The sequence below is a fragment of the Vanessa atalanta genome, chromosome 7 (genome assembly GCF_905147765.1).
Source record: "Vanessa atalanta chromosome 7, ilVanAtal1.2, whole genome shotgun sequence".
Taxonomy (NCBI): domain Eukaryota; kingdom Metazoa; phylum Arthropoda; class Insecta; order Lepidoptera; family Nymphalidae; genus Vanessa; species Vanessa atalanta.
Genome location: NC_061877.1, coordinates 6,936,160 through 7,060,369, shown reverse-complemented (window position 1 = coordinate 7,060,369; position 124,210 = coordinate 6,936,160). Strand labels below are relative to the sequence as shown.

The window sequence follows — 124,210 nt, the reverse complement described above, 5'->3', positions numbered from 1 at the left end:
ATAGATAATGCCTGGTAATGCCCAGCATCAAAATATAATATTTTCGAGATTTTTTTATTTTTTTGTGTGACACAAACAAATTTCTCGATGTTTAAAAAAGTGAAGGAATCAGAAGGAGAAATTCAATACAAAAAAAGTTACGGGCAATTTCTCGCTAATCCGAATTAGTATCTGTAGGCATTCCAGTTTCTTTTGAGGAATTTATTTCTCAATTTCCCAAAGTGAATTTAAATTATAAATGTAAACTTTTATTAAGAAAGGAAAGATCTGTCGGTGAATAACTTCTCGTTTTTAGTATTATTTTTGGAAGACTGCGAGCAAATGGACCACCTGATGATAAGTTATCACCTTCACTGAGGACAGTAGAACTTTAAGAAGTACGAATATAAACGTGTTTTACAACTTCAATGTGTGACCAACCACATGATCAAAGGTAAAATTTCTTCGTTATATTACACTAAATATTAAAATATTGGACAACATCACATACATTACTCTGATCCCAATGTAAGTAGCTAAAGCACTTGTGTTATGGAAAATCAGAAGTAACGACGGTACCCCACATACACCCAGACCCAAGACAACATAGAAAATTAATGAACTTTTTCTACATTGACTCGGCCGGGAATTGAACCCGGGACCTCAGAGTAGCGTTACCCATGAAAACCGGTGTACACACTACCCGACCATGGAGGTCGTCAAACACCACACTGACCCACTAACCCTTCAAATCAATTAGAAATATTATTAGTGGAAATATCTTTGGGTGAATTTGAGTAGCACATTTTTATTTTTTGATTTACACTGGCTCACTTATCCTTCACAAATAATCGTTGATGTTATTCAACCTATATAGCAACAATGTTGTTAATGTTGCTAGCATACTTGCTACCATTCCGCACGGTCATGTTTTTATAGTGAATATTTTTAATTTTAATTTTAATATCGTTGATATAATATGTTCTTATGTAGATATATGTATAAATAAACTCATATTAATTAAGTATATCACATGAATTATATGAAAAAGACTTATATGGCTTTATCAGAAAATATTCAGATTTCAATTTGTTCAATATAAATTTTTTTGACGATTGAAAATCTTGTTCAAAAATATTACTGGCAGTGTTACTATTGCTCGTTAAAAACTGCAGAAGTTATGAGTTTGAAAAGACTTCATTTGGCTAAGATACTTCAGAAAAATTAATATAAAAATTTGATCCCCCGTGATTATTTTAATGACATCAAGTTTTTTAGCTTAAAATGGACGACAAATTTTATTTGACGTTATAATCTTGAAAACGTTTTTGAAAATATGTTAATATATACCTATCATTATTAAATACACATTGTTATTTTTAGTATACTTAGAACGATATTGATCTAAATTATAAATCAAAACTGATTTCGTGGATCCATTCAATAAAATAAAAAAAATAAGAAAAAATATTAAGAAACTTGGCCTTTGTATCCGTTGCGTTATTTTTTTTTAAATAATTATTCTATTTAGTTTCCTAGATTTCGCAATTAATCAGTGAGTATTTCACTTTTATATATATAGATAGAAAGATTAGGAGCCGTCGTTCTTTATTAAAATTATAAGGATTAATATTTTATGAATTTTGTATGAAATGCTATACATATATGTAATCCGAATGAAAGTAATACGTACGATGAAATTTCTGATTGAGTGGCATCTGTCTGGCAAGCAGCCATTGCTGATGACACCACAAATGTTGTCCTCTTTTCCCTAATGTGCCTACTTAACGAACGAAACTTTCTTATCGAACGAAACAACACTGTCGAGTTTCGAAGTAATACCCACAATGAAATTACCGTTTTGGAAATGTTCTTCAAAATCATTGTTAAATTTATTCCTTAGTGCATCCTTCCATTTCCACAATATTTTGATATTTAACACGCAATTTAAAAAAGAAAGCTTATCGTAACTAAAATGTTGTATTATTTTAAAACAATATCGCAAATAACAAAATAAAAAATGGTAAATAATAACGTTGCTTTGAAGTTGGGCCATCGTTAAAATATTACGACCGTCTTATATCGAAGGATGAAATCTTTAATCGGAGATAATATAAGTTTTATGTTGAATTTGCGGTAATCGTGCGGCTCAGGCTAGACAGATAAGTTAAACGGTTTGTATATTATATTCTTAAAATGTTACGAGTCTGCAAAACAATGTTTATTTATCAATAATTTTTCAGATACTTTACGCATGGGGTATATGATAATGTACTAAAATTTTATTGTATTGATCGAAAATATCTGCAATACTAAAAATATTAGTCACTAATATCAGTATTGTTGTATGCCGGTTTTAACGGTGAGCCGGTGGTAACATTCATAAATCATTAACATCTTAGATTCCATTTTTGTAAAAAAATGGTTAATATTTGCTATCGTCTATAAACGATGGTGGCCACTTACCATCAGGTGGTCCATTTGCCGGTCCACCTACTTATTTTAATTTGTAAAAACGACTTAAAAAATGTTGTCCGAATACACTCATAAACAATGTTAAAATATTTACAATACGTAGTCAGTTTTGGAGATGGGAACCAATCAAGGCAAGGCAACTGTGTTTAGATATGTTTGTAATCTGAACAACGACTCCAACTCACCCCCCTTTCAAAATGTAAAATTTAATCAAATTAAAATGGAACCACTGTGTAACATCAAAATCGGCAAAGCTATTGAGGAAAATAAAATCTTTTTTCAAATAATCTAACAAGATTACTTTATTACATATGATCATGGAAAATAATATATCATTTGATTTTACAATTTATCAATTGAGTTCATTATTTTGATTATTATTAATCAAACGTATTCATTTCTTCAAAGGATACAAATAATACAAAGAATTAAACATTTTAAGGATCCTTTCATAATGTCATAAGTTTTATTGATCGACTACAAACAAGTACATTATTTAAAGTACATATATTTTACCGCCAAATTCTATTACTCCTTGGTGTTGACAGTAAATCATCAGTCAGCCAGTAAGTATATTTTTCGGTTGCGTTACAAGCTTTATCCGCTACATGTATATTATAGATGTCTTTTTTTCAAACATACGTAGATGTTTAAATTTAACAATGATTTTTAATAATTATATCTACAACAGGCTATGTAGGAATTATTTTAGTTAACTAGCTCTCGTAATAAGTCGCAAACAGAAGCGCGTCGTTTGGGTAGACACCCCGCCCATCAATAATTATTCTATGTCTTTTGTTAAGAATGAAGAGTTAGTGTAATTACTAAAAAAAGACGAAATATATGTTAATGTAGTTATAAATATCCATATAATTACTCAAACTCAAACTCAAATTCCTTTATTCAATATAGAAGTATTACACTTTCTTATTGATTGTCAAGTTAAACACTACCACCGGTTCGGAAAAGAAAACACCCTGACCTGAGAAGAACCGGCGAAAGAAACTCAGCGGGACTTTTTTTTTTTTTTACGTCAAATTAATTATATACATAATTATATATGAGTAGAAACAGCCAGGAGGCGATCGTTTCATTCCCAAGGTGTGCTATCAAACATAAACTCACTAATTGTATAGTAACCTTTCGCACACAAGCGTTCCTTAACAATTTTTTTAAATTTCGCAACAGAAGCATTTTGAACGCTTTCTGGGATCCTGTTGTAGAAGCGTATACATTGCCCCACAAAAGAGTTACTGACTCTATGCAGTCGAGTAACAGGAGTAACAAGATTGTGTTTGTTCCTTGTACCAACGTTATGAGAATCACATTTTCTCATAAAAACATTAATATTTTTCCGTACATACAAAACATTACAGAATATATATTGAGAAGCAACAGTCAATATCTTAATTTCTTTAAATTTATACCTCAAAGATTCCTTGGCTCCCAGGTTATAGATTGCGCGAATAGCCCTCTTCTGCAGCACAAATATAGTATGGATAGCGGCTGCGTTACCCCAAAGCATAATACCGTACGACATTATACTGTGAAAGTAACTGAAATAAACTAGGCGAGCCGTATCAACAATGTACCGTACTACCAATGTCTAGGCTAAGGCATCCTCTCCCTTTGAGGTGAAGGTTTGGAGCATATTCCACCACGCTACTCCAATGCGGGTTGGTGGAATACACATGTGGCAGAATTTCATTGAAATTAGGCACATGCAGGTTTCCTTACGATGTTTTCCTTCACCGCCGAGCACGAGATCAATTATAAACACAAATTAAGCACATAAGAATTCAGTGGTGCTTGCCTGGGTTTGAACCCGAAATTATTTAATAATTGCAAATGGTGACAATTTACCATGAAGTAGCCTATTAACCTGCCTACCTAAACCTAAACATCGTCTGTTTTGTGTCCGTTGTCACTGTATTTTAATCAACAGGTTTCTATTTTTATAGGACCATACAGCTTGTTAGTTAATTTTATATACCTTTAAAATAAAAGTTGCTTCGTGTACTGTAATGTAAATTCAATTTCGAAGAGATTTTGTAATTGAAGAAAAAGAAATTGTAATGCATATTTTTATATTGTTTGTTCTTAAAATTATCTTTTAATAAACCTTAAAAAATAATAATTGCAGCGAGCTTATAGCTGCAAATTATAGTCGATTTTACTAAGGAAACACGGAAAGAAATTAAGTTTTTACTCTTTAAAGAAGGCGTTTGCGCTGTTCAGCAACTTCTCGGAATATTTTCATTAAAAACTTTAGTGCGCCTTTCATAGTTCATTTGTAAAAATTGGAATTCCTTTATAATCGCACTAAATAAGTATACTTTCCTATATCAACTTGGTGTTGACTAGACATTCCTGTTACTATAATTAGGGAATTATAAATATTTCGTATTATTTGAAAAAAAAACTTTGTATGTGTATATTTTCGCGAGTTTATGTTGTTTAATTAAAATATAATACTATTTATAAGGTTAACAGACTAATAAAATGAAAAAAAAAATATGTGTCCGGATTCTATACGTGTAACGGTTTAGGCCACGGTAACCATTTACACGGAAGTGTATACACTGGCAACTTCAATACTCCGGGCTACTATTGAGTATTACTTGACAGAAAAACCCAATGACTTTTTACGACGCACCCTTTGAAATTCAAGACCTTGAGATATGCGCCCTTATTTTGCTAGCGAATAAACCAACGATGGAGACAGTGAAATCATACTATTTTTGTTTGTTTGCTATTTCCAGATTTACCCAAAATCTACTAATTCGTTTAATAAGAAACTTTCATAATAAATAGGATAGTTTCTAGTTTCAAGAAGGAAATCAGCTACATAGTATGATTTTACGTTTTGAGATTTGGCTTATGTCGAAGTAGCCGTAGAAAATGTGCGTGTTTTCCAAGCGACCGTTATCAAAACTATATACGGTATAAGAAAACATTGTGCACGTTTTATTTGTATCCAAGATATCTATCGTATTCTGCTTATCTTCATTTAACTTAACTCGTGCAAAATCACCATATAGGTAGGCTATTATAAAACTATTTAGTATACACTATAAGATCTAGTACAAAGCTTAAGTATATATGTTCAGAAAAGTCTCAAAGAACACCATTCGTTAAGTTCGCTTCAAAATCGCTCACGACATCATATTTAATTTGTCAGTTAATTTAGAACTTTACTTCTCGAATGTAATTTCATGTATATGTTATGAAACACTACAGACATCCAAATATTTTGTAAGGATTTAAAAGATTAAGATTTAAGCATAAGGGTGCTTCATTAGTTCGCTAGGTTAATACTATCTTTCAACTCTATCAAATCAGTACAGCTGATAGGGTTTTAAACTTGGTAATAATTTAATTAGAAGCGTATTTCCACAATCAAATTTTTATGTATATTTTAAATGATAAATATAATTTCTCTTATTGAAACCACTAAATCAACACGTACTGTTATTATTAAATGTTTATATCAAGGATATTTCGTTTCTTTTTTTGTTGACATTTAATATTTAAATATCCATAACTAGCTGTTGCCCACGGCTCTGTTCGCGTAGAATATGAATATATTTACAAATGAACTTAAATATTACGTTTATGTAAGACCTTTTGTATACCACATTGGTGTGTATTTCAGCCCTTAGAGTAGAATATCCAGAAACGCTTAAATGCGAATCAACACATTTTTTATCGGTAGCCTAAAAATAAATTTCGAGCTTCTCACTTCAAAATGACGGACTTCCAGACTTACCTATATAAAAAATGTCAACCCTTATTTAACCCCTTATAGTTTTAATATGCAGAAACGCTTAAATACGTATTTAATCATATTTAATCAGTATCCCAAAAATAAAGATTTATGTTTCTATCTTAAAAACTGCCGGACTTCCATACAAACGTTCAACCCTTATTTCACTCCTTTAGGGGTAGAATTACTTAAATTCGCTCCTTAGTGGGTGTCAGGATATGTTAGTTTATAAGTGTACAGCCTAAATATAAGTTTTATGCTTCTATTTCTAAAAATGACAATACTATCATACAACCTTTCATCCCCCTTTTCAACCCATTACAACACTTTTTTCCTTCTCAGGCTCTAGACTATTTGTGTACCAAATTTCATTTAAATCGGTCCAGTTGCCTTGGCGTGAAAGCGAGACAGACAGACAGAGTTACTTTCGCATTTATAATATTAATATGGATGGAAGATTTTATATCGTGTAAACTATTACATAACAAAAGTCATGGTCTGCTAAACATCAAAGACTCATTCGTGAGGACGCACATAAACTTTGAAAGAGGTATGTTTCACATTTTGTGTTTACAGACTTAAGATGGTTTGAAATTACTTCAAGCGTTATCGCCTGAGGCACTTTAATACCCCTTCATACTATGTCAAGTAAGGTCATTAAACTACCTGCATCTCCTTTGAAGACCGATTAATGTTAAATAAATTTCTTCATTTAAAATGCTTGATAATTTCAGTAGCCATTAAAATATTATAAAGAGATTTAAAGCTATTTTACATGTATAGAGACTTATCATTTAATTATATAAACGAAGTTTTTGGAAATTGTGTAATTCTGTCCCAAGCGATCCAATTAGTACCCAAATCCCTCTCCTGTATTCAACAAACATTTCATTCAATTACTATTTGTTTTAAAACAGATTTTTTCTATAAAATACTATACTAAGATTATATCCATAAGTGTAATGATATTCAAATTAAAATTTATGCCATAATCTATCCACTCTACGGAACCACTCAAATATATTAAAGAACCTTAGAGTGAAAAACAGCTATGCTTTATATTCTTTAGCTCCTTAAGAAACGTTCGATTTTAGAGAATATTGGATAGAAATATTTTTTCATATATCGGATCCATACATAACAAACGAGGTAAGATTGACATGTTCGGGCACGGGTAATGACAGGTAACTCATCCATGATTGAGTGCTTCATCAAACTAGAGTGAAATACGAGCTTATATTCTTTTGATTTACTACGCTTTTGCAAGCTAAACAGCCATTTTTATGTATTAATAACTACATAGTATACTTATTTTACACATTTTACAAGTATTTTCTTATATACTTACAGCTAAAAAGAAGAAGAATTACCTCAATCTGTATAAAAAAAGTTGTGTGACTGTGTTTTGAATTATTTTTGGCTTGTCAATTATTGATTATTATAATAATAATCTAGTCTTAAATGATCTCAAATCGAAAAAGGAATTAAGATAAACATACCCCAAATATATATATTCCATACAATTTACTAATAGCTGTAGCCTATAGTATGCCTTTTTTTATTCTCGACTAATATATATTTACTTATAATACAATACTTTTCCCATTCAACACTATATATCATATTAATTTTACTTCCAAAGTTCCGACAACTTTGCCGACACTCAAAAACATCTTTTTACGCGAATCCATATTGAATATCATACATTATTCAAGATCACGTCCAATAATATCGCGTCAATTAAATGTGAAATTGTTTATTTGTTTTTACTGTACTTGTGGTTGGAAAAGGCTATACGTATGAAGGTGAACCCAATGTCAATTTATAACTTACAATAGCACTTCTCTGTAAACTATTTAACTGTTAAACTAGTAGAACTTTAATTTGGATTATGTGCGTATAAATTATTCTAATCACTGACACTGATAAAAGAATTAGCAACGTACAATTGAACCTGCGAAAAGTCAAGCCACTGTTCGAGCCTATTATGGGCTCAAAAGAGTCTCTCTTTCTGTTAAGGTTTCCGATGCGCATGACAATGTAAGGACCAAAAGCATGATACTAAGTATGTCACGCATCATCATGGCGTATTGTGACATCGTGCCTCGATTCAATACCGTGTCATGGTAATCTATATGTTTTAGCCCTATTACATGCAAGTTCTGAGGCCAGACACGCGTCGTGTTCCTAATTACTCTCATCAGACCTAGAATTTACAATGCAAGCACGGTTTATATTTAGCCGAGACTTATCCCGGAACATACAGTGCTACATTAAAAATATATTTGTAATTTTTTTTTTAATAATTTTCTAAAATTACATAAAAGTTCATTAATTCGCTGTAATCCGTGCCATAAACTCGTTTCCTACTTCCTATATTTGGTGTTGCTAACTCAATTCTTAGTCTTGGCATTTTCTTATAACTTAAATAATAAATTGAATTGCATTTAATTTAACAGCTCAGTAAAATTAATATTATTTTCTATATTGGCTTCCAAGTAATTTTTTTTTTTTTTATTTTGATTAATTTATTACCTGTCATCTACTACAAAGGTTAGTCTTTCTATGAAAAATGTTTAAGTATTTACATATTTGACTTGACTTATATTTAACTAATTATTAATACCATTTAATCTTTCATTTAAAAATGGATATAATGTCGATTTAATTTAGGGTATTTTTAGTAGTGATACTGGCCACACTCCTTAAAATTTTCAAGGTTTTCAACGTTTCAAGAACTTTCATATTTGTTCTTTTTGCATTTATCTATTATTATCGGCTTAGCACCGAATACAAACTTCAAATTCGATATACTGAATATATCGGTCAGTTATCTTAATAGTAGACTTTCTTCATTTGTAATTGATTAGTATTACAGTGATATAATAGCATATGTCTTTATAGAATATAATATTAATGAGGTATTGAAGTTTGATAAAACTTTTTACAACATGTAAACTACCGATCTTTAAAAATTGTAAGACATTAATTTTAGTTTTTGCTTAAATTTCTTATGTAATTAGTTTCCAATTCAGAAGGTCGTAGTAATGTTATTGGTTTACAGATTTTTGACCAGTAGGACTTTAAATCCAGAAAGTTATATTATGTTTACATCCCTCGATAAAACTTTTAAGAATTTTAATTTTTTGGTTAATAATATAATTTTCGAACCTGTATATTTTTTGTATTAGGTCTTTTTTTATGCGTACATGAATTAGAAATTCGAAACTATAATATTTGAGTGTGCACGGCTACAATCGTTGAATTGTTAACAATATGAATATATAATATAATATTTTAATAATAACACGAGTATAATATTTTCAGTAATTTTTGTTTGTTTAAAAACAGAAGTATTTTAAAATAAAATGAAATATTTCCATTTTACTTTAGCAAGATTGATATCATCGTCAACATATTTGAATCAATTTCAACATATTTGAAATCCGTAAATTTTAAATACTTGGACAAAGTTTTTTTTAAATTAAAATTATAATCATTTTTCAACTATGTTATTTTAAAAACTATACAATTTAATGATGATGTTCGTCTGATTGACTTGAACTTGGACGAATCGACTGGCCATTCTTATGGTCAACATTGGTCTGCGCAGAACAAATTTATATAAATGTTGTGCGCAATAACAAGTGCACTCTCTACCCCCTCTGTCTCAATCCAAAAACACATAAAAATCAATAAGACCGAAAGAGTTCATTCGCAATGAATGATGGCAAAAATAACAATTCCTAATACTAAGACTAGGGTAATAATGAATTTTTCTTTACAGAAAAATCTATTAATATTTTTACTGGCCTGACCCTGGGTTTGTTTCAAAACGTCAGGGTCTGTTACCTTATGAATAAAGCAAAGTGGTAGTCCTTTGTAATTCATGAAGTATAATAAACAGTTAAGTAAGGATAGATATTAAATAAATGACGAATGATGAAACCTTACATCAAGGCCTCGCTTTTTACATTTAATCACGAAACTCAAACAGTACTTTTATACAATATGTATGTTACTTATAATAGTAGTTTTGTTTTTATAATTTAAATTCGTAAAAGATACCTACAGTACAAAAATTACGCAAATTGTATGCGGTTGTATGTAATTGGAGTGCAGTACGACACGAATACGTGTTATGTAATGAACAAACAAGAACAATTGCTTTTCACGAGTAGCTATATTCAGTTATGTCACTGTCATTGAGTAGTTAGTATTATATTATTTTAAAGTGGCAATGTGAGAAGTGTAAACGATTTAAATCGTCAATGCGCTCCCAACTGAGGGATATAAGATGCTATGCTCGTTGTGTCTGTAATTTACTTTGTGGTGCGACTTTGTGCAAGCCCGGGTAGATACCCATCAATTACATATTCTACTGCCAAACAACAATACTTACCTAGGATCGTTTTGTTCCGCGTTGAAATCTGTATACATTGTAATTACAGACACGGTGACCATAATATCTTAAATTCGAATAAATATGAGCGACGCTAATGTTTATGAATATGAGCCAATGTACTATTTCTATTTGGCGGCAGAATAATCGTTGAGACTTCCTCGACAATTATTCTGCCTACCTGCCTGCCTGGTACCTGAAAAAATATTATTATACACATTTGTAAAAGTATAGGTTACCTCATAACTTTTACAAGAAAAGTAAATATTATAAAATTATATCTATTAATTTTTAATTATTTTTATTTATTTTTAATTATCAAGGTGTAAAAGTTAAGGTCTTATCAAATACTGGTGTAATTTTTAAACTTCACAATATAGAAATTTCTATCAAGCTGAAATTTTTGCACAACAATATATTTTTTGTAAAAAAATATCCATTCATTAATCCCAAAAATACGAATAAAATGAATTGCAGGAATATTTTACCCTTATTTTATTGTGCTCTCTTTTAAAATTTTAACAAAGCACAAAAGCTCCTTTTCCCGTCATTTTGTTAGGATATCCTATTAAACATGCAAAAAATATGAGTACAAAGGAAGTAAGCAAAGGTACACGGACTTCCATTTTATAAATTCAAGAATGTTATAAATGCAAATGATATTGTCCTTAACTAATAAGTAATATTTGAAATTATATGTTTTTAATAACTATTGTATTAAATTTCAATATTTACAAGATACCTAAAGTTTTATAATAACACTCAAATTTGAATTAAGATTTATAAACCATCACTCACTCAGCATAATTGTATAAAAATTCGAAAGCTGACAACACAAAGCGAATACCCAGGAAATTGAATTTGGGATGTATACGCCATCAACCAAGTTATAAGCTGTTTAAACAGTAATTTTCCTCCTGAACTCCTCTCAAAAGATGGTATTTGTAATGAGTTTCTAATTACACTAACGTTTAAAGTAATCTACTAATGTATACAATATTTGTATATTAAAATAAACAAAATGTATTCAGGCAATTTTACACTAGAACCTTACAATATAAATAATCAACCCAACTCTAAATATTTACAGTATTAAATAGATGACTCATAATTATATTATATATTGTATTCGGATGTACAGCTTGCTATAATATGACTAAATCGAAAAGTATCATTCAACTTTCTAAATAGGGAAATGAAGTACATAACTGTAGTGGGTATACTGACCCCACCCTCAACGCTACGAGCGATTGAATTTGTAAGCAAATATAATAGCTACGAGTACAAGTTAGATAAACCTGCAAGAGATGGAAAATATTTAATATGATTCTTCTAATATATTTATCTTAGATAAACACGCGTTTTCATAATATGATACCAATGTGGATTTAGATGCTTGGAAAATATTATTAGAAAGAAAGAAACACATTCGTAAACATATTATTTTTGAGATTTATAACAGCGGTAAAATCTAATAATACTTTGCTCTTTTTGCCAGTAAAAATCGAAATTGATGGTAACATAACCTACAGCTACTGTGAAAGTTGATAGACATGTACCTAGCTGTTTACACTAAACTAACAGTGTTTGCCTTTATGACGTCACACCATAGCGGCTCGTCTTTTAAGTCACGTGATATACATACAAATTGAAAATTACGACTTTTAATTTTAATGTAATAAATCAATAATGTGCTTTTATGAATCAAAATCAGTATTTTTCTACAAAATTATTATTACTAAATTTAATTTTTTATCAAATATCATAATTTAATTTTCACTACAGAAAGTACCCTGTTATCCGTATTAAATTAAATAAAAACTTTACAGCCAAGTCAATTGATGTTAATATGAATAGTATATTCCAAGCACAAGAGGACAAATAAACATTAACTGACATCGAATTAACGCGATTTCATTGATCGAAAGCTTGAATCTATGATATTCATAATGAGAAATGCTGCTCTAATGCGGGTTGGTGGAATACACATGTGGCAGAATTTCGTTGAAATTAGACACATGCAGGTTTCCTCGCGATGTTTTCCTCCACCGCCGAGCACGAGATGAATTATAAACACAAATTAAGCACATGAAAATACAGTGGTGCCTGCCTGGGTTTAAACCCAAAATCATCGGTTAAGATGCACGCGTTCCAACCACTGGGCCATCTCGGCTCTTCCATTCCTGTAAACCGGTAGTATAACTGAAGCATGCGCCAACTCCTAGCGGCAAAATAATCTGCAATTAGAAAGTATTTAAAATTTTAAGAAAATAACGACAACAATAAATAATAAAGCAAGACCAGAGTTGTATTCATTCTTGAATCGGTGAAAAATTATCTGTTACTTCTAAATAAACTTGAATACAGTAGTTGTATTTTGTATCCACAATAAACGAAGCGTAACGTCAACGATACTAACTTCGGACTGCATGCGAGCATAAATTTAGAAAGTAACACAAGCGAGCCGCAAACAGCCTCCTGGATTTACGGACCAATAAAAAGGACAGTTTGTCAACTAAATAGTACTTCACGATTGTAGGGAAATATTATAAAACGTTATTTACTAAATCGTTATTTTATGCAAACATCAGTTATGCTTTTAGCAAAACATTATGTTAGATGCCTCGTTTTTATTTTTAGGTAAATTAATTTACCACACTGACTAACCACGCTGACATAATCCGAACGTTGTTAATTGATAAAAAATATTCTTGACAACTTTGTAAATAAAGAAGTTATAAAAAATTGATTACAAAAAAGGCATCCTTCCTTTGTATAATAATGCGCTCTTTTTAACCCATTGTATTAATTATTTTAAAAAATCAATTAACCCTAAAAAGCATCCGGAACCTGGAAGGGAACGTGCGATTTTTATCTCTGCGATGGCACTGGCACCGATTGGTGCTGTGGGTTTTTTTACATAAGCGTCCTCTGCCTTTACCTCTCCGCGCGACACTTCAGGAGAACTCCATTTAAGGAGAAAGAGAGTAATCTTGCCCTCACTCCACACTAGTGCGTACAGCAGCGTGAAGCCATCCACCATTTCTTTCTCTGGGCCGTCTGAAATAGCAATCACCTCACACTATATTTGAGTGGAAAGATAAAAGATAAAAGAGTATGAATAAAAGATGTATCTTTTATTCATAATCTTTCATCTTCGTTTTTTTCGTCAATTTTTTCAAGTGTGCTTAGTTGACAAGATCAGTAGCTACAATGTATATGAAAAAATTCGAAGAAGTCTCTTAGCCGAGCTTATTTTTGAGCGCATTATTTCCAATAGAAGTTGCAGACAATTTATTTTCAATATTAAATTCAAATTTCACCGACTTATGTAACTGGGTACAAAAATGGCACAATCACTGAAATATTTGATTTAGAACAATTTTTATAATTACTGGTTACCCTTGTTAACTAAGATGTTGTACATTTATATATCGTTTTGTTAAAAATTATGAATATAATTCAATTTTCTTGGCTCCTTGGCTGGGCTTAATGCTTGACCTGCTTCGAGATATCTTTATTAGAGAGTGGCTTTGTTGATTGTTACTTAAAATTGTATTCTTTTATGTGACGACAAGTATAAAATAGTTTTTCTGTCGTCCACACCTTAACAAAAGTTCTATTCTATTGTTAACTTTAGAACGACTAGATAGAAAAACTTAAATGTTAACATATAAACAACTAAGAAGATTAATATTTTGCACCGATTGAATATTCAGTTCCCCAAGTACAAGTTGCAGCTTTGATAATCAATCACACCTTAACGGAACATCTCGAATACAAATAAAACTCCCAAGTGAAACTACTTATACAGAGTTTTAAACATATTATCGAGAAAGTTAAAAGAAATAGTCGCAAATAAAGTGAAAAATATAATGCAACGTGTATTTTTATGTTATCGTTAATCGCGAATAATAACACTTATATTAGCAAGAATTTCAAAGAAGCAATTTAAGGGTATATTCGTAGGTAGGCGTTATAATATTAGTGGTTAATGATTATTTGTTTTTTAATAAACTACATCCGAACATTTTTCAATCATTGGTAAAGATGAAACACGAAATTTAGAGTGTTGAATTATTGTTAACAGTGATTCAAAAATAAAAGCTATACAATTTCTATAGTTTACAATCTCGCGGGATAAATATAATAATAGACGCAGTCGAAATCGAGAATATCCTACGTGGTCCAATTATTATTATCAGTATTTGTATGATACAATAGAAGTTATATGAACTTGTCAGCATAACAACTTATATTGTGGTGTTATAGGTGGCTTGTTGAGTTGAATATTTTTTACTGTAACTATAACTTTCCATGGCAATAAATTATAAAACATTTGAAAAACTTTCCGCTAAATAATATTATATAAAAGCGATTTTTTTTTTCTAAATATAATAATTATTTATTATAAGAATTGATAACATTAAGTGCTTAAATATATATACAAATATGAATTAAAAACTAAACTATTAATTAAAGCGAAATTAAACTATTTGAAAATAAAATTAGTTGGAATCATCTATTACTTTTGTTCTATGATTTACGTACAAAATTGTACCGCCTATCTTCCTCTGAGCGGAAATAAAATTTCTCCAAAATCCACGTAAAAGTCATATCTCCGATTAAAGATTTCATCCTTCGATATTGGCCGATCGTAACATTTTAACGATGGCCCTAAGAACGACTTCTTTGTTTTAATACCATTATTTTATTATTTATTGCAACATTTCGTTTTAGGGCTCAATTAACAACATTTTATATTTCCTTGGAAGCTAAAATCTTTTGGTGCTCTTTAATTTTCAAAACATTTCTATACATACTTTTTTCGCAGAATACTTTGCTACTGCATAAATTAATTCATACCGGAATTAATATTTCTTTTGAATATAATACTTGTTTTATATGTAAATATACTTTTATTCATTCGACTATTCAGAATAATATTTTTATTTGCTTGAAATAAAAAGTCTTACCCGCATGTCACCGAGGAAAAGGAAATAATTATTTATCACATAAATAACTTAGTCAACGATTCCTCACATTATAAATTCTTTCTTCACAAAATTTATTTTTGATCGTTCTCTAATTTTAAATTGTATGCCAAAAGCTGCAGTTTATTCTGAGTTGAAGTAGGTAACTTAATTACTTGGTAGCAAGGCTCTGTGCAATACAATCTGAGTAGATACACCCACTCATTACATATTCCACCCCCAAACAACAATATTTGTATTGTTTTGTTCAAGTTTGCAGGGTGAGTGAGCCAGTATAACTACAGATACAAGTGTTATAAAATCTTAGTTACCAAGGTTGGTGACGCATTGTCGACGTAAGTTATGGCTATTATTATATTTCGTACAGTGCCTATATTTATCAGCAGTGATGACCACCAACCCGCATTTCGGACATTTACTCGTCATCATTTATTAGGCATCATTTTACATAAACACATTATTATTATGAGTGTTTATTTTTGAATTTATAAATATTACCGTAAGACTTTTATAACAGCAATGTGATTATATTCTTATAATCCCTATAGACTAGCAACACGAAGCGAATAGACAGCCGTGCGTAGCGGACAGTTGCCACGCTCGACCGGATTTAAGTCGTCCTTCCTTGAGACGATTTTACACGCTCATTCTGCAACAGTTCAGTCCATGATTTTGACAGAATCATACAGATGTATTGTGTATGGTGTTGAGTGTAGGCCCGCACTCACGTTTTTTTTTAATATCATGTATTATATTTTTTTATATTACACTAGCTTAATGCCATAATGAACGTCTTATAAAAATGTTGGCATAAACTACAAATAGCCAGTCAGTCAGTCTGCCGGTGCATTATCTGCATCGTCTTATTTTCTTACTATTTTAAACTAACTAATTTTAATTATAATTATAGCAATGATGACTGTGATGTTCAAATTCTTACTCGTTTTTATCTATATCAAAATAAAATGGCAGATTATCTTTAAGACTCGACTTTCTCATTCATTCTAGTATATATTATTTAGGTATTACCGTGAGTATATGGAATAAGCGTACTTCGTCTGACATGCCTTGTTGAATACAGCCGCCACACTTACACATTTTTTAGCGGTATGATTTTAATGGAATATAATTGATATAATAACTATATAATATTAATATATTTTTAATTTATATATTAATATATAAATGCCATTCAAATAATATAAACATTCAATACTATATTTTCTTGATAAGTTAATAATAATAATAACATTATTATAGTTTATATTGGGAAGCTTTATCGCTTCACAGTCTTAATATTTAAGATGCAAACTCGTAACTAGTTCAAGTAATTACCAAGTTCAGATTTTCCTGCACAATAATTTTCAGTTTATAGTTGATATTGTTTGAAGGGGTGTATTATAATTAAAATAGTTTTTAAATATGTTATTTTTTTTTAATAATCTTGGAAATACCTATTTAATAATGAATGACAATAATTCTAATTTAAACTGTTGTATTTTAATTAAATAAGCACTCGATATATGTTATAATTTTATTATATTTATTTAGTGAATTTTTATAATAAAGCTGTATAAAGATGGTGATTATAATTAAAAAAATAAAATTAAGTTTTTTTTTAATAATTAATTTTGGTATAATTTACTTTCCGAATGGCTTTACGTTTAAATTATCACTGTGGTAACAAAAGTGCTACTTGAATAAAGAATATTTTGATTTAAATTATTATTATTAATTATTAAATTATTCATTGTAAATGATTATTAATTATTTTAGTAATAATAACATTGTTTTAGAGCGCATCGTTATCGCTATCATTGCGCATGTAGCTTGCATTGGTGTTGATACCCTTATCCATCTAGTGTATATCATGTACGGTTATAAATCATAAGTTTTTCGGATTTTTTCACGAGAGGACAAAACGATTGTATCATCAAATCGCATTCCGATTAGAATAGATTGAGGTATTTTTCTAATTAATAGAAACCATAAAACAAATGTACGCAATCGACATTCTAATACAGTATAACGAATTATACTAACAATATTAAATAACTTGTACTAAACTGCATTAACTCTCCGCGGCATTTGTAAGCAAAGATCCGCAGACGTACATAACTATATACATATTAACTCCTAATGCAGAGGGACAATACTCGATCACATCAGATAGTGCGTCAAAAGAATGTTGTATCACGTCTTGAGAACTATTAACGGAATTAAATATTATGTCTAACATGATTTGATGTAATAACTACGCGATACTAATATATATTTATGTATTTATTATACATTTTTTTAACGATTAATATATACAAAAAATAGACATTTTATGACAATATATGAAATGACATATTTGTAATGAACTAAAATCCATGGCATCTGATTATTATTTATAATAAGAATAGTAAGTTTACAGAAGAAAATGTTGGGCATAGTTTTTTTGATATTTTTTTAGTATTTTCTCCGCCGAAACCTGAGTTGTATGTGGAAATATTTTGTGAGATAATATATTACGAATATCCAAAGCAAATCTGAGAGAATACTTGGATACTTAAAGTTAATACACAGCACAAATGGAACTCGAAGTTAAAATTCTGACAAAAGTCTGCCTGCTTCCGTGAAAGTTTCTTTTCTTAAAAGAATTCTCTGTTGTATTTTCTTAACATCAGTCATTTCACCAACAGTTGCCAGTAATACGTCTAAAACATTTTCTATATATTGTTTCGCAACTATGCTTTTTTAATAAATATCAAATATATATCAAAAAACATCTTATATAGTATATATATATAACTTGACATATGGTAAATGGTTTTTGTATATTAAAATCCTAGCTTAATATCTTTACATGTCGCAATGGAGTGTACCTCTTTGGTCCGTGTACTTAGCTTAGTCCTGCCAGAAGTAAAAACAAAACTACGAGTAACATCTAGCCTAATATAATAAGATTTAGTAGATATAATAATTGTCTATAAAGAAAATCGCATTTAGTTTTTTTCTACGTTATTGATAGTAACTTACAACAGGTTTAAAAAATTTATAAAATTAAATGTAATTTTAGCCAATTTTTTGTTATATTGTACTATTTATTTTTAAAACTAATGGTGTAATATCAAATTGCTTTCCTATGCGTTCGATGAGATAAATTAGGCGATGATTAAGTTAGAAATAAGTACATCGACGGCAAGCGTTTTCTCTTGCATTGACCTTGGATCAACCATCGCACTGAGTCATCGAGGCCTTATAAACAGTTTTTAATAAATATGAAAAAATATAAACTTCTCCCAAGGCGTTCTAACGACATATTATGTTTAAAATTATAATTATTATAAGCAGTATACATTATTTAAATTATATAAAATAGTCTACCCAACTTTCCAAAACACAGATGTGTGCTTAATTGAATGTAACTAATACCGACGCCGCTAATACTTTAGGTAAATTAATAAAGCGAGAAGTGCGCCATTATGAAAATCCACGGCGATACTAATAAATCGATCGATATCCTCATACTCCCAGACACCCAAACTACACGCTAGGAAACATCTCGCTGATATAAAATACGCGATCACACTTTTATATAAAGATTTTAGGAGAAAATTTAACTCGACTTTAAAACATAGATGAGTCCTAGATTCCCGTCGCTTTTATCTGATATTAAGAGTTTTACAGTTTAATACTTAAGATATGGCAGTCGTTTTAATAACAGACTATAGTAACTCATCTCTTATCTGTTCCAAATTTTTTAACCCTTTACTTACAGGCACTTGTTAACTGTATTAAATAAATTTTGTATTTGTCAAAAAGTTCTCAAATTTCCTTATAAATCTTAAATTCGATTTTTGAAAAGCAAGACACCTGCACGAGTTGGAGAAACGGGTATTATCTCTGAGATTACATTGAGCTTGCAACACTAAAACGTTTCGCGGAACGCCACAACGTACCGTAGCGTACGAAGGTGGATAACGCGTTCTAAGATATATAAGAAAACATTTTCTACATACTTTGTTATTGGATTTATAAAACAAAATTGCTGAATTGTAAGAAGTACGAGCAATGTGTACCGTAGATCTGATATAAAGTACTACGTATATTACTTCGGTAAGAAATTATTTTATAAAGAGATTTCTATAAAGTTTGAGCTATCAGAAATAAAAGTCAATAAAATTAAAAAAAAATGTTAGCAAATTATAACATTATAGTGTTTTTAATAAAAACCCAGCAATATTATTAATAACAACTTACTGCTTAGGTATATAAATATACTTTTAGCGAAAGTTACCATTCTGTACATAAGGGTTGCGGTCAACCAGATATAAAGAAGAGTTTTCGGAGGGCCTTAGGGAGTTGCTTGAAATATTGACATTGCCCGAGGACACAGAGACATTCTAGGCACTGGACAAAATTACTTTCCTCACGAAAACGAATCCTGAAGCAATGTTAAGACGAAAGCGCCAACGGGCGATAAGAAAAAGTTACTTTACATATTTTGATAGTACGAGTATTAATGTAAAAAAAAATATTTAAGCCCTTCGTTATACTCACAATTCGACTGTTAAATGAAAACCAAGTATGAGTGGTTTGGCAGTTCAAATTTTATTTTGTTAAAGTGGATTACTTCAAATCTTTAATATAAATAGGGCGTATTGTTCAGGTAAAAACTTAGTATATGTATATATATATACACTAAGTTTTTACCTATCGATCCCCAAAAAGTATGTGATTATATTTATGCTTATTGGTGTGTTCACAACAAAGAAACTTCCAATGTTTCGTTTGAAAGTAGTTAAAGAATATTATACTACAGACATTTTGTGTTACATATCATACTAAGGAAAAATGACCGAATGGAACTGTAATACCATATGATCACTCTTTTGTTTTTTGTTTAAGCAATATTAGATATAAATATCATAAACAATGAAATTGACGGCACTGCTATAATTTTTTTTTAAATATATATAATAAATTAATGACGATAAAATTAATAACGACTTAAAATATATCGCGTATAAATATTGCTTATAAATTATAATAATATAAGAGATGATTAATTGGTTGTGACTGACGAAATCTTCAGAGAGATTCTTTTTAATAAGACATCAGTGACTAGCGAGATTCGTGAATAATCAATTATCGGGTCCTCGACTTTCCTTGCCGCAAATGACTCGGAAGAAATATAAATAAATAGAAGCAAACCTGTTAAATCGGCAGTTGGATAACGATTCGATAAATTGTATTCCTTTTTAACAATGATTTCTTCAAATATAATTCAATACTTAGCATTCAGTTCAGTTGCAATACATTTATCGCTATTTCCTTTTTTGATTGATTTTATAAGAGTTCATTTAAAATATAGGATACAAATAAACTGTCTAAATAAGTATCTACTACAAAATAGGAGATTGAAGTGTAATTTATATTATTTGTAAAAAAAAAACAATTAAGAATTGAAAATACATTTATAAAAACAATAATATGCACAATCTATTAAAATTTTATTTATATATTATAATATATATTTTGTGTCACGAAAAAGGGAGAGGCCGTCATGATTTCACAAGTTTTAAAAAAACAGTCAACTTTTGAAATATTATACCCTGAACGTTTATACCAACTTCATGTTTATTCAAGGACCTAAAGTAATTAATTCACGAACCGATTTTATTGAACGAAACTCAATTTCAATTGCAAACAAAATTGAGGTATTTTATAGGGCCGCATTCTAACGATTATTTTCTATTTTTGAATTAAGCTTTGTAACATTTTAAACGAATAGTATTTATTACTGTGAGTTTAGAATATTATTATTTATATTTATTTAGTTTGAAATTTATTATATTTATTTAGTACTGTATCTATTATAACCAAAATCTATTTAGTCATCATTTTTGTGCTATCATCGAGTTAATTTATTATATTTTGTAATTTCCGTGTTGATATATATACCCGATAATATAATAGTATTATACGAATTACTAACTAGATATTTGAATATGCAACATTCTTTATAATATTCGTAATATATAATAAAAAAAAAATATATAATACACAAAATAGCTAAATTATTTATATAAAAATAAATACCAATACGAACGATGAAGAAAATTAATGAAACCCAAATGATAAAGGCAAGTTCGGTATGTATTTTGTGATTCCAACTATTTCATTCTAATTTAATCAAATATTCGGATTAACGGAATTGTTTAATTACAAGTCATGCATTAGGCTATATATAGACATAGGTATCTTATCCTAATTTGTTAAAACGCCATTACGACCGTAATTTTACGTTATTAGTTAAGTAAATTAAAAAAAAGGTTTATGCAGTTTTTCGCACTGAATTTACTATAAATTATTTTTCTCTTCTAATTTGACGCTTCGTAGAATAACAAATAACAAACATTTATATAATAAAATTGAAATAATTATTATTATATTCATTATTTTTATATTTTAACCCAGTAACCCCTTCACTAAAAACTTCGTAGGTACTTTAAACCTCATGTCCGTATTCAGGTCACTGCAAATTGCAACTATGCTAAATTTTAATCTTTTTAATTAAAGTTAAAGTGATTTAAAAGTCATCGACATATTAAAAAAGTCAGAGACTAAAATGAGTCAATAAGCGTCATTTTTGTAAATAAAAATAAGATATTGTTAAAATATTAAATTTACAATAGTTATCAAATAAAAGTATACTAGTAGTTAACATTAAATCATATTTTAATATAACTTGTACCTAAAACAAAATAGTGAAAATCTTAAGCAGCAAAATAAACTACGATAAAACAGGAAATTAAGATTAATGATAAATTAAGAGAAAAGTGCAAGCTGATCTATCTCGTACATAAAGTAACATTTTAGTTTGGTTTACTAATTTCAATGGGTCATATAATGAAAGCAGTTTATTGTATGCCATGTACACAATTAAAATTTATTTTACTATGTTTTATAATACATGTCGGTAATACTTGGGGATTGGATCAAAAGTTTAATTTAAAATTAATGGATTGCACAAAGGTGCAAGCTCGTCTGGGTACCAACCACTTATTAGATATTCAACAGCTAAACAGCAATACCATAATGCTGTGTTCCGGTTTGTAGGGCGAGTCACCCAGTGGAAGTACAGGCACAAGGTTGAACATCAAAGTTCCTTAGACTAGTGGCGCATTGGCGATTTATGGAATAGCTAATATTTCCTAAAGCGCCAATATCTATTGGAGTTGGTGACCTCTTACCATCGGGTTACCCCTTTATCTGTCCGCCTAATTATATTATGATAAAAATTTAAAGAATCTCTTTTAAAAGGCCTCTCCTAAAATGTGCCAAAGTTTCGAGTTCTTCGCTTTCTACATCCAGTAGGATCCCGCTAACTTCTTAAAGAGCGATATACGCTTGATTAGCTAGTCAGCGATTTCCATACCAGGAATTGTGTGCTCCAACTACAATCGGTCCTTTAACGATATATATAAAATTTCCCAAAAATAATAATAAAGGAAAATTATAATAATACATCCCCAGTTATAAAAAGATAACAACATAAAGTACTGATTTAAGTCAAAAAACACCTGTTCTTATTTGCTTTTGCAGTGAACACTTCTGAAAATTATTTTTTTACCTAAAATATTTTCTATTTTGATGTTATAATTTTAATTTTTGACACACAATAAATTCAATATTATTATAATTCTATCACATAGAGGTCGTAGAGATCAGCGTTCATTAATTCCATAAATCGAGAGCCAGGTCAATCGAGAGTTGCAGAAAACAAAGTCGCTTCAAGCGCTTTAACTATTTCTCTTACCTTACGAATCCAGCGCTTAAGATATGATTTCGGATATTTCGAGGATCAGACAAAAAGCATAAAATCAATTAAATGTCTATTTAATATGTATTAAATAATTTGAAGTGACCGTCAAAGTTTAGTAATTTGAATAATGACATAAAATAAAATAACAATTATGGTATAAGTTAAACATCTGATGATTATAAACTTCTTAAGCGAATTCGAACAATCTCCTATCGTTCTTCACAAATTTAAACAAAGAAACTTTGATAAATTTATCTCTATTTGTCGATAAAGGATTTTAAATTGTATCGTTAATTGATTAATGTTAGTATGGCTTTTTATTATCTCATAAAATATAATGGATAGCAATAGAGACACAATTAATGTCTGAGATCTGCAAGTCAAGAGCCACATGTCGCTGCTAGGGTGCTCTCTAACTGAATATATATTAGCTCATTTATGTTAATTCTGTTTGTCTTCATGAGAATAACACCTACTTTATTAATCCTGTACACGTCTAGTAAATAATATACTTTAAATTACTTTAAAAAGTTTTCATATTAGGGTAAACAATATTTTAAACTTATGATGATTTCATTTTTATTTAAAACAAACTATCGTTTAACTCTTCATTCTAGTTCTTCTTCTATTAACGTTAAAGTAAAATAGCTACGACAATTATCCCACAGAAGAGGAGCAAAATTAATTTATATAGGTACTTAATGCAATCTAAAAGTTTCGGATTTGCGCGAACTTTGAAATAACAAGCATACCAATTAGTGCAAGATTCCAGTGATAATAAAGTTTATGTAGAATTCCTTTGTAGATTTCAACCATGTTACGTTTGATAATAATTATGAGCCAAAAATTAATTAGGTTACCTGAAATCGATGAAACAGTAGCTTATAACAAAATATTTAATGAATTTATTTATTTCATTTTATATTATGAATACATATTATTTATTTGACTGCATTGTTTATAAAACAACAGATCACGCGGTCCTGGGTTCTAACTCCTAAAAAGGATTATAATAGTGAGTGAATAGCGAGTGCATTTGTCATTGCGCAATGATAGAAAGATATAAGTACTGCTTAGTCACCTGGTTTCTCTTGAATTTGACATTATCGATTGTTTGCTTTAAATCTTCTTCCATTTAAAAATTATGCCCTTGTGTGTCATAATGGTAATCATTATATTTTCAAAACAGTTTAATTTTCTCTCTGCAGATTATCACCACAAAAATCTTTCAAATGATTATATTATCACTGTATAATAATATAATCTATACATTTTTTAACATTCACTTATCAAGCATAGCGAAGAAGATGATTGTCTTATAAAAAAGCAGGGACGCCAACATTAGCATATTTATTGGTATCATTTTAGCTGAGTCCACGATCGTTGAGAATTCAATATTAATAATACGGCGTGATCTTATACCTATCCCTATAAACACTCTCGAATATGGAACTTTGAAATTTTTTCGTGACTTAATGAATTTAGATAATGGCTGAGGTCTTTTATCTGAAATTTTATTTGTTTATTTATCTGTCTTTAATTTTATTTATTTTAATGACCAAAGATAATGTCATTTATGTTTATAATATAATAAAATAACACATGTTGCAGATCCCAGTTGATTTATTCAGTTTTGACTGCGAAGCAAACGAACTGAAAGTTACTTCTAGCGTTAAAATTAAATTCCTACCATATAATATAAAGGTATTATTATCATCGTGCCATTATCTGTAGTGGCTAGAGCGATATGTATTCATCTTTGATCACAATATCTGGATCTCGACGGACAATGTAAAAATATTATTCAAGTCGTACCTGTTTTTTCTCATAAATAAAACTATTTGTTTTGTTGTTATGAATAAGAATTTTATGCTTCGAGAAAAATCAGAAACTTAATTTATTTTTATGTCAATCTACCATTAATGTCTGTATGAGCGTTTAATATGACAATTGTTCAAGGGCAACATAAAACGGAAATTATACAAACGAGTTTTGTTATAAAGCTATTAATCGGACAATGGAAATAATAATTATATAGATGACAATTTATTGTAGTAATAATTTAATAAAAACTTTTTTGTATTTGCAGAGATTTAAAGATTGATATTGTTATATATATATATATATATATATATATATAACAGTTGTTAGTTGTTATGGAGCAAGTTATCATAGACCATAGTCAAGTAGCAGTATTGGTATCTCGTGCAACTTTATTTATCTATTTCTTTCATTTTATTATTTTACTTGAATATATTTCCAGGCAAGTTTCGAGCGACGTTACGATCTTTGATTTTGTAATTTTGATAATAAATATATCCTTTTCAAATTACTTTTTAAATTTTAAAAGCTATCGTTCAAAAGTTTATTGTTTATAAAATGACAACATGTTTTAACACGTGTACATTTACCAACACAAAGATGGATTCTAATAAATTAGTAAAAACGATTTTAATGTTTTCCTGTTTTAAATTTATAATTAATTCAACGATATTCAAGAATAAAATGAAAAATGCTTTCATGCATAACAAATTGCTCATCGAAAATATTAATAAAACCTGTTAAGTCCCAGTTGAAACGGCATGAAGAAAATCGTACCCATCGCTCTTAGCGATTATTGTTTCCAATATTATCTTTATAAATTTCACTTTTTTCGAACAAAAACAACATACCTTAGTTAATATTAAGTACTCATTTTTTTGGTGATCACTAGTAATCAGATGATTTTTTATTAAAAAAAATTTGTTATATTAAAAATAAAAACTATAAATATATATAAACATTGAAAGATTTTAATTATTTTCCTACCATTATCGTTTTTGAATTAAAATCACCATGAATCACTCCTTTTGTGGATGTCCTCGTATAATTTCGTGCACGATTAAGAGGTAGCCGTATGCAAATATAATTGGAAACCAGTGCTACGAATGGGCGCATATTAGACACGCTTTGTTCAGAAATGAGCCGGTCCACTCCACGTCCTTCTTCGAATTAACCACTTCGAGCCTGTGACATATTACGTTGTCCAAACAAATTTTAATTCTGATGTACACTCGGACTTCATAACCACAGTTTTAAAGAACCGCATGTTCATTAAATAGTATTATAAAAAACCGAGAGTACCTTTTCTTCTTAAGATGGATAATATAAACTATACTACAAATAAGCCGGTTTTTCTTGTACACTTCTTCTTGTAAAGACATAGTTTTAAAATTACATTTATAATATAACTTAATATCGGATAAATTTAGTAAAATAATTTCATCTCATGATTAAGCTATGTCTTTGATCAACGTCAGATAGAAGTTTCAGTAACTTCTTGAAATACCTACCGTAAATTACACACCATAAACATTTCAGGAGTTTGTATTAATTTTTAACTAAATAAATTTATATTTCCTGTTCCACTTTCTTATAATTTAGTTACTGATTTAAAATGTATTAAATTTCACAATGATAAGAAAGCATATGACATAATTTATCCTTCCTTAAAATACTTTTTGTATATCGCACTATTCCATAAATAATATTTATAAATAATAAATAATAATAACCTAGCATAACAATTTAAAGTCATTATCTGACATTTGTGCCTTTAATAGAAACCTGAATAGATGCGCGAAAAGTTAGTGCATGGCTTCTATTTCAGACATGCTTGTATGGACAGCTTGTGGTATCTAGTCTCCTACGAATCTAAATTATTAACCAAAATTACAGTCTTTTTTACAAAATTTCAATTTTTTTTTTACGATAAGTCTTGTTTTCGTAATACCTATTGTTAAATTGGTCAGTTGACTTTCTTCGGACAAGTAAGAGAGACTGGAAGGATATAGTCTACTTCTACGAAATCAATCGATCGAAACCAAATGCCGTGTTAAGCCAGAATAACTTTTATTGACTCAACCCGGAGTTTGAACCCAAATCCTTGATATCTTCGGACTAATGGTCATCATATTGTACTAAGCACATTTAAATCAAATATAAATAGACAAAATGTTCGAAATTTTTTCCTCGAATTATCAATTTCTTTGTTATTAACATCGAATTTTGACGACTGAGCGAACACTAGTTCACAAAATAACACTCAATTCAATTTTATATAAAATGAAACATTGTTATAAAAAATACATTATATCAAAAGTTTCCTGCGCACTATAAACCAAAACCGAGAGAATTTGCTGCAAACACAAAGCTCTATCATTATTACATTCGCAGCCACAAATTATTATTCACGGTCCGACCTTATTTTCTAATTACGCAAACAAAAAATTACAAAAAATTATTATTGATGAATCCATACCAAGCTGAAGAATTAAGTCATTAATTTACAAAATGTATATAAATGTCTATCATTTGAAAGTCATAAAATTAAATATGAATGCCTATGGATATTGCAATATCTCATGATCATTTCCTAATTTGTCTAAAGATCTTGTTATAGTGGCGACAAATGACCTTCCATTTGCAGTTATCTCAAGCAACGGACGCTTTTACTGATAGTCGCCCTAAAGTGAAAATTGATTTGAGAAAATCAAAAACAGTTTTGTTCGATGACGTCACATTATCGCAATATCGGTACGTTATAGAATTCCTCTCACATTAAGAATATTAAAGAGATATATCAACGTCTTCCCGGTATAAATCTTAATGTTTTCTCATTGAAATATCCGATGTGCTTATATAGATTCTGATATACGTAGTATTCAAGTTACGTAAAATAATCCCTATTTTGGAAAAAGGTAATTAATTCTTAAAAAGTATTAATTCGTTTTCGTTATAGTATATTTTTGTGTTTTAAAATAAAATCATACCGAGTGAAGTTCGTGAAATCGACATGTCACATACATTTCCTAAATCGGATAACGTGATTTTCGTTGGAAAAGTATATAGAGTCGCCTTTTAAAAATATTTATATGAATAATGGACGATTCGAAACAGAATTTTTTTCTCAATCTATAGTCAACAATTAGCCGAATGTGTAATTTTATTATGCCCGTTGAAGACACACTCATTAGAAACCTATGTTTAGTTAATTACTATACCAAAAAAAAACTTATTCGGACTATCCTTAAAATTATTTAACAATTAAGTATTAACCTAAAACTAACATTAAAAAACCATGACGTGAAATATCTCATAAATTAAGGTTATATGAATCGTAAAACGGGCAATCTGAAACATTAACGCCATACCTCACAAAACCCATTCATTCAATATTATATATTTATTAAATACAATAATTAACCTTTTGTTATTAAGGAATTGTATTTTATCATAAGTCTAAAATTGTTCATTTCTTTTTTGTATTTGTAATTTCAAATATGTCAATTATTTGTTTTACTTATATTTTTAGTAATCTTCATAGACCTTTGCCATAATTATGTTTATTTGTGTTAAAATAGTTTAATGATTATTTTCTGTAACATTTTACATGATTTTAGAAGGACTACTAAAAAAGGATAACATAATTATTGTAGTTATAAAAGTAACCTGAATGTGTGTTGTTATCGTTTTTTATTTAATAATATTTTACTACTCCCTGTGCAAAGCCTTGTTATGCAAATTACCGAAACAAGCGCATAAACTTTGTAAATGCACATACGTCGTTACCAAAAAAAATTTCAAAACAATAGGAATTCAATTATTTTAAAATTATATTAATTAACTTCCTAGTATAATGTCTATAACTTATACATACTAATATCCCACAGGGAAAATTCACCAAAACTAGGCGATTGATATAACACATTTGTAAAATAACTTTTCACTGTAAATAAATCTATACTATGCGAAGCGTGACAACAATAATACTAACTCCACTGAGTGAGGGCTGTCATGAACGCAATAACGAAAACTTTAATATAGTTTATAAAGTTTAATATAGTCCTGAAAAAACTATAATTTCACATATATTTTCTTGTAATTATGTACCAATTTTAGATTATAATAACAATTAAATTAATAACATTACTCAAAATAAAAATGATACTTCAATAGATGTCAATTCCTATATATTATTTTGTTTATGATGGCGTTGGACAATGATGTTCTAGAATATCATTGGCGTTGAAGAATATAATATAAATTAAACAGTAGCATAATTATAGCAATATTACGATTATTATTTTTTATTGTACCAGGATAAAATAATAATTCTCGTCTTGTATTTTACATATTTTCTAAATAAACAACACGATTATAAATTGAACGATTATTTTACATGAACCAGATAATTATATGTTTTGTTCGAAAATATTATCCCAAGGTTGTGATGACTTCTAAATTCTATAACTTTTAAGCGTAAATGTAAATAAAATATGTAGGAACAATACCTCGAAGTTGTTTCCAAAAAATAATAAAGAGAAATTTTAAAAAATATTTTAATTCAATACAGTATATTTGGTAACCCTACTTTAGAAGGGCGGTAAATTGTGTAAGTAAACTAGCATTCGACCGAGCCGCAACTGGCCCCGGATCTGCGTACAAACAAATCAGGAACTTTATTAAGGAGAAAAATGCTTTTCGATGTGGTGGTGGTGATGATGTGATGCCCGATAACATTTTCGCTTAAAGAAAATTGTTTTATATTCAACAATGAAATAACCAGTTATATTTTATTATATATTTTTTAGAGGTTTATATTAATGCATTATGTCTTTATAATATGTTATACGAGTGGGCTTTTCCCAAGCCCGTCACATCATGTATTCGACCAATAGTTAGTTAGTATTGTCTGGTTTGAAGATTGAGTTAACAAGTGTAACTATTGGAACACAGGACATAACAATTTAGTTCCCAAGGCGGTGGCGCATTGGTGTTGTAAGGAATAGTTAATCTTTCTTAGAGTCAAAGGGCTTTACTCATGTTATGTTTCGGAGTCTAATCCACAGTGTTAGGTGTTAAGTATCATACAGTTTATGTTTTCCTTATCTGTTGACCACAAAATATATAACGAGCACAAACCAAACAATTATAACCACCACCACTGACATTTAGTTCCTATTTATTTTTTCTATTCACTCGAATAAATCAAACGTTGCTAAATAGATTAGTAATATATAGGAAGAACCGGTTTTTTTTTTAATATAAGAAGACGGACTATTAGCCACGTGATGGTAAATTGTTAAAATTTCATATTTAGATATTAAACATTACTTACTTGTAACATTAATGCGCCAGCAAGATTGGGAACTATTATGTCCTTTGTGCCTGTAGTTATACTGGATCACTCGGAATACAAACATACTGGGTATTATTGTTTAATGTTAGAATATCTGATTAGTATGTAGGTGGTGCCTACCCACAAGGATTCCAAGGTTTCAAGTAAGTCTTACAGTTTCAACAAAAATTCTAATGACTAAACAATTTATTAATTTAAAAAAATAAATTCAAGTCAATTCTTATTTGATTATACAAATATATATATGACTAAACATACATATATATATGACTAAACAATTTATTAATTTAAAAAAATAAATTCAAGTCAATTCTTATTTGATTCTTGGCATGTACAAAGACATGCCAAATTTAAAATTCTGTTTAAATAGACAAACAAATGAATAGATAAAATAAGCGGTACAGTTGTATAAATATCCAGCTCATTTATTTGCTAGTAGGTTAAAACCATAAACACTACAATAAACTTTAGTAGCCACTTGTGATTGTTATTGCGGGGTATGTTCAACCGTAAATTATCTACCTACTTCCTTCCTCCTTCACTCTTGCCCTTTTTTCATTTAATTTATCTTACATACATGACACATAAATCACCATTATGTTGCGTCGTTACGACATAAAATCATTTGACTGGGACGAGTATGTTTTAGAACGTTGTTTACGACTTATTGCAAAGCGTATATCTATGAAAATAAAATACAAATACTTTCTGCCTTGAAACACTATACATACTCAATGTATATTCACTTATTTGTGTTGTTATAAGTTAAAGAATATCGATATTTTATACTAGGAGCTGCACTGAGCTGATTTACTCGTACGTTTGATTTGTAGAAAACGTTAGCTGATTCAGAAGAATCTTCCGTTTGACGGAGAAGATAGTTATTATGAGTGTAAGCTATTTAAACATTCATTTAATCTTATTTAGTAGATAGTCAACATGTGATGAGTACACAAATGGTTAACTCTAAATAGACTAATGTATTAGAACGCTTGAGTCTTAACCGAACGCGGTTTCATATCTTGGCAAGCTCCACTGAATTTTCGTATTCTGAATTTGTATAATTTATCTCGCATTCGGCGGTGAAATTCTGACGTAGGTACATATATATCCACCAACCCACCTTGAAGCCGCGTGATAGAATAATCTCTAAACCTTCTTAGTAAAGGGACTAAAAGCCAAGACTGCTAGTGATCGCGAATTACAGGCTGTTACAAATATTTTGTCATTCTGGCTATGCTGACAAAGACCAATATTATTTTAAATAAAAACCATGTTAATTTAGATGGAAGGGTACCATAAAGGAAATTTTTATTATAAACATGTATGTAAGATATTAGGAACAACTTTTGCGTTTCATTTTTAATCATTAGTATAGCAAAATAAAATATATTTGATTTACCGAGCTGACAAAACATTGTAACAATATCTGCTTTTCTGAATGTTTCGCGCACTGGGAATATTAAGAAGCGGTATTTTCGGAAACAAAGCTTTCCCGGTATCTCAATTTTCATTTCCCCTCGTTGGGACATCCGGTGTGATTTGTAGAATAAGATAGTATAGAAACGGAAGTTTTGTGGGAATTCGTGATTCTCAGCCTTTATCTGATGCTTACATAAAAACCGAAGACTTAAATACATTTTATTTAAGTAGTACATGTATAACTAAACTTACATATACCCGCGAAAATATTCTTTCTTAGTTATAAAAAATTACATAAATTCGTTTCAAAAATGAATAAGTCAGTTTATAATATTAGTCCTATTGAAGTAACATTTTTTTTTATTTATCACTTTAATTGTTTAATACATAATATAATGTAGCAAAAGTAACCTCGATCCATCTCAACACAACAATCTCTTATTTTGTATGATAAATATTTGGAATAGAGTAACGATTGTACAAATAAACTGTGCACTAATTGTCAATGTCTGTCTTAGTTTAGAGACATCGAAAGCTTAACAAACAATGGAGGCATACAAGTGCACTGGGACAAGTTTTTCAGCTCATACATCATATACTTCCTTCCTTTGCTCATTGCCCTTTTTACTTCATTATTAAAATTCTACAAGACAAAATATTTTAATAACGGTAACAATGTAAGATTAAAAATATTTTTTATTATAATATTTTAATATTAAAGCTGGCTTCCTCGTTAGTATGCAAAGCTTAACAATGTTATTTACATAATCAAAACTGTATACAGACTGAAGTGCAGGATTTAGATTTATGTTAATTGAAATTTATTTACAATATAACTATCGACGATAGTTTATATACGATAGATAACGAATTCATTTGTATGACAAAAATATCGCTACAAAATTTTAACACAATGATTAAATATATATGAACGATAGAACAATTGTTGAGATTATTGTATATGTGTACTTAATCCTAATTGAGATTTTTGTTACGAAGTCAAAATATGCAATAAAATAAAACCTTTTTATAATATGTACAGCGAGTACACACATTTACAAATAAAAAGTCTGAGTTGAAATATCATTAGCGACCATGCGAGCAAAATTCGAATCATTTTCACTCCAGTACCGGCCTACGTGTACAAACAGAATCTCAAATGGCAGATTTTTGCTACGGTGACTTTCATTCAAATAAATATGGTTAAGAAATCAAAATTTCCAAATGTAATTATGAAGCCTTTTAAATGTTCACTTGATGTAAATAAAATAATATGATACCTTGAAAATTCAACAGTAATTTTTGTGTACATATTATAATAAAGTACAAATGTACATAAAAACATATACGTACTCATTTCAAACAACCTAGATTGTTTGTCAATTTAATAACATCAGAATGTCTCAAAGGCAGTATTAATTTTTACTATACGCAGTTTAAAAAAATTATATTTTTTTTTTGTATTTACGTTTAAAACAAAATATTATATTGTGTTGAGTTTCAATAGACAAGACGATATTATTACGTCTTCAGGTCATTTAAACGTGACACGTATTGAAAAACTAAACGTACAATAAATCAAATATATATATAATATATATATATATATATATATATATATATATATATTTATTATCAAATGTCAAAAGTTAACTAAATCTATGTATATATACACAATATAACTTGTTTTTTACAAGTCAGTGTTTTCAGTTTTAATTTTTATTTTTTTTATGTTTCTACCTTATATTACAACAGCGTTCAAACTATTTTGTTTCCATAGACTAACAAGTAATACATAGAATTAATAACTCGAACCCAAAAAAACATAGCAGTTTTGGTACAAGAATTAAAAAATCAACATGAATGATATCGAGTCAAGTAAACGTCGACGACGTAGACGAGTAGGTCGAGGAAATGAAGCTTATAAGCCGCCACCAGCTACCGTCATTACAGTGACTCCATCAAGCTCGGCGTTATGAGCCATCGAATTTGCGTACAAATAAAATAGCTTAGCTACATCTGTTCGGAAACAACTCAACGAGGCGTTGGGAAATGGGGTTAACATAAAGTACGGACTCGACCCAGTCATATCCGACTACGTGCCTTATGTAAGTGTGCTATACTAAGCACCAAGTGGTCAGTTATGTAGAGAAGGCTTTAAACATGATATGTAGTGTAACAGCACAACTTAGCGAAATTCAGCAGCGACTATCCTTGTGGTATTTCTTTCAAATTAACGAGTGGTATCATTCATATTTTCGTAAAGTATTATATGGTTTTTGGATAATAATAATACTACATTAAAAAAATACATTTATTTACGAAATTTAATAAACTCTAATTTATATTCAAAACATGTATCATTAAATGACAAACGTGTACTCACGATACAGGATTATTTAGAGTGGGCGGAACGGATAAATTAAACAAAAAATTTAAGTTTTTCTTTGTTAAATAAATATTTTTAATTTTCATATTTAGTATCATTAAGTATCAACGTTACTAAATGCTATTTCGTTCAGATGAAATCTTTCATTTAAGTATAGTAAATTAAAGAAAGTAAATTTACAAGGTAATATAATTCATACATGGTTTATAAATGATCACTAATTCTAGTTATTTTTTCGTGGTTCCGCTACATAAAGCAAAACTAAGGAAAACATTTTCTGAAGCAAATATTAATGATAATTCTTAAAGGATTAGTCACGTTAATTTGCCGATATATACCTACTATTTTAGAATTGTATTTGCCTTACATATTGTATAAATTACAACTAATATTTAAATAAGCTAAATTATTGTTAGGTGAAATTTGCTGTATAATGATTTATGAACAGAATGTACTAAATATTTTAACCAATAATATTCATAAAATCATAGTATGTATACTATATATACGGGAGCAACAGATAATTAAAACGCTTAGTTAACACTACACGCAATGATATGTAATTACATATATTAACTACTAGTTATTTTTTATGTAATATTAAGTTCATTGGGTCCAGTCAAATAATGTCTTTCGTCATTTGCTCTTTTAAAAACATAAAAAATCTACAAAGCAATTTATTTTTAAACGTCAATATTGCTAATGACAATTTCCTTAATATTTTTGATGTTAGCAGACATATTACTACTTATACACTGATTTAAAGTGTTTTTTTTTATAATAGGATGGATTTATATTATAGAAAAAATGTCAAAAAGGGACAAGGAGGTACATAATTGATCTTTTATTATACAGCTATCGTTATTAACAATATCTGCCATATGAGATACTCAGATAAAAATTTGCACGCCAGTGTCTGAGATATAAAAAGAAACTGAACACTTAGTTCAAAGACAAAATGGAATATTGCAAATCGTGAATTCAATTTCCCCTTGGAACAAATGTCCATGGCGTTTTTTTTTAATTCTTTTTTCTACAAAGTTTAAATTGTTTGCAGAAATATCTTAAAGTTATTGAAATTGTTGTAGCAGTCGTTTACCAAATGTGATTTTAATATCATATTCTAGATTAATTTAAGAAAATTATAACCGGAAGAAAGTGAATAGATTTCAAATCGAAATATATATAATTTTTAACACAGTTATACAAATATAAAACGCTTGACTTCAAACACAAGAATAATGAGAATGATAATAAGTTCCTTTGAGTACAGAACGTTTGTATTGTTAAATTTTCCCGTAGGTATTTCCCTGTTTCAACGCTCTCACAAACAAATTTTTCACAAAATTTCGAACTCTAGAGAAGTTGCAACAAAAACTTTTAAAAAGCATTGAATAAAATATATTTTTTTAAACCTTAAAACTACCCCTTGCGAAACTTTTTAATGGAACATTTTCCATCTCCTAAATAGAGCTAATTTTTATTCCAAGCATAATCCAATAATTTTTATTTTTTTCTCAGTGTAAAATTACATTAAAATAAAAACTTTCTTAAATTTATGTCACGTCGTGAATGTCGTGCCTAAGTATCAAGTTGACTGAAACGAATCGAAATTTTTGGTTAATTTTTACAAGTATAAATAGACATTATTTGTAATTCGATGTTACTGCTATGAACAAGTTGCTGCTTACAATGCAATTCAATGTGCGCCTTTGAAATTGTAGTTCATAGCGTCGTAGTCATTATTGTGTTGAAGCTGGCTTTTACGTATTTTTTAATTTGTACAAGTTTCGCAACAGAAAATATATCATATAACATGAATTTACTCCTTATTTAAATTTAAAAAGAAAACTGAAATAAAGTCCATAAAATAACGTGCTTATGTATATTGTGTATCCTTCAGCTTCCTAACTTTTTTTTTAAGAAATATAACTTAAATTACCAAAAAATACCGTATTTAGTTATTTAAATTACATAAAAAAACTTTTGACTTCGATATTACTACAAATGCATGACAAGAATCTCTTCAGCTTATTAACTTTTCATCCGAGCATCAGTTCTTAAGTTATTAAGAAGAAGGAATAATCTCAGTCCTGGTTCCACTTTCTTAATGTAATCAAATTGAATGCATATTATCTGAAACGTGTTTCATGTCATCCATTTAGAGAGAAAGACGGTGTGTGATGAGATTCTGAGCTCAACAGGCTCGCGTTTTCCTCATTTCCATGTGAAAGTGTGCCAAGTATGGGTACTCTAGTAATGGTACGTGGTAAATGTCTATTATAATAAAAGTATTTTTAAGGCACTTGGAGATTTCAAACCAATTTTTTTACTTTCCTTACTTACCGTGAGAGAAAAATACTTTTAAAAATATATAAAATTTGTATGTAATGTAACGTTATACAAAACTAAAATATATACGTACGATTTATAAACGTGCTATTAATCAAAAGTGTTTGTTGTCGAAAAGCGTTTACCTATATTGATTCATAATGCTAATCACGCACAATATTGAGAATGGTTAATAAACATTTAACAGAATATTCATGTTTATATTTTGTACTCGTAATATCAGAAACATAATTCATTTGGAAATACATTGTATAATTGTCTAATAGAAAACGAACGATTCTTTTGCATATTGCATTCTAAGCATTATTTTTGCAATAAAAATATATTCGTGATTTTTTATGTTAACTTAATTTTTTGTTACATATTAACCAAACCAAATCATACAAAGTAAAATAGTTTGAATGGTATAATTTATATATTACGTGTTAATGCAGTATTTGAGGATATTATTGATACATTAATACGAATAGTTATTAAATTCATAAGTTACCTATACATTTATAAACTTTGACGGCTCAATAGTTGGAACGCGTTGATATCAAAGATCCCCCTAAAAATAACGGTTTCTAAACAGGGCTTTTTTTCAGTTTTCATAGGAGTTATTTGCGTTTTCTAGCGTGTGAACTAGAATAGGGCCCAGCCTTCTTCTGTAGCGAGGAGGAGGTCTTTGCCCAGATGTAGTATATTATTGAGCTATAGATAATTTTTAATGAATTTAAAATATTTAAGAGTCAAATATATTAATAACTGTACTGTCTTATGTCTAAAAATATCTTCTATAACGTAAACAATATTTTTAAAATATATAAAATTGATTAAGAAAACCTTTATTTTGAATTTGCCATTTACCGTTTGCGAAGAATAAACAATTTAATATGATTAATAATCATAATAACGATTTATTTATTAAACTTATTGAACCTTTTTAAGAACTGAAAGCAAATCAATAAGGTATAAAAGCGTTGATGACAAGCATTCATGTTCTGTAATAATATCGAGTGCTCGGTAAACTTAAAGCCCTACTTTACGACCTTGTTAAGTCTTTTAATTGTTGAACTTAGCTCGTTGGGCTCTTATGTATAATAAATGGCTTTGAAATTATTTGCGGCAATGTGTCATCACATTTATAAAACAACAGTACTCATTATTCTAATTTTAAATTCACCGAAGTCAAAAAATAGGCTATAATCATAAGTTATTTAATAGTTTCTTTGATATATAAAAAATAAATTTTGGAATATTTATTGATATTAAATCTACCTACATATACTTTAATATATAATACTTTAGGTAAAATTTATACACACTAAAAAAATTAAATTAGATATACAAGTTATCAGGAGAAAATTCACACTTTAAATTTGCATTGTACAAAAGTTGTATGCAAGAACCATTGAGTGATCGCCGTCAAAGGAGTACTATTCCACGACGCACTTCAATGAAAATTTCATCCTAGCGTTTTGTCCACAAAGAAAGAGTTAAATTTCTGAAGCAGCTGAAATGTTCTGCGTAAAACCTGTTTTATTGCAAAAAAATAATGTTTATACTTACTTGACTTATAATAAAAGTTAATACTAACGGTTAATAACAAAAATAATCGGTAGCAATACTCCTACTACTGAAACCTGACGAATATCCGAATATCAACCAATAGTAAATTACAGGCTTTATATATTATTATAATTTTACTTTTTAATCCTCAACTGACAATGTACAGATTGATTGATACTACCTAGGTATATAAAATTACATAAATTGCGATTCTGAAACTCTTTAATATGTTTCGAATTCGTAATGATTATTTTAGCCTATTCACTATTAACATAAAAATTAAATTAACTAAACAAGTAACACGAAAACAAACTTAAATTGTCTTAATAATTATACATATAACTCTAATACAAAATAAATTAAAAAAGCTGAATCGTGGGAAAGTTTAATTAAGGTAGTCGTTGGACTAAAAATTGTTCAAAGTCATTATGAAGTTAGAAACAAAAATATAATTAGTTTTTTATTTATTTTTAAGCAAATATGTATAATAATTATTATTATTTATTTTAATTTAGAGGTGACTATTCTAAAATGAAGATATATATATAAATATATATTTCAATTTTATATGATATTTCGGTTTTTGATCAGAAGTTATTACAAATTAAGAGCATACAAATAATTTAACATTTTTTACACAGTTACGCGGAATTTCTCGGCATCGGATCTAAGCGCAACACACAGACGTGATAAATATGAATAACACATGTCTATACCTACAGTAATATCAATAAAGAAAGTAAAGGTCATATTTACGATACTAATAAAAACTAAGAAATACCACTTTTTTAAGGGCGACATCGCACTCAGTAGGTATACTTTGCTCTACGTTATCAGTTTCTGCTGAACGAGTACAACGTGCTTCGTTGACAAGTCGTTTTGACGTACCTTTATAATAAGTTTGCTCTACAACAATCTCTGTATTGTACTTTCATTCTAGTGCCAAATGAATATACAATTCTGTACCCACACAAAACAAATCAAGGTACTGAAGTCGATAAATACTACAAAAATATTATCTTTTCTGTCCCTATTTCGCCCACCCGGGAGTGTGAAGAGGTAAGATACCTCTTCTGTACCCTGACAACATTTACACATAATTTTATAAAGTTGAGTTGGGAACCAACGAAAAAAAAATGTTGTTGTCGCATTTATAATATTACTTATGTAATATGAATCATCAATAAGTATTCTGCCAACAAACAGAAATAATTTCTATTGCTGATCCTGTGCTCAGATTTAAAGGGAGTCATATCATCTTAGTTCGCGTTGTCGTCGACACATTTGGAGAGGAATGGCATGATTAATATTTCTAACACTATTAAAGTCCATTTATCCTTCTTCCTACGCTAATTAAAAAGAACTATTATTTTTATGAGATACTAGTCTGAACCCTTAAAGCAAGTAATACAATTAATCAATTATGTATTATATAAATATTATAACAATAGAAAACTTTGTTTTAAGTATATATTCATAAAATTTGACACTTAAAGACAACCCATATTGCATGTAACTTGCATTTTGTTAACGATCACGTTTTAGTGTAAACACATTTCCCACAACGCTTCCTTTAGTTTAGTCGAGTTTGACATTGTGCCTGGTATGCAATGAAGTGCCGTGAATCAGCAACAATGTTTGAAGAACGCTTGCGCGCGTTGTTTTTAGGGTTCTGTAGTATACTTTCGAACTTCGTTGTAACCCTCATCCTCACAATGTATGCAGTTTTATTAAAATATTTAAGATACTGTTATCCAATATTACTTCTTCATCTTCAACTCATAGTAAAGTTTTTACGATTTCTCTCTGCTCATGCTGTCTTAATAGTCTTTAACATTATGAAGCAGAGATGAATAATAAGAAAATACGATAAACATAACTAGTTTATATTTGAACGAACGTAGAAAATATGATATTCTCTTGTATTCAGACTTACACGCACGCCGATCGACCCATTCGTATGTATTATATTATATACCAGCTTCTACATTTAGAACGGTTTAGTACATACATAGGGATAAGAGACTACAGACTACAGACCATTTTCTTTATGTGCCTTTGCCTTTATTTTCTAATACTGTGTTACGATTGTTAAATAAAATAGTTAAATACTTATTAGATTATTTCTGTCCGTCTAATAATTAGTTTAAAAAAAAAAAAAAACAAATGTTCTTAGTTATATAAAAAGTTATTTGTTAATATTGATGTACCTACTAAGTTATTTTACACTGCCTAATCATTCGTATTCACATGCATATTTCTCATAATTACCAATATAAATAATTTTATTTGTACACTGTATTATATATAGCTAAAATTATTTAGAAACATTCAAAGCGCAGTTCAAATTGGACATTAATTAGTTTTATCGATAGCAATATGGGTTCTTCGAGCAAAACGACTTCTGTAATTAAAGTCTTGATAGCAGCCGTCGCGCTACAAAATCGTCCAATCATGATTCACGGCGATTAAACGTTCCAAATTTCATATAAGTTTTAATAATTTATACTTTTCACGTAAGGCGAATATATATTATGATTATAATTCTGTAAGAATAGATATTTTGAAAACTACTCGTCACATTTAATATGTCGGGACCGCATTTAGGTTTGACTATTTATTGTGAAGCGTGATTACTTATATAATAACATTATATACCATAACCTTCGCCTCAACAACATCTTATTCTTATTTATATTATGGTCATAAATGTTTAGTAGTTTTATTCAGTTAAGCCATAAAAAAAATCTCCTCATTTATTAGTATTGATTGGATGAGACGAGGGATTAAATGTATGAACTTTTTCAATATTAAAATAATCTTTAGAGTCAGTTCAACAACGAAGACGCGCCCCATTATTTTCCGGGAGGGGAAAGCGAGGGGAGCGGGAAGCTCAACCCAAGCGGTAGTTTCGAGTCGAACATGGCTAGGTGTACACATTTAGATTGTTTGTGAATTAATAGCCATAGATAATTGCAATTTATATTGAGTAATCGGGAATGTTGCTTTATTTTTTTACCACATGTTAAAGGCAAAGATTATTTAAATCTTTGGTTAAAGGATACAATTCCACACAGTCTTCCGAAATATGCAGTAGTAATTTTGGATAATTCAGCTTAATATAACACTGGTTCGAATATAATATTTTATACGTTCTTATGTAGTTCCCATTTTTAAATCTGGAGACAAGCATAATATTCAGAATTATAGACCCATTTCCAAATTGTGTGCAGTAGCAAAATTATTCGAAAAAATTATTTATGATAAAATTTTCCCTCTACTGAGAACTATCCTAATCGATCAGCAGCATGGCTTTGTAAATAAAAAATCGACAGAAACTAATCTCTGCGAATTCGTTCATCGATTGATTACATCCATGAATAGAGGGCACCAGGTAGATGTCGTGTATACTGATTACTCCAAAGCCTTTGACAAGATTTCACATACGCTATTAATAAAAAAAATTGAAGGGGTCGATATACACGGCGATCTTCTTCGTTGGCTGTCTTCTTATCTCCGCAACCGTAGCCAGGCTATGATGATAAGTGGTTTTTGTTCGTCGTTTGTACCTGTAACTTCTGGTGTTCCCCAAGGTTCTCACCTCGGACCACTGTTGTTTAATGTGTTTATCAATGATATCGACGATATTATAAAACATTCTTCTTTTTTGTTATATGCAGACGATATGAAAATTTTTAGATCGGTCACGTCTTCACTTGACTGCTTATTGTTACAGGAAGATCTTGATCGGCTCTGTATATATTGCAAGGACAACTTTCTTAGTGTAAATGTGTCTAAATGTAGCATTATCACTTTTTCACGAAAATTAAATCCAATCCTACAATTATTACTTTGATTGTAATTCTTTGAATAGAGTGACTAAGTTGAGGGATCTGGGAATTTATTTAGACAATAAGCTTACTTATAGGTTACATTTAACCCAAATAACAGCTAAAGCCTCTCGTATGCTAGGTTTTGTTCTGAGAGTCAGCAAAGATTTTAAGTGCAACTCAACGTTTGTTCTTTTATATAATACGTTGGTTCGATCTGTTTTGGAATATGGATCTATTATTTGGAATCCACACTACAATTTATATATTGAGATGTTAGAAAATATTCAAAGAAAATTTATAAAATACCTTAATGTTAAATGTCGTACAACAAATTTTCCAATTACTCCACTTGCTGATCGTCGAACACTTAGAGATCAATTATTTTTGTTTAAATTAATAAGGAATTACATAGATTCACCCTACCTTCTAAAGTGCTTAAAATTCAGGTGTCCTAATATACGAACACGAAATAAGGCTTTGTTTAGTTTGCCCTTATTAAAGTCAAATTATGCACGAAATTCTTTTATATATAGAGAGTCTGTAATGAACATAACACTAAATTTTCAAGTATTGATATATTTACAGAACCAGTTGCTAACTTCAGGAAATTTGTGCTAGAACCATAAAGCCTAGATCTTTTATATGTTTTTTTTTTCAAATTTGCCCTTTTTTCATAGGTTTGTTTTTTCTTATTATTATTATATTATATATTATAATTAATTTTGTTCTGCTCTTATTATGTTTTTAGTTATAAGTGGAAACTTTACTGGTATATGTGCTAATTTTTATGCTTTAGCTTTAAGAATGACTTGTACTAACTTGTACTTTGTACTTGTTTCCCTAATAAAGTAAAAATAAAAAAAAAATATATATATATTATATCGATTTCCATAAAACTAAACGTATTGCTTCAATTAAAAAAATAAAGACGGCTTCAGAAATTACATACGACGACTTATTAAATGGTCATGGTTTTACTAAATTGCACTTGCCTACTTACCATCGGACCTTAATCCAATCGAAAATATATAGAATATAGAAAAACCTTACGTTGCTAAGTCGTACGTTTTTTGTTTTACTTGCTGTTTTAGAATATTTTGTCTGGATTTTCACAAATAGACTTTTCTTTGTTTGTTTTTCATAATTTAATATCAATAAATACCTTATCATTCTAAATTTAACCTTTTATACGACCATTATAAATACCCCGTTCTTAATAAAAACGACTTTTATAATATCAAATACATAGTGAATCTCTGCAAATTTTCACGTGCAATTTCCTTCCAGGGTGGCAGGCAATCAATTCTAGATGAGGATTGCGGCCAGGTACGACCGAGTTAAATCGGATTATAATATTCACTTAGCCTAGCTTCTTCTGCAAATAATAAAATCAAATATTTTTCTACTACAACTTCAATTACTTAAGGATTTTTTTATTAAAGAACATGAAAGCAATTTAAATTCATTTTCAAAACGGGTTTCTAGAATTGTTTTAATACGCAAAATCTTGTACCTTAATTTAATCAAACCTGTGTTCTTTGACTCAGAGGACGGCTTCGAAAATAACTTGTACGTCCAGTCACCACTAACCGAACCGTACAAGGGTCAGTTAATTGCCTAGCCTTTCCAATAGCAGCTATTGAGCCTTCACGAAAGACATGACAAATGAGTTATCTACGGAAAATCGACATCTATAATACCTACCCATATAATTATAGATAAACATTATGTTGTAGTTCCCAGTTCTTTAGCGAAAATTATAAATGTTAAATAAAGATATCAAGTGTTTTCTTATTTCAGGAAGGCAGACGACGTGCGATAACATTTGCCCATACACTAGCAATGTAAAAATTATGAACCACTCCTTAAGACAAGGTTCCTCAAGTTTTATGAATCCAGGGTTGGAGAATAATTTAAGTTTGATTTGGTGTGCGTCAAGGTTACGGACTGGAATCACATCTAGGTACAGTTACGTGCATTAATATGTAGATATTTTTAATTTAATTAATGAGTTTTATAAAAATTATAACGGTACAATCGTTTCTAAGCTTACAAGTTAAGTTACATGTTAATATCTTCGATATTGATAAGTTGCCCACGAGGTCTCCGCGGATTGCGGGTTAAAATGTTCTATAGGTACAGACTTAATCTAAGGCGTTATAACACAATGGCATGTATCCTGGGTCATTCACCCTCCAAATCAAATCACAGCAATACACAGTATTGATGTTTGGTGGTCGAATAATTGATGATTGAGCTATACCAAACCAAACGCGATTGCACACAAAAAAACAGTTTTATTGTCTTCTTTACTTTAAAGGTAAACTTTAAAAATAATGTTTTCCTTGAAATACCGTCTAGCGTTATGAATGTCACAGATTCCATTCCAATATACAGGTATTCTAAAATATGCTTTGAATATTAGTTTTGAAAACTTGAATCTATTTAAATGAAGTTTTACATTTGGTAAAACCATTAATAGAATTTTATTTTCAATACGTATACCAGATTTACACGTGAAAACCTTTTACTCTCGAATGCAAAATGACGTTCGTGAGATTCTTGCTCCTGACTGACAATTTAAAATTCATGTGAAAATCAGATCAATACTCAAGTAGAGCAGTTTTATTTATTTATGTATGTTATACTTTGCAATTATAATTTTATTAATAATCTCAATTTATGAACATTACATAAAATGAACATATGATCATTACATGTATTTACGATAGTAGTAGAAACTCGTATTATGAATTTGGAAACAATTTTGTATATAAATGAAATAATTTTATTTAACGTTTTTCTTTTTATAAATCTATTTAACGTACAAGAACATCATTTATTTCTTTTTTATCCAAGTTATTCAAAGGAAAATATGCAAATCTGATACAATATTTATCTTATTATTAAAGATTCCGACAGAGTTGACCAACGATGCGTATTGCGTTCACAAACATTCGATCAATGCCGACTTTGATGTATCGTAAAAGAGAAAATTACAATCCAAGTTAGATACTCATTTGGTGATAATCCTATTGGAGCTTTCATTCTATTCATTGATCTAAATAAAAGGAAAACATAATTTATTTAGTTAGTGATTGGATACGATAAAATCTTATACACGATACTCATTGCTTTAATCTGAGATTTGAAATGTAAGTTAATCTACCAAACTCATTCAACAAAAAATTCTTTTCGAAGTAAAAATAAAAAATCATCTAACGGCATCTATATACATACATATAAAGCATCAGACCCGGGATAAGCCAAACCAAAATTAATTCATTCTCTCGATTACCTGCAAAATAAAGACTCGTGAAAATCTTTAAGGCGCCAACATTAGCATATTTATTAGTATCACCCAATTTAGACAAGGATTGATATGGTTCCGATAAATACTAATAATAATTTGAAACGTGATGTTTATGATTTTAAAGACTTTGTAGTGATGTAGCTAATAATTTTATACACGACGTAAAAAGATAAAAAAAAAAATACATTTCTTACGACGCGTTTTGTTAACTGTACACCGTTTTACTGTCAATTATTTTATTGGTAGCAGGTTTGATCTCCGCTCATGGTAAATGTTTGTCAATCATAAAATATACCAATATATCGACATTTTACCGATGTTTGTGTTACGCGATAGTTATAAGTCAGAGTTTTCTAGAGGTGATTGACTGAAAAGCTTTTTCCTGGTGGATTAATTACCTTTTTGCTTTCTGAAATAAATATTAATTTGGCATAATTTTCCTGAAAAAGCCTATAAACAGGTCGCATTATTGCTTTCGTAACTATTTTCATTCTTGCCTATTCACATCTCAAATTCGAGTTCGGTACCTTACATATTGCCTCGGAAATCGAGCTGGGATTACTGGCAAATTGTTCAGATCACATACCGGCCAACACTCACTCGAAATATTAAGCCTTATATTCTGACTCAAACTGCCTATCTATCTCTACCAACTACGTTTATATCAAATGCTAAATTTGAAGCTACGCTCAAGAATAATTGTATCGGCTCAATTCTTAGTTTAATTTTACAAACTCTTTTCCTCATGGACTTCAATTTTTATGTATTATAACAAATACATACATAGATAATACTTATTAAAATTATTAAGTTAAATTTAGTTAAAGAATTATTTTATTCCATATTATTGCTATCAAATGATTATTTACGATTATAAATATTTCATAAGAGTTATGTCTATATATATAAACAAAGTCTGTTTAAACATGTTCGATCAAAATAAAAGCCTAGTTAAGTTTTTTAAATAATTTATTTTAGCAGCGTTACCCCAAAATCACCTCGTAAGCGATATTTATAGATATGTATATTGCTTTTCGAAAAAAATAAATTTTAATGGAAACACAGTAAATTAATAAAAAAACTGACGAAATTTGTACTATTATTTCTATATTTTACATAGCAATTTTATAACAAGAATGTACTCGTATAGATGAGTGACTAATTGTTTGAAAACGAAATCCCAATAAATACATTCGCAGAACTTAAACGTATTTGAAAATATCAAAACGTGCTTGAATTTGCTTCGTAAGACATATCACTGAATAATATAAAAACATTTAGCACACTCAAAACAAAACACATTTCAAATTAACTTCCTATAGTCAGTAACTAAACTTATTTGAAAATGGTAGAAAATGGAAATAAGAATATTATATTATTACATTTGTATTAGTAGTGTTCTTACACCTTGTAAGTAGACATTGTTCATTTTTAATAATAATCATAAATGTTCAATGTTAATTAAAGATATATCTTTCTGTATACTGTGAGTGACATTATTAAACTTAAAATCTTGTGCCTTGCGCACTTTTAGGGCAAACATGACGCGTAAAAAATAAAAGGAAGATTTTAAATGTTTTAGTTCTCCAGTTGTTATACTTGCTTATCAATATTTTTATATTATGTAACATATAAAAATAGTAATTTTATTTTTATAAAATAAATTATTTATTAAAAACATTTTGTCATAGATACCCAGTTACCACTAAAAACATAATTGATATGTATCCTTTTTTCCGTTATTTTCGTAGTGAGATACAGGTTCTTAAATTAATATTGTAACTTATGTAGCAGTGCACTATATCATTTTTGTTTACGTTATTGCAGACCTAGATGCAAAACCTTTTTCACTCAACGACGTTATTGCCGCAGAAAAAGCAACCCAACCACCTGAAAACATCTTTAAATCGCGTAAGTATAATTTTATTATTTTGATGTCAGACTAATCGTTTTTTAACAGCTAAAGTTCTTCCTTAATTTATGATACTTATGAATAGTAATATTGGTATTATTCTATTTTGCAGATAATATACCACAAGGCAAGAAGATATCTTCTTTAAAGTATAAAAAAACATTTCAAATAAAATCACCTACAAACCCCAAGAAATTAAAACATTTACAAAGACCCCGAAACAAACGTAAAAAACTAACCTCAAAAAGAGAAATTCATCAAGATGAAAAACATACTAAGTATATACCTTTACTTAGAAATATTGGGATGTTATTTGACAATATTCTCAGTTCAGGTTCGAGCGAAACCTATGACACAAGAAAATACAAATACAAGAGAAATCAATTTATTACCGAGGACAGTGGCGAAAGACCGTGCACATGCATCAGTAAACATGATTCAGAGAACAGATCTGATCCGAAAGAAAAGACATTTCCCGCGCCTTCTACCACTGAAGTCGAGAATGAGACTTCCAGCTCTGTCATTATTACCACCACGCCAACCTATAATTTTGCCAATGATAACATCAACCGTATCAGACACAATAAGAACATATCCTCAATACTTACAAGAGATTCCTCTGGCTTTTGGAGAAACAATACTAGATTCCGTAAGAGAAGCGGCCCCTCATATAACGGGAGCTTTGAAGGACATATCACCGGGGTTCGAAGAAATAATGAATATCTTGCCATCGACGGACAAGGGGAACTCGATATACAACACGATGAAGAAAATTCCAACAGCCATTCACGAAACAATACAAGTAGCCATAGATCCAGTGGAGGAATACGAAGAATCAGAACAGATCCCCGAAATTCAAAGATTTATAGAGGAACCGATAAAGCAAAAAAAACTGTTCTCTCGGCAAATGAAACCATTGAAGACGATTCAAGAAACATTCCAAAATACGAAAGAAATACTGAATTCGAAATTCGAAGAAACGAAACAGAAAGCGCAATATTTTTACCGGAATTTACTTCAAGATTACGAGAATATAACACCGAGGAGAAAAACACATCGATACGAGTCGCCGAATCTACTGAAAAAATCTTCGATTACTCCAGTAATAAACGAGTCATTGGCAGAAATGGCTCTTATACCGAGGAAAATAAAGAAAATCGTAGAACAGATAAAGCAATAACACCCTATTCTTCATCGAATTCAACTTTTCCATTTGGTAAGGTTGTAATGATTTTCGATGGTTACAGTGTAGCTAGGGATGTTAATGGTGAGAACAAAAGAAAGGAAAAAGTCATTCATATTCACTCCTAAATATTCTGGAGTTACTATTTATGATATTTAACTATTAAATTTGTCTGATGAAATATAAACTGTATTGTTAATGAAATAGTACTTTATTATTATTAAAAATCAAATTTCAGTTCATAGAATTATCGCCTTCCTTTCTTTCCTTTAGCTTTATTACTCCCTTGTTGAACTGCTTGAGGTTGTTGATCTGCAGGTCTGCAACAAAGTAAAAGTCATAAATATTATTATCTATATGGAATAGATATAGATAATACTGCTTTTAACAAAACCTAAAGAAGTTGTCCACTACAGTATTATAGATTATATTATAGTATTGGCTATTGCTTATGAAATCGGTTTTTACTTACTTCTGACTGTCAAATGTTTAGAGAACAATATAGTTTTTATATATTTATATTATGGTTAAAATTTTACATAGAAATCAATTACTTACTTTTTAAAATAAAACAACAAGAATAAGAATTTGTGACATATTGATGTCACAAATTCTTATTCTTGTTGTTTTTTTCCCATTGACCCAAGTTCTCTATCCAATACAAAATTTAAATAATCTTCATTGTTATACTTGTAGACTAAATTCAAAGAAAATACATACTTTTATTTTCTCAATTATGCTTGCTATGCTTCATAAGAGCTAAGGGTTAAGCGATTATGAGGCTTACAATCAGAGAGATTACAAATACATATATCCTTTACATTTCCAAAATTCTTGACAAATAACATGATAAGTATGATTATATAAATTCATTAACAATATCAATTCTACCAGTTTTAATCCTTCATAATACTCAAAGAATTTATAACATACCTATTTTGACGAGTCTTCAACTTTGGTATAGCTTCAACAATATACTTCATTACAGATTCCCTAGTGGGAAATTCTGCTTTTAGTGGAGTTCCATCATCGCTTTTTAATTCTACCCGAATACGACCTCTGTGCAACATTTCCTGAAAAAAATGTTTTTAAGGTAATCTTCAATATTTTACTTGATTTAAAAATGGCAATTGGTAAAATAAACTAATGTTTTTATTAAAAAAACCATAGCTTTGTGGTTTATGTTTTGTCATAAGTTATATTTATTAATTCCAAAAAATAGTACCTTACTGCGCTCACGTGGATAGAGCTTATTTTCAACACCGATACGTAATCCAGTAGGAAATAAAACATCTCTTATCTCCTGATGAGTAGGATTTTCAACACATATATCTTTCGGTAGCCTGCGGCCCTGGGCAAGAGTTTTCTTATTATTTAAGTAAGCCGGATAAATGCAAATCCACCTGAAAGTATAAAACCAAGGTTTTAAAGAAATATAAAAATAGGTTTGGAGGATACAAATGTGACAATATTTTATCCAACACAATAATTCTACTCACTATGTGAATCTTCACTGCCAAGCATGAGATATATTATAAAGAGATATCTGATATCGCATATATACTCTATATGCTAAAATTACATATATATTATAAAGCAACAGTTAGCAATAATCTAAACTTTTAGATAAAATTAGTATTTAGCCTTTTTTGTTATTTACATGGTACAACGTATAGATATATATATACCTTTCTACGTCGCTGTGCTTCTTGTCAGGGTTCCATGAGGTAATCATAGTTGCCATGGTTTTTTTAAAAACAAATTATACCTTTCCCTCTTTCTAAAAATCTTTATCGCGATCAATTACTGCTGGAATTTTATTTTGTATCCCGTTAAGTCGCTAATACTAATTAACGGACATTCAAATGATTTTGGAACAAAACAAATTTTATGTTTCTTTTATTATATTAACTGTAGTAAATAGCAATTCATTAGCCAATAACTTTCAGTTAATTAATTATGAATCTATCTATTTTAACTCATGAATGTCGAAATCTGTATTTTGACATTAAACAGATGACATGTCATACATCGATGACATTGATGATTTTCCTATTGTGTATCCGAGTTACAGTAAAATACTAATAATAAATAAAATTCTTAATCAGATATACCTACTTAATAAATAACTATATATTTATTTTAATTCATTGTCTTGTTTTATACCCTTTTTATTAACTAAACTAAATTGTACAGGATTCTATTATAGTTTATCATTTTGATTGAGAAAAAATAACAAGAAATCACAAGGCTAAAGCTCTTACTTTAGTTGATAGGTTAATAATTACGTATCTAATATACGTACATAACTATCAATTCAAACTGAACTAAACAATGCAAGGAATCTTATACCACCAAGGAGAAATACTTGAAAAAAATGAAAATAATAGTAATTTTTATACGTTTACGATTTGCCAATAATTTTTTTTTAAATCTTTAAGAACCTTAATTTTCGATTGACATGACATTGATATTGAAATAAATAATGACAGACGTCAGACACTAGACAGTATTTATTTAAGTTGACATTTAATGTACAATAGAATGAGGTTATTTAAAAAATATTATAGGTTATATTTCCGTGGTACAAGCGAGTTTCAGAAAATCATATCATAACAGAAAATCACAATTATGCCAACAGAAATATGTCTTTAATGGCAGTAAGTGATGGAATCATAGCAGTTTCAAAGGGGCAGTATATCGAATTATACAATGATTCAAAACATGCGTTTCTTGAGTTTAAATCAGATTCAAAACCACATGAAGAAGATTTTGTAGTGGACATTAATATCTCGCCGGATAAAAAATTATTAGGCGTGTTATTGTCTAAAAAGATAATAATATACGATTTGCCTAACCTAAAACAAGTTGAAACCTTTATATTACCACGAAGTACAAGTAAAATTAGATTCGACATTTCCAGCAAAAAAATATTAGTAGCAGACAAAACAGGCGATGTTTTATTATTTGAAATACATAAAGAAGACAAAGGAACTAAAATTCTTGGACATTTGAGTCTTTTATTAAATATTTTGCAAACTAATGATGGCAAATATATCATAACATCTGACAGAGATGAAAAGATAAGAGTATCTTGCTTTCCTAATGCATATAATATTCAAACATTCTGTTTGGGACATAAGGAATTCGTCATGCACATAGAACTCTTGCCTCATGCCACTGAATATTTAACAAGTGCCTCAGGTGATGGAAACATCAAAATTTGGGATTATACCAATGGAAAACTTCATCATACTATAGATACTTACATTGACATTAAAAACAACAATGACCTAAAACACAAGTTTAGTCAATCAATGGATGAAGAAGGCATTGTAATTAATAGTTTACCTATTGTGGATTACACAATTACACAGTTAAATAAATTTTCCAGCCTCATTGCTCTTACAGTTCATTCTTACATGAAGATACTGGTTTACAATTTAAAGTCCGTCAATAAGGAATTCACACATAACCTTGTCTTGGAGCTTCCATTTAAATATTTCCCTGTTTCTATCAAATTCCACAATTTATCCTTATTTGTTTATGATGGTATTAATTCTAAAATCTTTGAATATAAGGTCACAACTGAAAGTGAAAACATCTTTATCAACTTAATTAGAGAGCTTGAAGTATTTGAAAATCAAAAAATGGAATCTGATATAATTTATGAGCATAATCCTATTAAACTGTTATTTAAGAGAAAATTTGACAATGTACAAGAATACAAAGAAAGAAAAAAGATGAGATTAGAAAAACCAGTAAGTTAAGTTTATATGAAAAATAAAATATTTTATAAGATTAAATTGCCTTTTAGTTTTTATTTTTTTTCTAGTGTATTTAAGTGGTTTATTAATACTCGTAAGACAAAGATAAAGACCATGAAAGCATCCACCCGGAAAGAGCATGAGAGAGTGTCCTAACTTTCTTTAATTTTTATATTGTTTACTTTTTTTAATATTAATCTATTTCTTTTTGATTTGTAAGCCAATAGCACTTAATATTATTTAATTAAATTCTACTTCCCCCCACTATCACCAGCATTTTTAGCGGTAGCTTAAAGTTTATATATTATGCGCTTTACTCATAACCGTAGACGCGGATATAAATGTAATACAAAAATTAAATATTGACTATAATTTCTAATCATATCAATATTCTCATATTGAAAATTTAGCAAAGGGGCAATGCGATTATTCACACTTTTCTGTAAACCCGCCAGTCCCGCGGGTTCTCTCAATATTCGACCGAGATTATAAGCCAAAAATATAAGCAGGATCCCGCTATAACGGTATTAAAATAAAATTACACAGCAATTATAACCCATCACTAAAATTAAACAAAAAAACGCATTCAAAGAGGGCTCAACAATACCACATCGTACTTATCATATCTAATTACACATGCCTGGTTAACTCGTACCAGAGAAGTTATGGAGCTTTGTAATCAAAACCGAAAACTTCAAATATCCAAAATTATAATCGAACCCAATAGAAACATTTATAACTTCTTTTTGCATAGAGCTATACTTATACCAATTGTTTTATAAGGCTGTTTTTTTCTTTGATTATATCTATTACCAAACAATAGTTATAAATAAAGTCTAACCGTTACCTTGTAATTTTATCTTTTATAAATAATCTAATATTCAAAACTGAAACTATCCAAAACAACTATAAGTACATTTAACAGGTAAATTATCAATACTAAATTCCAAAGTAACTCTGTCTGTTGCTTTTTCAATTATGAAATTTGGTATGAAGGAAACTTGAACTCTAAGGAAGAACATAGTAGAACAATACTTTTATGCTTAACACCAGACGACCAACCTCTAAAACGCCAGAGAAGTCGCGGACAAGAACTAGTAATTCATATATCCGTATTTATTAGTGCATATCGATAGTTAAGGTGTTAGCGATAGTATCGATAGACTATAGATAGTATTGTCACGTGTTAATACTATCGATAGTTAATTAGTTACCCATGAACAATACTATTTATACAATCGATAGTATAGCAAAAACCATTACTTTTAACCTAAAATTGAACAAAGATAGTTTTTGTGCTATCGATAGCAAAGTTATATTTCTGCAACACCGTTATCTATATCTGGATTCAAAATTTTACATATATCCATAGCATCCCTGCTCGTAGGCCATTGTTGATGCGATATATAAATATGGTAAAAAATGATTAGGTATGCAATTTGTTTTGATAAGGATAAATAATGGACATTTACTAGTTACGTAAATTTCTTTTAGCATATTTTCTGAATGTGTAATTTTTACATTAATCATTAGTAACAGATTTCTGATTTTGTACTTGGTAAATGTCTAATTATTTTTTAAAGAAAATAAAAGTATTAAGCCGGTATTACATTCACTATTATTCCGTCGTGAAAGAGATTATCTTTGACCACTAGAAACATAAATTTCTGTGTTTATGTATGTACTCAAGCAAACTATATTTTCGAGTACTTTTCTATTGTAATTAATAAATTAGACTCAAAAATATGATTTTGATAAGTATGAGTTTTTAAATGGCTATAAAATAAAAAAATAAATTTATAACCACGTAATTATTTATTACAGTTTGAACAAAAAAAATGAAGTGCAAGTCTTATATGTTGTACAAAAATAAATGAAACCTAAGTGAAGTTTCAACATTAAGCTAACAAGATATGCTAAGCCATTTTTTATATTTACTAACAAAAAAGCTAAATTACATATCACATTTTTAATTAAACACAACAAGATTATCGTAAAGTGATATCTGATTTTACAAATAGGTTTTTGGAACTGTTCGAACCTGACAGATGACTACTGAAATTCATTAACTTAATTGTAATTATTATCCATACAATCATATTTTTTACAGTCACAATAATATCTAAATGCAATAAATACAGTTGGGCCGTCTTAGTTTACCTAGATTTAAGCACATTAGCAAAATTACGGAGCTGAGAACCAAGACTGTCAATTTCATTCAAAACACTGTCCACTTCATTTTTGAGATCCATTAGGTCAGGTAAATTATTGCAGTCGGGCACATTTAAGAGGGTGGTAAAAATTTTGTCCCATAAGCTATTTTTCATATACCTGGAATATAATAATACATTAAATAAACATTCACAATGATAACTTTTAAGGACAAAAATGGTAATAAATTAATAGTGCATTTTTATTAAATACACTCTCATAATAATTTTATGTGTACTTTGATTGAAAAGATAAATACTACGGTTTTTAACTCAATTTTCTTACATTTATTGATGATTTTTTTCTTATATTTTGAAGCACAATAACATACATACTTACTAAAGTTTAGAATGACAAGTACATTTACACAATTTAATTTTGGTATAAATATCTGATTAAGATATAAACTACTAGATTCTGCCTGCGTGTAATCGTAATAAGTGGCCATACAAAAATTAATATCATATTTCAAACATGTGATTAAATAACCAGCAAACATCCACCTATCTATCCAAACTTTTTATGTTATTAATATTCTATCTTTCTAATACAAAATATTTACCGGGGTAATTTTTTGTCAATATTCCACTGCCCCAATCGGTTTGCTACTTTCATGTAGCTACCCATTAGAATAACATGTATTGTACCGGCAAGGCAGTACAAGTCTGTTTGGTATGTCCAAGGTTTTCCTTCTCTCATTTCAGTACAAGTAAACCCTTCCGTAGAAATTAACTAAAAATAATGTAATAAATAACATATTTATTAAGAATTGCTACCACATTTCAAATTGATTATATGAAAAACTTATTATTCAATATGAGACTAAAAATACTTACTTCTCTAAATGTAGTACCTTCTGGGAATAAAGACATATCTATTGCACATCCTAGATCTATCAATTGTAAAGATGGTGTTCGCCATTCCTGTGTTGGTCTATAAACAAAAATAAAAAACGTTAGTTATATATTCATTAATTTAAACTGAACTTCTAATATGAAAAATAAATCTTACATTTTCATTAACAAAAAGTTATCTGGTTTGATATCAGCATGTATAATTTGCGCTTTGTGTAAGTAGTGTACTATTGAGAGCATTTCTGATGTTAATAATATAACAATAAACTCATTTATACATTTAGAAGTAGCAATCCTGACTTTGTTTGCAACATCCAACAGAGAGCCATATCGTGAATACTCTGATACAAATAAACTGGCATTTTCTCCTAAGAAAGCTGTTGTTATGTCCATATAACCTGGAAGCTATGAAAAAAAAAAACATTTGTATGTAGAAACTTCAAAGGTAATTAAAAATTCGATGCATACAACAGTTTGAATATTACCATGAAAGGATCCTTTATCCTAGCTTTTATCTCTTGACAAATATAGAATTCCCATGGTCGACTTGGTTTTTGAAATTTAACAGCAACTGATTTATTGTTATGAATATCTAAGCATAAAAATACTGCTCCATAATTTCCTTTACCTAATTGTTTTTCAACTGAAAATTTTGAACTTCCAACCCGCATAACAGTCGCTTGTTGTACTTTCGGTATAGATCTTACTTCTACATAGCCATCGGCGTGTGTTTTATTTGGAAATTTCACATACTCTAACAATGAAGCTAACATTTTTTTATTAAATGGATCAATAACTTTTGGGAATTCGATATCAGCTGGTCTAGGTATATCACTGGTTTCCACTAAAGATATTGAATGAGAAGATTTAAAAGCACTACACTCCATAGAATTTTCGCTATCAACATCCATCCCATATCCATCTGATTGAAAATCAGATTGTCGTGAATATATAGAGGAAATTCTACTTTCTTTTCCTACAGAATCTCTGCTATCCTCAGACTGAATTTCAACCCTATGCTCGAAATCCAACTGTCTTTTGGAGATATCTTTCTGTTTTTCAATAGAATGCGATATTTTTGCAGATTGAATAGGTGTAGCAGTTTGTGCTGTCAACCCATCTTTGCTATCAGTATCAGAGAGGCCTGAAGATGGCGGAACTTGAGCTTGTTCAGGACTTGACACATACAAATTTTTATGCATTTTCTGAGATATACTGGGACTGTTAGTAAATTTTGGTGTATTAGCATTGTCTTTGGGTTCATTTCTGTTAGATATAAAATTGAGGAACTGATTAGAGAATCCTATATCAGGAGATTTCTGCTCTACTTTAACATTAGGCTGATCATGCCTAACATTTCTTAATACTGAACTGTTTGGACTCTTATGCTGTGATGTTTTCTGAGATTGGTTACTGGATCCATTCATTGAACTTTTATCACTTTCCCCTTGATCTTGACATTTCATAGATATGTCGGCGGATTCTTGTCTAATTTGTTCAGCATAAGGATTTTGAACCATACTATCTTGCACTGCGTTATTTCGGTAATTACTTTGAGAAGGCTGTGGGCTCTGATAAATTTGAAATGGCTGATTATTTGAAATCGTATTTCCATATGGCAATTGATTATTTTCTACGGTTTGTTTAGAAGCTTGTCTATATGGGCTATGAGTAGCATTACTGTAGTTTGAATTACTCGTGTTTTGATTAGTGTTTGCATACATATTGGGATTATTATACTGGTTTTGAACATTATGATAGTTTTGTTGATTGTATACTTGATTTGGAGCTGATACTTGATTAGTTCTCTGGTAGTATATTGAATTTTGGTACTGGGTCTGATGTGGAGGACTTTGAAATATCGTCGGATTAGGCTGATGCTGGTGTTGTTGTTGTTGTTGTTGGTTAGCATAAACATGCCGTTCAGCTTGACTTTGATAGTGATATTCCTGACGGTTTGCATACCCTTGTTGAGGGCTCATTAGAGCATGACCAGGACTAGTAACTGGAGATTGGTGATACACCATTTGGTTGGAATATGTGGGGCTTTGAAAGCCTGCAGGGACAGATGGATTCATATCATGGGAACTTTGTACACTAGGATGTTGAGGACTATGATAAGCATTAGGATTTGGGCTCCCATAGCCTTGAGGTGGCTGATGAGCCATTAAATGATTATTGGAATATCCTTGTTGATAGTTATAGTTTTGTTGATAATGACTATGTAGAGATCTCTGTGGAGAATATCCACTGTAGTTTGTCGGTAAAGGTTTTTGATATTGATGATCATGAGAATGATAAGGCACTGAAGTGGACGGCGTATTAGCCACTTTACTATCGGTTTGATCTCTCTTTTGCTGATATGATCTAGCAAATTGTCCATTCGGTAATCTTGCTTGAGCTGTTATTGAATTTCTTTTTGATGCAGTATTTGGTTGATTTGGATCATGATTATTGTAAATAGAATCAAAATTTGTTGTATAACCAGTAAAATTTGTTCTCGACTGACCAGATGAACTTGAGCCTGATTTACTGCAAAATATAATATTTAACTAAAACAACTATATTATTTTAAAAATATATATATGTTTATGTATAGAAAATGAAAAAGACTACATTGAAGATTTTTTTTAATTGAATACTAACCTATTGTATTCCCTTGTTGCTTCCATGATAACCGAAAGTCCACCTCCTTGATTGTCTACAGTAGCATGTTGGTCTGTTGTTTGTCTGGAGCATTCATCTCTTTTGCTATTCCCTTGATCAGGTTGTTCTATAACACTTTCATCAATTGCAAATTTAGGCACTGAAGTAAATTTACTTGACTGGTCAATGGAACTGGAAGGTTTTTTAAATTGTGACATATTTGGTGTACTTGCGTCTTTTATGTTAAAATTGAATATTTGAGTGCAAGAAGGCTCTTCATAATATGCTGTTTTATTAACCTGCAAAAAAGATTAGATTGTTATTTAAATGTTTATATTTCAGTACATACTATAATATCATATCAAGTATTACTTGTTGAGTTGCTACTGGTGGTGGAGCATTAAACTTATTTGCATTCTCTTTGTCTTCAGGAAAACTTCTGATACCAGTCATCTCATAATTTTTTTTTGTATTAATGGCCATTGTCATAGATCTATCTTCGTGGATGTCAAATTTAGGTACTTCAAATTGTTGAACAACTGGCTGCATTATTGATGGTTCTGCTAAAGTAACAAAATTTATTTGAAATTCAACCCATTACCATATTGTTAAACATTTCATGGAATTATCACAAAAACTCACCATTATCATTAAAAATATTCCTCAACTCCCAACGTGCTTCTTTAGTGTTTACTGTAACTGAGTCTCCTAGAAGATTACTCATAAGACTTCGATTAAACTCCTCCATTAAATTATTTCTGGCGTAGTTTGTATTTTCAGTTCTAAAATTATTATTGGGAGTGCCTTGTGTAGCTATTTGATTTTCCTTATCAGTTTCGGAATTATGAGGTCTGTCACTTTCATCATTTTTCTTAACAGCCATTTCACTGACTTCATTTGAATCTAAATTAACTAATACTTTTGGTTCACCGGGTGAATGCATACTTGTAATTTTAGTTACATTTTGTAATGTAGGCACAGATAATGGCATCAGTTGTGCCATATGATCTTGTTCAGTATCTAATGCACAGTTTGCTAATGTCTCTAAGGCACTACACTGTGCAAGTGTTTCATTAATATTCTTATAGGTTTTTTGTACCATATCAACATTTTCTGTTTTAACTTCTTTTTTTAAACTATATTTTCTTGCTCTAATTTCTTCTAAACTGTATTCTTTATCATTAACATAGACCTAAAAAGAAGAAAGTACATTAATTAATGTATCAAATATATATACATACATTCACAGCAAAAAATTTAAAGACTAAATTTCTTATCAGATAGTTATGTAATAAAAAGTACCTGTGTTTTATTATAACAAGGTATTTTTGTTGGGTCTGCAGGATCAGGTACACATAGAGGCACATTAAATGTCAAATCATCCAAACAATAAGGCATATGGTTTGACGAAAGCTTTAAATCATCATCCACATCTTCATAGGCTGCAAAAAAGTTATCTGTTATTATCAGGACCCCATTGGAAATTAGAATCTATGTAGCACCAAATGAATTCTGTTGTTAATGTCTAATCTCTCTTTAAAGTAAATTCAATACATTGTGTCTTTTTATTGTTTAACATTAAACTAGTAACCAGCAGTCATGTCACCACCGAGTACCATATAACATCTTGAAAAGACACCAATTCAGGTAAAGATGTTTCCAATGATTCTAAATTTTGCAAAAAAAACATTTTATTATATAAATATACAAATTTTTCCCTTATAATCTCAATAATATAATTATTGATACTAAGCTAATTTATTACTTCAACCCTTTGAAATAGTAAATTGGTTTAATATGGGAAAGGAAGGAATACATAAATTTTTAGATAATACATGAATTTTTAAATATTACTATTTTAAAGAGTACCAGTACAGTAGTAGTAAACTAGTACATTGTACAATTATGTTGCTATTACAATAATTATAGATTTTATAGATAACACTAAATATTTGATCAGAAATTGCTTTAACTGTTCTTTGTACTTGGTTCTAACCAGGTAGCCCACCAGCGTTAATGAGAAATTAACTTGTATGTATGTATGAATATAATTTTGGAATCTTCCAGTTTCGCATTTAATAATTTATCAGGAGCAATTGTTATTTCTTAAGTATATTGACTAAAATGTAGTCACGAACATATTTTTTTTATCATGTAAAAGGAAACAGGCAAATGAGCTACCTTATGGTTAGTGGTCACCACCGCCTATTAACATTGGCAATGCAGGAAATATTAGCCATCCCTTACACCGACGCATGGCTAACCTCAGGAGTTGAGCTGCCTTATGCCTGCAGTTACACTTTCGATTCTAACCAGAACTCAACAAGACTAAGTATTGCTGTTTAGCAGTTGAATATCTGAGGAGTGGGCTGTACCTACCCAAACAGGCTTGAACAAAGCCCTACCACCAAGCAGATGAATATTTCTTTTTGTGTTTCTTCAATATCTTTATTTTGTATATAAGGGGGTGTCTCTGATTCATTAATTATCATTGATGATTATAATTACAGATGTAATTTGTAAATAATATATATAAAATTGTGAACTTACGAGTAAAAGGTAAAGGTTGATGTGGAACAACATTAGAATGAACCATTTTTGTTTTTGGATTTGTCCATATACCAACTTCCTTTTCATTCTCTACATTGCTATAGGCTTGCACTAATGAGGTAGGTCCAGGGTCTTCTGAAGTGGGCACAACACCTCTTGAAGTTGATGGGGCATCCTAATAAAAATTAATAATAAAACAAACATTTATAGCAGACAGAAAAATCAATAGTTTAACCTGTTTGTAGATAAATTGAAATCCTATTTCAAAGTACACAGGCAATCAATTTGCATCCTACATTAAATAATAAAAGAATATAGGTACCTCATGTTTACAAAATTTAATAGTTTTATATAAAACATTCCAAACAACATAAAGTCATGGCTCTTAGACACGGGCTTAAGTGATTAAAACTAAAACACATCTGCATATGCAATAAATGTGGACATATTGAACATAAATTAGTAAAAATTTAATGCTTAGTTATAATGTTTTTTACCTCATAAACATTGACCATGATGTTCGAATTTGGCAACCTATTGTCTATTCCTTGCTGTCGTATTACACCAGGCATAGTGCTTTTGATGCTGTCACCAACTCTTTGAACAGGTACATTAGCAATGTTACGTCTTTTAAAGGATTTTAGTGATGTTAGAGCCATTCTTGTTTCAGCTAATGCTGAAGCCGCCTTTCTTTTAGTTGGTGAATCATCATGTAGCATCCTCTGTGCAAAATACAGTTGAAAATTCCTAAAATAAAATCTTATTAGTATTTTGCAACTTTATAAAATAAAATGTAGGTCCATATTCTTTTGCCTTCAAATACAGATAAAATCTTAAAGTATGTAAGATTTATGAATTAGTAGATAAGAAATTATCTTTAGTATTGAAATACATTATTAGATTATATAGAAAATACAAATATTGCAGAAAATAAATTTATAAAGGAAATCTGGATGAATCTATGTGTTTCAACTTACATATGTGCTTGTTCTAGTTCATCTAATGGTTGGGCCTTAGCCTGAAGGCCAAGCATGTATACTTGATTTGCTTTTTTATAGTCTCCAGACTCCTCACAGTAACAAGCCCAGGCTCGGTAAAACTCTGAGCATTCTATACCAATACCCGTATTGTATAATCTTTGATATATTTCAAGTGGATTTGAGAGACAGTCCACCTAAAATTATTTAATTAAAATTTAATTCTTAAAGAATTTCACTGCTTACAAAATTACAACAAAACTTGCATCAAGTTTTGCTTTTGAAGTTGATCTCATGATGAACTTATTTATAAATAAAAAAATGTTTTTTGCTTATAACATTATTCTAAAATCTATAAATGAAAAATAATTTTGATAAGAAATAATAAACTTGTTCAAAAAGTTAATGATGAATATTAATATATTAACATGTATAGCAATGTAGGTATTTATTTAAAACATTGTAAGCTACAATTTCCCCTGTATAAAGTTGGGGGAATTAAAAAATAACATTGTTTATATCCAAAACCCGATTAAAATACAAATATAAAAATTCAAGTACTTATTGTTCTACTTACATATTTTATCCACAACTTGACAAGTCTCCTATCTTGAAAATATTTCTCATCTTTTTCAAATAATTGTAAACAGTCCTTTATTAATTTATCTATATTGCCTTCATGGCCATGTTTTGGATATGACTGTTCAACCCATTGGATATAGTTAAACCATGGATCCAAGGGATCTGAACCTTGATATTGTCTGATAGCTGCTTCATGTTCTCTACAAAGATAGAAGGCTGACTTAAAATTTTTGAGATTTTTTAGCAAGACTAGTCACAATCTAATACTGATGAAGAATTTTATAATATGTTTTAAAATTATATTAAGAATATTTATATTTACTATTAGAAATTATATTAGAACACAGTAACTTACTCTTTTTGCAACTGCAGTTGCCTTTGGGCATCAACATCTGACTGAGCTTGCAATGCAGTTCCTAATTGCACAAGGTTTCTTCCACCTCTTAGCGGCTGTATATTTTCCTTACTAACATCAATATCCATTGTAGTACTTAACTATAATTGAAGTATCAATGCATTACAATAAAACATACGAATAAATGGCCACAAATACGTGATTTAAAATACTGATATTTCAGATATGAATTTTACTGTTAAAAATCACTTTTATACAATAATTATAGAAGGAATAGTGAATTAAATAAATATTAAACACCGAATATTCAATATCAAATCATAAATAGCAAGATTGACCCATAATATTCTCCAAAATATTCATGTCTGTTACAACTGAAGCACAAATCCTGAATTCACTCACCATCAAAAGTGACAAAATTACCTAGAAGGTTGAATGTCTATGGCACATTTCAAATTTTAAAAGACATGGCCGTTAAATTAATAAATTAGAAATAATTACATAAACATTGATAGCATTGATTAAATAATGTTAGTATAAATGGTAAAACAAACATAATTAAAAAATATAAATAGTTATATTTATAAAATAAAGTTATACCGTCGTCGTATTTGCTATGGCAAATTCCATAAAATTTGATCTGGACATGGACAAAATTAAAATTTAAAAATATTATTTATTTGTTTATACTATTAGATTTATTATTAATTTTGTTTTAAATGCCTCATGATAACATAACAGACTTCTTCTAGTTAAACCTATCTCGGTGATTATAATACACAATTTGGGTACTTTTTTAACTTAAAAATATTATATTAACAAGTTGTTAAAAGACAATTTTACTTATTTTACTTTGAACACAGATACCCGTGTAGAAAAGAGATGGATTCTTTCAGATTGCATGGTCTCTCTTGTCCAAGGCGTTCAGGGAGGCTTTTTCACCATGGTTCTCTTAATGATATCTACAATAAAAATGGCTCTTGCCACCATCGACGTTCCTGCTCTTATTTAGCCCTGTGGAATTAGTCGTGATGATGGTAAGAGACCCAATGGATTAACAAATATTCGTGTCTTATTCCGAATTATTATTTATTTATAATACAAAACTGTATACATATAATTACACGACATGGTTGTCGTAGTTCGATATTACAGTACGTTTAGCATTAGCATTAGCAGCCCGTAAATGTCCCACTGCTGGGATAAAGGCCTCCTCTCCTTTGAGGAGAAGGTTTGGAGCATATTCCACCACGCTGCTCCAATGCGGGTTGACGGAATACACATGTGGCAGAATTTCGTTTGAAATTAGACACATGCAGGTTTCCTCACGATGTTTTCCTTCACCGCCGAGCACGAGATGAATTATAAACACAAATTTAGCACATGAAATTTCAGTGGTGCCTGCCTGGGTTTGAACCCGAAATCATCGGTTAAGATGCACGCGTTCTAACCACTGGGCCATCTCGACTCGTATTAATAATTAATATTGTTAATAAACAGTACGTTTATTAACAATATTTAAAATAAGTCTAAGTTATATATGATATAGTCCAAGTAGCTATAGTTGTGAGTTCACTCAGGCTGCAACGCGCACGTTACGCGTACCCTCAACGTCATAGCCGACAAGGTAGATTTGTTTTTATATTATTATGTTTTCCCAATTTCTGTTGAAACACTTTTCAATTGGACCTTGGACTAGTGCAGAAAACTTCAATAACAAACTCGCCTTATTGCCTCTACTGGTGACAGACGGACTGGTTGACTGAAAATTGCAATTTAAAGGAGGAATACTGTTCACATTCTTCCCACCATTCCACGCGGTCATGATTTATACAGTAACTATTTTTAATTCTTATGTAAATAAATTTCTTAATAGTACTTAAATTGTTAATACTTCGTTATCGATATGTCAATTAAAAGTTTCATTTCCTTACAAAAGGCTGAATGGTGCAATGTCTTTGCTCTTTTAAAAGAGGTACGACTTATAATAAAATTAAAATAAATTGACGTAACTTTTGCTCATAGATGACAGATGAGTTGAGAGTACATAATGCTGTTTTTAGTTTCTGCTTTTGATTTAGTTAAAAGTTAATCTCAAAGCTCAAATGAATCCATTTCCACTACAATTATTTTCAAATGTGTGTATGATAACAACATAACAAAAATAAAAATTATAAAAGTATTTATTGATTCGTTTTTATATAAGTAACTAAATTTTAACTAGTATAATGGCACTACGAATGCAAGTTGAGAAGAAGAAGGCTCAAGCAGAAATGCGACGTTTGATGGCAGAACGTAAAAATAAAGATAAGAAACCAGTTCTAATAAACAACCCACTTGCGAAATACAATAATGCTGGACAATTGATGTGTATTTTGTGTTCGTCGATCGTACGCTCAGAGAACGTATGGCAAATACATCTTAATAGTAAACAACACAAGGGAAACGTAGAACAAGCTAAGAAACTAAAAGAATTAACTAACAATTTTACTGATGATAAAATTAAAAATAAAAGACCCGGTGGTCTTCAAACAGATGCCCCACAAGAAAAAAAACCAAAGGGTATTTTAAAGAATAGCAATCAAAAAATGCCCAGTGTTGTTCAAACTCCGGAACATAAATTGCCCACGATACTTATTCATCATGATGAAAAAATTATAAGAAAAAGTAAACACCCAACATCTCACAAAGGTAATTAATATATTTTGTCATAAATTGATTAAAATCTTACTAAGTAGTTTTTGATGATATCTAATTGCATAATTATTTGCATTCTAGTTGAAAGCTTAGAAGCAACAGTTGAAAATAAGATTGAGGACACTGAAACCATATCAACAAATCCTCAACCTATTCCTGAAGGGTTTTTTGATGATCCAATACTGGACGCAAAGGTTACATTTTTATTTACTTTTATGTTTAGTTGTAGTACTGTTAAATGATAAGATAATATTGCTGCCTGGGAACAACCACTATATTTTAAAATATACTTAAATATTATGCTAATAACTAGTAACTAATGAAACCAATTTATGTAGTACTCGTAATAATACAAGCATACCTCAATTTCATACTCAAAAACAACACACAATATCTGATTTATTAAAAAAAACATAAATAATAAAAAAAATATTTATTCTCCAAATGCCTGAATCACAACTAATAATAAATTAATATTGATATGTTACACAAAGCAAGTGACATGGCAAGACCAAAGTTTTTGTTGGCAAGATAAGTTTTGCAAAGAATTATGAATAAAAATATGTATTGTGTTTTACTCCAATAAAAAAACAAAGAAAACATTGGTTTTGGACACCATACCACTATAGACTTTAAACTGTAATTAATGTATCTTATTAAAATTTTCAAGTAGCCAAAGATTAGGTTAGCATATTTAAACCCAATACTGGGAAGACTAAGACCCCTTATCATCCATTGTTTCTGCATACAATTTTTGAAAATCTCTTGTAATATTTTGCACTCTTAAATGGCAGAGGCAAATGTCACTTTACCTTTCTTTAATATGGCATTCTGTTTTATTGATGATGCTATTTACCATGAGGAAATTGAACTGTCATCATATAATACAATAACACAGAACAAACACACAATGTGTTTTTTTTTTACATAAATATATCATGTATATATAAAATCCATAAGTAATAATATAATAACTTCAGAATGTATTACTATAAACTAGATTTTTGTGTGTGGTGTAAATGTAAATATAACCCTTAAATGTTTTGTTAAATAACCCTATTACATACCCATTTTGGTTTAAGGAAACACTTAATTATATAGTCTTAAATTATTAGCTTTGATGTGGCTGGTGGTAGTACTTGGCTATACTGTGGTGGTTAAAACAACATAAACAATAGTTTTTAATATGTAATGATTTTATATAGCAAATAACAGAACCCAAATAAAGTCAATAAAAATATAAAAACATACAAAAAAAGCTCCCAGTTTATAGTATTATTGATATATGTGTATATGTAGTATTATTGTCCATATAGTTCTGTAAAAGCTTCATGAATATATTCCACCATGTCTGTTGCTAACATGCTCCTACCTTTTACTTGAAAAGCCTTTGCATTGCATGTTCTTATTAATGAAGATGCTGCAAAACATGAGAGGGATGTTGCTAATAACATTTTGTCAACTGGTATATCCATATTAATTTTCTCTCGAGAAGCTATAGTCCAATGCAATAATGTTGCTATAGATCCTGAAAGAAGATCACCTTGACCTCCACATCTTCTGCCAGATCCTGCTTCTTTGTTTTTCCATTCTAAGTCAGGGTTAAAGCAATAAAATTCATCAGTCATGCCTTTTCTCAAAAGTGTCACATTTTTGTTTAACTCTTGTAAACCTGTTAAGCCATTCAATTTACAGCTAAGTCTCTCAAACTCAATTTTATTAGGAGTTAAAATTATGGGTGAAGTAAAATTTCTAATCAATTCTGGGTTTTCAGTTATTAGAAACAATCCATCTGCATCAATAATCAGTGGTATTTGCTTCTCACTTATTAATTTTATTAGATCTGAGACCACATTAAATATCTTTGGATCGCGACCTAATCCTGGACCGATAACTATGACATGCAGCCTCTCGAGCCATGGTGATATCTCTTTGATAGCATCAAGTTTATCAAGTAAGGGATGAACAATCAATTCGGGGCTATATGACTTAATAACTGTAGCTGCTGGATTTGAACAGAAAATATGCACCAAATCTGCACCTACCTATAAAAATAATAATTGCATTTGTTTCAATTTTTATATAAGAAAATTTATCACTATAGATGACAATACAAACGATTAGTTTTTATAAATTAACCTACTTTCAATGCAGCCATGCCAGAAAAGTAAGGAGCCCCAGTATACTCTAGAGAACCACCGACGATACCTATTCTTCCAGCTTGACCTTTATGATGTGTTCCATCTAAAGGTGGTATGCTTGGTAGTAATAAATTAAAAATTTTGTTTCTATCCATTTTTGAATATTTAGAAAACTGTGAAAAGTAAAAATGTTTCATAACAATTTGCGTTTTAAGAAGATTCAACATCATGGCACGTTATTTTGGAAAATAACATACTTTTTATTGATTAAATTTATGCACTTCACGTAAACCGCAATTCGAAAATATCGGTATTAATTATTATCGTTGGCACTTTCTAGAAAATATAATATAATTATTTTTACAAATCAGAAGAACATAAATTTATTAGGACTGTAATGTGGAACTACAATGTAATTTAAACTTTTTGTTCAGAGGTCAGCTAGGTAAATATCATTAAGGAGACGTCAAAAACAATAAGTTATTTTGACTCAAAATGACTTTACTGCTGTCAGTGTCAGTTAACAGAATATAATAGAGATACGTCAAAAAAATTTTATTAACATAAGAATTGATAACATTAAGTGCTTTAATATATACAAATATGAATTAAAAATAGTTACTGTATAAATCTTGACCGCGTGGAATGGTGGTAAGAATGTTAGCAGCATTTACCCGTTGAATCGCAATTCCGATCCTCTGGGTTAAAAACGAACCAGCCCGCCTGTCACCAGTGGAGGCAATAATTTCCTCATAAGCAGAAGTATAAATATGAGATTTTCATGTTTCTCACTATAAAATTTTACAAACTTTCACCCCTTTGTTTTATCCTCACCATATTTCTAACTTCAGAAATGACGATTTTCCGTACAAAGTTTATTCTTCCTCTCCTTTCTGTTTTATTAGGAGTTCCTGTGTAAAATTTTCTTTTAAAACCACCAGTTTTGGTTGGGCAATGAGTATCAGTCAATCATTTTAAAATTTAATTAAACTGAAGATATACGAAAATGCTTAATACGAGTAAATTATAATATTTAGTGTTCAAATTCAAAATAATTTCAAAATAGAATCATTACTTATTAATTAATAATTAAAAAAAAATGTTTATTTTGTAGTGTTCAACTGAAAGTCGAAGTCTGGCCGAAATTTATTGTATTTTATCAAATAATGTCAGCTATAATATATATATTTAATGAATATAATATAAGCCTAAATTTTACTCAAATAATCTGAAATTAGACTAGAAAATAATGATATTTTTGAAAATTGATCAATTAAATGCTAATTTGAAAAATTGCGCAGCTTCAAAATAAAAATTATAATTGAAATTTAATAAACATTAATTTTTGTGTTTCCATGAAGTGTGTTTTAATAATCAGTAGTACATTGAGTAAAATTACGTTATGTACGTTCTTGTTTTGTTGTAATTTTCAACTGGTAATGGAGGCCGGTCGGGTCAATTTAATGTGGTCCTCATTCCCCGCGCGAGAGTGCAACTTTAGAAGAGATCTTCTAAAGTTGCACTCTCGCGCAGTTGTATCATATCTCGTTCAATTTCAGCATTTATTAGAAACCTTTGACTTCGACCAAGACTTTGGCTGAATAAAAACGATTTTAAAATATATCTCCTGCAGGCACGAAATATTGAATACAAAGATCCAGTAGAAGAAGAATGGGAAAAATTTCAAAAAGAAATAAAAGAAGAGACATCAACTTCTGCGGAAATCATCGCTGGTGAACAAGAAGAAGCTACTGCAGAACGACAAATTGATGAAATAGACGAACAAATTCGTAATTGGTCAAGGTATTGCCTCGTAAATGAACCGTACAAACATAGGTAACTTTTTAAATAAATACATACAAATAATTTTATTTATTTATTTTACAGAGTCTTAGATCTTGAATTGAAAAAGGAAGAAACTAAAAAGAAGATACAAGATGTAGATTTATTATATGAAGGGGATGATAATGAGTCCGACAATGAAGCTGAAATTGATGAATTTTTAGATTGGCGAGCCAAAAAATCTTTTGTTTAATCAGTGTAAATATTTGTAGTTTATTTTATTAAAATATCTAAAAAAAATGTTGTTTTTGTAGCCTTCTCAAAAATAACATCTGAAACTGCAAAATTGGTAGAATTTCCTATATTGAGATTTTAACGAATCTATTTTTACGCTACCTGTGTGTTACTTTTACTAATAAATAATTATGGATTAGGTGCACATACTATGTAATGGCAAAAAACGAGCTGCTGTTTCGTTTGAAATAAACTGGAGGAATTTCTTCAATTCTATATACATAATTGATTATAATGGAAGACGCAACTGCCGCTGACCAACTGTTCAAACAAAATAATCTGTAGGGATATATCCTAAGATTTCTACGATCTGCACACATTTGCTAAAAATGCGCCAATGGAGTTATTGTTGTAAAAATACTAGTAGGTCAATAACTTACGGTCAAAAGAGGTCAAACATAGCCGTTCCGAACTATACATTAGCAACATTATTAACCTAACGTAATGCCGGTTGAAATCAAAGGGAACTATGTGGGGATGTATATAAATCGCTATGATATATCGATTTATTGTGTAGCTGCCATAACAACCGGTACTCTCAAAACAAAACGAAAGTTTAATTATCATGATAACGCCAAATTAAAAGATAATTTGAATAATTTCATAAAAAACAAATAGAACAATATTTGTGATCGTACATTGAAGCATAGTTGACAGTTAATTTAGCTCCTAACAAAATGAATTGTTAACTCATACTTCCGGCAACATTTTTTACAATACAACACCATAATTCAAATTGTCAAAATCAAAATTTGATGAGTATGATTGAAAATATTTACAACATTCATAAAATTAAAAACTTGCTTCGTTATAATTACACTTTGTTGCAAAGAAACTAAGCCTGGAAAATAAGCCAGTAGTAGTAGAATAATTATTAAAAATTTTTACAATGTCTACTCAAGATTATGAGAATCATATAGAAGATCTTCAAATAAAAGAACGCAGACCTTCGGCTTTAAATGAATTAAAGCTTATGTTAACATATAAACCAGCTTCCGAAGCCGTAGCAATAATTCAAAGTACTGGAATTTCCAAAATTCTTCAGTGTTTAAATTCTTCGGATAAGTAAGTCTTTAAAATGCTTTTTTATAGCTTAAACTTTTTAATTAAATGAAAACTATTTTTTTACTAACTAAAGTTAAATGTTTTATTTTTGGTAGGGACTTACGACGCCTTTTTACATACCAAAAGAGTTACTTCTATGCAATGCAATATAGGGTATATTAGAACATAAAATCATGATTAGTTGATAGAGAATTATTTGATTATTTATCATTGTTAGAGAATATTTTTAACATTTAATTATAGGATACAAATAGAATTGACTTGTGAAGTACTAAAAATATGTTTCGAAAAATTTGAAGCTGGAGAAGTCATTAAAATATACATTAGTTATATTATGTACTTGTTACGACATGAGAATGAATGTGTCCGAAGATTGGCTATTGATGAGGTATGTGTAATATTCTTATGAAAATATTGGCTTATTTATAGAAGCCTGTCAGAAATGTGTATTTATATACATATTTAAAATAAATATATATTTTTAATTTCAGGTCTATAAAACAATAACAAATGATGCTATCTTATTGCCCATGCCAAAATATATAGACTTATATGTGGCTACAGCACAAATGGTCTGTGATCAAGATGTTGGAATTTCTAATAAAGCTGTTTTTATAACATCTAATCTATCAGCTGAAGCTTATGCTAAAGTATTGGAAGAAATGAAAATAGCTTTGGAATGTAATAGCAGTAGCAAATGTAATGCTTTCGAGGTATTAATTTATTTCATTAATATTATATATATAATGAAAATGTAATATATAACAATAATTACTTTTTCAAATTAATAGAAATAATTCATTTCCTTAAAAGTATTTAATTTAATTTACCTAAATATTAAGTTTTTAAATTATATATTTGCATTCAGTTTCTGTCCACAAATATGAAGTCATTTCAGTAAAATGCTTCAGTTGGTCTTTTCTGTATATACAAATACTTTTAATTACTTACATAGCAGTTTAAATTTCTCTGACTAACATAATTGTACCTTAAACCGATGAAAATCTTAATCTTCTCTTCTGCTATCTAAAAATGAGGAGAGTTATAGGAGTTGGATTATAGAACTTTGTCACTTAATACATGCTCCATTGATCAATACTTTTAAATTCAAAACTTATTATTTTGTATAAAAATATTGTATTGTCATTACTATGGACATTGTAAGGTATCCTTAATATTTTATAACTGGAAGCTAAATACTGACAGTGTCAGTTTCGATGGCGAGTGTGTGTTTTCAGTTCAGCATCTATTGTTTAGTGTTCTTTGGCTAATAACAACTGATAATTCATTTTTAACCAAATATACCACAAATATATTATTCAATGTGTTACAGGTAATAATCAATATTTCAACAAAATCTTACGATCTATTCAATTTGTGCATAGATCAAGGATACATTGATTATATGGCAAATGAACTTCAGTCAGATGATATACTTTATCAATTGAATATTCTTGAACTGTTATCACAATTGGCAATTAAACCATATGGAATCAATTACCTCATAAAACAAGGAATCTTATTGAAGATATCAGAGTTAGTAAAAGGCTTTCATCAAAATCCTTTTGGGGGTCTTTTAATACCAGGTAACATTTTTATACCCAATTTAAATGAACTAATATGCTTGTAACTTAATTTTCATATTGTATTGTTTAATTTTTGTAGGTTATATGAAATTTTTTGGATGCATTGCACATTATTATCCAAAGGAGATATTCCAGAAATATCCTGTTTTATTAGAATCTCTTTTTGATGCTTTGGATTCTGAAGATGCCACAATATTACCAGTAGCTCTAGACACACTTGGTTTCATAGGAACCACAATAGAGGGCAAGATGTGCTTAATGGCACTAGGTATTATGATAAAACTAAATTGTAATTGAATATATACATAACCATGTTGTTATTTAATAAATTTTGTTTTTAGGAAGCAAGTATACACAAATTGTTGAAAAATTAGGACTGAATATTAAAAATAGTCCCACAGAAATAAAAATCCGTTCATTGCAATGTATAGCTAACCTTATTGGTATAGACAAAGATCCAAAAGCAAAGGTTGATCCTATTGACAACAGGGTAACTCTAATGACTCGGGAATGGTTTAGAAGTCTCAGCAAGCAACCAGACGCAATGGATGTATTGTTTGAAAATTGTAAAAATCCATTTCCAGACATAACATTAGCTGCTTTAACTTTACTCAATGCTATTTGTCAACATCATTGGGGTGAAGAATTAGTAGCAAGAACAGCAGGTACTGTAGGTTGCATATTAAAAATGTATTTTTATTTTCTCAATATTTTCTCAAATATGTTTATTTCAGGTTTTATTGAGTACCTTCTTGATCGGTCTGTTAATTTTACAAAAGAATCAAAAGAAATAAAATATGAAATAATTAAATGCTTGTCAAATTCTACAGTATTTGATGACAATATCTTAACCAGGCTCCAAAAATATGTGGAACAGGGTCCTTTTTACACTGAAATAGTAACTCAAGTAGCTATGGAGGAAGAATAAAAATGGTTTTGGTTTATGAGTGACAAGATGTCTGGTATTTGCAGTGTATAATGACTTTGCTGAATATTTTTTCAATGATAAAATAATTGATATAAATAAATTGATTTTTGAAATGGTAAATAAATTATTGATGTTTATAATTAAAAAAAAGCAATTTGTGATAAATATTAGCACTACCAACTTTTTATTTGCAAATTTTGAAGTATAAATGTAATAATAACTAAAATAAATTTATTATATATTATCGTCTATTTTATGATTTCTTTTTCTTATTTTTGGTTAATTCAGTTTTAGAAGATGATTTCCGTTTTGTTCCTTTTGATTTTCCACCATACTTAGCTGCTAAATCATTAATCAAAGAATCCATTTGTTTAATTCGGGCTCCTTGTTTTTGTTTTATCATAAGTTCTAGGCTGTTTTCACCTGAAATAATTAAGAAAAACAATAAATGAAATATAGTTTAGTTATTGTTATATTCATTTGTAAATGCTTATTGATATTACTGTTCCTAAATGTATTATTTCTGGCTATAGCTGAAGGAACATTTTAAGCATTATTATTAACATTATATACATAAAAATACAGTTTTATCTATTGCCAAATCTAAAAAAATATATATATATATATTATATACAATATAATTTTTTTTTTGTTTTTATTAATTATAATTAAACATCACTGAGTAAAGTCATTCACAATATAAATTTATTAAAAAATGTATTGACTAGTATTCAGATTTCACAATTGATTAATAGAAAACTTTTTGGACTATCTGAAGGTTTTTTGCTTTTTTATCAAATTATATTCATTAATTTTTATAAGTTATAAGGTGGCAAACGAGGCTCACCTAATGGAAAGTGATTACCACCGCCCATAGACATCTGCAACATCGTGAGCTTGCAGTTGAGTAGCTGGCCTTTAAGAAATATGTAGGCTCTTTTCTTGAAGGTTCGCAAGTCGTATCGGTTCGGAAAAACCGCCGGTGAACGCTCTTTCCACAGAGTGGTTTTGCGAGGCATAAAATTCGAACTTCGAATTTTGATGCGATGTCCAAAGGTAAAACTCTTAACATTCCCCGTGAAAAATGCGGTAAAAGATGCAGAGTGATCTAACATCTCTTTGCAAAGCCAAAAGATCAAGCATGTCGGAACGGGCTTGATTGTCGATAATTGAACCCTCTGCATTGAATATGGTCTAATAGAAGAAGTTGGTACTAAGCCCTGCGCCTTGTATTTTTAAGTTAAGTATGTTAGGCGATGGGCCGACGTAAAGTGCCATCTTGCCTTGGAGAGCACATCAAGCATTTTAAATGCCAATGTGGCTTTACTTTCTAATAGATCGCGGAATTGAACAAGGTTGAAAACATCAACGCAGCAATGGAAATGTTCTCAAATCGTGGATATACGACAAATGGTGACTTTTAGAGGTTTACGCGCAAAATTCTTGAGGTTAAATTGAACTCGGTTTAGCCGGCCCAGATTTTCGTTTACTTGTACCCGTAAAAAATTAAATACTAAAAATACTAGCACGACCGTTGTATAACTGTCTAAGGTCTGTACTGTTGTCGGTATATAACGTTACACAGCTTCGTGGAACACCAGAATTGACAAATTTTAAGTCAAAGCATGCACCGTCGTCAAATACCTTCATGGTCCGATCTGCAAAGAAGCTGGTGATCTAGTTACATCATTTCCCGGAAAGACCGTAGGAAGCTTCGAAGAAGCGCTTTGTACCATAAAAGGTACGGCCAAACTGGTGCTAATGCCTTCCCCTTAGACTTAACTGCTTCCACCCACTGCATCTATATGTCAGGTAAACTAGAAAACCACCAGTTGGGCGTTCGCGACAGAGAATCGGAGACAGTAGTCCAACGATAACCAGAAGGGGATTGAAGTAACCTGGTTCGAATGAGAAGACAGCAGAAAGTCCAACAGGAAAGGTGTATGATCTTCCACATCTGATCAAGGTAGGGCGTGATCTAAACCATTCGGCGTGGTGGATATTAAAATCGCCAAGAATTATTATCTCTCTGCGGATGAGATCCCATCCGTAGATTTCTATAGCTAGTTGGACGTGCTCAACTAGTTCGGTTTTGGCGTGACCGCTATGGCAACTATAGAGGCATGCGTAGATTCGCAGATGATCATCGCAGTCTACACGCAGCCAGATAGATTCGCCGTCCTAAGTCTCCTCATTTTGTAGAAATCCACAATGAGGGTGGAAGGGGTTGCCTTATGAAGCGTGCTTCGGTTGCCCCGAACAGTTACGACACTCCCAGAATTCGGAGAACAGTCTGGGCATGGCCCTGTTGTGTTAGTGTATAACCTTAACATGGATGCGTAGGAAGGATTTTTCCATCACAATTGCTGATGGTATTTCAAATTCTATACAACCATCATATTAGTGAGGAGGCAGCTTAGCTACCACCTTACGCGATTATTAGTGAGAAAGTGATACTCAGGCATGCCTGCCTGTAAGCAGCGTGGCACTACCATTAGCAAACAATCATTACAATGGTATGCAAATTGTTTTGGTGTGTGAAGTAACGATCATAATCGAAATAGTTGCCAAAATGAGGCATTTCTTTTTCCATTAAATAAACACTCTGATTCTTCACATCACAAGTCATGCAAAAAATGATTTATATTGTCTTTTAAGATCTTAACCCGTCTGTTTTAAGTGATTAATTAACATAAACTATAGTACAGTAATAAAGTATCTGATGTGTCTTGGTGTCTATCATTTTATTACAGTTATTTTGAAAGAAATATGTAGTTCATATTTATTCCCAAATATTAAATTTAAACATACCTGAATTAAGACCGAGTGAATTTTTAAGCTCTTCAGCCTCTTTAGCTTCACGATTTTCTTTTGCATGACGGCGCTGACGTTTTTTTGCTGGTTCGTGTGTGAATATTTTAAATGCTGGAATATCACCCAACTCTATCATTTCCTGAAAATATATGCTGTTATTATTCTAAAATTAATCTGTACAAACTTATATGATACATATAAATGTATAACATATAGGTTACTTAACAATTAGATAAATGTTAAATTAAATTTATTTTCTATTATTTTATCATAAATATAACAAGTCTTCATTATCTTATGGTAATTACTTACAGTGAGAATACCGCGAATTCTAGGTTCATGTTCTGACCTAGCAAACTGGACTTGATCAACAATATAATCCATATCACCTTTCCCTGCTAGATAAGCATTTTTTAGATCATTTTTCTCTTCATCAGATCCTACAATAATAGTACAAATTAATAAAAGGGAAATTTTTTAGATATCCATGATAGCATAATCAAGCTGGAGGGCAAATTGCCAAGCTTGATGTTTAGTAATAAAGTAGAAATCTAAATATAATAGGATTATGCTTAATTTGTTCCTAAAAATTAACTGTTATTTCTACATGGGTACATTTTTTGAATAATTAGGTATTAACAAATATATTCACCTATCTCTAAGTATGAAATCCATGTCAATTCATTTGGTAGTCTTGTATGAATTATGTATATACATATAGTTATAATAAATAAATAAGAGTAAAAAAAGAAGAGAGTGAATCTTAATCAAAGGTTACAGTTTTAAACTTAATATGTGCCTCAATTTATAAATCCCTAGTTTGAGTTCATGTGTTAGAGGGAGAAGGTTCATATGTTTCAGGTATAGCTAGCCTAGCTAGCTAGCTAGGTATAGTTAGCAGCCTATAGGAATTGGAGTTGATCAAATTCTGTCTATCTGTTATGCTGTGAAAGGATATCAGCCAGTAAGATAGTTACTTTCGCACTTTTAATGTTAGGATAGATTTCATGTTAGATGGTGAAGAAAACATAGTGAGGAAATTTTCTGTCAGATAAAATATGCCACCTGTGTAATTCACCAATCTACCTTGATCCAGCTTCGTGGAATAAGCTCCTAGTAAGATATTTAGAGACTTATTTTTTTGGGCACATAAAATAAGTTTTTTCAAATACAAATTTCCCTTAATTATTTCCTTTAATTGGAGTCTCAACGCAAATAATCCTATAACTAGCGTTGTCCAATTTTACTTACCGATGTATTCTTTTTCATATGCTTTAATGTCTTCGTCTGTAATTTTCTTAAAAAGTAATCTCCAGTACACTGTCCAATCTTTATCTTTCAAAACATTATAATCATCCTCATCAACACTTTTAGTGGCATCATAAAGTTCCCTTTTGTTTTTGTCACTTAAAATAGCATGTACCCCTCCAAGAACTTTGAATTTTTCTGTAGCATCTAATTTTTCATCATCTTTTACTCTGTCTGGATGAACTTTTAATGACAATTTATGGTAAGCTTTTTTAACTGAAATAATATTTTATTTTTATTAAATAAAATACTTACGTTATATTTACCTTAGTGAGTTATGTCATTTTCAATTATTATATTTAGTTTAATTATTTATAATATAATAAATAATAACAACAATATTTACCTTCTTTATCAGAAGCATTTTCTGATATTTGCAGAACTTCGTACAAATCTGAAGTATTAAAATACTTTTCACACAATTCCAAAAGACCCATAATTTGTTTATTTCAAATATATCAGTATCATTAATAATAATAATATAATAATAAATTAATAATATAATAATTTACAGGTTTATACAAGGAATAAAAAATTTATCAGCCAAATAAAGCGGCAAAATACGTTTTTGGTAATTTCTGTACTCTTTGGTTAAGACAAAGATATTATATCATACAGCCTATAATTTGAGAAGGAAAGTAAGTTTCTGTGATCATAACCTAATTTGTGTGTAAATTATTTTTACTGATATAATATGAACATCGATAAAAAATACAAATGTATTTTTTCTGACCATAATCGGTTAAGTTTCTTACTAAGCAGTTTTTATAATGACAACACCTAAACAAAAATGCTGTCAGCCCCAAAACATATTTTTCAATTAATTTAAATTACTTGCTTAAAATAATAAACTGATCAAATTACATTTAAAGCATACCTAATATTATAATGGAAGATTTCCGTAAAAAATAAATATCAATAAAACATTTTAATCAAATAAAATATTCTTAACTTGCTTACGATAGAAAACCACGTCAACAGATACATATATTTAAATTATTTTAGCATACATTGTATGCTTTTCTTCGATCAATTATCTTTAATTTTTTACTTTATTAAAATGATTTAACCCCCCCTTATCGTTCTTTTAATTTTAATCAATTCATTATATCTGACATTAAGAACATTTTAGACTACAGTTTTGATGTCGACGGTTCTTATTGTTAAATGATTATTCTGATTCGAGCACTCGTTAAAACATTTTCTACACCCCAGTTTGTTTACGTGAAATATCGGTGGAGTCGGTTGTCTCAAAAGTCTTAAAAGAGAGAGCCCAGTTGATTACACATTATCTTAACCGTAGAATACCATGGTATGCGGTCTATTTTCTGTGGAGGAAAACATGATTAATAATAATAAATAATAAAAATAAATTTATTAACATGAAAAATAAAAAATATCAAAACATCCAGTGGTCCCGCACGAGGCAAGCTTGTCTTGCCCAAACCTTATACCGGTTACAATTTCGTATGTTTAAAATAGAGTTTGGACGATATACAATTCCATAAAGAATTAAATAATAATATTTCTTTATACAAAATACAAATATTTATGAAAAATAGAGTAATGTATAATACCTAATTAGGTAACATGAAATATGTATATATATATATATTTATGGGTATAAATACAAATTGGAGCAGCGTGAATGGAATAAGTGATTTGGATATTAATTTTTACTTTTAATCCCTATTGGGCATACAGACAGTGTTTTGATGAAATCAGCAGTTCTCTCCGTCCCTAGCTAGTACAGTACAATTACATCTTACTATACGCTCTACAACTCCTATATATATTTGCCTATGGCATTCTGTTTTACATCGGTTGTTAGCTTAGGTGAGTAGTACTAATAATTTGTTTCAGCGTATAAATATCTCATTGGTATATTGGATATTTATAAGAATGCAGATTTTTCATTGAAATCCTGGGTCAGGCCAGTACTAAATTATTGGTATTTTCTTCCAGGAAATCTTAGAAGCATCTCCTTTAAAGAATAAACCACGTGAGTTACAGAATAGAGAGTGCACTAGTGTGCACGCACACTTGTGCACTATAATATCCTCCTTTAATTTTTCAATAGTTGCTGTGGCTGTGGTTGGTGCAGAGTATAATGTCATTACACGTTTGATATTTTTATACTTTTAGAAAATATTTGTAAACTTTTTTATTTACAATTATTTCGCAGCATATTTGGTGCCATAATTCGGGATAAAAAATATGTTAACTCTGATGATGTGGTTTGGCCGTATCACAACGATTACTTCTCGTTCGCTAATTTTTACCAAAAATAAAATCATATTTATTTAGGCTTATATTGATATTAAGACCATGGAGGCCTATAACTTTATTTTCAAAATTTATTTGGCCATTTCTTTATACTTTATTTTGACATTTTTCAAATATTTTGTTTTTTGATGATTGATTTAATCATACTATATTTTCATTATTATACATTAAAGAGAAAACTGAACAACTTTAATAGTTATGGATAAATTGAAACTAGCTTCCGGAGATAATAATATCCTTATTAAGTCTACGGATTATACATCATTAGATGAATCCATTGTTGAAAAATCACCCGATGTTATTGAAACACACGTAGAACAGTTAGACAACTCTATACGAACGATTGATGACAGTGAATTAAAACTAAAAGAAAGAATCGCACAATGTAAGGATATACTAACTTCCTTAAAGCTAGAACTCAATGAAGAGAAAATGAAACTATCTAAAGAAGCAAAAAATACATTACCACATTGTGTTGAGCCTTTGTCAAAAGTATCGTATATTAACAATAATGATGAACAAACGGTAGAAGAAATTGATAATTTATTGCTTACCACAAATAAATATACAGCTTCTGTAGATAGTAAGCTTAATTGTGATGAAAATTTATTGGAATACGAAAGACAATTACAAAAGTATCAAAATACACTTAATATGGCTCAGATTGAAAAGAAAAATGCCATTAGAAAACAAATGTTGGCGAAAGCTTTTAAATTAAAACTTTTAGAAGTTGAAAATCAATGTAATATTGAGCTTATACGAATAAAGCAAAGCATGCAATGTTTGGAACCGTTGAAGTTAATTATAGAAAAATGGAAGAGTAAAAACAATGACAATATTTATGATACATTTGAGTTAATTCCTAGATATCCTGAACTTGGCACACCTTCCGGAAGCGACGCCTCTAGTATTTCTAATGTTGATGATTGTGATAACAAATTACGAATTTAAGTTGTAATGTGTTAATAAGCGACATTTTGTATTGTTATGTAAAATTTTCAGTTCAATTGAATTTTTTTTAAACTGATTGGAATATACTATCTAGATAAATATAACAAAATGTTATTGCTGATTTTTATTTTTTTATGTTTTTTAATTATTGCTTTTACAAGCAATATTTGCAAAGATTAAATCATAATTGTTTGATTTGAGGGAAGTCAGTTAATGTTAATTGGTAAACAAGATATATTCAAATCAATCTTCTTTTAAAATGGTCGGGGTCTGATCTACCGTATGGATTTTTGGGCTTAATCCCAGGACCCCGTGGATTCATGGGCCCTCAGCTAAGTCAAGACAAAGTCAAAAATTGACGACAATGCGAAAGAATCCATCATTTTATTAAATTAAACAGATCGTATGGTTTGCAGCCCTGCGAATCCTGCAATTAATCTAACCCATTCAAATAATTTAATTCAAGTCTACGTTCAGGTATGTTTTAAGTCGGGCCCCTAAGTAGTATAAGCGCAGGGCCCCTGCCTGCCCTGTCTAACCTAAACTCACGGTTCGGCCCTGAAAATAGCTCTTTTTATTTTGAATTTACAAATTTTAACTTGAAAATAAATAATTGTCGTTGTAAATAAATCATTTACTGTATTGACTTAATCCAAAACTAAATATTATAAAATTTACATTTTCCTATGATAGTTTCTCTTATCAACTTGAATAAATAAAAGTTATAGAAAAGTAGACTGTGTAGTCTTACTTACTTCCTACAACATAGGCATATATCTAACTTGATAATATATAACTATTTCAGCATTATTTTTTTAAGGTTCTGTAACTGATTTTACTAACTTAATTCTTAAAGAGCATAAAACTGCTTCCATGTTGAAAAAAAAGTGCGAAAATCAGATTTCAATATATCAAAAAGTTGAACGGGACCTCCACAGTAGACCACACACATCGAGGCACGCGCTTCGAATGCTGCCGACTTTTTATTCTTGCCGCCCGAACAGCCTTCGTAGTCATTCGGCATTCATCGGCACCCGATCGGAAGGCACTTGGCCGTCACATTATACGTCTGCTTGCGCCTTCGCCTCGTTTAGTTAGGAACTTGAATTTTACTTAATAAGATTCCAATTTGTCAATTACAGAGCAAAGCATGAGCCAAACTGGTTTGACTTCTTCATAATATAATACTTTGTACCTACCTTCTAAGTAAAACGATTTTGGAAATATTTTTACGAAATATTTAGCTTTTGAGAAATATCAATTATTATGTAATACGTATGTATGTAGTTGTTTATTTGATTATATTCGTTACTTTTCAAACATTCATAACATTTAGAATAGGTAATAAATTTGATAAACAATCACTTTTCAGGCAAAAGAAAATATGAAACATAAATAACTATAAAAATCTATGTAACAATTACCTATAAATTTTATTTAATCAGAAATGTATTCTATGAATATAATTAAAAGATGGTTCGTGATATAATTAAAGTTAACTGTAATGGGCTTTAAAGTATCTAAACAAGAAACAATTATAAGATTATTTTAAAATTATTTAAGTTGAAGAAACGACGCAGAAAACGTGAAAAAAGTACAATTAGGATTCAACTTTGCAGCGGTTTCGCGTCGACTCCGATACGAAATTATGCGCGGAATTTCGATGATGTGATTCGAGTTTGTGGTTCAAGAAACCTTTGTTAAGAAAATAAAAGGATAGTTTATTTTATCCTTTAAAGATGAAGGCAAAATAATTAAAACATATTAAGTGTGCTAGATCCAACTACTTTTTGTATATTCATTACATGTAATCGGTCTTGCCTGGAAAAAAAATCATACAATCAAACATTTTTTGTATGTACGACGTTGAGAGCTTTATGGTAAAACAAACAGTTTAAAACACTACAAAGCGGGTGTATTAGCTCAGCACTCTCCTCCATTAGCCTCCGCCGACACCTTAGCCGGTCCTTTGTCGAAAATATTATTTACTTTCAAGCATACTGACGGAGGTGCCGACGCGACACTCGTTCACTACTTGGTACAGTTTGCTTTGGCTGCCTTTAAGCCGCTTGACGAAACATAAGTGTTATTTAACATGATTGATGGGCTAACGTGCATATATCCGAATTGTAGTTTTAAAAATGATGTGTATAATAATATGATATTAAACACAAGTTTCTGCTGTACGTACTATAGAAGATTATTGATAGGATAGATTAATAAAAGGATAGGTTTTTTTATATGACAATAAAAAAAATATTCATCCAGTAGCAGCTCTCAGTTAGGCATTGGGCAGTATTACATTCCCTTTTCACTAAAGCCGGTGGTCTTGTGACCGATCTTTCTCTAGTTTTGTCTGATTTCTATCACTCAGACTACGTGAGGGAGTAAATTAGGGTATATCTAAGTTTGCACACTCGTGCGCAAGTTCAAAACTAGCAATTTGGCCAGCATTTGTAATAGGGCGCCTCGGCTTAATTTCGGTTAGGTGGACATAATCATCATTGAGTAAGTAAATATTTTAATTATATGAAGACAATATTTTACATTGTCCTTCTTAACTTTTAAAGCAAGGTCTTAAAAATGTAAAAAAAAATAAGATAGTTTTCCTAAATTGTCAACCAATTGGTTTTTTGAAATTAGAATAGTCTATAAATTTCTTATGGTCTTATACTGATAAATTCTTACCACAGTTAATTTTAAACATTAACGAATTTATGCCTCGCCATACTTCAATCGCAAAAATTCACCTCGACTTATCGAGATAATTTTTTAGTTTCATTTAGTTCTAGTGTGGAGACCGCGAATGGGAAAGCGTAGTGTAGGACGCCCTGTGGCACGGTGGAACGATGATGTACGGAAGGTGGCTGGTAGAAAGTGGATGAGAAGGACCGAAGATCCGGCTCAGTGGCGCAACTTCGAGGAGACTAAAGAAAATAAAAAAAAAATCGTAACAATTGTAATAATTGTAGAGGTTACATTTTAAGCGCTGAGTAGTGCTGAATTACCGCTATATTTATTTGCACTTTATTTGTTTAATTGCTACGAAACTTTAAATATACAACTTTGCAATATTACAAATGACAGGCTTTTAGACCTAGATTCTGCCTTGAACAGAATTTTTTGCTTATCCTTTTTTGATATATTTTATAATTATATTATATTATTTTAACGAATTCCAGGTTTGATTAAAACGGTTAATCGTTTTGGAAACAAAAGTTATTGGGCATAAACAAAAGTTTGGTGCAACGGATCACAAGCAGAAATTTATATTTAGGGTTTACATTATATTCATCTGTAGGTTCTCCTACGGATCAAAATAAAGTTTTAATTAGTGTAATTTTCCTTGAGGATGGCATAGTCAGAGGCCTAGAGGATGTCGGCATCCATGAGCCATGATCAGTGTTAATACAATAATAAATCCATGAAAAGCTGGTAAGATAACAGATTTATTATTATTAGTTACACATTTCTGCAATTTCTAGGGCATGTAAACCGTAAGAACAATAATGATGTGATAGGTTGGCTTACATTACTTTTTTTAACTGCGAATCAACTTTGATTGCTCATACGCCAAAAATTTGAGTCAATGAAACAATAAATAAATATGCTGTAAAAAATTACCACGGCTTAGAAATTTCTTCTATAGACAAAATTATCTTATCAGTGATTTAGCAACGTTGAGCATTGTGCGATGAGCGCAAACATTCAACATTCACACGCTTTTGTTTGGGTTTACCTATATTCGGTTCGCTTAAGGTATACTACTTCCGAGTATTATCGATAAGGAAGTGTTAACTCATTATCTCAACGTAAAACTGATTAGTCACATGTCCGCTTTACCAGAACATTCTGTTATAGTAATTTATAAATTATATTTGTAGAATAGTGTTATAAAAATTAACCACAGTTCAAACGTAAAATCCCATGTGTAACGACATATAAATTTATATATTATATATGTGTGCGCTGAGCCTAATTATGGAGCTGAAATAAGCTGCGCGTAAATAATTTTTGTTACCTATTTGTTGAATCTATTCATGTTTTTCATCAAAATGATAAATAGATGACATATTACTATTAGTAAGATATTTTTTAAAGAATTACTTGTATGAACATGTAAACTAGCTGATTTACATGTTTGTATGGTGCAAAATATACCCTATACCTACGAGTATACTACGTATATAAGCAAAGATTACTTTTATTGGACAGCTCATTTGATATGATTTAATATCTTTATTTACAGAGTTAAAGCCTATATGAAATGACTAGTGGAACGTTTGCTTAATTCAGTTTTTTTAATGTTTAATTTTATAAAATAATATATATATAACAAAAACTAACACGAAAGAAGAGGGCGTGGGATAACATTAGAGTGCTTAACTGTATGCGCCAGGAGATAAATTTTCTTTTGACGTTTTAAATGCGTGCAATTTACAATAATTTATATGATAAGCTAAGATTGAGATATTAGTAAGTTAACATTTAACGAAATATTCTGGACAGTTTTTCTTCTTTATCTGGTTTTACTTAACATATTAATTTATAATAATGTCGTTGTTGTTTTTGTTTTAAATAAATGGCTGTGTATATGTTATTTTATTATTTTTTATGTAAAATATTAGATAGTGTTTTTATTTTATTCATTCACGCTGTAGACAGAAAGAGATCTTAAGCTCATGAATATGATCTGATTATGCGATCTATGCTTTTATTGTGTAAACCTCTTTGCAATGCGTACAAATTATCCTAAACGGGCACTCTCTGTTATGTAAATGTGCATATAAATTTCCCAGTAGAGTATTTCTTTTTAGGTCAAACTGAAAGGGAATCTTTAGAAGCCTTGTATCTTCGAGAACTAAATAATGAGGATTTTAACCTTTTATTCTAGAAGTTTTGTTATACAGTTATAATTGTAAATCGATTATTTTAAAATGGTGAATACCATTGTATAAGTATATTATATAAAACCTAACCACAAATCTGCGCAATACATTTACAATGTATCGTTAGCGGTTTAACATATTTTTTTAATTCATAACACATTTTCCATTCTATTGATACCACTACTATATATCTATAAAGTAAAATTAAGTGATTATACTATTTGCGTTTATATGTTAAGGATAAATAAATGAAGGTATTTGGATTATATATTATTTTAGTAGATATACAATATTGTTTGTGTGTAATAATTATTGTACCTTTACGGAGTTAATATATCACAAACATACGAAAACTTAATGCTTACCCGTGTTTGAATCCGCATCCGGTGCAGGTTCACGTGTTCTAACCTCTGTGATATTACTGACGTATCATTTTACAGAATTAAATTAAATTTAAGGCTCCTCTTAGTTCAGAATGCAAATTTTACAGAGAAGGTAACTGGCAATAAACTCAAATTAAAATTTTGCAACAACATGCGTAACTGGCTGAATGGTTTACGTGCCGTCTGGCCGTTTAATAGTCGCAGGTTTGATCCTGGCACCCTGGACTTTTATCGTCCTCCTAGCACAAGCTTTAAACTTATTTGGACGGGTAAATAGGATATTAGTAATTCTTTAAAATCAGGAATTGTTACTATAATGAACCATATGTTCTACATAAAAATAATTTATGGTGTTTCTTATTTTATAAATTATTAATTGGCAATGTTAAAAAAATCTGCTGGCTTTTCTTATTTTGCAGAATCGGAAATTTTGCGTTTCAAGCTTATTTTTGCTTCTCTTGTTTAAACACTGATTATCAACGGTCATGTCAAACTAAACAATATTATAAAAATAGTTTAAATCGAAAGCATAAGCCAAAAATGTTATAGATTCTTGATAGGACAAAACTCTGAAAATAATAAACCAATCGAGTGGTATCAAAATTAGTTACTTGCCTAAATTTCTAACCATGTTGTTTCGACAGCTGCGGAACCTTTTTTCAGTAATATTAAATAATTACTAGGGTTTTTTCATCTGGAATTTCTGTGTAAATATTCGTTTTGCAAAGGAAAAACCGAATTGGAAATGACAGCTGGTTAGCAAGTATCAATTTTTTGTATAAATACTGACGTAAACTCTTAAACAAATATTTTAAAAACAAAATAAAACGTTATATTAACGTAACGGATACAATTTTACAAGACGTATCTATATTGTCGATGGTATTTTTACTCGGTAGGTACAAGTTAACTCTTTAATTTGTATCTAAGAATTAAAAAATGTAGTTCTAAAAAATAAAAAATATTACTAAAGTTTTATCTATTTAAGCAGAAAGTATGTGACCAAATTTTATAGTAGATACACACTACGTTGTACAATATATGGTATATCCGGAAGACCGGAATATAAGATATATCCGGAAGGTTTTTTGAAACTATCGGAAAAATATTTTTTAATTAAACTCTTCGTCTTCAATATTTTTTATACAGTTCATTGTTATTTCTGTTATCCAATAAATATTAAAAATATCTCAATTGTTAGTAGTAGTAGACTTTTTATTATTTTTATAGAAAATGTTTGTATCTAATTCCACCACATTGTTCAACTGTAAATATGAAGATATGCTTTTATTAAAATATTACAGAGGAGGCTTTCTTCCAATGTTTTCCTTCACTACAGAGCACGTGATCAATAATTATAAATGAAAATTGCTTGGATTTGGACCTGCGATCACTTGATTAAATTCCTCGAGTTCCATCCAGAGCCCATCGCGTTAAAGTCAGTTTAGTAAATTATTATTTTTTACCGTTATCATATCTATTTATTATTTTTTAATAGATAGGTATACCGCAGGCCCCTCGCCTCAAATCACACGGCTCCTATTTAAGTTTCCTCACTCGATTTTTTTCGAAAATAAGTTGAGGCATTCAAATATAAAGGGAATATCACTTTTTGTAATTTCTCAGCTCGTTTAAACACTTGTTTTATATAGCATATTTTGTAAGTTTTAAGAACAAATATAGTCATTATCTGATACTCCAAATAGTTTCACTAGTATAGTTTTCTTTGAAAAAATAATTTTAATATTAATTGATTTAATAATTCAAATGTATAATAATACTTTAGACTTACACCAGCTGTACCTATTCATGTCACTGGTCGATATATTATAGATAAAATTGAATTACAATATAATTGTAAAACGGTAAATCCCTTTCACAAGAATACTGCTAGTGTAAGAAGCGTAAATTTATGTCTTTCTGTTTGATAAAACTTGACTTACTACTTAATATTATTACGGAATATTTTTAAAAGAAGTAACTGTATATATATATTGAAAAAAAATTAAGAAGTACATTGTTGATTGTTTTCACAATGTTCAAGGGGTGCAACTATCTCAAAAATTGTGTAGCATACGATATGGTGACTTATTATTCGATTTTTTATTCGTATTATATTTGCAACCTACTTGGCAATACCACGAGATATTAACACTATTATATAATATGATATTTTTTATTGATGGGTCTATAAATATATTTTAAACAATACAACTGTGGTTGTACATAGCACTATAAATTACATATAAAACGTTAAGCCAAGGTCAAATGCACGATTTTTTATCAGAACACTAAGTCAGAGTTGATAAATAATTTATTTTTGTTTTTTGTATTATGTTACTTCGAAGTATGCATTGTCGGCATTCATGTTCGTTAGCGCGGCAGCGTCGCGCTGATATCGAAGTGGTGGTTCGCAGAATATCGGCTATTGCAAGCGGGTTGGCACTGCAAGGGATGCAGGCTCGGTATCGGTGGTGGACGCTCGGGCACAACGAAACCCAACTCTCAGTGTCGCTCAAAACGCGGCGCGCGGTGGTCGTGCGTCGAGCGCGCGTGAAGTGATGTCCGAGAGATGAGGCTGTCGCTGGTGCTACTGTGGTTGGGTGCGGCGGTCGCATGCGGCCCGGGCCGCGGTTTCACCCGCCGCCACGGACCGCGCCGCCTCACACCTCTCGTCTTCAACCAACATGATCCTAATATCAGTGAAAATTCAAAATCCGCCAGCGGTCCTCCGGAGGGTCGCATTACGAGGGAGGATGAAAAGTTTAGAGACTTAGTGCCCAATTATAATCCGGACATCGATTTCAAGGATGATGAGGGCACTGGCGCTGATCGTCTGATGACACAGGTAAGATTTAATGTGTTTTACCAATTAAAACTATACTCGAATAGGCGCAACAATTCTCCTCGAACTGCACATTTCTTTATAAATGTAAACCTAGCACAATTGTTCAAATTTTTGAGTTTAAACAATAGACTTCATGAAGCATCTTTTATTTTGAAAACAACTCCTCAGTGCGCGGGTAGGGACAATCGTTGGTGTAAATAATAACGGCGATGGAACAATGGGCACAAATTGCGGGCGTTACGGTAGCTTCGTAGCGAGTGTTACGATTGTAGCACTGCAATTACACAAACAATATTTTGTCTCTGTGACTAATGGATGAATGATGAATTCTTTTCAATTTTGATGCCAGTTTGCTAAATATATGACCGTCATAAAATCGATGTTGAAGGTATTCAAAATCATGCGTTGTCATTCACAACGTTTTGTTACGTTTAAATTCGTCTTACGGGAACCTTCTGTTGTTATCTCGTTGCATTGTACATTTTGGTTTAACATTGTTTATTTGATTTTATTACGTAACGATATTTTTTAATTAATAAATGTAATTAAATCTAAATTTTAAAGTAAGCTGCCCGTTGCATATTTTAAGAAGATTAATTAATTGATTGAAACAGAATAATAGTTGGGCATGACAAATAATAATTACTTAAACAAAACAATGAATTACATTAAAAGATTATTAGAATAGGTAACGGTGGTCGGAAAATACAATTTCGTCACAAGCTAGATGTAGGTAAATCATATTAGCGAGCTAAAACAGAACGGCACGTTTTATGCATAAATAAATACAACTATGTTGAAAAAAAAATAATATACTAGACATACGATACTAAAAACGAAAGTTTGGATTAAAAACACTTTGTAGTTACGTCTTTTTTATCTTAAGTTTATAAATATTAGACTTTTATTGATGTCAACTAAAAAATTGATTTCGATAAGATATATCACATGTAAATAATGTGTTGGTAAGAATTATGTTTTTTTAATTTAACAGCGGCATTGGCGAGACTTATTTTAACTTCAAATTTTTCAGTCGGTCCGCCGCCGACGGTAATCGGAACGGTTCAGATTTTTAACATACATATATTTAATTGAATCTCTATGTAAATTAATATACTCTTAAATATAATTGTACAATTTTTATTTTAATAATAAAAATATAAATTATTTGTCATAAAACTGAAAACACGAGTTTAATATAAAGAGTGAGTACCGATAAATATAGGTGTGGACTATAGCTCTTGAGTACCGTCACATTATCAATTCAATCGTCAATTATCATATCATACGTAATATTACTAACCCTGTTTTACTTGGTACTTGCTTTTCTTTGAATTCTAAGCCGTAATAATGATAATGCAACTGAGTACTGATATGTTTAAACATTATAAACTCCGTGACCATCAAAAAACGATAAAGTACCTGTTGCAGCTAAATCGGATAATACGCACGTAATATAATTCTTGTCGAGTTTCAGCGCGGCCTCGCTCTAATGGCTCGACAAACATCGCTATGTTGACAAACAAACAAACATTCACCATCGACGTCCATAATATTTCCTGTAGGATGTAGGTCATGTATAACGTATGACTATGCTTATTGAGAATTCGACGTGACAATGACATGATTTTTCTATTTGATGGCTTCTAACGAAATCACCTATAGTTTTTATAACGATTGAATATCTAAAGTTTCTGTAGAAAATAAGTTTTCATCAATAATATGTGACGTTTTCATTAATATAATAATTTTCACAATTTTTTTATATTTAAATCACCAAATAATTAAGATTACTTTCAATAATTTTATGCTTTAAACATATATTAATTAATGCAATCTGATCTATCACAAGACTAAAAAACTTAAAATCTACTCGTTTAATATAAGCACAATATATATTGACAATTGATGGTAAATCAAAGGCGACATGTTTATCGAAGCCAATATTTCAGTTGCATGCAGGTTTCAATGACAAGCTATCGAACGGTGATGTTGATATCGGTCGGCTTGAATTAGCTTTTATATGACAAGATGTTTACATTTAACTCAAAATGCTATAACGCGCTGTTGGTACTAGTTGAAGCATTACCGAAAACCAATTCCTGTTCGAGCTTATCAAATCTTTAAATTGTTGATATTCTGTTCAAGGATGCCATGACTTACTTCGTCATTTGCAAATACTTATATAAGCGTACGGATCGTTTGTCCAACAAATATTATATTAGCCTAATGTGTTAATGCGTGGAGTCCAGTTACGTTTCCATTATAATGAATATACGACGCAGACAATCTATTGTAGATGCGTGAGAGTGTGTGTGTATGGAAAAAGGCCCGGGCCGGCGCGAATCCGCCGACGGTTATGTTATGTGCTCGCCGCAGGCAGCATATAGCCTGAGCCGGGCAAGCGGCAAGCAGCCTTGCATTCGTAAAAATCTTCAAACCGGTTCGATGTGCCTCCATTACTTTCTTTCTGCCTCCACCGTGCCTCCCATTTAACTCGGGCCCACTTTTTATCAGCAATCGGTATCTTACTCTAATAGTATTATTTATTTCTCATGAATAAGAGGGAATATAAGTAAAGTGAATGCATACGGATGCGGTTCTTTACATACCACATGATTCTGAGATAAATACCTTGTGTTCTTCAAACGTGTACCTTTATAAAATATTTTTGTTCTATCTAAGAAACCGTAATATTAAGTTAGAATAATTAAAATAATGTGAATACCATGTCATTAACCACAAGCCATGAAGGTAGGTATTGCTATCTCTATTTTTTGTAGTAGATCCTCTTTTTTGTACGAATGGCTATTTTCAATTATATTACTTTGTTAAAGTTAGGTTAACTTTTAACGCAATGATGTGGGAGGGTCAAATATGGTTTTTCATTCTAAAAACACTTTAGCCTTTGATTTGTTGGCTAGCTCTGCAAAACCACAGAATAGGTGTGCGACCGCATTGCCTGCGCTTCTCCGATTCCAATCGGAATTACTTACCATTTTATGTAGGTTTTTATTTAATATTTTATATTCTTGAATGCGAATAAGTCTGTGTGAAGGGCGAAGAGCGGGGGTTGAGGGACATAAATATCTTGGTGATTTATGGCTGAGGCGGTCGCGGGATAGGTCAGCATTATTCAATTTCGTATTTGAGGCTCGGATTACAATGAGCTTTTACAACGGCGCACACGCAGATAGCACGACATCCTGACACAAACCTTTGTTAGCTTAATTTAATTTTTTTCTAATCTTGAGATTAGCTTATGTTTGAGGTTCATATAAGCAACAAGCGGTAATGTTTCGTTTCCACATGTTTTGATTTTGAGTAGGTAAACCTAAAGCGAAAATGAATAATGCAAACATCATATAAGTTCGTATAAATAATTTGATTTATTTGATGAAATCGTTTTAAAGTCACTTAATTATAGATTGTTTATATTTGTTTTATTTTACAGAGCGATACGCTAAAGTGGTTTAATTTGTTGCAGCAAAGACACCGCCGTCTAAATTAGATACTTTTCGGCTTATTAGCGCAGGATAAAAAACGGAACGAGCGCGATCGCTTTGTGAATAATTGACCATAATCAAATTAATCCTAAAATCCTACGGTGGGTTTACAACGTTATAAAATGTAATAAAGACCTCTTAACGGCTTTATAATATTATTGCATGTTTACCATTAGTATCTATCGTCTTACCATCGAATGCTTTAGCTTTGAAGTCGATAATAGTTAAAGTAATTAACTAGGTCACGAAAAAAGTCAATTGATGTCCAAAATAATATTTTAAAAAATACAGTTCATATAAGCAATTTTATTTAATTGACTTTTGTTAATTTAAATCTGTAATTATGAATGAAAGTTTAGTTTATTTCGAATTAAAATATTTTTATGCTATAAACATAAAAGTAATTGTATCTTGAGAAACGGATCTTTATAATTATTTCGGAACTTCGTCTGAAAAATTTACTTAATCAGATATTTTTTTTTGCGTAAAGTTTGATTCTACTTTCACATTAAGATTTTGCATATTTTATTTTCTTTAATAACTGAAGTACATAGGTACTATTTCTATTATAAGATATGATATCTATATCGGCAAATACATGATGCATGATAAATCGCTAACGCTTTGTTCTTCGTGTTATGGCTAAGCCAGCCCAAACGCGATGAAATAACAATTACAATTATGTTAGTTTACATAAGCGCTATGTTTATAGCTGTCAATCGTCGGTGTGCAAGGCCTCTAACGTTTGCAAGTGAATGCAAGGAACACTTGTTCAAATACAAGCCGAACTGTTCATGTGATAGGTCTTTGAACCTCGTTTGTGTTTGCAGTTTGTTTTATATAGTTGCTACTTAAGGTGGCGATAAATTAACGATTTGCATCTCTTCGGCAAACGTAAACAATTGTGATAAATGTATGCACAGCAGTGTCAATATTCTAACACGAGCCGTGTGAATGTTGCATTGTTTCAAAAACTTACCTTGCGCTGATTTACTTAAACAAAATGGGAAAGAAATATTTAACATAAGCTATAGATTTTTTTCATTTTCGAGATCTTTAAATATATTTTTTTCAGATTGTTATTAATATTAATTAATTAGCAATCACTATATTCTTGTTATACTATTTGCAATCACTCATCTAAATGTTGTAAATATATAAATAACTAAAAGTCGCTAAACATATTAACAGTTGTATGTGCACATCTTTATATAAGTTAGTAGGTAGATGTTTACTCTTTGATTGATTAGCGCGAACATAAAATAAATAATTACTTACTTACTTTATATGTGTTTATTCAGTTATATGTCTTGACAATAGCAAATATTAAAGAATGTTTAAATACTATGGTCATTTCTCGTTATATGAAGTATTTATAGCAAAAGCAGGTCTTTTGTGTTTTCGTGCCGTGTTCCGACTCGGGTTTGTTTTAATGATTCCCGCAAATATTTGTCGTGGTACAACTGTTGACGCTTATCTTATTCTTATCTGTCAAACCTCAGTCAATGCTAAGAGGCACGGGCCACTAAAATAACGAATAAACATTACATGACTTATAAAATCTTAACATGGCTTAAAGTGAAATGAGGGAAGAACTGTTAGATATTTCGAACTGTTTTATGTAAAACGTATAAAGTAGCAATGGCAAGTTTTTCGTTACCTTTTTAGGATTAATTAACCATCAGATTCATAGACTCCTGTGTAACTAAGTGTAATAATAATAGTTATATATTACATATTAGACGGTAGGCTGACTAATACTAATAAGGTGGTCTGTTAAAAGTAGATTCTCATAATGCCTTTAAATTAGAACATACACTAAATATTACAAATGTGTGTTTTAACATAAAGCATACCCTGCGATGGCAATGCAAATTATTACAGATAATTTTAGAAGCGTCTATAAATCGGTAACATCGTTATATTAAGAAGCCAGTTAAATAGGGCACAACAACAAATTATTACTATATCAAATAGTTTCGATTTTATAGTATAGGAAGTAGTTAAATGTTTCATAAGAATGTGGTAAACTTATGAAAAGTAAACATTTTAAATTTTAATCTTATGTGAGGCTATTTATCGACGTTTACCTAAAACCAACGTGAAATAAATAAAATAGAATGTTTAATTTATGGAAAACAAAAATATTTTAATGTACTTTTTTTTAATAAATAAGCATTTATAATAAAATAACAAAGATAGTTTAACAAACAGAAAAATCAACACGATTTAGTCTATATAACTTAAAAAAAAAAACAAATGAAAGTAGTTCATTTCCCTTGTAATAAATTCTTAAAAAGTACAACAATGTTATTGTACTTTTATCGATGTTCAACAATGTTCTAGTATATGGATAGATATAAAAATAATTGGTTTTATAGTTATGTTATGATAGGGACTTAACTAAAAAGTCAAAATAAAGAATGAAGAACCAAGAACACATACCTTTTAATAGATAAAGCTAGCGATATTGCTATCAATACTTCCATGTTTATTTGGTTCAAAGTGTTCTCAATTTTGGATGAGCACGAGCAGCTATTAATTTATAGCTTTGCTTCTGCTTCCTCAGTTTCAAAAGATGATTTATTAAGTAAATAAAGTGTCATAACATAATTTTATAAACAGGATGTGTATACATTAATTCGTAGTATTAATAACGAACCTCATTATTGTAAAGATACAGATTTACATCTAATAATATTTCGTAATTACAGAAGGCCTTGTCTTCTTGAGTTAATTTAAATTTGATGTAGCATAAATTAGCGTATTACATCGAGAATAAATTTAATTCGGAGACCTTTGAACTTGAAGTTACTAGGTTGTAGTAATCAGATCAAAACTACAAATGCGGCTGTAAAAATCAGGTAGGGTCATACTTTAGCGTGTCGATCGGCACTTAAATCTTACACCCAATAAAAGTGCACCTCTCTACAGCACAGTCCTGTAATTGGTCGTGATGCTTTCGATTATGCCGGCAATGCAAGCGATCAGCGCCGTAGTGCTTTTACGATTCTCATTGGTCCAGTTTAATGACGTGTGACGTCTCGTACGCAGAACAATGAGCTTGTAATTGGATTTTTACAAAGTGGAAAATTTACAGACTATACCATTTATTTATGTATAGTGATTTACACTGTTATCCCATATGTATAATGGAATTAAAAGTTATCTTTTATATTTTTTTATTAACAGTACTTATATTTGCCTACATTCATTATGATTGCGAAGAGGCCGGTAAGCGAGCGCAGGCGCTGCGGGATGCCGCCGCTATTCCCCGCGTCCCGCCGCCCTCACCTTTATTTATATTTATTTACCTTCCCTTCATTCAACGAAGGGCCGCCCTTTCGGCCCTTTTTGTCGCCTCGATACAAATATTGTGAAAGAGACCTGCGGTTAGAGTGAATTTATTGTGGCTACAATTTAATGGTACAGTTCCGACCACATTTTTTTTCGATATGAGCAGATGCTGTAACGTCGCACATTACCTAAACCTTGTCTAACTACTTATATTATATTGTTTTTGTGTAAATTACTATTTTAGGTTTTGCGTAAAATAATAGTAATAGACTTTTAATATGATTTTAATTATAAAAGTGCGTATTATATTTTATAATTTATTACCTATATTATTGCTTGACATTAAATATCATAGAAGACTCAATAAGATTTAAAATATGAAGTAGCTAAAGACATTTAATGGCTTCTGCTCCCAATATAAATTATACGTCTCTTATCCACATTATCCTGGACTAACAAGGAAACAATGCAAGATAAATCGCTACAAATCGTGAAGGCTAAAGATCAAATCTTCACCCCATTTGAACGTTGTGACACGGCGACATCCATGCGCATCAGTTATCATGATAAATGACGTATTTATTTATCCGACGGGCCTAAATAGCTATGGTAATATTGGTCGTACAACAGCACAAAAGGTAACAAAACACAAAAGTTGAAAAAGGTAAACCGCGCTATTTACAAAGTGGCTAGCGAGGACCACACAGCCACAATCGAGCCGCGCGTGCGACTCTGCCGCTTCACAATAAAAAAAACATTCCCAACATAGATCTTTTTTGGTTATAGATCTCGCATTTTGCTGGTGTGATTTGTGACGTTCGGAAATGTTAATGGCACGTCCGATCTAGGCGCTGCCTTATTGTTCTCCTGCTACGGCAGTCTAGTCTCCAATTTTTAAATCATGATCGTTAAAACAACGTCGTTTAAATGGTGTCATTATTAAAATGGACTATAAAAACTCTAAAATCTTAGAATCAAGGCGCGAGAATTCCGTAAAGACGCAAATTGTGTTTAACGGCATCGGCACGCAACGCGGGCGCAGTGTTTACGCGATCGCCAATAGCGCTGACGGACGAAGAACATGCGCACAGTCTTTGACACCGCACTACGCATCCGCTCCACGCCGACTTGAACTATTTTTGGACATTTTTAATTAGCAAAACATTTTTTTTTTTTTTATTACTTACTAATATTATAAGATAGAACAATGCAGCGAGGTCAACCAAGAAGGGGGTTTCGTTTGTACACTATATTGTAAAACATTATTAAACAATTAAAATACGTATAGACATCAAACATAGTCATATAGACTTGAATACACATGACATAGTTTGATGTCTCTCAATTTATGAGTAACCTAATACGTTATACTTGTCTATTTTCAAATTAATTTGGTTCCCACATTTCCCGCGTCAAATCGACATAGGTACTCTTACATAATGAATTCCGTGGGCGGTTCGTGTATCGTCACGCTGGAATTATATTGGTATGCAGTTGCATCAATATTTTGTTCAGACGAAGATTACACGAGGAAGTTAATGTGTACATGTTATTAGTTTCCTTTACACAAGTACATATGAGCTACTTTAGGGCTCGTCTAATTGAACGTAGGCGCGGCGGCGGGCTGCCTAACCTAATTTACATTAATGCAAACGAGAAGCATTGTTCAGGTGTGAAACACCAGTGTCAACACGAGGTACTACTCAAACAGTTTATTAGCTCCACCCAGTACTTTCTGGCGGTCAGATCTTTGATATATTGACAGCTTTTTAGAAAGATATACATAACGCTTTAATATGGGTATCCAAAGGAAATTAATCGTATCATTTTTATCTTTGTCTAGTATAGTTATTTGTTATTAATATTAATAAATAGTTACTTTAAAAAATACAACATCTACAAAACTGTATAACTGTAGTAAAACTTTAGATGGATTAAATTAATGGAAATATTATGACATAATTAATTAAATATTAGCGATTTTACTCATTACGGGCGTCTATGGTCATAGTTACTCGCTTATTTTGTCTTTTGGCTATTTGAGAGTAATTTACTTGGATTGCTAGTAATTTTTATTTAAAAGAAAGTTCACATCCCATAACCATTTGTACTGATATCATAATATGCGAAAGTAACTCTGTTTGTTTGTCTGTCTGACTGTTGCACTTTCACGGACAAATCACTGAAATTAATTTGCTGAAATTTGGTACGAAGAAAGCTTGAATATCAATAAAGGACAAAGTATGTCTAGCGATCAACCCCTAAAACACGAGCAACACCGCGGGCGACCACGATTAATTTCATAAGATTATAAGAGATTCCTTATAATGCATTATAATACTTATGTTTTTAAGAATACATATCCCATATTTATATTATTTCCTAATATTGCTTTATTCAAGAGAAATTGTTTTAGTAGGATTGTTAGGGTTCAATGATTGAGTTCAACCTAGGCTGCGGTCATCTGAAACTCTAGAGCATTACAGTGGTCATTTTATATAGAACTAATCATACATTTTCGTAAAGGAATATAACACGTAATGACATCTTTAGAAATCAGAAATAAAATTGGAATCTACAGCAGGAGACACTACACTGCAATTGTTTCGAATTCAGTTATTTGTAAATAGATACATTCGCAATAACTTTTAGAGACCTTCAAATAAGTAGATTGTGACTTATTTAATAAAACTGTAAGTGTTTAGTTCGAAAAATATATTAAAGAAAAATAGTTGTGTAAAAAAAAAATAATTGCTCTGATAAAAATCTCAATATGGTTTTAAAGAATTAAAAATAATATATATAGCACCTTAATTGAATCAGATTTCGCCGCGAATGCCTCAGATGACGTCAGCTGAAAGACAATGGGCGATCATAAATTAAAGTGACAATATGCCACCTCGGAAATTAATCTCTACACGTCGAGTATCGTGTACATCACTGGGCCGTAGGTAAACATATAAAAAATTACCGATTGAGACCTCGTCGGATGGTAAAGTGCATTCTTGTGTAAGTTGGTTAAAGTCAATTCGCGAGAATGTGCGAATATAAAATAATGCTGTCTGTTAATATCCAACTCAGTATTACTAATAGTACGATTGAATATGATTCACGTTTAGAGTAACGTTTCTTAAATTGTGTTTTATTTATATTACCTTTTATTTCTTCTTCCTCAAACAGTAATTGAATTATAATATGCACGGTTCATTATAAATGATTGAATCAGTGGTTTTTTTATCGTATATATTCTAATTACGCGTCGTATTCACATTTTTCATCCGACTGTGTTAAAATTTTGTACACTTCTCTGCACTCGCAATAAGATTTCTGATTTAAGTAGATTTAAAAATAATTTATGTGCGAATTGAATCACATATTTATTTACAAAAATATTACCTATATTAAATATCTACTATTTTCCGGTGTTTTTTTTTTATAATATATTTAAGTTTAAAACTTAAAGTATAGTTATAGTTTGCAAAATAAGGAATACACCGATTAATGTGGCATCAACTATTTATATTAGGGTATGTTCGTCGATATGTCGTTAAAGTAACGCAATCAGAGGTTTGATGTGGTATCAAATAAAATCAAGACTAATTATAAAAAGTAGTAAATACTTTAACTTGATTAAATATTACAGTTACTTTTATTGTAATTCCTTGTTATATTTAAAGTTAAATGTATTATTATTATTATAGCACTATTGGAAAACAGCTCAGGTTTGAAGTTTATTCACCACGATGTTTTCTAATGATGTTTTCTTTAACTAGTGAGCAGTGATTACAAATTAAACACAAACAAACTCAGTGATGCTTCTCCGGAATTAAGCCAGCGGACTTAGCTTAATAATATTAAATCACGTGTTTTATCCACTGAGCTATTTCACTCTTTTAATAAATAACTTACAATAATAGATATCGTGTAATGTAATCAAATATAATATAAAAAAACGTTAATATTAATATATAATGTACATTTATCCAAAGATCAAACTTGCTTAGTATCTTCGAAGCGGTGTGGGCGCCATGATTCAATTGTTTACTTTATTACAACCATCAATTTGTATTCACCCATATGGTACGTTTACACCGGTATGGGAGTTTTATATTATTCATAATAAGAATGCCGTGTTATGATTTGCGGTCATCGTCCAAAATTTGCGTAACTGACATACGTTAAATGTTTTTCTTTTTAAACATTTCATTTCTTTTCATCTGTGATAATTATAGTGTATTCAAACAGAAATCCCAATACGATTATACCAATATTTTTGTTATAAGAGTTTATTCATAATGCACATCACAATAATTTTAAGTTATATATTTTTCCAACAGCGTTACCTTATATTAAAATACCTTAAGTTAAAAAATGGAAAGAAATTACGAACTTACACTTTGAAATAGTTAAATTTTAAGTGTTACGAAATTAAAATGTGTAATGTATGATGTGTAAAACTATTTTACGATTCTAGTCATACCGGAGTTGCGGTCACATTAATTTTTATCTCAAAGTTGATGGAATCTTGTTTATTAAAGTCAGTTGATTTGGAAATTATTTCATAAGCATGTAATTGGTGGATTTTACGAGGTATGTGAAGTTCATATACACAGAGACCTCGTAAAATCCACCTGAAATGAAAACTAAAGAAGCACATGTAGAATTTTATGCGATTCAACGCAATTCACGTTTGTACATAATGTTAGTAAACTAATACATTTCAACATCAAACATGATATTTTAAGGGTTTCGTAGGAATGCCATTGCGTAATCAATTGATTTCAGTTGATTGAAGTCCGGTAGCAGATGGAAAACTGATGAGTGATATAACAAGATACTGATGGACGATATTTCTAGTTATTTGTAGACCACAATATCTTCATTTCGTCACCATATAATGGACTAACTAATTTTAAGTGTAAAAATGTATATTAGTAATTTACTTTTTTAATCGAAAGGCTCTGTTCAAATTGTTATGAGTTATGCCTTCGACACTTTAGATACATTATATACTTAGTATTTAATCTTATCTGATATCTCTATTTAATTTGAATTTTCCTTACGTATTGTTGATACATAGTGATATTTCATATCATTGCAGTATTGTCAGATTCCGATGGACCGCAGTTAAACCAAAGGCTGACCGCATATAGAACAACGTTCTCACGGAGCTCGGTTTTGCGTCCTACTCAATCTTGGTATAATTAATAACATATAAGTTATATAATCCAATGTGCATATAAAATACAAAACATATTTCTAGAACAAAGAAACTTTAACAAAAATGAAAATATATAACGATGAAATAGAGTAAAATTTTAGACGAAGAAAATATGTTATTATTTATAACTAGAAATGTATTTAGATTTTTACCTTGAGCATATTATCGTTAACCGGTTTTGAAATACAATACCTTACATACTAGTTCTTTCGTGTGTGTCGGTAAAGTAAGCAAAGTTGTTGGGAGTGATGTTATTTGGTCTAGCAACGATTGTCCGGCAGAGAACAATGCTCCGCGCCACTCGCAATTAATAAACTAATGGGTTTAATTATTGTTATCGATAAGACGGGTGCAGTTATTTTGACTAACGCGATCGACTTCGTGCCTTCGATAAGCCTTTCGTTTGTAATCAAATAAATCTTATACGTATGTGTAATAAATCTACTTCCTTTGTGGAATTTGTTTTTAAAATATTGTCGAGATGTTCATAATATTTTACGTTTTGTTATTAAAATAACTTCTATTAAACTAAAAAAATATATCTAAAATACGCCTATTCGTTGTATTTACATTTAACACAAGTTGATATTCCTTGCAAGACAATGAACTTAAAGCAGAAATCATCCGCGTTTTCTTTTGCTGCAATGAGACATAAATACAGAATTATTGGTCATTGTTTTAATACAACGGCCGACATACCGCTCATAACTATTAAAATACGCGACGGTTTGGCCTCAATGCTCTCGAATATCTGCAAGTGTCGTCTCAATAGCATTGTCCAACTTTAACTTAAACATTAAACATAGAATACTGCATCATTGTTTCGACATTGCAGTACAAACAATTCAATGAAAACTGCTCCTAAACAAACTTTAACTCATGGAATTATGAAACGAATTTGTCAAATATAATATTTATGATCTAATCAAAAGATTTTTAATTGTATTATTATGAATATATAGTTGTTCGTACAAGATAACTCTTAATTGCTTTGTTAGCACTTCTATAAACTTAGCTGCACCTTAACAAATGTGTAGTAGATATAGCATTGACCATTTCGCACTTGTTACGTACATAATTTACATGTTGCATAATTTCTTGCAGTGGGTATGTTTTTAGCATAAAAACTTGGAAGAATTGCATTTGTAATTGCAGATATAATTATAGAATTATTACTTGTAATGTTGTATGGGTTGTTCCATTGTAAATGTTTTCTACACCTATAAGCTTCTTAAAACTATGATTCTTTCCTTTTATCCTTGCCTCACTAATATTGTCAGTTTCAATGGTGAGAATTTTCTCTATTAACTCATTACATAGGTATTTTTATATTTTCTTCTTTTAACATTAGGGTAGGACGTAGCTTGTTTAAATAAATTTTAAATTGCAGAGTTATATCATTCTTGTAAGCGCAGTGTTTGGTGGCAATAAATAATCATGTCGGAACACAAAAGATGGCATTGTGAAGTCGACACGGCGACGTCCGATAAAGATCACTCTGCAAGTCCGAGCTCGGTTGACTCCTGCGCCACTACTTGAATGCTTCGAATCTTCAACTGGAATCAATATTACATTTACACGACTAATATTTTAAATTATATTAGTCATGTTTTATGGTCCATAAGTAGTTATAGTAGTTGAATGTGAGTGTACAAGCGATAACACAATAAAAAGAAAACGGGGTTTTATCCTCGATTGTTATATGCTCGTAATGCTTAAACGATGGCTATTTAAAAACTATATCTGTACAACTTATTAAAAACTCTTCTAAAGATAAAAAAGTTAAGATTTATTATATTGTCACTAAAATTATTTATACTTTGTATAAAATTAAGTCTAAGAAAATTTATTTTAATTTTTTCGTTGAAGCAATGTATTCATATATTCATTTTAGTATGACCCTAAAAAGAAATAAAGCGCTCTAGACTTTCAAATTAGCATGCCTTAAAAGTAAATTGATCACTCGGAGGTCGCTCATTGTGTCTGCTAAGGGGGACATTTGTCTACTATTATTATTTTGGGCCGGTTTTTTATGTACCTGCCTACATGGCGCCTGTCTATTCATATTCAAATTGGGATTTCGTGTTGAGTAATTTTTAACATTTATATACAATGATTATTGTCTAATCGAACATCGAGATGATAAATTTGAATGACCTGTTTTGAATGACATATTATGAAAATATCCCCCGTATTACTACTACTGGCATAAACATCAATTTGTTATAGTGAATAGATATTTGTGTAGCAGTTTTTTTATTATTTATATAATTATTTCATATAGCATACTAAAACTAATTATAACTAAGTAATTAGAAATGTATAGTTTGTTGTTGTTGCTATATAGGCATGTTCTTGGTGGACTATTGAAATCATATTTTCTAAAAAGGATTTCTTATATTTTTTCGTACTTGCCTAAACGTTAAAAGGCGTAAAGATGATTATATTAACCAATAGAAAATATTTAAGAGCCTAGCGGCTTGAGACAGCGATAGCTACGATACCTGCTGAGACAGAGCTGGGTTATCCAGCTTATTCATTAGCGTTATGTTACTCCCACCGCCGTCGCTCATTTTATTTTATTTATGGCCGACGAGTCGAGGTGAGACCCCAATTTCGCATACGCCTGTTGCTTGATAATAATTATACCCTAGCCATGCAGCCGCTAAAAAAGGCCGCCATTTTAAAACGCAATCTCTTGATAATATACTTTTCAGTTTGTAAGATACCTTTTTCTTCTTTTTTTACTTCTTAAAGACAATGCATAGGGTCGAGTTATTCGAACGGATAAGTGAGTGTTAGATTTTGTTATTCGAATTAACAAAATCACTTCAATAACTTAGTCTATCATATTTCATATATATATTTAGGTAAATGAATGTTACTGCCTTTGTCTCGTATACGTTCTTATAGGTATTTTTACTTGCCAATGTTTCAGACAAAATATTATTGATGGCTTGTTGTGAGCAATGTCGCAAATGTTAGCGGATTAGTAAAATCAATTTCCTATGTAGCGCTAATGTTTTTTCAACTAATTGAAGGCCACGCAATCGAAGTTTTGGCCAAAACTAATATTATTTAATAAAATTGAACTTGGGTATATTTCGAGAAATACTAGGAATATAAGAAATAAATACAAGTCAATGTTATTTGGTATTCTAGTTTTAATGTGTTAAATGCAATAAACAAATTTATTTTTATTTTCAAGATAAATGGCTCCGTTAAGAATTTTATACAGCGACACGAGAAGGTCAAATCGAGGGACTCAGTGGCAAAAAGCTCTCTCATGTCCGCGATGTTCAGATAACCTTAAACTGAGCATTTGTTATCCTTATCTCGTGTTCGAGCGTGGCTAATGTGGCTGCAGGCAGATACACCCGATCGATTTATGTCGCCTGCCTGGCACCCACGACAAATTGATAATTAATTTTCGACCGTTGCCTTTGATCAAACCGAAGTATTTGCAAGCATAACCTGGGCTAAATGCCGACTGCCGTTATAAATTTTGATGTAAAATATTTTGATATTTGCTTAATTATATTCATCTGTGATAAAAAAAAAACACGAAACGAAATCGTGGATCAGATTTCAGTGACTACAATGGACTGTGACTGAGTTTCACCCTTGTTTCTTTTGTTCTCAGATAAGCAATTTAAATAATTTCTTGCGAATGATACACTTAACTAGCGAGTCGTTAAAATAAATACAATTCTACTATATTTATATTATTTTGACATGTTATAATGTACTTATTATGTTTAAAGTATTCACGATACTTCACAAACAATTACAGTACGGTAGTTTAATACTATATTTTTTAAATTATTACTGTCACCGTTTTTAGCTCGTATGTAAATTTCTTAATAGCATTTTATACAAGAGTGGATGTCGCTAAATTCTGCGTAATAATTGAAGTGAAAATAACCACAAGACGGTCCTGTGTCAGTTTGTCTCTTTGATGAAATATTAATCGATTGGAAGCAAATTGCTATGTGTAAACCAATATTCTATGCATCCCTGCCAAGTTATATTTGCAGTTGAAAAACTACCTCTAACTTTAATATCAGGCGCATACGGCTTAAGTTTTAATTTTTCACATACCTGAATATTGCAAAGGATAAACAACAAAAACGATATCCCTCTCATCGGGTAATTTTGTCAAATTACTGGAGATATCACTTTTGATTTGGGTACCGAAAACAATACAAAACCTTTTGTGTAATTTGATACCGACCACTGACGCAACTAATAAAATTTAGCGGTTAGAAAAAATCAATCAGTCGAAAAATTTATTGAAATCAAGTTTTTCAACATTTTGCACAAAACTGACACAACTAATGTTATTCTGCATATTATACAATAAATATGTGTGAATAATATTTCTTTATTTATATCTTACGAAGATAAAATCCATTAAGTTTGTAAACAAAACAAGTTATACTTATCAAACACTTACGACTTGGCTACCAGAGCCATTTCACACTGATTAAACTAAAAATATAAATGGTATGTGTCATAAAAATATGCGTGTCGGAAGACACGTCACCTCACAATGCTCCTAAACATCGCTTAATCCTTTAAAACAATGCTAATGGATCTACGTTAAAGTCGCCGCTCGAAGTCCTGTCAACAAATAATACATTCGACTGATCGCCTTAACGCTTCGCTCACCACCAATAAAGTTGACACTAAATTATGAACTGTTTTATTTTGTTTATACCCAAAATCACGGAATTGTAAATAAATATTTTATTATACACGTTCACTGAACGCATTTTACTGTGAGCGATGAACACGGGTACACGTCAAAACATCTTTATCGGGTTATTTGTCTTATAAAATATTATCGAGAGGCACTTCGGGACCGTCAGCAAAAGAGGACGTAGAGTGTGATATGTGTGCGATTGTTGACTTTACGCCCACGATGATTTGATCACTTCTCTTTGGGCCGAGACAAACAATAAAAGCGGCGATTACGAGCCTTAGTTGTAACAAATATAGTTTATTATTCTAAGAAGATGAGCTACAAAAGGAATGACTCTTAAGGTGTGAATAGCATCGCCGCAGACCGTACTGACATCAGAGATTAGTGCGCGAGCAATGCAGCCACCCGTACCAAATGCGACGCGACGGCTCGAGTTATGAAGTTTTGATATACTGATAAATCAATAAATTTTATTACGATAGTTCCTACGCGTCATGATTTTGTTCTTTGATCCATTTAATTTAGCCGTCAATGAATTTCTTAATGTTTACAATTACCGATAGTAGATACATAAAATTATAATTTGAATAAACGACTTTGTTTTACATAAAGATACATCAATTTGACGGTAAAGCCAAGATGGTTAAAGTAAAATCTTACAACCGGTCGAGTTGGAAAAGGCGTGCATTTTGCCTCCTGCAATCACGTACTTGTCGCGTTTTCATCACCTCCTGCGCTAAAAGTGACGTAATTACGGATGCAAATCGATCAGCGGTAGTTATCAGCACGACGAGGGTTGACGCAGAAAATCAACGCGATACGCAAGTTTATGTTTATTATAGCGTTTCGTATGTGATTTAGTAAGAAGGATAATTATAAGAGAAATAAATAGTTTCAGCTACATTAAATACTAATACCTTGTTGTTCTTGTTTATGTTTATTGAACATAATTGAAATTGTTGAAAGAAAAAATCTATAGACCTCAAAAATTTTATCGACATCGGAAGCGTGGATTCCACTGTTCCTTCGGATGACTTGCAAGTTGAAACTAGTGGGCATATTCTCATTGACTTCACAATTGACCCCCGCTACAAGCTGTGATCATGATATCGTAAATAATAGATAATTCCCTCGGTACTTAAATGCATAATAATAGAAAAATGTTTAGACTGATCGATCCCAGAGGAATCTCCAACGACTGATTTTCAATGAATGAAATCTACATTTTGCACCTGGAAGTGCGAACAAATAAGTACGGTTACTTTGATCACTACACCACATTTAACGCTACATAAAACTAATTATAATAAGCAGATAAAAAGAAATTCAAAAACATTATAATATATATTCATAATAATATTCTGACTGTCTGACTAACGTTGGTTAACTATGTATTAGATATAATCTTTCATGCGTTTTCGAAATTACATCAATGTGTTAAGCTGAAAACACAAATTTTATTAAAATCGTTATTAATTTACTAGAAGTATGTTTAAATTATTAAATAAAGAAAAAGTTATTACACCTTAAACTTAAAACATTTTGAAACGTTAACAATACGGATAGTCCTACTTTTTCTCTTTCGAATTGAATTGATGTAATATATTTTTATAAATCTACAGTTCAACAGAATAATAACTTCGATTAAAACTTGTATTATTTATATATTAGTTGTATTATTAATAGATGTTTCAACATATGTGTACCTGGAATAAATATTGTAGAAAGACAATTCGAGTGAATGAAGTGTAACGTTTCATTAACATTGTTCTGTAACTCAAGCAAACACTGCACATCGGTGTCTTGTTTCAAAAGCTTTTTTAACAAAGTGAAAGGCGCCCAAGTCTCCTTAAAACCTTGTGGACTGTTTTCGTTAGCGTACCGTGCGCAACCTCTATGAGAAAAAAAGGACTCTGAAGCTGTCGAAAAATGTACTTGTTTAACACCTTCTGGCCATAATTGCAAGATAATTAATTTAAATATTATATATGCAAGCAAGTATATGCTTATATTTATTTCCTTAATTGCATATTCACGTAATATATATTTTTCATATAAAGATAAAGTCAAAACGTTTTACTGGAAATTCAGAGAAAGGCTTTAACTTATAAACGGTGGCTCGTCGCCGATGACAGATGCATTAATACAACAAAGGATGATATTTTTCGTGAACAAATATTATGGGGCTTCGAACATGAACGGTCACAGGTGATCTACCTTCCCTATGCATATTTATGACTTGTTCGACGGCTGGTGCGGCACCAGGGTTTACGTGGCAAACAAATGTTTGTTTTGTACACATACATGTTAAAATATTAACGCGTGTGTAATGAGTAGCTAAGGGTATTGAGAAATGGTTAGTATTCTAAGTATTTTACTTTACATTTCATCTTGTATTAATAGAAATTTTATACACGCTATTTCCATGACACTAGCTTTGTTCGTCTAATAAATTCAACGGTCGACTTTATTAAAACCGCCCTTAACTATTTGTTGTAGTTTCACATCAATAAAAAAATCAAAAACCAGTCAGCATTGGTCGGTGCTTTTCGACTCCTGACTTTGTACAAAAAACGATGTGTTAAGGAATGTAAAGAGCCATTTAATTATCCTAATATATTGTTATGGTCGCGCAGGGAGGCGGTGATAAATTAGTGGAAAGAGAGGGAGAGAGACCAAGTTATGTTGACGTAGCGAATGAAGGTACGAAAAAAAATCGTTTCTTTAGACTATTTTAAATATTTATTACTATTTCATTATATCGCTTTAATGGTTTTATTTTAGGTGAGTTCATAAAATTAGATTTAATCGAGTCTCACCTAAAGACCAAAAAGCATCTCATGCCCGTGTGATCTCACATTACTGCACCCGTTCTTGGCTACAGTACGATGATCTTAAAGTTTTTATTCCATTTTTGCCTCAATTCCATCGCACGGCCTTCATTATACGTCCGCAAGTGCCTCGATCGCCACCGGTTCAGGTAGCCTGGTTTCATTTTAAAACTTGACCCTAGGTATTCGACACGCTTGTTGTTGTTAATTGATATAGTCTGAAATGAGTATTTGATGTCGTGTAACTTGATAATTTGTGATCCGTGTTTGGAACTATCAATAAAATCTCTTTTGACTTTATAATTTCGTTGCATATTTGTATAATGTAAATACTTACCTATCGCGGTAAATGTAATGTATTAGGGTGGGTAGATATGACGTAGTGGGAAAGGGCGAGGTGTCAGAGGCAGGCTTCCCGCTGCGCCCAGGCATTGTGATCGACAGCTTGTTTACTAAAAATATGCATAATGAATTTATAATAGCCCGCCCGGCCTGTCGCGTTGTATCTTCTTGCTAGATTCAACTTACGTGTGCACTAACAACGGGTTTTATATATTTAATATATACCAATTTTAACACCCTTATACATAATAAATCAAACGAATACCAACATATCGTATGCCTGTTTATTGTACGATTACCAAGACGGTAATTTTGCTGTTAGGATTATTGTTCGTCTGAATATTAACCTATGGCAACCTATATTTCCTATACTATATATTTATTAGAGCCGAGATAGCCCAGTGGTTAGAACGCGTGCATATTAACCGATGATTTCGGATTCAAACCCAGGCAGGCACCACTGAATTTTCATGTGCTTAATTTGTGTTAATAATTCATCTCGTACTCGGCGGTGAAGGAAAATATCGTGAGGAAACCTGCATGTGTCTAATTTCAATGAAATTCTGACACATGTGAATTCCGCCAACCCGCATTGGAGCAGCGTGGTGGAATATGCTCCAAACCTTCTCCTCAAAAGGGAGAGGAGGCCTTTAGCCCAGCAGTGGGAAAATTTACAGGCTGCTAATGCTAACCTATATTTCTTTCAGTATCAAACCGATTTGATATTTTTTGTAAATTCAAGTAACTCGTATGATACAAGATTATTTTTATCAAATCAATAAAGACCTGATCGGTCTCTGACTTTTCAGATTAGAATTACATAGATATTGAGGTATATAAAGTATTTGAGTTAACATTATAAGATAAAACTTCTCAGAAAGAGGACCTAATTGTGCCACCGTCGCGTTCCCACGTTAAAGTGCATCAGTGTTTGAGTATACATTTAACATTCGATTGTTTTAGTGCGGACCGAGACGTCTGCAGAGTAAACATTGAACATCCCATGGCTTGCTCTGCACGTCGACATGGAATCTCGCTGCCAATAAGCACTCAGTAAAAAAGCTTTTATGAAATAGAAAATTTATGTTGTATTCGACAAATGTTTCGATGATTGTTCATTGGAGAATATTTATTTACTTAATTTAGTATTGCAATGTAACATATTTATCGTTCCTGAAATTTATATAATTTTATTTATATCCTGTGGAATGTAATGTGTGTTTATAATTTAGGTAGAAAAATTATCTTTCTTCAAATATTTGTTCCGAAAGTCTGAACCGTGAAAAATCTGGAATTACTTTGGCGAAGGAGAGCGTTTTGAATTTCTTACAACTCTTTATTAGGTGGTTGAAACGTTCGTAGAAGTAATTATGTACGGTGCTCCAAAATATCTTTTATATTGAATGCAAGCGGACGCGACGTCCACGCGGGGCGCCCATCGCTTCGATTCGTTACGTCAATCTTAAATTTTTTCACTACGAAATCTGCATAGAGTGAGTTGACATCGCGACACAAAGCTGGCATGCGGTGCGTCGTGCATTGTCCACATTTCTTTATAAATATTTTGACATTTCCTTTATTTTGCCCACAAAGTTATTTCACAAACAGAATCGTGTTGATCCCTTTGTACGACGCGTTTTAATTTGATTTATTTTTCATGACGAAATGCCGACAAAGTTTGCGAACTGGCGGGACGGCCGGTTTAACAATTTGTTATCTCATCTATTGGTGTATTCTCTAGATGTTAATAAAAAATGTGCATATCGTTTTCTTTGTACGTAATTATTTCAAAAACTTATATAGGGTCGTTTTTTATGATAAAGTTAACGTCGAAGCAATAACGCAAAATCGAACTTATTGTTTTTCGTTTTTTTTTAATACATTTTGAATTTAATATTTATTACTTGTCTTTTAACATGAAATGCGATATCACGATATAGGATATGCAAAAAATATAGAAAAAATGTTAATTAATGCTCTGTGAGTGGTTTCTACTAATATACGTTTCTCTATCTAAGAATTGTTATTACAATATTACTGGGGGTCACTAGTTCAGTTTAACTAATAGCAATAGAATTAAGATTTTGAAAAATCTTTATTATAATAAAATTGTCATAAATATTTTTACTAAACATAAATTAGTATGTCAAGCTTACCTCATGTATGTTTAAGATGGTATCTAGCTGAAAAACATGTGTCGCAAAGTGTACGTCATTTTATTTAACTTTTTTCTTTATTGTATCCATTTAGGAAGTACAATATTTTGTGTTATTTATTAGTTATTGGTATGAATGTGTCGATCATAAGTTTGTTTTTTGTAATTCATTTATATTACATAATTAAACATGTACTTTAATTAATTTTCAGCGATGCAAAGAGAAACTGAACACATTAGCGATCAGTGTGATGAATCAATGGCCCGGAGTTCGGCTGCGAGTAATCGAAGGCTGGGACGAGGAGAATTCCCACCTCGACAACTCGTTACATTATGAGGGTCGAGCTGTGGACCTCACCACCAGCGATCGCGACCACAGCAAGAACGGAATGCTAGCGCGGCTCGCTGTTGAGGCAGGCTTTGACTGGGTCTTTTACGAAAGCCGGTCTTACATCCACTGTTCAGTTAAAACAGGTACGTTACATGCATTTAATGAATGAGAAAATTTTAGACTACAATATAAAACTGAAAATTGTTAATAACGTGATTGTTATAATTATTAGTGAAATAATGTAAGTATAGGGTATTGATAGGCACAAGGCGTGTACATACTTATTAATGGATAAGTGATTAATTTATTTTATATCCAATAAATACAAATACTAGAATATATATAGAATATATAAAAGCAGCAACTAAGATATTTTAAGTAGTTTTAAATAAATGAAAAGCTTATTTGAATACTGAAACGTATTAAAAACAAAGAACCGTTTAATGATTTTAAAAATTGATGGGTACATAACTGTATAATGTGGACTACGGGACAAGCCGCGCAGGCCAAATATATAGTTGAGCTTTACAAGAAGAATGCACCTCAGACAGCTTCCCGCGCCCGCTCTCCGGCGGTGTCGATCAAACGGACGAACAAGCCTCTTGTTAGCGTACGTCCTCCTCGCACCCCACCTTTAAAATATTTTTATCCCTCTCTAACACGGCCACATCGCAGCCAATCCCCCACTTCTATAATTACGCCGGTGATTCAATGGCTACTTATAGCTATAAGTGTATATGCAACATAACGATGAGAGAAACGACTATTTATATGTATGTATGAACATGTTTTTGATATTATTGAAGCAATCTGGTGCTTGTGCACATTCTTAATGCTGTTTAGAGAATCATAGGTTGCTGTGGTTGCGCAATATTTGCTAAAATAAAACTTCTTTAAATATATATATTTGCTTATGACCATCTAGAAAAAATACATAAGAGTCGTTGATAGTATTTACCTAGATAATTTAAATATTAACACGTTTAGAATAGCTAATACAAATATCAGGAAGTAACAAAGAATAATGTTAAAACTTTAAAATGATTTTATTGATTTAACACAATGGTCTTCAATTTGATAATTTGTCGTATATCTATTAAAAACTTAGGCTTTGTTACGCTGCTAGAGTTCCATCGGTCGCAGTCGATTTGTAGCCATGTTTATTCATTTATTCAGTTCTTCGATCGAAAGCTTGTGGTATTAATTTGGAGTTTATAAATAATTAATGTGGCGTGTGGGTATATATGTCGGTCGCGAGCCAGGCGGGGTCAAGGCCACATCATGCACGGTTTTCTCTGACCATTGTCTTAACAATCTACTTCCATAAGAGTATAGATACTAAGGTGTTAACAATTGATAGCTTATTAAAATCTGTATACTTTATAAATAAAAAACTGAAAAAAATCTTGACATTCGAAGAGATCTCAAAAATAAGACAAGAAATTTATTTTTTCTCAGCAATGAAATATTTATGGAGTGCGTTTATCTCAAATACCTGATTCGCAACCTACATTAAAGTTTTTGACTGCAGCTTTTGTGATTTATTCAAAAGTAAAATAACAACGATTAAAAGCTCGTTTAATGATTGTTATCGGAAGCTTCGTAATTAATTAAAAACGTTTAAAAAACTTACGTAAATTTCAATCGCATATAAACAAACCCTAATTTTTAAATGCTGTTATTTAAATAATTCAAAAATGATTCAGATATGTGAGCTTACAGTTTTAAATATGAATATGTTATTATAAATACTTACAACAAGATAACCTGTCTCGTGACATGGTCTCGTATATTAATTTAAAGCATCGCACTGGATCATCGCAGCGCCAATAATATGACCAGTTTTTATAATGGTTCCAATTAATTGATTTTCATTGGCTGCTCTTTATTGTTTCTTTTGTATAACTCAGTTTTTTATACGCTTCAATATCTTATTTGTAATGGGTTAAAAATTACAATGAATACGTGTAATATAGTAGATACATTTGTTATTTTGCTTCAATAGATTAACTATAATTTGTGTATCAAAAAACAATACTAGATTATTATAATATAAACAAATATTGTATTGCTCAATATTCGCTGCATTACTTGAATCGAGAAGCTTAAAAAGACATCAACGCGCTCAAATGTCACTTTACATTTATGTCCTTATAGTTGAGTAAGTATACAGGTTTAAATGAATGATTATAATGCTTTAAATTTTTACGACCTTGTTATCAGTTACTTGCTTTTCATATTCTAAAATAATTCTTGCTTATTGGGTATAAACGATACTTAAGAGTAATTTAAACCAAATAAAGGCGATTAGATAGAATAATCAAACTTAGTCAATTATGTACAAGTATATACGTAGATTTTAATAGAATATAATATAATCGAAACAAAAATAATGTGATGAGCACTTAAGGTGGTTTAACACGAAGGAGGCGCGCGTAAATGGGGCGTGACCAAAGGCAGGTCACGAGACGCTGAAGGACGAACGCGACCCGATCTAGACGGTCCCGTCCCGAAGTAATCGCGAAGTCGAGACTAAATTGATTGAAAAAAATACGTGAATAAATAAATTGCAAATGCCAACGCTAATTGGCTAAATAACATTGCGATAAAAAATCCACTATTTAAAGCTTAAGCAATCTCCATAGTTGCACACATATTCTATAAGAACTCCTTTATATTTAGCGGTGCCATTGTGCCTACACTCCCAGCTATGTAGTATATACAGTAGGTATATCATTAGTTATATTATATACATTTTTACTATTATATTTACCTACGTACATCTTATACGGTTCAAATGTAATCAAATGAATTAACGATTTAATCATAGTACAAGGGAAAATTTATAGACACTTAAGCGATATATGTACACTCAAGTGGTAGATAGGTTGATACGGTGCAGACAAGGCATACGAATATACCTACGTTAAAGAGTTTAAAAAAGAAATAGACATGCCATTATAGCATTAAATATTATATTGTATTCTTAGTCTTAATTATAAAACATATTTTGTGTGTATTGTGCATATCCGTATTATACTAAATAATCAGCTTTTAAATTCTAAAGGATAACCTTTTAAATACCTTATTTAGAGTCATATTATTAACGGCATAAATATATGAAGAGAAGCGGATAGAAGCGCGAGTGAACGATGTGCGCTCGAGCGGTGCACGGTCACGCCACATCCCGGAAAGCTGTGGCCGCAACTTGACTTGTTCCCACACATACCGATATGATGTTCAACATTCATAATATGAAATTCAGTAAATGCGAGCTTTACCTTTATTCGCGCTTTCTATTTATTTATATGCTTGTTGTTAATGTAATATTTGAGTTTGATAGGTAGAATAAATTTTCAATCACAAAAGTCAAATAGAATCAAAAAGTTTAGAAATAAAGTAAATCAAAGTGTCATTTTTCTATATTGGTAAAAATAAAATTTAAATCAAAATATTGTTTCTTATAATGACACATCGATACTTGCCACTTTTTTATCGTCCGATTGAGTGTTTAAATCAGAAAAAAAGCGGGAGTGCAGGCATTTGCTCTAAAGAAGCCATAGGAATAGAGTTCAATGCTCTATTATATTGAGCAAGATAACTGAATGGTGTCGATTACCATATTTAAGGCTGAAGAATTTCCATTAAACATAAAATGTTCACTCAATTTACTTAGAACGTCTTTAGATGAATGGGCTAATCTATTATTCAATGTCATAACTCTCGGACAGCAATAACTCAGCGGGTTACGATATTCTGAGGTATAAGTATATATTACATTAGAAAGTCGGCGTATATACTTTATTTTATTATTATGTTTTAAATCATTTAATTAGGAATGATCGTTAAGAGAAAAGTAAAATTGAAATATGCCAATCGAATATTCGTTATAATTTTTCTTTTAAATATCTTGAATGATTCACATTTTTCAATTCCTATTTACTTTTGATAAATTACGTACATAAGTTTCAATTATAAGCAGTTATTCACCCGCATGTTTAATAATAACACAGTGTTCATACATTTGCCATAACTTTTCCACCGTTACACGGTTCTGGCACACATATTTAAAACGTTTGATAAATTTGGGTACTTTCGCAGACCAAATATTTATTGCTCTGGGAGCTCTATAAAGATACACCGCGCGGCCGCGTATGAATCATAACCGGCGCGGGCGCAGTTTGGCATTTGCATGACCACGTTGATGTCGGCAGCTAATTGCTATTCCTTACGATATAAATAAGATAGATTCGCTGACCTGAGCGTTGCTGGAGGCGTATTTTAACAATATTTTAAAAAGATATAACAACTATTTACACGTTGGTATTCTTCATATCTATAAGAACCTAATATATGCAGCACAAAAAATACTTGCGATAAATAGACATAATAGACGTACAAAGACGCTTATAAATAAAAATAAGTTGGCGCGATGATGGTGATCGAAGTAATAGCATGCTGGCTTTTATGTAATCTAAGCTACGACTTAGATAGAGTACACGGTGAATATTGCGTATAGAGTGACGATTTATAGTAATTAGGTACCTATGGTGATAGTTTGAAGTAAAAAATAGTAAAAATATAATATTTGTATTTAGGTAATGCTCTTGACTTTATCTTTTAAGTAAAATATTTATCACATTTTAAATAATTTTATACTGTATGGAATATTTTTTAAAGGAAACTGATACTAGCGCATCCTTTTGGCATAGATAATAAAGTCGTGAATTTCATAGGTATGATCAATCGAGGAGATTAAGTGAATAGTGTCACGTGCGTGTATTTATCTGACCGGTACACCGGCAGCATGGTCAGGCGCCGCCTAGCTCTCCCGGTGGTCCCCGCGGGGCGGGGTCGGCGTGGCCACTCGTGGCCTGCCGCCTCACCGCCTCTCCGCGCCGCGCGCCTCGCTTCCGCACCCGCACCCGCGCTCGCGCCGCTTATCGCCGCATCTTCAGCCTAACTTAACTTACGTCACACCACTGTGAAATCGTGTGACAGGTTTAAGATATTGAATTAGTTTAAAGTGGTCTTCGAGGTCAGGAATTTTGGCTGTTCTAAATTAAAACTATATTATAATATATTTATATTATAGGGCTTTTGAAAGTAGGTACAAGTTTATAAATTACCGCCTACCTAAACGTTGGGTACCTACGTTAAATACTTAATGTTCAAATTTTATAACCACTCAGATTATTATTATCTAATAACAAAGATTTTTCAACTTTATAAGTTTAAGTCAGGTTAGGTAAATCTATAAGCATATCAAAATTTTCGTTATCGTTGGCATTTTCTTAATTAAAATAATAAATAATTTAATTTTTCACTACTGTTTTGATTAAACTTTAATAGCATATAAAGTTTTGATTTATAATCATTATTTTATAATATATGTTAATTTTATAATTTTTATTAGAAAAATTAGGAAAGATATTCATTTAATACTATTAAAAAAACATGAATGGGAACAGATAACATATCTTGTAATTTGGCCTTTTCCTTTTTGTACATATAAGGTGAACCTGAAAAACAGTCGTGTACAATAATTAAGAAAAATAAAAGTGACTTCCCTGAGAAACATGTGCAAAAAGTGTAAAGGTGGCCGACATGTACCTATTCAATGATTCGTGTGATGTATTCACCAAACAACAAACAAAATATCGACAATAAGCGCTTGACTTCGAACGAAATCTAATTTGTGTGGTTATTGTGTAATACGATAAGGGCGTCCCATCGTTTTGTAAACGAGGATCGGTTGAATTTATCGCTCGGTTACACAACAAATCAAAATTTAACGAGCTCTCGCAAACGTTGCCATCAGCTTTGCAGTAATCCACCGCCACTGTGTCCGCTTATGCGTGTAATTGTACCGCTCTTCTTAATCGTCTGAAAAGCAAGATACAAAGTTTAACTTAATGCCATTTGCATTTTTTCTATTTATTAGTTATTCCATTGAGAACGACGTGCTAGTACGACGATCAGCTAGTTAACTTGTCTTTAATCCGTTTTTACTTATCTTTTCGACGTCGTCTCAGTGCACGTAAATACCAAAAAGTTAATTTTTTCGTCGCGCAAGATTAACACAGGTACAGTTTAAGCTGGATCAGGATTTAAATAAATACCATTAAATAATAAACAAATAAAGTTATAAGCAACTATGGTTGTGGTCGATCTGCTATAGTAAGTTTATTTTTTACAAACAATGGGCATAAGATTAACCAAAAGGGATAGAATTTTTTATCAGTTAAAAATTTGTTTAGGCTAACTTTAAGGTATTTCGACGAATTTTTATTTATGCTATAAGTAAATAATCTACGTTTTTATATTGGATTTTCGCATCATGATTTAACAAAGGAATTACCTGCACGAAACACAAGTTTTGTGGTGTGCAGATAACCTTCGGTCTGGGAACAAGAAAGCGTCTGCGACTCTCTTTTGTTTTATAACTTATCGGATTTTAATTACGAGCGTAAAAAATCTTGTTAAATTTTACAGCAAGTTTGGTATTGATAATTCTGGATATTTCTCGATGGAATTGACATTTATATATGTATATTTTTTGTTACAGAATCTTCCGTGGGTACAGGTGCCGGATGTTTCCCCTCTGGGTCTGTGGTACATACAATAAATGGACCTCAAGACATTGCGAATCTCAGAAAAGGAGATAAAGTATTGGCTGCTGCTGATGATGGAAAAATGGTTTATTCTGAGGTGTGTTTTTTATCAAAAAATAATTATTTATGTTTTCTTTTTTGTAATTCAGTTCAAATTATTTTTTCATATCGTTTCAAATTGGTTAATTCAGCATTCTATTTTATTTTAAGATTGAATATAAAACATTATTATGATCATACCTATCAATTATTCTGTCTTCCGAGCATTCTCTGATTTTAAATTAAACTAGCTTAACTTTCTGTATTATTTTAATAAAAAAATATAACTTTATATTTTTGTTATTATTACAGGTGTTGGAATTTATTGATCGAGATCCGAACGCAACACGACATTTCATCGAAGTTACTGCTGAAAACGGTGTGACTATCACAACTACGCCGTCTCATCTACTGCTTTTAGCCGCTGCTGATGGCTGGCGAGAATTATTCGCTGCTAACATACAGATAGGCGATGTACTTCTTACCAGAGGATATGGTAGTGTAATGCGTCCATCAAAAGTCATTAAAACTCGTGTTGTGTCAAAACGTGGAGTATACGCACCATTGACCAGGACCGGTACGATAATAGTCGATGACGCTTTGGCGTCTTGTTACGCCATTGTGCGCAGTCATTCCCTGGCTCATGCCGCAATGGCTCCCTTACGATGGTTGTCAAGTTGGAGCAATTCAAATGAAATTCCACGAGGCGTTCACTGGTACGCGAATGCACTATATAATTTCGGCGACTATGTATTGCCGTCATCGTATAAATATCGCTGAAATTGAAGTTTGTGTGGTGACATGACAATGACAGCTACTTTAGATGTGATCGTTCACGTTAAATCGCGCGCAGGACGTGCCAAGTTTGGACACTTGTAAATAATTTACCCTGTAAATAATGCGGTCAAGAAAATTGTAAATAAGTCTTGAGTACTTAAGTCTGTATTAAAAAATGAATTCAAGAGCAAAGGTTGTCCTTTTCGAAATCCTGTCTATTTATTAAGTAGCGTTAAGGACATCTTTGCCTTTATTGCATATTTTTAGTTAACATAACAAATATTTGTAAATTGTGTCGATATTGTTATTCTGCACAATGCGGAAATACTTATCTGTATGCGCTTATGTTTTTTAAGATGTTGTATAGATATCATAAGCACTTTATTAGCAAATCTAAATTATCTTTTTTTTCATTTATTATTAAAGTATTATTAGGTGTTTTACTCTAAACAGTATTTGGTTAATTTTTGATGTTTGTAACTTGACATTCCACGGCTCTAATCTTTTTACTTCCTAACATTTTACAAGAGTAATGAATTGTGATCTTGGTACCTAAATCAGTGCCTTAAGATTTTATTTATTGTTATGTAGGCTAGTTCTCTATTTAAAAATTGACGAAAACAATGAGGTAATTCGTATATTCTTTTTTAATTTATTCTATTGCATTTGGCTTTCTTTAAGTTCCTTTGGCTGAATGCATTATTTATTTTTCTCTTTACATGTTACTGGATATAATATTATCTTGTATGGCTTCTATTTATTTAATATTATTTGTGTATTAGTAGGTACTAATTTTTTCTGTTTTTATTGTATCATTGGATGACGTATAATGAAAATTGATAGAATTAAAGTAATTTACAGACATCCCTTATGCATTAAGTAGGTGTAAAGGACAGTGTAAAACTTTTTCATAAATAAAGAATAAGTTTTGTAAAGGTTATTAACATCAGTTGTTAATTTAATTTGGGGAACCGAATCGTTTTTTTGGGGTAATTTATCATACTAAGTTTTTCTTTTGAAATATACATTGTCAGTTTCTAAATTTTACCTTTACGGTAGTAGATGAACAGGTTATGAAATTACTTATCCCAATTAAAAATTCTTTAACAGAAAAGTAGTTTGTGCTTCAAACTAGAACTAGGGTTACAATAGAATTCTTAAGAAAGAAATACTTGTCTAGGTGAAATACTTTTGTGACTGAAATATAATTTTAACGATACATGAAAAGGCGACGTAAACACCCACTCTAGCTTCAATAAAATCATCGAAATAACAACAGATAATATCCTGTAAAGCTGCTTCCAATACATTTTTCAACGATCGTACAAAAGATCTAGAACTGAACTTTTGGTTCCTATAGTTTGAATTTAGTAAAACATTTATTAACTCACATCAGTATTTAGAAATAATAAGTAGGTTGAAAAGTGATGTTATGTATTATTATCATTATTAAGAATACCAATATTAAATTATCATTTAAAAAATTATATGTAAGCCGAGTCCTAGCTTTCCAGTATTAAGGAAGATTAGGAGGACTTCTCACCTATATAATAGTTATTTAATGTAATACTAACGATTAGATTTATAAATATAAAAGCTTTAACTAATGTTTCGATAACAAATGTACGCCATTTAAATGCCATATCGAAAATACAAATGCTATACTTTGTGCCGTCTTTATGTCAAAAGTAAAGCAGTATTATATAACTGTGCTTGCGTAATGTGTATAGTATTTGTAGCGTTACACCTAAATGAAGTACCTACGTATATTGTGAAGTACTCAAGTACTTAATATATATTTATAAGTAAAGTATTTAGTAGGTATTATGTGTCGCGCAAAAAAGAAAATTGTATTAAGCGCTTTATTTGATGCAAATGTATAATTAATAACACAATTGGAATGCTTTTTTCAGTGAATGACGTTTTTCTAATTTGGTAAAGTATCTTGTAATTTATAACGGTTCCATGTAATTATTGCGCTTTCATATTATTTATTTATTGATGTTATTTTTGTATTGATATAAAAGTCTTAAACATTCAAAGTGAGCTGTTTTATTTTCGAACCTTTCTTAAATCGGTATTTTTTACATTATTTTTTACAAATTATGTAACAATTCTGTAAATATTCTTGGATAATAATATTACCGCGAAATTTTAGCTAAATACGGAACTTAGAACAATTTCTTTCTCGTTTTACTTGGAATTTTAATAGTTCATTTCAATTTGTATGATTCTTATGTATGTACAGATATATACAATTTAGCTGATACTATTTTTAAAATAAAATAAAGTAAAACTATTATAAATAATGAAATTTCAAAATAAAACAAATGAAAACCGATTTGATGGTCGTCCGGCTGCCTGATACCAACCGCATCGAATATGGTGTTATTGTGGATAAAATTCCCGCCAATGCTGGAACCGGCCAGGAAACATCATCATTAATATGTTGAAGCTGTTAAATGTGACAGCTCCGAAAACACTAAATCTCCTCTTTATCAAGATTCATTTACAAATGTAATTGAATAATACAATTAAACAGCAACATAGAGAAAATTTATCATGAGACGCTGACATTCATTGTGATAAACTGATTTTACCCAGGAATTAATTAATACATCGAATTACAGTCTTAGCCACGTGGCTACTTAAAATGACAGTAATAACGTTGACTTAATAAATTAATTACTTAGTTTAGTCTTTAGCCACCTTTTTTATTACCGGAATAGCCACAAAAAAAAAACAGAAGAGGTACTTTTAGTTGTTATGCATTCCGTCTTTTCGGGGAAATTCACAGGATCGCTTGTGCCACCTCGATGGTGACCTACGATATAAAGCCCTCTACTCGCAGAATAGTCCCCTAGTCTTAGTGTGGGATTAGAGAAAATACGCATTACACTGACGCATCTTCCACGGTCTTCTTTGGCGTAGTTGCTCAGCAGAGGCACTCTCCTCCTTCCGCGACATTACACTCTTGCAGAAAGAGACCATCTCCGTGTAACACCTCGTGTGATAAACGCCATGCTCGGCACCGAGAGGTCTCCACTGACTATCGCCACCATGGAATACGTCTGGGATCCATTCCGAACAGAGTATGGTGCACCGGATCTAGTGGCGCACCACACTGATGACAGGAAATTGATACCTCTTGCCATGCTCATGCTCTCTAGGTGAGTAAGAAGATTAAGAGTCAGAACTATTATAGTGCGAGTTTTTGGCAATTTAATGATATTGACGAGGGAAGTTGTAGGTTACGAGTTCGTAAATTTTCCTTAGTTTTAGAGGAATATATCAATGCTTCTTAACGAGTTTTGTCTTATCTATGGAAATAAGGAATAGTGGATTAATAGAAATAATTTAGATTAAGTCCCTCATCACTCATTGTAAGTATATCAGTTTATTTTACTGTAATTATGTTTTGCATTATTTAAAAGTCTTCATCCACTTCATCTTCATACGTAATCTCCATCACTATCCTATATCTTTTATACATGCCATCGATAGCAAACTTATTCAACAAAAGTTATATATAATTATTATATATAACTTTTGTTGAATAAGTATAGTGTATTTCAGCCCTAAATACTTACTTGTAATTACTTACTTGTTAATTTGTAAATATATTCATATTCTACGCGAGCAAAGCCACGGGTAACAGCTAGTTATTATTATATTATTATATTGAGACGAGATGGTTCAGTAGTAAGAACACGTGAAAATTAACCGAAAATTGCGGATTCAAAGCCAGACAACCACTCCTTACATGGGCTTACTTTATATTTATAATTCATCTCGTGCTTTGCGGTTAAGGAAAACATCGTGAGGAAACCTGCATGTGTCTAATATTATGTGTTTCCCCCAATTGGAGTAGCGTGGTAGAATTAGCTCCAAACCAATGAAAGAGGAGATGTCTGTAAAAATAAAAGTCTTTGCTAAGAGTTGAGTTTGTATGTATTTTTTACATATGTTTTTGTTTTTCTGTAGTTTGTTTAAATCAAACGAGAGTATCTAAAATGATTAAGCCTCTTATCATTGTTGGAACCAGAAACAAAAACACAGGAAAACAGCAATATAACATATTCTTTGGCAGTATAAAAACTTTGTCTACTTTACTGAGAAGTAACTAGACGCACCCCCCCCCCCCCCCAAGCACTTATTGCTCTACTCCGATATTTTTTAAAGTTAATAAATAAAAAAACAAAATTATTTTAATTATTTAGATTGTAAGAAGTAATTAAATTCATTTTAATCTAGTAATAAAAAAAATATCCCGCTGAGTTTCTTTTGCCGGTTATTCTCAGGTCCGAGGTGTTAAATTCCGAACCGGTGGTAGATTTTTGACTATCAATAAGCAAGTGTAAACACTTCTATATTGAATAAATATTTTTGACTTTGACTTTGAATACTCATATATAAGAAATTTCAGCGACAAACGACCTACATGACGGTCACGTATGACGTATCCTTTATAGAATCAAACGATAATTTTGATTTAAATATTACAAATTATTAAATATTTTTATTAAAATATGTGTTTTAAATGTTTTATGTAAATAAATATTATCTTGTAATTTTTTTTAAAATGATGAAATCTTTATAATGTTGGTTGCGTTAAGGGTCAGCGTCGGCTGGAACAATTTTTGACATGTTTAAATAAATCTTCTTTTAATTAAAAAAAAATACGTATAACGTTTATTTGCATGGAGTCCTCCATTAAAGAATATGTATTGAAGAATGCTAAAAAAACCGAATTAAAAAGTACTGTAAAAACATTATACTAACAACACAACAACTAATTATACTAAAAACACGCTGTCCAAAAGATTTTTCGCTCCTGTGAGCTTTTTGTGTATATCCATGAGCAGTGGTGGTTACTTTCCATCAGGTGAGCCTCTTGCCAGTTTGACAATTATTTCATAAAAAACAAAATTTACCTCTCTAAATCGCAAGGCTTAGTCCTTGAAAGTAAAATCTGTAACACGCGAAATCTGTAGCTCTCGCCTATTATATAAATGACGAGAAAATGGTGAATAATACACAAAGCTCTTGATCATTTAGTATGACTAGAGCTTAAAACTTCTAAAATCAGCATGTCGATGAGTTCTACGTTATTCTTCACTGAAAAAAAAAATCAAAAGCATTCATAGCATTTGTTTTTCTTTAAATATTTTTAGGTTATGGGCATCTGATGGCAACTTCCCACAGACATTGGTACCATAAGAAATATTAACCAATCCTCACATCACTAATGCGCCATCAATCTTGGGAACGCAGGTGTTATATCTCATGTGCATAGGGTGATCGTGCACCCTTTAAAACGGAACCAAGTATTACTTTTTGGTTGAAAAAATCTGATGAGTGGGCAGTACCGTAGCTAGGTGGACTAGAGCTCCGGTGCATAGAAAAATAATTGGTCACTCTCTTCCCTCTTTAACTCATATTGCCCTTCAAAATTATAGATAGGAATAAGAATACGGTGAGTTGAACTTATCATTAGTAGGCTAAATCCATACGTCATCTCTATTCAAACTCTTTTCAAAGCTTGGGTTAGATCCTTGAGCTCCGGGACTCAAGTGCATTGCACCACATAGCCCTAGGTCAGCTACGCCACTTTGAGTGGGTTGGCTTGGAAAAAGCCCTACCAGAAATTAAACGCGCACATAATTTTGTCACTATTAAAAAAAAGCATTTTTAAATGACATGAAATAAAGATCTTGCTACAGATAATCTCGTTTCCTAAGAATTCTTTTTAGAGGTGTACTTTGATGACATTTTACTAATTATAAAATTGTTACTGTTTTTTTATTTCCATTTTTAATCACTGTTTTCATAAACGCTTAAAACAAAATTTCCTTCTAAATACAGGTCAAGAAACAAAACACGGCGATGGCTCAGCCTAGCAAAGCTCAAC

General features: G+C 30.7%; 10 protein-coding genes across 12 annotated transcripts; 6 read left to right on the top strand and 4 right to left on the bottom strand.

Moving 5' to 3' along the window:
* Positions 1–46,777: 46,777 nt before the first annotated feature.
* On the top strand, positions 46,778–48,695 carry LOC125065390. The gene is made up of 3 exons (XM_047672960.1): positions 46,778–46,882; positions 47,300–47,383; positions 47,497–48,695. The coding sequence occupies exons 1-3, from the start codon at positions 46,828–46,830 to the stop codon at positions 48,693–48,695; spliced, it is 1,338 nt and encodes a 445-aa protein (XP_047528916.1). The 5' UTR covers positions 46,778–46,827.
* Positions 48,696–48,762: 67 nt separating this feature from the next.
* LOC125065391 (signal recognition particle 19 kDa protein) lies at positions 48,763–50,586 on the bottom strand. The gene is made up of 4 exons (XM_047672961.1): positions 50,256–50,586; positions 49,793–49,970; positions 49,501–49,640; positions 48,763–48,887 (listed from the first exon to the last, which is right to left on the bottom strand). Exons 1-4 carry the CDS (start codon positions 50,309–50,311, stop codon positions 48,815–48,817), a joined length of 447 nt encoding a protein of 148 aa, XP_047528917.1. The 5' UTR covers positions 50,312–50,586; the 3' UTR covers positions 48,763–48,814.
* A 498-nt stretch (positions 50,587–51,084) lies between these two features.
* Positions 51,085–52,373, top strand: LOC125065204 (tRNA (guanine-N(7)-)-methyltransferase non-catalytic subunit wuho). Its single transcript, XM_047672707.1, has one exon. The coding sequence runs from the start codon at positions 51,213–51,215 to the stop codon at positions 52,335–52,337; it is 1,125 nt and encodes a 374-aa protein (XP_047528663.1). The 5' UTR covers positions 51,085–51,212; the 3' UTR covers positions 52,338–52,373.
* Positions 52,374–54,136: 1,763 nt separating this feature from the next.
* Positions 54,137–62,901, bottom strand: LOC125065203 (mitotic checkpoint serine/threonine-protein kinase BUB1 beta-like). Of its 2 annotated transcripts, none has more exons than XM_047672705.1 (14): positions 62,510–62,901; positions 62,150–62,354; positions 61,573–61,769; positions 61,093–61,342; positions 60,596–60,770; positions 59,348–59,487; positions 58,688–59,237; positions 58,418–58,608; positions 58,046–58,344; positions 55,885–57,931; positions 55,557–55,804; positions 55,382–55,478; positions 55,108–55,277; positions 54,137–54,665 (listed from the first exon to the last, which is right to left on the bottom strand). In XM_047672705.1, the coding sequence occupies exons 1-14, from the start codon at positions 62,635–62,637 to the stop codon at positions 54,491–54,493; spliced, it is 4,872 nt and encodes a 1,623-aa protein (XP_047528661.1). In that variant the 5' UTR covers positions 62,638–62,901; the 3' UTR covers positions 54,137–54,490. The 2 variants fall into 2 exon arrangements, with proteins under 2 accessions (XP_047528661.1, XP_047528662.1); XM_047672706.1 differs by having other exon boundaries at positions 58,418–58,605.
* A 1,643-nt stretch (positions 62,902–64,544) lies between these two features.
* LOC125065329 (zinc finger protein 830) lies at positions 64,545–69,422 on the top strand. The gene is made up of 4 exons (XM_047672876.1): positions 64,545–65,200; positions 65,288–65,400; positions 68,981–69,150; positions 69,235–69,422. Exons 1-4 carry the CDS (start codon positions 64,738–64,740, stop codon positions 69,380–69,382), a joined length of 894 nt encoding a protein of 297 aa, XP_047528832.1. The 5' UTR covers positions 64,545–64,737; the 3' UTR covers positions 69,383–69,422.
* On the bottom strand, positions 65,528–67,818 carry LOC125065327 (ATP-dependent (S)-NAD(P)H-hydrate dehydratase). 2 transcript variants are annotated; one of them, XM_047672874.1, is made up of 3 exons: positions 67,605–67,818; positions 67,350–67,520; positions 65,528–67,251 (listed from the first exon to the last, which is right to left on the bottom strand). In XM_047672874.1, the coding sequence occupies exons 2-3, from the start codon at positions 67,500–67,502 to the stop codon at positions 66,508–66,510; spliced, it is 897 nt and encodes a 298-aa protein (XP_047528830.1). In that variant the 5' UTR covers positions 67,503–67,520; positions 67,605–67,818; the 3' UTR covers positions 65,528–66,507. The 2 variants fall into 2 exon arrangements, with proteins under 2 accessions (XP_047528830.1, XP_047528829.1); XM_047672873.1 differs by having other exon boundaries at positions 67,350–67,818.
* Positions 69,423–70,175: 753 nt separating the features above from the next.
* LOC125065289 (26S proteasome non-ATPase regulatory subunit 5) lies at positions 70,176–73,002 on the top strand. The gene is made up of 7 exons (XM_047672822.1): positions 70,176–70,488; positions 70,732–70,876; positions 70,980–71,201; positions 71,822–72,074; positions 72,154–72,342; positions 72,416–72,739; positions 72,809–73,002. The coding sequence occupies exons 1-7, from the start codon at positions 70,313–70,315 to the stop codon at positions 73,000–73,002; spliced, it is 1,503 nt and encodes a 500-aa protein (XP_047528778.1). The 5' UTR covers positions 70,176–70,312.
* Positions 73,003–73,167: 165 nt separating this feature from the next.
* On the bottom strand, positions 73,168–77,666 carry LOC125065290 (dnaJ homolog subfamily C member 9). Its single transcript, XM_047672823.1, has 5 exons — positions 77,471–77,666; positions 77,068–77,340; positions 76,129–76,256; positions 75,814–75,955; positions 73,168–73,425 (listed from the first exon to the last, which is right to left on the bottom strand). The coding sequence occupies exons 1-5, from the start codon at positions 77,559–77,561 to the stop codon at positions 73,256–73,258; spliced, it is 804 nt and encodes a 267-aa protein (XP_047528779.1). The 5' UTR covers positions 77,562–77,666; the 3' UTR covers positions 73,168–73,255.
* A 1,886-nt stretch (positions 77,667–79,552) lies between these two features.
* Positions 79,553–80,414, top strand: LOC125065325. The gene has a single exon (XM_047672863.1). It carries the CDS (start codon positions 79,609–79,611, stop codon positions 80,359–80,361), a length of 753 nt encoding a protein of 250 aa, XP_047528819.1. The 5' UTR covers positions 79,553–79,608; the 3' UTR covers positions 80,362–80,414.
* A 7,699-nt stretch (positions 80,415–88,113) lies between these two features.
* Positions 88,114–120,296, top strand: LOC125065397 (tiggy-winkle hedgehog protein). The gene is made up of 4 exons (XM_047672968.1): positions 88,114–88,481; positions 110,751–111,012; positions 117,438–117,580; positions 117,835–120,296. Exons 1-4 carry the CDS (start codon positions 88,206–88,208, stop codon positions 118,300–118,302), a joined length of 1,149 nt encoding a protein of 382 aa, XP_047528924.1. The 5' UTR covers positions 88,114–88,205; the 3' UTR covers positions 118,303–120,296.
* The last annotated feature ends 3,914 nt before the right edge of the window (positions 120,297–124,210 follow it).

Coding starts and splice junctions, on each gene's coding strand:
- LOC125065390 (XM_047672960.1), top strand. CDS start 46,828: ATGGAAATAAGAATATTATATTATTACATTTGTATTAGTAGTGTTCTT. Junction 46,883..47,299: donor TAGTAGTGTTCTTACACCTT/GTAAGTAGACAT, acceptor ACGTTATTGCAG/ACCTAGATGCAAAACCTTTT. Junction 47,384..47,496: donor TGAAAACATCTTTAAATCGC/GTAAGTATAATT, acceptor TCTATTTTGCAG/ATAATATACCACAAGGCAAG.
- LOC125065391 (XM_047672961.1), bottom strand. CDS start 50,311: ATGGCAACTATGATTACCTCATGGAACCCTGACAAGAAGCACAGCGAC. Junction 49,971..50,255: donor AAGCACAGCGACGTAGAAAG/GTATATATATAT, acceptor TTATACTTTCAG/GTGGATTTGCATTTATCCGG. Junction 48,888..49,500: donor TTGAAGACTCGTCAAAATAG/GTATGTTATAAA, acceptor ACTTTGTTGCAG/ACCTGCAGATCAACAACCTC.
- LOC125065204 (XM_047672707.1), top strand. CDS start 51,213: ATGTCTTTAATGGCAGTAAGTGATGGAATCATAGCAGTTTCAAAGGGG.
- LOC125065203 (XM_047672705.1), bottom strand. CDS start 62,637: ATGGATATTGATGTTAGTAAGGAAAATATACAGCCGCTAAGAGGTGGA. Junction 62,355..62,509: donor CAACTGCAGTTGCAAAAAGA/GTAAGTTACTGT, acceptor CTATCTTTGTAG/AGAACATGAAGCAGCTATCA. Junction 55,805..55,884: donor GGATAAAGGATCCTTTCATG/GTAATATTCAAA, acceptor TTTTTTTCATAG/CTTCCAGGTTATATGGACAT.
- LOC125065329 (XM_047672876.1), top strand. CDS start 64,738: ATGGCACTACGAATGCAAGTTGAGAAGAAGAAGGCTCAAGCAGAAATG. Junction 65,401..68,980: donor ATCCAATACTGGACGCAAAG/GTTACATTTTTA, acceptor TATCTCCTGCAG/GCACGAAATATTGAATACAA. Junction 69,151..69,234: donor CAAATTCGTAATTGGTCAAG/GTATTGCCTCGT, acceptor TTTATTTTACAG/AGTCTTAGATCTTGAATTGA.
- LOC125065327 (XM_047672873.1), bottom strand. CDS start 67,577: ATGATGTTGAATCTTCTTAAAACGCAAATTGTTATGAAACATTTTTAC. Junction 67,252..67,349: donor CTGGCATGGCTGCATTGAAA/GTAGGTTAATTT, acceptor TTATTTTTATAG/GTAGGTGCAGATTTGGTGCA.
- LOC125065289 (XM_047672822.1), top strand. CDS start 70,313: ATGTCTACTCAAGATTATGAGAATCATATAGAAGATCTTCAAATAAAA. Junction 71,202..71,821: donor GCAAATGTAATGCTTTCGAG/GTATTAATTTAT, acceptor AATGTGTTACAG/GTAATAATCAATATTTCAAC. Junction 72,740..72,808: donor ATTAGTAGCAAGAACAGCAG/GTACTGTAGGTT, acceptor TGTTTATTTCAG/GTTTTATTGAGTACCTTCTT.
- LOC125065290 (XM_047672823.1), bottom strand. CDS start 77,561: ATGGGTCTTTTGGAATTGTGTGAAAAGTATTTTAATACTTCAGATTTG. Junction 77,341..77,470: donor AAATGCTTCTGATAAAGAAG/GTAAATATTGTT, acceptor ATATTATTTCAG/TTAAAAAAGCTTACCATAAA. Junction 73,426..75,813: donor TTCACTCGGTCTTAATTCAG/GTATGTTTAAAT, acceptor TAATTATTTCAG/GTGAAAACAGCCTAGAACTT.
- LOC125065325 (XM_047672863.1), top strand. CDS start 79,609: ATGGATAAATTGAAACTAGCTTCCGGAGATAATAATATCCTTATTAAG.
- LOC125065397 (XM_047672968.1), top strand. CDS start 88,206: ATGAGGCTGTCGCTGGTGCTACTGTGGTTGGGTGCGGCGGTCGCATGC. Junction 88,482..110,750: donor CTGATCGTCTGATGACACAG/GTAAGATTTAAT, acceptor ATTAATTTTCAG/CGATGCAAAGAGAAACTGAA. Junction 111,013..117,437: donor CCACTGTTCAGTTAAAACAG/GTACGTTACATG, acceptor TTTTTGTTACAG/AATCTTCCGTGGGTACAGGT.